At 38.3% G+C, this 121,896-nt stretch overlaps 1 protein-coding gene across 3 annotated transcripts; it reads left to right on the top strand.

Moving 5' to 3' along the window:
• Positions 1-1,738: 1,738 nt before the first annotated feature.
• Positions 1,739-98,890, top strand: LOC122358094 (transcription factor COE3). Of its 3 annotated transcripts, none has more exons than XM_043257869.1 (16): positions 1,741-4,231; positions 16,713-16,869; positions 19,593-19,656; positions 20,636-20,691; positions 22,867-22,940; positions 27,886-27,954; positions 67,370-67,451; positions 67,535-67,652; positions 69,225-69,355; positions 69,977-70,103; positions 80,500-80,588; positions 90,218-90,283; positions 90,640-90,814; positions 93,269-93,454; positions 95,264-95,353; positions 96,239-98,890. In XM_043257869.1, exons 1-16 carry the CDS (start codon positions 4,098-4,100, stop codon positions 96,268-96,270), a joined length of 1,650 nt encoding a protein of 549 aa, XP_043113804.1. In that variant the 5' UTR covers positions 1,741-4,097; the 3' UTR covers positions 96,271-98,890. The 3 variants fall into 3 exon arrangements, with proteins under 3 accessions (XP_043113806.1, XP_043113804.1, XP_043113803.1); XM_043257868.1 differs by having other exon boundaries at positions 69,222-69,355; XM_043257871.1 differs by lacking the exon at positions 95,264-95,353 and having other exon boundaries at positions 1,739-4,231; positions 69,222-69,355.
• The last annotated feature ends 23,006 nt before the right edge of the window (positions 98,891-121,896 follow it).

Genomic DNA, 121,896 nt, shown 5'->3' with positions numbered 1-121,896 from the left:
TGAATGCACTCAGTTTTTGAATAAACTATTTACAGACTTCAAGAATTGTAAACAGACTTTAAAAGTCTGTGATAAGTTATTTCATCCACTTTCTATATTTATATTTTACTAACACTAGCATATTTAATTTATCTCTTTTACTTTGATAAAAAAAAAAAACCTTGCTGTGTCTACATTTACAGTCAGGAAGATTATGATTATGATACCCTTTATGTTATCTCAAAAGATTTTATTATTGATCTTAACTGTTGAAATGTAAAAAGAAAAGGTACATTTTATGTGCAAACCTGTGGCTGTTAGAGTAAATATATATATATATATATATATATATATATATATATATATATATATATATATATATATATATATATATAAATATATATATTTAAATCATGTATGTTCTGTCCAATATACAATGAAATATTGCAAAACAAAATAAATAAATATTGGTAATATAAAAATATGCACGTTTATACAGTATATTACAAAATATATACAACAGTAATATGATAATATTGAAGAATTTTAACTTTATAAATTTCTGACAAAAATATTGCTTAATTTTAACATTTTTGTAAACAACTAACATTATATCTGGATGGTCACTGTTTTCTTATATATATATATATATATATATATATATATATATATATATATATATATATATATATATATATATATATATATATATATATATATATAGAAAACACTTATATAGGCATAGGTGTATACAAGAGTTTTTATTTTTTTTTTTAAGTGTTTGTGTAGATTAGGTAGCAAAATGGTGGTCGGATGTGCCCTATTTGAAAGGAAGGTTTGAGTGAGTCTTAATGATCTGAGAAGTTGTCTTTTAACAGCATCTCTTCTTTGAGGTCATCGTGGGACTTGCAGGTCATCACTGGAACACTAGATGGCGCTCTTCACCTTGCAAACAACAGCACGATCCCGACAGCGTTCGGCTGTTCATACACTCACTTTATTTACCGTTCACAAGTCAGGAGTTCTGCGATACACTTTACGCTTTTATTCATTTAAACTTTATAACGATCCTATTTGCTCAAATGATCGCTTTTATTTCTATAACCACTAGACTATAATCACTCAGTTTTTCCATAGCAGAGTCTTGCGCTTTTATGAATGACCACATAGCCGATTTGGCAAAGTGATCCTTTAAGACGCACTTTCTGTTGTGCTTTCTTGATTTAATTTATGACCCGCATAAAGCGCGTGTGCAAGCCGCCTAATCTCTCATCTGAGAAAATACCAGTAATTCATACTTAAACTCCCGAGGTCCCAATTTAATACCAGTCTTTTTACATTTAATGGATCCGTGATCCAAAAAGATTGCAGGAGACCATCTTTTGAACGGAGTGAGATAAAAACTAGACTCTCTCTCGAGAAGGAACGCGATCAAGAAAATTATAAATGCTCAAACTCATTTCATGATTATTTGATACGACGAAGAAGAAGCGGTGCTTATTATTTTAATATATTTTATAATATTTTATTTATTGACGGCCACTAGGTGGAAACAACCGCTTTAATCTGACAGAAAGACTGATCTATATAATTATAACTTCAATTAATTTGAAACTGCGTGCAAAGTTTCCATATATATATATATATATATATATATATATATATATATATATATATATATATATATATATAGTTGTTTTAAAGATAATTTTCAGTTGTGATATATTCCGTTTTTAGACCTAATCCGAAATAGTTCCCCCCCCCTAAATATGTTTAGATATATTTATTTGTGCGCTCCACACTACAATGCAAGTGTTATATTAGATCGAATAGTCCAATATCTTCAAGTAACTTCCACGATGCTTTACAATGTGCCTTTCCATGCAAAATATTAAAGGGCTAAAAGAGTAACATTTTCCATGTTCTTGTCACCCCGGACATAGACAACTCGCCAGACAGTCGAAAGTAACTGACCAAAATACGGCTTAATCTGTTACATGTCAGTCACCCGAGAAGCTCGAGTGAATCTCTATATATGTTCTGGTCTTGTGCATCACAGCGTTTGGACGTTGATGTCATGTTGCAGACGCTGGGCTTGGAGAGCTGACCCATACATAGAATAGAATAGAAAATATTTGAATTGCCACATGGACCTAAAGAGTCTTGCGCGTGACTTTCAGCGTGTTTGACGATAGGTTTGTGATGCCCGTGACTACTGACCGTCGACCTTCTCTCAGAGGCAGGACAGAAATGTAGAGGACTGGGGTCACGGTCCATTTGTGTCCGTCCAGGGCCGACGGGGATCGTGCTGTTTTCGGACTTGTCTTTCAGAAAACACTGCCTGTTTTGTGGCGCTTCCGAGTATTTTGTCTTTGAGCGTTAGGTTTGCGCGCAAGATTTCGTTTGCAGCCTATATTAGCGATAAGGACGATTGGTGGGGAAGTTTTAGCTAAATAATTACAGCATGGGCCAAACGTAATTAATAATAAATAATAATGCGTGAAAGTAATCATCTGAGGGAAAATCTTCTAATAAAAAAAACAGATCGCTGCATTGTTGTTGCGATACAGAGGACTGTTTGCTCAAGTCACCTTTTTTAATTTTAAGATTAAATTGAGTTTTTTTTTCTTTCTTTTTTTCTTTTTCCTATCTCTTGGGGTCGTTTCCCCGCTCTAAGCTCTCGAGAGCAATCTGTGTTAAATATTTAATCAGGCGTCGTTTGGTGGAATTCAAAAGAACGCCAAAGAACGCCAGAAATCTTTAATACAACGCGAATTTTCTTTTGAGGTTTATATTGTGTATTGAGTATTAAAATTCTAATTGCTCAATGAAATTGACTTAAATTAGCTACATAATAATTGTTATTAATATAATTTATCCGATGCATTTTATATTGGTATTGCAGGCGGGTTTTAATAATAACTAATAATAATAAATATAATAATATAATAAATAAATACGCAATATAACCCCGTGGTTTGTCAAATTTGATATTTCTTCAAATTCATCAATTGATTAGCCTATAAGCAGGCAATATGTGGAAGACAGCTTGATTCCTCACGGTTTTACAAAATAAAGAGATGCTTGGCAGTGTTATGAAAGCGCTTTATCGTCTGTGGAAACACCGTTGAGTACCGGGGAACGTATAGCACAGCACTTACTGTAAACGCTTTAGATTCGCGTTCAGACAGTGTGCGGAAACTCAAAATCACACCAGCTGAACTTTCAGACAGATGTGTCATGCGAACAACATGCTTTAGCCGGTCGCTAATGCTTTAATGGCGTGCGCTGTGAATGCGTTAAGAGCGTTTTTCAGGCGAAATCGGGAAAGCGTGAGACCACTTCCACTGCCGGAGCGCTCGGTCCCTCTAACATCAGCTGAGTTTTTGCGGCGAATTTTGAAAATGACGCAAGGGATGACCGCGACCAATCAGCGCTCGGAACGGAGATTGACATGTAAATGGCTTTGCCTTTTAAGGGCAAGTCTCCGCCCTCGTCAAGTCCACGCTTGTCCCCCCCGAGAGCGCTGGAGCCGCGGAACCCGAGAGAAGGTGCGCTCCGCTGGGACAGAGGAGGCATAAAGAGACGGGGAGGGAGGGAATGAGATTTCTTGCTACCCAATCCCTCTTTTCCCCAGGGACAGCAAGCCTTCCCTGGTCCATCCCTCCCTCTTGTTTGGTAATCATTTCATTTTACTCCTTTTTGAAGCAGTCGCCCGTTTTATCCCACTTTTCATTTCACAATCCCGTGCGCGTCTGTTCGCCTTCTTCTTCAGAGCAAGTTCGCGTTCTCCCCTCTTTCTCCCCGCGACGAGAAGGTCTGCTTGATCCCGGCTGATCGTTTCCTTTGAGATGCTCCACAGCTCTTGCCTTCTCTCCACCCTCTTTTAACTAGAGACCGGTTAATCTTGAGTGAACTGAACTTGGGTTTGGAATCTAAAAGAAAGAGGAACACCCAAAGGGATACGGCAGCGCGTCTTTGGATAAGGACCTCTTTCCCCTTGTTGCACTTTGGGGAAGATTTTTTCCCTTTCAGTTGGTTTTTGTTAATCCAGGTGGTGCAGGAGGATTATTCCACTCGAGCTGGTGTAGAGAGACATCCCCCAGAAGGCTATTTTCATGTTCTCCATCCAGGACGGTCTCCCACGGGGAGCCTTGACCATGAAAGAAGAGCCCCTTACGAGTGGCATGACGCCGGTGCGCTCTTGGATGCAGAGCGCGGGGATACTGGATGCCAACACAGCTGCGCAAAGGTAAACACCACCAACAAGCTCCAAGTTGTTCGTATTCCAAGTAGTTGGGTGCGCGAAACGAAACGTCCGACGCGCGTTAGAGGAAGCGCTTGACCACAGTCAAGAGTGTTTCGAAATAATTCGTTGTAAATCTAGAAGAGCTCGCACGGGTACGTCGCGCTTAACACGGCCGTTCTTAAATCAGTTAGTCAGCTGTTAGTTAGTTGTGGACGCGTTGAAAACCGATTGCGCATTGTTACGCGCCACAGAAAAAGCCACTCGCGCCGCTCCAGAAAGGCGTACTCCGGTTACGCCGCCTGTCACATACGAGAAAACATTGTTCTACATGATTTCTTTGCGGCTTGAAGAGGGCTGGCGATCTTTCAGATGGTCTTGTGTAGGAATGTCCCGCTCACGCCGTTTTGTTTACCCCGAAAATATCGATACTTTTAAAAAAAAATCTCACTCGTCTAATGATTCACGTGCATCGCGGGGGACAGACACGTCCAGTCAGAATCGGTCGCGAGTCTGAGTTTATAGGTTTGTGTTTGTAAATAAAATAAAAATGTAAATATTCAACACACGTAGCGCTTTTGAAATCGAATCGTGATTCGAATTAACCGCAAAATCGTTTATTCGGATTAATGTAATTCGCGTGCTGTTAAGGCGTGCTTAAAGTGCAAAAGTGGAGTTTGTGAGGTTATTGCGCTGGCATAGACAAAACTATCAGGCCTGTTTAAAAACCCGAGTAAAGTCAAATCTTCGTGTCTTTCTAGTACACTGTAGCTAGATGCATACAAAAGAAACCATTTGCGCTCGAAACTAAGTTTTTGGACAGTGAGTTCCTGAGCGTTTACTCTCCCCTGGGTTCCTAGAATGATGTTGAAATACCGAGGAAATGCTGTTCTGTCTCGCTCTTCAAACAGAGACCTGGGATTTTGAGAAATACGTGTAGGTTAGACTCAATTTGGCTTGCAGAAGTTTTACGCAGAGGGACAAAAATTAGTTCGAGCATTAAATTATTACATTGGCCGTTATATCATGTTGTAATTGTTATTAAAAATATAACAGAAGCATAGAAAAATGAGAGAGCATCACTCTAATTCTTTAAAAAAGTATTGCATGTTAATGAAATTATAAGCAAGGGACTTTTAAAAAAATAGCCGACGTGTGCGTTTTAGGGCTAAAATGTATTTATTTTTGTCACTTTACAGAAATAACAGGGAATATCGGATTTGCTGCTTTAAATGTCTGTTTTGGGAGATATTTGAGCTTAATTAAAAACTCTGTGTATTCATACACTATCTAAACTTAATTTGCTGCATCAAGCATGTCCAAACGCCTGGTCTAAAATAAATTAATAAATAATGGCGATTTTATGTTTATGTGCAGCCTATATATTTATAGTTTACTAAAGTGAGCAAAACACACTTAATGAGACGGGTTTTTTTCTGCTAGTGTGTGAAAAAGGATGCATCCTGAAATCAAAACGTCTTCAGGACATAAGCTTGCAAGGCGATTTTTAATGTACAAATAATTTTACTCTTCATTAAAGCGTGTAACACAGAGATCTGCTGCGTTTACATGTTTTCGCGATTCCCTTAAATAGGCTCGGAGATAAATCCCCTCGGTATATTAATATTGCATATTGTGTAGGCTGAATAAAGGAGACGTTTCAAACTTACAGCGGGGGTCAACCGCCATGTGCAAGGGGCCAAAATCACCTGCTCACCCGCAGCCTTTCCTATCGCTAACACTGAGAAAGCCGCATGCACCTGATCGCCAGTATTTGCAGAGCAAACTGCTGATGTTTTATTGTGATATTAATTAGAGACAAAAATGCAAAGTCTTTGGGCATCTAATTGCCCTACATGAGATAAAAACTCACATCCTGAATTATTTATTTGGCGAAGAAAAAAAAAGTCGCGTTGCATATAAGTTGAACCGCACACTGCATGCAAAAAGTCCATAACACAGGCTATAAGCAATGTGACAAAAATAAAGCGTGCATTTATTAAACTATGTAAAATAAATAAATAAATAAAATCGGGCAAAATATCACGCGCGTTTCGCAGTCATTTCTCGTGCAGAAAGTTATAAACGGAGTGTAAAAAAAAAAAAAAAAAAGCAGTGTATTTTCATATAGCAGCGCTGAAAAAAAAAGCCATTTGCAAACAGCTTCTCTCATAATAAATAATTTGCTCTAGCCAATTACCGGCCTCATACACAACACAACATTCTCCCGCGCTCCTTACAAACGTAAACCAAGCGAACGTGTCGTGATGCCATCTTGAGCTAAGGCTGAAAGATTTAAAAAGGCGAATTAAATGATTGAAAAGTTTTCGTATTTATGCATCATTATTATCCCTTTAATTTTGCCTAAAAATACTTGTAACGATCATTCATTTGTTAGCATTTTGCGTATATTGATTTAATTAACTTTCAAGCAAAACACATGCACATCTTCAAGTTTATATATATATATATATATATATATATATATATATATATATATATATATATATATATATATATAGAGTATATATTTTTCCAGGTTGCCTTCTCTCCCCTTCACACTCGTTTTAAGTCGTCCTAGTGCATTTTTACAACATACTTTTGCTCTATTTCAATCTCACATATAGGCTCCACTGATGGCAGGATATGGGTTTTAACGGTAGGGGTGCAGTAAAGGGTGTTCTCTTAAGAGACAATAAAGTGAGTGTATCTAGATGAAAGAAGCAAAAGTGAGAGCTTAATTTGATTTGAAACTTTCATGTGATCCTGTAAATAATACCATGTGTTGGCTGTGGTGGTGATAGGTAGGTGTTCAGGGCTGAGCTTAGTGGAAAGTGCATCCTTTTCTTTCTTTCTTTTTTTTTTTTTTTTCTAGATTAGTGATGTCAGTGCAGTGAAGGAAAATCATTATTCGGACACATGCATTGAGTTTTAGCTCTTCAAAAATTAGGATTTGCACACGATTCCACTCTTTATTACCCACATCGTTTTATTATCTAATCGCAGTTCGGCAACGCTCTGCATATTTCTGTTAGATTATAACTTGTTTGCATTCCTACGCAAACCGGATTGATGTAGATGGAGTTGGCTGAACAGGTTTGTGATGCTCAGGCAGCTCGGGGGTACGTTTGTGGGGTCCATCTCCCCCCGAGCATTTCTCTCTCTCTCTCTCTCTCTCTCTCTTTCGCTCTCTCTGGGCCTAGGGGTGAGTGAGAGGGCCGCACAGCTGGGGAACAGATTTCGATTGACCCTTTCACCGATTCCGTACCCCTACACTGTAAAACCTGGCAAAGTGAATTATGTCGCCTCTGTTTTGTCCACTGGGGGGGGGGCGACGAGAAGGGGGGTCAGACTAATGAAGTCCAGACCCCCAAGCTTTAGAAAAAAAAAAAATCTCCAAACATCCCAAAATCCCTTGCGCGCCGTGGCGCGATGCGTTCTATTTTTACATGTAGATGCAACAATGACATTGAACGACACAGCGACCGCGCTTGGCCCCACGAAAAAGCGCGAGTTGAAAACATTACCGCATTCGCAGATGCACTAAAACACTCACCGTATCACAAAACACACCTGATTTACAAGGTCTCGCTCTGTTCTTTCTCAGTTGACGCCTGCATGCCAGAATGTAACACAGAGAAACAAGTGTTTTAGAAACAGCTGCCCCATAACATGCTAGCGATTAGCGGCCGGCTGCAGGGCCACCTCGGTAATGACCCCATTAGAAACATACAGGTGACCGGCTAATGATTTCAGCTGTAGGCCACTAACGATTTTAGAAATGACTGTAAGTTTTTTTTAGTACAGAGCGGTGAGAGTGTGAGCGAGAGAAAGGAACGAGTGCTATAATTTGTAGTGTGTGTGTGTGTGTGTGTGTGTAGGTCTGGCAGGTGCAGTCGGGGCTAAACCTACAGCAAACATGCACAAGTGCAATACTAATAAAACACACACACACACACACAGACGCCACAGTGCAGGGGCAGCACTTCACACAAACAGCGCCGGCTCTTATGTAGAGCTCAGCTGAGGAGAGACATGTGACCGGCGCATTGATCGAGGCGTCCAAAGGAGATCAGTTACAATGTGGCCGTGACTAATTTTCACTCCCTTATGATGGAAGGCAAAACAAATATATAGCAGTTTGGCAAGATGCGACGAATTTTCAGCGATTTAAAGCATTACGAACGCGTGTGCCCGATGTAAATATCTGTTTTCTCCACTTGATGCTCTTCTGCATTAGACGGGCAGCTCTATTCTTCGTCGCATGTTCAATTAGAGTGTCCTAATCGCATGAAACATTTGCCTGTAATTTAGCCGTCCAGCTCCAGGAAATAACTTCTCACTGTGCAATGGTGTACTTGTCTCGGTGCAATTACGAACAAATTAGAAATTAGCTGGAAGCGTTTAGCACTGGCTGGTTATGCGCTTTTACGATTAAAGAAGAAGTGTATTATGTTTCAGACGTGTTGCAGCGCAGTGTGACAATGCCGTCAGCTGTTTGAATTTGTTTGTGTGTGTGTGTGTGTGTGTGTGTTAATCTTCATTGTTAGTTAAAGTGGCTTTATATTACGATTATGATTGCAATCAGCGTGTGAGCAGTTGTTCTTTGCCATTATTTGCATTTAAGACGCATATTTTCTTAGAGTCGAATTCTAAGTTATAGGGACTTAAAAGTAAATCAGCAACAACTAGGCAAACCTTAGAAAACCTTTATTTCATGATGCACACGGAACATTACTTTGCATAAAAAAGCCGCGGTTCACGAGTGCATTATGTGGTGTGTCTCCGTTTTGTCACAGCTGCGGAGCGTTCCACGCTGACATTCACGTAGCCAACGACAGCGAGCGATAAACACACGGGGCTGAATTTGATTAGATGTCTAATCTGTGAGTGAGCCGTGAGTCTATTGACTCAGATCCTCTCGCGCTGAGAGTCTCAATCAGTGAGCAATGATGGCGCATCAACCCCTCTGACTGCACGGGCCCTTCAGCAGAGCACCTTGTTTTTGGAGCAATATGTCAAAGAGATGCGTTTTGATGGAAAGAGTAATGTTTTGTGCGCGTTAAAGACGATGGCTTCGCTGTGTATCTTAGTCCTTTAGTTAAAATTCTTATTTTTTTGCGCGTTTTTGTTTTGTTACACGTTTAAGGGCCTTTAAAATTTGCGTTAAATTAAACTATCGTTTCCGTTTGTATTGAGATGATCCCAAATGAAGAATGATAAAATATCTCAGTGATTAAATGGATAATTAATGACATTTAAAAGACAAGCAAATATCTGGTATTTTTCTATGTTTATTTATTTATTTTTATTTTTATTTTTTGAAAACCACATGATAGTTATATAGAAAAAAGCATAGTTTTAAAGTTTTTACTTTAAAATTTTGTACTTCTACAATCTAATTTTTGTTTTAAATGAAGTCAAATGTTTTTATTTTACTCTACTACTATAACAATCAACAAACAAGGATTTTATTTGCAAAAACAGATAACTCATGTTTATTGTCATGTTTTTATTCTTTTTCAATCACCATTCCACAAGAAAGACCTTAACATCATTGTACTTTTAGAAATGATCACTCTAATGCATGAAGCAGATTTTTTTAAAATGTAAAGTTTCATACAAACCAACTTATGTTATAACTTTTGACCTTTAGCCATAATTCTTAATGTCTTCTTCGTATGCCATCGCTTCTATTTTTTTCTTCTGTTGAATTGTATGTTCGTATTTCTACGAAAATACGTAATTTGGTGTTTATATATATTAATGCATAGAATATTAAGGAATATTATGTAAATGAAAAACAAAAAAACATTGATTATTGATAATCAGAGGTTAATGGAACACAGTCAGAGAGTCATGGAAAGATGTCTGTAAATGTCTGTAAAAATGTTAGTGTGTTTATGTGTGTGTGTGTGTGTGTGTGTGTGTGAATAAACCGGCGAGCAGGCGGTGGCAGTGATGGAGGCAGCTGGTGATGTATGTGCCAGCTTATCGCTGGGAGACGTGACAGACAGGCCGTTTGTGTTTGTGTGGCAATAGAAATCATGGAGAAATGACAGGCCTTTCTTTATGCAAAGATCCTCTCCGACACGTTCGCTTTGACTTACGGCCATCCGTTACTGTGCAGCGGTGACAAATGCCTCTATTACTCTCTGCACTCCGTCATTCCTGGAAGGCTTTTCTATGATTCCTCGTCGTAACATCCAATTAGCGATAAAGAAACAAAGATGCCGACTATCCATAAACGCAATCAGCACATCTGGCGCGGCGCTTTTACCTCAGATAACAGCCGTGTAAAATACACATTTTTATACTTTAGAGGCATCTAACTGCCCATTTTGACAATTTACAATGCACAAGGCTTGTGCCGAACGATTAAATCGCAGCGCACTCGAGTCGAGAGAGAACGAGAGCTGCAGAGATGACGGGCCAAGCCAACCTCTCCCCCCCTATAAAAAAAGCACTGGTTTGACCACAAGTGGGATTTGGGTTTCAAAACAACCTCGTCTTCTCTCTCTCTTCCGCTTCTCGTTCTGTTTCTGCTCTCCACTAATCCCAATATGCTGCCCGTGCTCCTACAGCGCTTTAGTCCTCAACTCATTAAATCTTATTACACAGCTAATAAGCGCTAACCAAACATACCGCTGCCATGCTGACTGCCCCAACACCGCACCACACACACACACACACACACACACACTCGCAAGCATAAGCAAATGTATGCCACAGTAATTGTATCTTTCTGCATAAATTACTCCCCACGTAAACATAGAGTATGTGCATATCTCAGTATCTCCAAAATGCTTGAGCGCAGGAAGGCGGGCGCGCTCCGTTTCTCCCCTCCTCTCCTCTCATTCGGTCATTTATTGGAGCAAAGGTCAAGTTAAATGCGATTCCCTTACGGTGGTTAATTTAGAGAATGATCTCCTTGCGGATCTCTGATGAAAGCGCTTGCGTTATCGACTGAATCTCAGCTGATACCATCCAGCCTTCGTTTTTTTCGACGAGACCTTTCCTAGAGGGAAGCCGTCGGGACGGATGCACCAAACGAGAACAAGAAATTGTTAAAAAAGTGACAATGAGGAAGGAAGAGAGAGAGGGACGACGAGATTTACATTTACTTGTTGGATCAGCACGTTGGCTCTCAGCCAGGGCAGAGATGATTTTTCCGCGTCACATTTGTATAAACAGAGCGCTGCTGTACGGCTCATTAGTTCGATAGTGAGAGAGAGAGACGAGCTGTAGTTAAAGACTTCCCTCTGTCACAGTCCATCACAGGCGTGATTAATGTCACTGAGATGTGGGGCTCGGTCCGTGATGCCACCCATATGCCACACACACACACACACACCACGCTGCTTGTGTCATATGTCTTTGTTTCGCAGGCATTATAACAGACACCTCATGGAAAAGCAGTTAGAATGCTGCTTAATACAGTTGAGACAAAATTCATACACTGCTGTTTTTGAAAGGCATGAATGCTCTCCTTCAGCAAGGATGCATTCAAGTGATCAAAAGTGAGCGTAAAGGCATTTATAATGCTGCAAAACATTTCTCTTTCAAATAACTGAATGTTCTGTTTACCAGAGAGTACTGAAATATAGGTATATATATTATGTTTTACACAAATGCATTAAGCAGCACAATTGTTTTCAGCACTGATAATAGTGAAAAGCTTTTCTTGCACACCAAATAAGCATGTTAAAATGATTTCTGAAGTATTGTGTCGCTGAAGACTGGAGAAATGATGCTGGAAATTCAGCTTTTCATCACAAGAATAAATGAATGACTGTTTAAAATACTCAAATAGATTTTTTAATTATTAATAATACTTCAGATAATACTTCCTAGAAAAAAAAAACTTTTTATAAAATAATTTTCTTTACCCTCATTTTAGGGACTCACATTATTACGTTATATAAATATTTTTTTATTTCTTAATCTTAATCCTAATCTTAATCTTATTCTTTAATGTTTTTATACGGCGTCCTGACCTAACCAAAACGTATGTGACAGATATAAAATTTTTACATTTTCAACAACGCACTGAAAAAAAAAGTTTCTTGTCCGATACGTTGTGGAAAAATTTGATAAAACATTTAAAGCGACAGTTTGCAAGAGTGAGTGTGGAAAATCCTAGTAATGTATGTAAAAATTAAATATATATTTTATAGCTGGGATTCATCAGAGCGACGTTTTTCATGCAGGACTCGTGATATTAAAAGTAATTTAGCATCAGCTCAAAAATCATGCATGTGCGTGTTTTAATGATTGTAAATATAATCATCGACCTCTGAAGCATCTTCTCTTTCTACAGATGCAACATATAGGCCAGGTGGGAGGGAAAACAGAGTTCAGAGTAACAAATCCTGATAGCTGATAATAGATTAGCCATTTTATTATGCTAATTAAGCACATATTAATGACTTATTCTACATCCCTAATCCTACCAAATACCTAAACTTAACAGCTGCCTTACTAACTATTAATAAGCAGCAAATGAAGAATTTATTTAGTTTTGCTCTGAAGTCCGTCACATGTAAAGGACGTAGTTGTAATGCTTTTCTGCGTTTCCAGATTTAACATTTTAAATCTGGAATCAATTGTTATAATCGATCGTTATTTTTTCCTGTGAGACATTTGTTTTATTGAGACGTCCACGTGAAGGCATCACTCACCTCACTTTTTTCGCTCACGCACTCCTCAATATCTCGGCAGATCCCGCCGTGTCCTGTGTATTGGCAGTTCTTCTCCTCTGCATGTTCATTAGCAGATGATTTCAGAGTTCGAGTCTCTGTGCTTAGTATCTATTTCCCTCAAGTGTTTCAGGCCCTTGAGCTGTGAGGATTTTAGCCCGGGGTTACTTTTTTCATTTAACATAATTAGACTTTGCTGTATCGCATTAAGCCTGCAGTGAGCAAAGGGCCGCAGACTGAGCCACCGACCGCCGCTGCACAGAAAGACGGCGCTCTCGTATTCGGAAATGTCATCATTACAAACCCTTCAGCTCCTGCTATGAGTGGTTTATTGTTAAAGCAGTTCTGTGAGACCGTATTTATTGATTCAAATAAAAGCGGAGGGTGTTTTTACGTCCAGAATTGTGTCAGGACTGGGGTTGTTTCTGGCTCGCGTGCTTTTTTTCCTTTTATTCCTCCCCGCACTGTGACGGGAACATGTCAAACGGTGTGTTTAACGGAGGCCGTTGCAAGACCGCGTGCTGTAGCCATCCGTTAGCGACTGATTTACACAGCTCTGCTGTCTGCTTGTGTGTGTGTGTGTGTGTTTGTCACCTCGATAGCAGTTATTTCAATACAGAGCGGGTGAGAGCCGTCCAATCGTGTCTCTGCCTCTGACTCATAACTGCTGGAGTGGATATGGCAGCAATCAACATAATTAAAATAATAACACTAACAAGCTTTCCGAGTCGATCGTTTCCTGCGCGTAAAGATCCGTGCCTTCGCGAAAACGTGCGGGAACGCTGTCTCTCTCCCTCACCCCATCAGAAACACGATGCCTGGCTTTGTAACTGAGCTCATGATGCAATACGTGTGTGTTTAAGTGTGATCCTGTGTTTTTTTTCCCCCTTCTTGCTCCCCCACAAATGTGTAATTTTGTAGTTCTGTCTTCCCAAGCGAAGGTGATAATTTGTGTTTACATGTGCTTGTGCATTTCATGCAGTGCAGACACAGACTGCTGATGTATCCTGCTGCATCAAAACATTAAGATTTTAGGGTCAGATTTATAGATATTTTTTAAACAGCTTTACAATTAGCATAATTAAAAAATAATTGCAAATAAAAAGGATATATGTTGTATTTACTGTTGATGTATCCTGCTCTGTGGCATGCTATATTTAATATGAAGCTTTTTTATATATTATTTATTCATGTATTATTATTATTTATATTATTTTTCTTGACATTAATAATTAAAAATATTGTAAAAATTCAAGTGATATAACTTTACATATATATTAATGTCATATTAAATATAGCATGCCACAGAGCAGAATACATCAACAGTAAATGCAATTTATATCATTTTTATTTGGAATTATTTTGTAATTAGGCTAACTGTAAAGCTGTTTAAGAAAATATCTCTAAAATCGTAATGTTTTGATTGAAATATGTGCTATTGTAAATGTAATATACTGACTACCTTACATAAATAATTATTTCAATTTTTTTCACATAATATAGTATAGTTGTGTAGTATAAAGCTCTTTTACTGTCTTATTTTATCGCAGGCATATTATTTTAGAGGGCATCTGTCAGACTTAGCACCGCCCTGACCAGTCAGACTGCTAAAGATCTTCACTGCGAATCAATTACTACAGATGAAGAAGATCATATTTCCCATTTACGTTGAAGTCATCCGCTTTAAAAGTGCTCCTCCCCAAATCCCCCTCCCACAGGCTCTTCTGTGAAAGCTGTTTTTGCCTTCAGTGTAGTAACCTCAACTTCACGAATGAGATTTCACCAGGCTCGGATACAAATGAAGCATTAAGCCCTGGTAATAGTACTGGGGAGGGGTCAGGCTTTATTAATGTCCTATCAGGGGAATATCTCAACGAGCGGAGACAGAGAGCAGGCCGCTTTCCAAAACACTGGCTCCCCACCCCGAGCTCAGCAGATGAACAAATATTTATGTATGAGCATATTTTTGAGATTCAAATGCATTTCGGCCCACCTCATCACAGTAATGAGTAAATAATGAACAGACTTAACAATGACAGCTGCAATTTATGTATGTGAACGTTACACACTTTTTCATTTAATGATTTAGGGAATTATAAATATTAAGGGCCACTTGGTTTGACTTGATGGTGATGTCATTTATTTACATTTCTTTTATTAATTTTGTAAAGAAAAAAATTTCATGTCCCAGCTTAATATGAAGAAACACACACACACAGACAATGTGAGAGATGTTTTAGTGATTTTGAAAGAAGTCTTTTTTCTAAATATTATCTAATAAATCTAAAAATAAAATTTATATATGTTAATATTTTATTTATTCTATTGATGGCAAATCAGAATTTTAAATAGATTTTTTTAATCATGTACGCAAAATACAGTTATACTGTTTAACATTTTGTGATTAATATTATATAAAGGGCATTATAAAAAATATTTTGTACTGTTTAAACATTTTATGGTCACTTTAGATAATTTTGCACAAATGCATAATAAAAAAAAAAAAAAAAAAAAAAAAATAAAAAAAATATATATATATATATATATATATATATTTCTTACTTTTTTTCTTACTGGCACCAAACTTTTGAACAGTTGTGCACATTTTAAATGTATATGTTTAAGTATATATTATATATAATTGATAGTAAAAATCTAATAAAAACAGTTTAAAAGTAAATGTATTTAAAATGTTACAAAATATTTATATTTCAAGAAACTTATTTGAAAGAGTTATTTTCGGTGATGCTCGTAAATACATGAATATTTATTTAAACTTCTACTTTATTATTACTTTATTATTGCTAGCATTGTTTTAGTATCCCTTTTTTAAATCGTAATGCGCTAAAATAAAGTGTCAGATGAAATGCTTGACATGGCTTTCTGCTGGAGGAAAGGGATGCATGAATTACCACCCTATTAAAAATAGACCACTTGCATTTTAATCTTCCTTCCTTTACTCCAGGCCTTCATCTCTCTCTGAGGCCCCTGCGTCCACTGATCCAGGTATGGAAAGATGATCAGCGTTTGCGTCAGTGGGCCAGGGCTGAGTCTTTGATTGATAGGTGGCTGTGTGTAGGGTTGGCGTGGAGGTGCGGGCCTCCTCCTCCCGGGCTGCGGGAAGCTCCTCGGTCTCTGTCAGTCCGTCGTTTGCCACGCGTTCTAATCGATGCTCAAGTGCGAGAGTCAGGATGGAGGCTTCTATCTGCTGAACCCTGGGGAGGCCCGGGCGGGTTTGACTGACAGGTCAGGGAAAGAGGAACGCAGCAGTTGCCAAAGCGAGCCGTACCCAGTAGCGATTGGCAGCCGCAAAGGCAGACGGTGCCTTCTGGGGTCCCCCGCTCCGCGCCAGATTCCAATTGTTGAGGTGGCAGAGCAGAGAGGGGCAGACAATAGAGTTCATGGCACACACAGGGCATGAGAAAACAAGCCAAATATCTCTCTCCTAACACCTCTCAGTTATTTCCTGTTATCAGTCTTTGTAACAGCTCTGATTTCCTGTTTGTGTTGCCTGTAGTCTTTATAATTTAAAGTGTTTTATTTGTAATTATTATACACTCTCTTTTTAAAAAAAGCTGCGATTCACATGCCGTACGTATAAAATTAGACACTGCGGTGACTTGTCAGTGTTATGTATTTATATGCAATGTGATAAGTTCATGTGAAACTGCCATTTTGTCTTTCTGCAAGCTCATATTTTGAATGATTATTTGGGTTTACAATGCATTAATCTCTCCATCTCTCTCTCTCTCTCCATCTCTCTCTCTCTCTCTCTCTCTCTCTCGTAGTGGTGTGGGTTTGGCAAGAGCCCATTATGAGAAACAGCCTCCCTCGAACCTGCGCAAGTCAAACTTCTTTCACTTTGTTCTGGCCCTGTATGACCGGCAGGGACAGCCCGTCGAGATCGAGAGAACCTCCTACGTGGATTTTGTGGAAAAAGACAAAGTAAGCACTCTGTCACTAATAGACGCCGCTACACAACGCAACAGGATTTGTAATATGCTGGGCTTTTGCGTACTGAACTTGGAGGGCATGCTAAGAATATACCGTATGATAGTATAATAGTTTTTAGATGCATGTTTAGTAAATAAAAAAGTCAGTTTTATTAGTTTTTAATTATTGTTGCACAGGTCAAATTCATTCTTTAGATATATTTTAGATGTGTATCCGATTCAAGTTTTACAGGTTGAAATAATTATTAATAACTATTAATAACTAATAATAAATAATAAAGACATTAATATAGAAATTGTTGTCAAATAATTAATCATTATTAATTGCATCCGCAATAAAACGTATTTACACACACACACACACACACATATATATATATATATATATATATATATATATATATATATATATATATATATATATATATATATATATATATATATATATATATATATACACTATACACACACATTATGTAAGCAAAAACATATTGGCAAACATATTTTGGATTTCATTAATTGTAATTAATCATTTGACAACACTAATGCAAATTAATCAATACATATCAATACATACATTGATCATACATACTGATTATTTGGAAAAAAACAACATAAAAAAACTAACAAACAAAAACCCTGAACATTTTCTAAACCCTCTGCAACGATGGTGTTAATGTTTACAGAATTGCCGAAAAAATTCAGCAATATGTCTGAATGTAGTTTTTTATAAGTTAAAACTGTAAAAAAAAAAAAAGATCATACACAAATTACCTAAATACTCTGCAACAGTTTTTATTGTGCGTATGTGGGTGTGTTTTGTTTGTTTGCTTTTTATTTCATCAATATAAAAAAATATAGTATATTGGATATTCTATATTTTGAATCTATTCTGTATAACATTATTTATGCAGTTGCATTGCGTATATGTGAGATCTAGTTCAGGGTATCACACAAGGTTGTGATTCTCAGTAGTAGCGGTACCATGTAATACGTCTAGGGGGCACCGATGAGACCACAAGAATTGCATTGACAATATATACAATTATTCTTTTTTTTTTTTCACAAATATATTATAAAATACCAAGCATTTCTAATAGAGGAATGTCGCTTGGCTTATTTTTGTCCCACATTATTACATTTTTTTGATTATCCTTTGAGAGTGATTCTCAGGATCAGCGTCAAGGGACCGGATCTCGCTTTTCCCCAAATATTCCTCTAAAAATTGCTCCATTCCGGAGTGTAGTCATGTGTTTGTACCTGCTAGCCCTGCGGTGTGTGTCGGAGGGTAGTCCTGCTCACCCCGCGGTGTGTGTGTCGGGGGGTTGTTCTCAGTAAAAGGTTACAGAGAACAGCTCCGCCCACGGTCATACGGGACGGGGTCCAGCTGGCACGGTCAGCGCTCTGTCCTCGCTGTCCGCTCACCTCCGCCATAACCCCCCCCACACACACACACTCCTCCACTCCACCCTGGGTCGCTGCCAAGACGCTACCACTAAACTTGGCAGTGAGGTTATAGAGAAAGACTGACGACATGTGTGGGTGTGTCATGTTCCTGCATCTCATTGGATTGATGTCACATCAGGGTAAAATAACTCACCTGAAGCCTGGATGTGATGATTACATGTAAACCTCACACTTAGTCCAAAGAGTAAAACTGAACCGGGCTCACTTTTGCATGCACTGCGGTTCTTTTGCTGTCGTTTATCTTGAGAGTGAACTATTTGGAATTTCTCAACTGAGATTTTAAGTAAACCTTTAAACAAACTTAATTAATTGGTTTCATAATAGGTTTTATATATATATATCAATTTACACATTTTTTCTAAAGTTAAGGAATTAATTATTATCAGCAAGTATGTGTTAAATTCATCCAAGTGATACTAAAGACCTTTATGTCATAAAATATTTTTATTTCAAATAAAAATATTATTGTTTCCACAATAATATTACGCAGCACATTTTTATTCAACACTGATAATACAAAGAAAGTAAAATACTAAGAAATGAGCAAATATCATGTGACACGTGAGACTTGAGTAATGATGCTGAAAATTCAGCTTTGCATCACAGGAATAAATGACTTTTTAAAATATAGAAGACAGAAGATAGAAGACTAAAACTATTTTAAATGGTAATAATATTTCACAATAGTACTGTTTTTCTTTACATATATTTGATCAAAAACATGGTACATTTGTAGTCTCGGTAAGCGCAGGAGACTTATTTAAAAAATTCTAAACGGGTTATGTTTAGATGTAAAAAACCGTATGAAAATTTAATTCGCAAAAAACACAATTCAGATTTGTTTGTTTTTTTGTTAAAAATCATTTTTATTGTGCATTCCAATTAATCACAATCAAAGTTGCAGTTCAAATTAAAAAAAAAAACACAAAAAAACTAATAAATCAGCCAAAACATAAACATGATAACATAATAATAAAAAAAAATCAGTTTTGCAAATAAACTATTCATATAGATAAGTGAACCATATAGCTGTGAATGTCTTTACTTTTTGTCTAATATTGTCATCATTGTTGCCACAGGACAGTGGTTCCATAATTAGTATGCAATAATTATGAGTCATTATCAGCAGTGAGTCACAATTCAGATCTGAAGGTCAACACGCTGAGATTACCTGTCTTGATGGTCAATGTTTTAATAGATTCTTTTTCATTCTCATGAACTGTCCTGCTTGCTTCTGCGTTCGTTTAGGAATACAATGGCGAGAAGACCAACAATGGCATCCACTACAGGTTACAGCTTCTCTACAGCAACGGTGAGACCCATTCTGCTCCTTCAAACCCTTTCCATATCCCATCAATAACAAAGACATATTGCGAGGCAGTGCGGGGCCAACTGTAAACGATATGTAACCACAATCATGCAACATGTCTCATCACATCTGGGAGAGTATTTGAGAGCTCCATCTGTTTATCCTGAGAGGAGTTCATGCTGTTGAACACATTTGCCACCCTTTCACAGTTTACGCTTGTGTCTAATGTCATTCCACGCTACTCACCCACACAGACACGTTAAACACGGCCTCATTTGAGCTCTCGGTTCTTAGTAAAGTACACACAGACTACATGAAGAACAGGTACGATCTTACGCTTGTCCATATTAGTGACTTAAATTGTTTACGTATTAATTCTTAAAATATTAAATATATATGTAAGTCGTTAATGAGAGACAATAAGATGAGTTGGAAGTAATGTCTCAGGACAAGGCTGTTCTCTTCTCCTGCTCTAATGATAACAGCTAGAGGTGAGTGATTTGTCTGTAGATGTGGATTCTCTGTCATCCACCAGACAGCAGGGCAGGAGAAAAGCAAGCTCTCACACTTTAAGGCGGGAAAATCATAAATAATAGAAAAACTCTGAAGCTGAGCCGAGTTTGTTTTTGCTAAGAAGCGTTAACGGAATAGCTCAGTCAGCATGACAAGCATAACAGAATGCGCATAAACGTACTGCAGGGAAAAGAATAATAAAACAAATTAATTTCCAAGACTTTCCATAAGAAATGAGTCCCTTTATGTAGACTTTTCAAAACAATTGGGCTTTGCGTTTGGGACCAGCTTTCTGTTCTGTTTGCTCAAAGAGCCTTTTAATTTTCAAACGCTTGATTCTAGAAGTATTTGTGTTGAAATATGGCACATTACATTTTTTATTTATGCAACTGAGCAGGATTTTATTATATGCAGAACCTAATAAAACATTTTGTGTCTAATGTGTTTTTATTCCGCTTTAAACCACCAGGTATCAGGACAGAACAGGATCTGTATGTTCGGTTAATAGACTCCATGACTAAACAGGTGAGGACAGTTTGAGGTTTTTGTTTTCATTGAAAATCATTCACTCAGAAAATGTGTAAATATGCCCTGCCATTTATGTTTGATATATAGTATATGCATAAACGAAATTGAGATATAGCTTTTTTTGTTTAGTTTTTTTTGCAAAATGTAACTATCATGATTCAGCTCTTTATATAAACGTGGATATATAACTTGATTAACTGCATACTTAAAGTATATTTACGTGAAGCAATGTATATTATATAGTCATCCAGCCCTAATCTGCTAAATATATTTATAATATATATATATATATATATATTTTGCTGTACAAATAAATGTGACTTGACTAAAAGTGTATGTGATGAACCCGCACGCAAATAAAAGTCCCATTAGAGAAGCCTCTCATGTTCTCGACTCAGTCCTGCACCTGCGTTCTTCTTCGTTCCGTCATGAAACGGACCAGATTTCATCCCCCTCATATGGCCTATCCTTTCCTCATCCCAGCAGGTCCCACTGTCACTGTGTGTCAGCCTGTCTCAGATCAATATGGCAACCAGTTCCTCGACAAAGCATCAACCCCGGAGACCAATCAATAGGCCTTAATGTAGCTGCAGAGCCGACACGCTGGAGACAATAATCCTCCCGACGACAAAAAAGGGCTATAGCTGTGCACGCCCGTAAAATCCTTCCCCCCCCTACCCGCACACGCAGGCTTTACATATGTGCATCAACAGCGAAGCTGCGAATATCGATCGGGAACAACCCGATTTTCTTCTAATTGACAGTACGAGAGGGAAGAATCTTGGTTCAGCTGCCTCCAATTTGAACGTTTCCCTAAAATTAATTTAGCGAAATAGTTTTGCACTGCTGATCGAAATATTTCTTGTAAGGTGAGATGACTTAATTAAGGTACCAGGAAAGAGCGTGTTTGGAGTTCATGGAAGACTTGTAACACTATTCCATATCGCTGGAGTCAGACGTGCTTGAAGAACCGGGGTGGGGCCGCTACTTTGGCGCCAGCGATGTGAATCAAGAACGATGATATATAAATATCGACCCAATCCACCTCCCGACCCCCTCCGATCCCAAATCCCCTTCCCCTTCGACAAAAATGGAGGATGGTGATGAAGAGGAAGAGACTTTCATAGGCAGCGAAGAGAAAGATCAATAATGTAGAAGTGGTCGTTATACTAAAAGTATTGTTCCCTAGAGCGTTGGGTCAACCCTGTCTGGCCGACTGACCAGAGTCGAGTAAGATGGAGGATAGTTTGAGGTGGATCGTGTTGTGCGTTTCTTATATATGTGTGTTTATGATGGATTCATCTTCGCTGGTGATAGGGATGAGGTCTGGTAGGAAGGGGGGTGAGTCTTTTAACTTCCTTTATACGCACCGATCATCCGTCATTCAGGCCAGGCATGACAGGCCGATGACGGATGCCTGGGAGGAGGCCTCTCTTTCGGGGCCTGGCTGGCCATCTGGCTGCTCGGGGTGGATGCTGATGTGGAGAACGGAAGATTGTTACTCCACATGAGCCCCAGCAGAGTCTGGATCCCCCTCGGATCACCGCATAGGTCCAGCCGCCGATGACCAGATTTAGCTTTTAGCATATGTTAAAGTTGTCAGCATGCTTCGAACCAAAAACATGACTAATGACCAGGTGTCAGCATCCTGAACATCTTGAGCAATCGCTGGTTTCAGGATGAGCTAAAGGAGGAGTTCGGCCAAGTCACAAGACGAGAGGACTGAATAAATTGATCAAATGTGACAATAAAGACATTTATGAGGTTACAAATGATTTCCATTTCAAATAAATGTTTGTGTAATGAATTTTCTGCTCCTCACCGTATCTTTAAAAAACGGTTCCCACAAAAACAACACTGATGATGATAAATGTTTTTTAAGCACCAAATCAGCATATTAAAATGTTTTGTGAAGGATCATGTGACTCTGAAGACTGGAGTAACGATGCTGAAAACTCAGCTTTGTCATCACATCAATAAATTACATGTTAAAATATATTAAATATAGAAAACAGTTGTTTTAAATTGCAATAATATTTCACAATGTTATTTTTTAACTCTAAAAAATCTAATCAAATAAGTGTAATCATTTAAAAGATTTTACCAACCCCAAACTTTCGAATGGGATTTTAAGGTAAACACATTTAATTTCTCTCTTTTTCTTCCTTTTAGCCAATCCTTTATGAAGGCCAAGACAAAAACCCAGAGATGTGTCGCGTTCTCCTCACCCATGAGATCATGTGCAGGTCAGTTCATATTTACCTCTCATTTCTTATAAGAACAACCTGAGACTTTTAAAGCAAACTCAGATCTGCTAGTATTCGCAGCATTAACATATCGAAGACAACGTAACATGCAGTTTGAAGCATCTTTTAATGCCTTATTAATTCCTTTTTTATTATTTAACAAGGAAAAAATGTATTACGCCTCATATTACTGATCACGATTCAGTATCACTGTGTGAGAGAGGCTTTAGAAGAATATTAACATATGGTTTGGGAGTTCGGCTCACGGGTGTACAGCAGGGTTGCATAGGTGGGCCTACACGATTCTTCCCGCTCCACTGTGAAGTCCTACAGGGCTTTCCTCATTACATTGACCTTAATGCAGTGTAATTATAGGTTCACAGTGGGCTCGCGTGGCTGGAGGCCTGGATAGAGGTGTACTGTCCATGAATGTTTTGCCTGATGGCCATTGAAGGGGGGGTAAGGATCTGCAGGGAAGCAGGGCTGGGGGGTCGAGGAAGTTAAAGGGGCTCAGATGCTGGTGTCTTGGGTAACGGGGGGTAAACTTAGAGTTAATAATGTAGTGAGGGGAAATGATGGGGCTTCGTTGGGCACCCGAGGGCTGATAGGAGACACAAAGCCTCCAATAGAGTGCAGCAGTGATTATGTATTTTGTAGGCCAACCCTAAAGTTAGCATCAACCTTGCTCCCTTGACAAAATCCCTACAGGATCGCAGAAAAATAATCTCTGCGACCAGCAAAAGTTTTTGATCGTTGTTATAATCTTCAAAAAAGAACTTTTATGAATTTTGAACCTAAATACAGTCGCCAGAAATACTAATATAAAACACCAGTACTAATACATACTAATATACAGATATGTTTTAAAATGTGAAAATATCATGAGCTCGTGTTAACTGCAGACATTACTTCAGGCATTTTATCGAAACTCCATTCAAAAACCCATTGACTTTAGGACAGTGGACGTGTGGAAGTGTTAATATGCCAAGTCAAAAATTGACTACCAGTGCACTTCAAGTCCAATATTTTTTATATGTTTAATGCTAATGATTTTTGCTTTGCACTGTCAGAGATTTGCCAAGAACAGAAGCAGTCAATTATTATGGGGAACCCGTCGAGTTATTAAAGTGTTGATGGGAATTTCAACACATTCCGAATCATTAAGATGGACTTTGCTAATTATGTTCATCACAGAAGTGATTCCATCTGGCTGCCACCAGCACTACATAAATCTCACAAATGCTTCACCCTATAAAGTGGACATCATCACTTCCAGAAAACTCACCTGTTTTATGCCACACAGCACTGGATGCTGGGTATTCTGTGCTATTTTTTCCCTCAAGGAACCGGGCTTTCTCGGAGATGATTTCGATACAGGTTCCATTTCCATAATGATGGCTCAGTTTGAGTCGGTCATTATGTGATTGAGTGTGATTATTAACTGCCTCCCCTGATGAATGGTGTGTTTCCATTCGCTAATGAGAGCGAGATGAGAGATATTTCCCCTGTCTCTCACTCCCAGGTGATAGAACTCTTTATCAGGGCCCTGACGGAGTCTGCCTCACCTGCAACACCCATCAACAGACTGAAAGCACAGCAGCTGTTCATGGCCAACTTGATGTTCTTGTCCCAGATGTGGGGATGAGTGTCCTATGGTCCCTTTCAGTTTTAATAAATAGCGCTTGTTTTGGAGATCATTTCCTTTGTGTGGCAAATGAGCTTAGAAAACAACTGTGACAGATTAATTGGCATCTCTTGTAAACAGAGTTACAATATTACCACGTCATACAGTCAGCAGGATCTTTGAGAGTTGTTTTACCTGTTAGCATGGCCCATTTTGCCCCTGCTGGTAGACATTGTGACTACACCATCTAACAGTCACCTATATATATACATATATATAGTGTACCACTGCATATTGCCCATTTCTGATTATTTTTGAGAGAATTTTAAATTAATTGATATTTTTATTAATTGTAATTTTCCCTGCCAGCTGCTTTTGGTGTCATATCTAAATTAAATTAATCAATAAAAAATATTTTATGAATAAAAAGTTATAATAAATGTATCCAATGTTTCTGATAATTTTTGATAATATAGAGACCTGATATAAATTCTAATTTTAGAAAAAAAAATTCAAACAGCACTTAGAGGCACTTGCACTCGTATCTGAACTCTTCACATATATATTATGTTGGTTTTAATGTAGTAAGGTTTTAATTTAAGAGGTAATGCAATTTATATAATGACATACTTATATGTGATGACATATTTATAAGATATGTCATAATGTTAATGAATCGAGTGATGTAAATTTTAACATGCAAATAACAGTTTTTATGCTTATTTATTTAGGTTAGAAAAAATATTTTCTTTAAAATCAAGGTGTAAATTTTGCCCCTAAATGAAAAAAAATTTACCCCATTATGTGTGCTCTATAATTTACTACAAGAATTAATTTGCCAAGGGACAGGACTTGGTCTGCGTTTAACCATTCAAGGTCCTTGCTGCTCATTTCAATGACTTGAAACTGGCACTTCAGAGTCTCCAAATGAGGCATCCGAGCAGTTAGTTGGCATGGCGCGCAATGCACAGTGGGCACGGGCTGGTCTCTGTCCGCCAGTCTAGATGAGGATGCTGAGCTGGAGAGCTCTGCCACCGGCTCTCACCCTCCAGTCAGGCAGCCTGGTGCATACGATTAGCCCTGGCCGCATCCTCTCTGTGCCTGGCTGGGTAATTACAACACTTGCCCTTTGAAAACAAGCCCTCTATTGACATCTATTCTCTCCGTCCCTCTCTATCGTTTCATGTCTTATCTTACTCCTTCAGCATGTTCCACTCTATCTGATGTTAGTCTTAAGTTTCCCCAGGGAAGCTTTGAAGACTGTTTTATTTTATAAGCTCAACTCTGATATTGCGCCCTTGTCTGATAAACCCACCTTTCTAGTTTTCGAGTGATTCTACTTCAGGATACCGGAGGTCCGTCTGGTGGACTAGAGGGCCACGGTGGAGATAGCGAGCTGAGTAGTTAGCTTTTAAAGCATCTGTTCCTCAATCTATGACTAATCAGTAGGCGCGACCAGAGCTGGTGCCTCTTTAAAGCAGCACAGCTTGTCCTGTGCTCATTTTAGGGGTTTGAGGTTGGAGGAGCCGCATTTGTTTTCGCGGTTCTGGCCCTTCGTCATTATCCAAGCCAGGGCTAGCCTGCTCAGACCCTGGAGGGATCACCATTAAGGCCACATTACGGACGCTCCGCCAAGGTTTGTTTTTGCGAACGGGGGCCCGAGCCTCCCTCCGGACCTGGCTGTGCTCCTGGGGTCCAGTTTGTTTATAACACTTCTTTCGCAGTTTGAGGAGGTTGTCACCACAGCCTCACCATTGGGTTTCCAATGCTAATTGGTCTCCTGGAAGTTTGCTAATGGTTCCAAGTAGCTGGGGGAATAAATTATGGTGGCGCGCTCTATGGCAACAGTCACACACACAAAGAACAGGAAAACAACGAACGGTTCATGTTTTTTCAGGTTCTTAAAGATCAAACAATGTGATAAATGATTCATAAAGTCAGATCGTTTTGCATTCAGTGGCTCTGAGTGAGGATTATTTGTCAAATGGCAATCTAATGCATGACAGCATGAAGCAAGTAGGATGAATATATCTGGAGTCTTAGTGGTCGGAAAAATCCATACAATATGATTTGAAGTTATTGCTTAGCTAATCTTAATCGAGGGTAATGATTTTTTTGTTTCAGCATCTACTTCATCATTTCATCAAACTGTTTAGAGAAAAATAGAGCAGAAACTGCAACTTGGTGTCTCCTGCTCTGCTATTCAGGAGCAGCACTGCTTCATGATTAATTCTGATTATGCTGTCATTATGCATAGAAACATTTTTTCTTTTTTTCTTTAAGTATTATATTATATTATACTAATATAAACTATGTTTAAGAATATAAATGTAAAGATTTTTTTTGTAAAGAGTAAATTTCTTTAAAATTTCAATCAAAATATTAACATATTTTAAAAACAATATTATATTATATTAAGGTGTGTGTATATATATATATACTGTATATATTATATATAATATATATATATTTATCATTACAAAAAAATTTATAATGTAAATGTAATTACAAATATATTACAAAATACACTGATTTTCTTATATTGATGCAAATTATCTCTAAACTACTGCTAACAAAAATTTCGCTTCTGACTGATGATCTCAAGCTGATGAGATTAAACTTAATTGGAACCATTTTCACAAAGCAGGCGGCACCAGTGGTCTCACCAGTTTGGTTGGCAAGGGGTGAATGGGCTAGGCGGGATGTATTTAGGGGAACCACATGCCACCAGATGAGGTGCCAGCCTGGGGCGAGGGCATAGGCAAGGGCAGAGGTGATGACAGTGTTGGAGAAGAACATTTGGGAGAGAGCCTCTGCACCAGGACTTCTCTGGGTGCTGTCCAAACTGTCAGAGACAGGCTGAGTGACCTTGGCGGGGGCCCAGCCCAGCTGGAGCACAGGGCGAGAGGAGAAAGAGGGCGACCTGTCAGGCAGCCACCAGCTTGAGAAAGACTTGCCGGTCACCACATAGCTCCATCCCTATCTCTAAAAGAACACAGCAGAGCATTTCTTCTAGTGTTTCTTCAAAGTGTTTTGTAATTCTGTGGTCATTAAGCACCTTTTTGCCCTTTTTCTTTGGTTCCAATTCAAGTCACTCTCAAATTCTGCATTTACAAAATCTAACCGAACATCAAGCAACTTGACTGAGGATACAATCACTTTTGTATGTTGCTCTCTAAGACAACAGTAAATATAAAAGTAAAAAGAGATAGATATCTTCATGTATCAATATCAGTGCTGAGGTAGAAATTCCTAAAACATCTCAGTATCGATTCAACCCTATTAGACAGACGTGTAACTTATGTCTTTTATCCATTTCAGCCGGTGTTGTGACAAGAAGAGCTGCGGGAACCGAAACGAGACGCCATCTGATCCTGTCATCATCGACAGGTAAGAGCATCTTTTATCTTCCTCTTGCCCTCCAAAATGAAAAGCATCTACGGGCATCTGGATATTTTATTAATGTGCATTTTGCAAATCCTGCATCCCACAGCAGGACACAACCGCCAAGTGAGTGAAAGACAAGTCTGTGTAGACCCGTTCCTCTCGACAAATGCAGCTCTCGCAGCAACCACACATCTGAGATTCTGAAACATTTAGAGATATTGAATATGATTCCAAACGATTTAGCCCTTTTTTCCCAATGGTTTAATGTTTTTAGTTTTAGGTTTGCTAACTGCTTACTCTGTTCTGAATACCTTCTCTCAAACTCTTTACCCTGTTGACTGGACATCTACCCGCTAAAAGCGTCTGTAGGGAGGTTCTGTAATGACTGGAATGGAGTGGATGCGATTGTGTGAGAGAGTGTGCATTTCCAAACAGGACAGCAATGAGAGTGTCCTCCTAGGGCACAGGGGTCATTACCAAATCCATGTTGGCTCGTTAGACTGGCCTTGGAGCGTATCCAGCGGACAGAAGTGAAGGGAGCCGGAAATCAGTGACCCTCCCTCTTTCTCAACACACACACACTTACAAAAGCTGGTACACACAACCACACACAAAATCTTCTCACCTCTAGCTGCCATGGAGTGCATCTGATTGGTGTAAGGTCCGAACCTGCAGAGATGATGTCACCTTTTCATGCTCTCTGTGTCGTTTATGGAATGTACCATTATTTAGCCGCTCAGTAAATGACAAAACCCTGCAGCCATTACTGCGTCCGCACCAGCAAACAAACTACCAATAATGCCAATTTACTAACAACCGACGGGGTGAGAAAACCATCAAAGGCGCGACAAAATACGACAAAAGCGTGCGCGCGAGCGTTTGAATTTTTCATTTCTCTACAATGAGGCTGATATTGCCATCTAAAATGTTTCCTCTGGGAGTAGTCGGAATGAATGGCGCTACGTGGGGGCTGATTCGCTGATGTCTAGCATGTGTGTGTGTGTGTGTGTGTGTGCCAGCCACATCCCAACTCCTCATTACGCTGACCAAAACCCATTCTAAAGTGTTTACGGGTGACAGCGGATGCGTGTGATTTAAGACAGACCGGTCCATACGACTGCATTTTAGCGCCCTATTAAGATGGGCAGTATTTATAGGAGCGACGCCCTGAGCTCCTTAAACCAACAGATAAATCAGTTCTGCGCGAGGGACGGCCGCCGGCCCACCATGCAAATCAGCTGTAGCGCCCGTCACTGTAAAAGGCTTAATGACGGCCATTCATCCTGCCCTCCACATTCTCTACCTTTGTTTCAAGCACAGATCTGCTCTGTAAATCAAGACCTGCTGTGCACGGCTGTGCTGCCCCATGCATCACAAATAAGAGCCATCGCATGCGCACGCTTGCATTAACACAAGCAGACCTGGTGGCGTTCAAAGGAATCATTTTTCACGCCTGCCTCTCCGTTAGTTGGGTCTCATCAATTTTGCCCCATTGATCGTGATGTTTACCGCTAATAGGAGGCGATAAACAACAACAAACAAAGAGCTGCACTTGATTCTTTTTGATTTCGGATCATTATCGGCTGTCGCGGGAAATAAGGCAATTACGGTGACACAGTCACTTCCTGTCCTGTTCCAGAGTCTATTCTAGTGTCCACTTAGTTAGGGTTAAGTATGGGTCAGAAAGGTCAGGGGTCGTATCTCACAACCCCTTTACTTACACAAACCAAGAAGCACTTGCATTACATGCCATTTGCAGATCAAGAAGTGCTCAAGCAATGATGGGCTGGGTGAAATATCGCTCTGCAAGCTTTAAAACAGGTGTTAGTACAAGCTAATATTGCAATTAGATCGTCCAGAGAGTTCTCTTAGTTGGACAATAAATTGTGAGGTGCTGTCAGCGCTTAGAGCAGGATGGGGGAGTTTGGTCTAATTACCTCCTTTCGCCTCCCACACATCCAGCCTTGATTGTGATGGTCATAATTTGCTTCCATGCTTTTCATTTTGAGTCATGCACAAGGAGTGAAGCATTGAAATGAGACTGTAGATAAGGGTTAATATTAATTTACATGTGACTGTACTGACCTTTGCTCAATGTCTTTACAAAGTGTTTACAAAGGTCTTGTAAGGCACAGATTAGTAGATGTGTGATAGCTAAGACAAAGGTAGTTCTTGAGCTGTGCATGTTAAGTGTAATATTTTTATATGCACAAAGGTTTGTGACAACGATGGAAATCTTGAAATAAAAGATCATTTTAAAGGAAAAAAAACTATGTAATGGGTTTTAAATTTATGGGTAATAATTTTTGACATTTAGAATTATAACTAATTAATATTTATTAATTATATATATATATATATATATATATATATATATATATATATATATATATATATATATATATATATAATTTTTTTTTATTTATTTTTATTTATTTATTTTTTTGATTGATTGATAAAGTATGTGTGCTTATGCCAGAACTTAACCCTACGTATGTTTGATAGTGCGTATAGGATTGTCTCTACATCTATATACAAATGTGCATGTGTGCAACTTAATATTAACCCTTACTTTAACTGATTGTATGCGTTTGCGCTGTGTGTGGTTGTACATATATGTGCATGTCTATGTCAGAGCTTAACCCAGTGGGGGTGGCTGCTGGTTTTTGGTTATCAGCCTCTCTGGACTCTTCCCAGCAATCGCGTTCTATTGATCGAGCTGCGCGCCCATCGGTGCCGGCCAGATTAAGAGTATAGATTTGCAATAAAAGAAGGACATTACTGGGCAGCCTGGGTAAAATTGAAAAAAATGATGAGCTCTTGGAAGTGGAGATGAGTCAGAGGCAGAAGAGAAGGGTGTTAAAGAGGCAGATTTTATGTACGTGTGTGTTAGAGACACATTACAGGCGGATACTGTACATGTATGTCATTATACACTCAGGACTGGTAAGTCTTTAATGTGCTTTAATATGGAATATCAGGAACAGTGATTCAACTGTTTTATTGATTATTCATTTTCAGAGTAATAATTTGCAGTCACTTTTAGTCGTCACAAAAGCATATTTTTATTATCACATGAAATGCTTCTTAAAGGAACAGTTTTGTCATCGATTACTCACCTCCACTTGTTTCAAACCAGTTTTTTTTTTTCCGGGTGAACACAAATGAAGATTATTTATAGAATATAGAATATAGAATTTAAGCTTGTGGTAGCCATTGACTTCCATGATATTTTTTAGGTTGAATTCATACCAAGAGGTCTGTCCATTACGCAGGTACTGTGTGTTTTAGTGCGTGTGTATGTGTGTGTGTTTTATGTGTGAAATATGAATGATAATGGTGTGTTGTAGGGGCAGGTGGCCCTTTTGGCTGGTTCAATAATTCAGTATATCCTGTCCCTCACAGGGGGACCTGTCTTGTTCCTCATTCGGCTCTCATACATACTTCTGTGGAATAGAGAAGAAACAACAGTATGAACAGAAAGCGAGAACAATTTTTGAGCATGCTGCAGTCCTGGTGGTGGCACTGGGATAAAAACAGTGACAGATGCAGGTGAAATGAGGCCAGTCGCATGACGATGTGGAGCGTAAAGTTCCCATTGCGATTCTAGAATGGTCATCTCTCATTAACCCTGAGTCTATTGAGCCATTTTTACCCAAAGCACCCCCATCAACCGAACACAACCATTCCTGCTCATTTAGCTCTCCCTCTAAAAGAAATTATGTTTTTATGCTTTTTTTTGAATAGTAAAAGTAGATGACGGGAAAATGGCATAATGACTTGTTGCAAGCCTGATTCGAACCCATACAGCTACAGAAGCACCACAGCTGAGTGTGTCTTGGAAAAGGATCATTTCTGACCATTTTAACACTAATCATGCAGCCACAACCTAATGCCAACGTGTGTTTTTATCTTAGCCGTAGTGCGATGATGACCTTGAGTGGCCGACTGAGAGGATTGAAGGGAAATACGGCAGTCGCTGTTTGTGCTGTAGACCTCTCCTCTTTCATGCGGCTATCCGTTTCAACTCTCGCTACACCAGCTACACAGCCAGGCCTGCAAATAGAAAGCCACACAACCACAAGCACCTTCCCTCTCGGTTCTGTTGTTACAGTCTCACCCTCTGCCGCACAGAAGCCTCCAACAGAAGGTTAACTCACTGTAACTTATCTGGAGCATCAACGTCCTCATGGACTTGGATGTTTACTGGTTTGTTGTTGCAGTATCACCCATGTACGAAGACTTGCCTTTAAAGCTGCAGAATTGTTACTTTTTCAATCCTAAATGCATCCTATAATGCTGCATTTAAAGCCATCCTTATGTGTGAGTTCCTTTCAGCATAGACCCATGCTTAACATGACCTCCGTGGAGCAATATAAGATGAAAAAAGATATAAATAAAATAAAAAATACGCTCTGTAAATACGTTCAGACTACTAATTTGCATACCAATATGACTTTCAGCTGCCAGTGCACAGCTTAGATCAACTAACTGTAATAAAATAGGGATAGAAATAAATAAAAAATAATTGTAAAATAATTATATTTTTATTTAATACTCTTTATTTTAAAATATTGAATTTGAAATGTAAACATGTAATTTTATTAACAAAGCAACAAATCTTCAGGTGCTTATAAGAATCAGACCCTCTCAGAAAAAGAAAAAAAAAGAAAATATCTAAAAAAAAAAAAAAAAAAATATATATATATATATATATATATATATATATATATATATATATATATATATATATATATATATATATATATATTTTACTAAAAATATATCAAACATATAAATATTAATATAAAAAAGTATTGTCATTTTGTATACCCAACAAATCTGATGTACTCAACACCTTTGGGTTTCACCTCCTTGTTTAATAAAATTGTCAATTCTTTTTCTCAACACCTCGGTCACCAAAAATTAAGCTATTCACAACAAATTAAACCAACTAATGTAATTTTAATGGTCAGATCTGGTTTTATTTGTGTTTATTTTCCTGTGTGCTTTTTTGTGGTGAACTATATTTATATCTGTTCTTCGTTGCTGCTGTAACACACAAAAAGCTTTGTGCAAAAGGTCTGCACTTCTGCTCACTTAAAAACAGATGAAGCAGTCGGTGAGGCTGGCAGGAGTTACAGCAGAGCGAGGGGCATCTGTAGTGCCTGTTTACTGCTCTCTATGGAGAAAGTGTTGTGTTTGCATCCAGAGCCTGAGGTGAGATGTGTCTGGGAGCCTGTGGGGCCGGCAACATTAGGCTCAGGCTTAGTCACAGCCTGCAGAACGGCCCCGGGCCCTGCAGGGATGGATGTGCTCCTGAGGGCCTGCTCTGATGGAGAAAGAGAGAAGCAGAAAGGCAGAAATAGAAGGAGGAGGAACTCAAACAAAACAACTACGCATCTGTCAGTTCTTACACCATTATGCGGGGTTTCGTGCAGCTTCTTTAGGGATGCTGATAGACGCTCGGAGCCAGATTCTCCAAACAGCCAGGTGAGCATCGCCTCCTTCCACTGAACGGCAGAGCGTGTTTGGGGTCATGGGAATCTGATCGCCCCCCCTCCAGCAAGCGTGGAAGTGTTGCAGCTAAATCCACCCCTCCAGTGCCTGTCACTAATGCTAGCATTATCCCTCGGTACCCCTCTGTGAGGGAAAAGCTATCGATCGCTTCTTCCTCATCCCTCTGTCGACATATCGCTGCCTCCTGCGGGTCTCAAAGAAGGAACGCTGGGTGCTGTGTAATCTGGGAAAGTAAACACAGTCAGGGGCCCTCTTAGCCACGCCCCAGTATTGACTAAGACCGTACAGGATATCACTGAACTGGGCCTGAACTCAGAGTCTAACCCATATTCTGATGCCAGAGGAGTACAGTATAAAATCTGATAATTATACTAAGACTGCCCTGTTATTGTGGTAAAATAACTGTAATAACTCCAATAACAGTAACAACAGCAACAAATAGTTGATAAAATGTTAAAGTGACATTATCCAAAATGTCCTAATAAATTTAGATTTGTTCACATTAACTGTCCAGATGAAGGTGTAATATTTTTTTCTCCAATTAATTAATATATATATATATATATATATATATATATATATATATATATATATATATATATATATATATATATATATATATATAAATAAATGTAATAATTTTTGTAATACATTTTTAAATAGTTAATATTTTTGAACATTTGAAAAAAATTCTACTATTTCAGTGTCTAATACAGCCAGCTTTATGCCTGCTTATATCTTTTTATTTACTCAGATTTTGGCACTATATAATAAAAAAACTGTTATCCAGTTAGAAGTCTTTTACTGTTAAAATCCTATACTTTTTTTTTACAGTATTACATTCTTGCATCATATAGTTGATGTGTCCATTTAAATATCCGATACGTCCACACCACTTTTTATCTCTCTGATAACTTTACCCCCCTTTTACCTTAGTTACACGAACGTCTGTCCAATTAAAAACAGTCCTAACGAGGCCCTGCTGTTTTGCATCAGAGGGTATGGTGCCATGCTTCATTAAGGTGGCTCTATCCATGGTGCTGATTCTGGCCAGCAGATGGGAAGGGGGTTTGCCTGCTCCTCCTTAAGCTGCTGAAAGGATAGAGCGGTCCTGTCGCCCCATGGAGATCCAGATCAGTGTGGGGCTCTGTGCAGGTCATGGTCCGGTCAAACTGCAGATGTTCTCGAGAGGTGCTCACATAAAGTGCTTTTCAATACAGAACTGCATATGTGGTTAAACATATCAAATTTACTTCTACGTATTTCCACATACACACTTCCCTAAATCTAAATCATAGTATATATTCTGCCTTTCTTAGGGTCTTGTCATTTTAATAAGCATTTTAGTCTATCTTTAAACCAACTTTTTTTTTTGAATGTTTTTATTGTTGTAATTTCCTCTCTAATTTTACATTGAATGTTTGACTATATTAGCATTTAAGTAGTAAAATAGTATTTTAACCTAATTCAATTCAGTTATTTTTTCCCTCCTTTTTAATTTTTTTTTTCATTTTCCTCCTAATTTATTTGTTTTTTTATTTAATCATTTTTTTATATAGTTTTTATATTTATTCAGTATTGCATTTTATTTCTTGTTTGTATTTGTCGTCTTTCATTTTTCTCACTGAAAATCTGATTTTTTTGCTTTTCGTTTTCAGTGATTAACTGTATGTTTCCTACTTAAATAAAATATTTTATTCATTTTTAACAGTTAATTTTATTACATTTTTATAAAAAAATTTAACTGTTAATTTTATTTCCATTGTTTAACAGAAATCTAATTATGTATTTTTCTGTTTATTTATTGGATCTTTATCATTATGTATCCAAATATTTTTCAAATTTTCATTGAATTTCTAGTTTCACTCCTAAATGTGTTGTGAATAGTTTAATGCTAACATTTCAGACCACTGAGAATATACTACAGCCTACCCAGAACAATGGGACAAAAATAGAAACCAGTGGGCCGACATAACATAAAATCTCTTGTTTTAGAACAAAAACTTCAATTAAAGTTGATTCACAATTTATTGCGTTTTGTTTTGTCAGGTTGTCTATATAGGAAGCGATGTTATGCGGTTGAACACAGTAAACACACAGTAAACAGTAACAAAAGCAAAAGAAAGGTCATTCTACCTCTAGAGTTCCCAACTGGATCAGGAAGTGATTTGTGAGCTGAACTCTACAGGTCCAAATCTACTCTACCTCACCTCCGAAATCCCACACAGCTGAACAGCAGGAAAACACAGCGGTATAGAACGTCCTTGATGTGGTTTTGAATGAGTGCGATTTATCCTCAGCCACTCCATCTATGCTTTCTTTTTCCTTTCCTTCCTACGTCCTCTGGGTCTCTCACTGTCTCAGGGTGCAATCTGGCCTTGACATGCCCAGAGAAAGAAGCACAGGCCGAGGGAGAGGGGTGTGGAGGACAGAAGCGATGGTGTGGATGAGGGTAGAGGTGGGGTGGAGGGCAAACGAGAGAGAAAGGCAGGGGCTGGATGGAGGCAGGTGGAGAAATGGAAACGGAGTGAGAATGGAGAAGGGGGAGGGATGGAGGCCAGAGGAGATTGGAGAGAGAAAGAGGAGCAGATTAAGAGGGTATTGATTTCTATATAAAGATCCATAAATCTGATGTGGGTGACCGTGGCAGCGTAGTAGCCAGCCACAGGAGACTGCTTTAGGGACTGAGCGTTACATAATCACTAATATACAGATAAACACACTCAGATCTTCCCATTGAGATGTTATATTGTCTCAGTGAACTCCTGATTGACTTCTGTTGTAATTTGAAACGGTCACTTTCAAATTGCAACACAAACAAGTTTTACAAAATTACTCCAATATTCTGGGACACGTGATCCTTCAGAAATCATTTTAGTTTGCTAATTTGGTGCTCATAAATCTTTTTTTTCTGATTTGGTGCGGAGAATATTGCTTACACATTTAAAAAAAAAAAAAAACATTTTAAAAGAAAGAATAGAATAGAAGCAGAAGAAGAAGAAGTAGAAAGATTTTTAAAAAATATAATAGAATAGAAGTAGGAAAAGAAATATAAATATCCAAAAAAGAATATAATAGAAGTAGAAATTGTAATATTTTGCAACGTTTTAAAACTCTTTACTGTTACTTTTAATCAATGTGGTATATAAAAGTTTTAAATTAAAATAATTACTTTAAAAAATAATTTCTTATAAAATAATAATTATTTAAATGATTGAAGTCATTATCTTACACAAACCTTTAAACAGTAGTAATGTTTAATATTTTATAAACAATAATTTACATTTAATATCAGTAATTCAGAGAGCAATTCATGGTTGTAAAACAGTGTTTTTAGTCTGCCATGTAAAAACTATAAATCTAGATGTTTTGAAAATAAATAGCACACCCATCCTCCTTTGTAGCACCAACAGTACATTTAATACTTGGTCAGAAGTGTGTTAAATCACAAACCCTAAGTATGAGCAATTGTAATAGTGCTGCTTGCCTTAAGTGCCTTAGTAAACACCACTAATTAGCGTCCACCGTTACACAGAGAGCTTTTCCCAGTGCGGGGATTGCTTGTGATGAAGCCTGGCTTGCATGCGAGTTGTGGCGGTGTAGTTTATTGTGCTGGTGTTTGTCTGGGTCGGCCTTTGTTGTGTTATGTGCAGCTGACATAGATCTCTAGAGCCGGAGGATCATGTATATTTGATGCTTTGTTGTTGTTAGTAAGACTCCATAGTTTAAACCTCACACACATGTACAGTATGGATGTGCAGTCACAAATACACCTCCTTACGTTTATAGTATTATATACAGACATTCTTGCATAGGCATGTCAATTCTCATTCATACTCACACACAACTCTGTGCACACACTCGTTTGCCCACCTGAAGCTATATACACCTCTTGTTAGAATTTTATCGGCCCCGTAAAAACACACCGTCTCTCGCTTTCCAAACGAATACTGCCTCTACACGCAATTACACACACACTTTCTCTGTCTGTCTTTCTTACACACTCACACACACGCACACGCACACACACCGTTTCTATATTTCTCAGTCTCTCCAACAAACACACGCTTGCACACACACACACACACACACACACACTCACACAAAACACAACACAAATCAATACCAATTTATAATTCAGGATTGCTGGAGTTTGGGTTTTAGGGCAGGCCAGCATCCAGCCTTCATAAATATTACAGTGTTATTGACTGGATCCGAATGAATTGGAGATTTTTTTTTCTTTCTCTCTCCCTCTCTCCTTGCCCTCTTTCTTGTTTCAGGGTGCCGAGCAATAAAGCTTGCTTTTATTTATTCCCTTTGAGTTGGAGATGAGAGGCCTAACTGGACAACAAATTTGATCCCAGGAATGAAATAAAGTGGCTAATGGTGGGCAGAAGGGGATGCCCCCCCAAATCTGCGGAGAGTAATGTAGCGTGTGTTGGGATTGGGATAAGTGGGGCGATTTGTCTGAGCCGTGTCCCCTCTGGTAGCCAGAACCGGGTGCACTTTCACATGGATTTATGCCCTAAGTAAAAACACATTGTCTTGTAATACATTGATCAGTCGGACCGGAGCCAGGGGTGCAGTCTCCACCACCAGAACAGAACCAGTTAGTGGCCAGTCAGATTGTTTTTTGATAACTTCAGTTAACCATCATTTATTTTTTACCGTGTTGGCCTACAGTTATTAAAATGAGTTAAACTGACAATTAATTTATTTAGATTTTTACTATCAGTGTATGATTATTGAACATTCATGCTGTCGTTAAACCACTTGAGGTTGTGTCACAGTAATTTACCATAATGAAGTTATGAAGATATGAGATATTTAAAAAATATGTATATATTTCATATTAATATTTCACAATTTTAATAATTTTACAGATTTTTACTGTTAGTTATTCTAGGTCATAAAACGTCAGTGTTAAACAATAGATAGGGTGTTTTGAAAGCTTTTTAGGGCGTTGCTTTATGGTTACTAAGGTGTTCTGGGTGGTTGCTTGCTAATTACTGGAGCGCTCTAAATCTAGGCATGCCTTCCTCTTTCAGTGACTTTTTCATCCTTTTATATGGACGGCCGGATGAAATACTCTGTTGTTAAATACAAAAAGACTTGTAATATATACACTTGCAGGTAATGTGTCTACTATAAGTAATAATAAGTACTTTTTCATGACACTCTGAAGTGAATTTTAATGAAAAAATCATCTCTGTCTCCAACAGTAATAGAGGTGAATAGATAGAGTGTGTGTGTGTGTGTTTGGGGAAGATGATGTCTCTAACCCTCTTCAGTTAGTGTTCCCTAGCATGTTGCATCCAGACACAGTGTGAAGCACTCAAGTTGTCCAACATACACGGAAAGAGCTGGTTGGTTAAGTCCGGTGAAAATACACACACACACACACACACACACACACACACACACACACACACACACACACACACACACACATAAGCTTCAGTTTTCCCTGACCTATCCACCCCCACCTCACATCTCCTGGGGAGTCTCGGCCGATGAAAGAAAATCAATCATGTCATAAAACAGGGAGCAAAAAAAGAAAAGAAAAAAGAAAAACCTGTTTTTACCTCTGCAAGTAAAACCACCAGCAGCTATAAACTTTCCTGATAAAACCCCAATGCTACTCTACACACATGCACACAGTTCAAATAAAGCACATGCAAATTTAAGTCAATGTGACTTGCTCTTCGCAACTCAGTTTAATTCTATAATTTGATTGATTTCAAAGAAAAAATTAGGCAGGAAATTTATTCAATGGGTATTGATTGAATGTAAAAAGCCAAGTTTTAACATTTTGATTAGTGATTACAAAGTCAAGTTATTTATTTTTTCTTTAAAATAGCGTATATAAAATGTTTTTGATATATTATAAAATCATTTTGATAAATGTTTTACAATAATTTAATGCTTTTCCCCTTAAGAAGCTTACACAGGTTTGAAACGACATAAGTAAATGATGAATTTCCATTTTTCAGTGAACTTTCTGCTTTAGGCTTTTGCACTTTCACACAAAATTTACAAATTTACGTTTTCACATTTTACACGTATTCAGATGCATGCGTCTTCCGCACACACTCTCACACTAGTCCAGAGGCCAGGTTGCAGGAATAGTGACTCCAGAGAGATGAGGGGATTTAGGTTTGCTCGTTCTCTTCTAGCAGTCAATACTGAGCTCATCAACCGGCCCGTTTTAATCCCTTAATCAACCACAGCAACTGACGCTTAATTGGGCCAGGAGTCCAGTAAAGATCCCTTCCTCCACCTCTGATCCTGTCAACACTTTACATAAGGGCCACCGCTCACCCCTCACGCATTTTAACCGTGCTGTGGATTCTACCGGTAAGACCTATAGTCAGCTGAGAATAAGACTTTCTCGATCGGGGCTTTACCATCTGTGTGATTGACTGGAGTTTTAGACATTGCTGCAATACTAACAAGCTTACTAAGAGATCTCCGCATGAGTTAAGCTAGACCTTAGAGACATTTAAGCCAGGCTTGGTAAATGTACCTACTGTTTTGTATCCCTCATTTAAGTGCAGGTTTTCTCAAAGTTCCTTAATGATAACGGATACTTGTAGAAGCCCAAGTAAAACCATCTGTTTTTCGCACACTGCAGCCTGTGGTACCATCCATGGTGTCTCCAGCACACACCCCTACTCTACTCTTGCAAACTGCCCAACAGAAAATGAATTTATTGATTTCTTTCTGACCACACGCATGATTTTTCCTATTTTTCCCCCTCACCTGAGCCGAGTGATCTATATGTCCCCTGACGTGGGGTAATGGCCAGACTGACCATACATACTGGCTCTGAAAATACCACCAGACAGGTTGCAGTTGGTGCTATTGATCATTCTACAGTCAAACCAAAACTTACATTTCTTACATTATCACTGTTTATTCACTATAGTTTCGAAAAATGGTAATAAAACATGACTTTGAGTTAAACTGTGTTGGAACAAATTCATCTTGATAATGTCACGTAACTTTGATAGAAAGGTATGTAATGAATTATACCGTCAGTTGTTAAATTTAAGCACACAATTGGATAATACTAATTTAGGTCAACCATTTTGGTCCCAAATGTTTAGCAGTTTTACTGATAGTGAAAAATTGTATCTGGTATTTGACTGTATATATCACTCTATATTCAAAACTATAAACAGCAATTTTAGTATGTGAAAACACATTTTTTTTTGTCTACTGCCAGTAGGGTCTAACTGTTGAAGTTAATGAGCCAAACCTTGACCCTGGAACAGTCAGCTAAAAGCCATTTACACTAGCATTAGGTACCAATGCACTGTAGGAGATTTTTCACGTTGCAGAGGGTGGCTTGATTTTGTCAGATGTTTTTGCTTATTTTCATTCTTCACCCCATTATACCTAATCATTTAAATGCGATCAGTTTGATAAGTTAGCGTTGGAGGGCCAGTAACACTTTTTAGCTTCGCCATGTGGGCCAACTGTGACCGACCATAAGCCATTGTGGGAAAACAAATCCAGTGCTTTATCAAGCAAATTCAGGGGTTGGTTCTCATCAGGCACAGTCTGTAGGCAGTTAACGGCAGCTTTATGACGGGAGCAGAAAGATCAGTCTCTGTAGACGAGTCCGAGTAATGAAAGGCAGGCCGTTTGTCTCTCTCTTTTTCGTCTTTACGCTAAAGGCTCTGGCTGCATGGTGCTGTTCAGCAGGCCCTGGTGGATGCTAAAGGATTGTTTGTTGCCTGCTAATCATGACCGCCGTGTCTGCTGAAGGAGCATTTGGCAGTGGCAAACGAGGAAGAGAGAGAGAGAGTGGGCACCGCTGCTGCCCAGGCGTCTTTAGCGGCAGTAAAACCCTCTTAGTGGGTAGTGCCATCTGGCCGAGCCCCTTGTGGGGGCGTAATGTGCCCGAATCGCAGGGTCGAGATGCTTTACTACCCAAGCCTGCCGGCTGCAGATGGCACGGGCAGAGCCACTAGAAAACGCCAAGGTCGGGCACGCGCTGTGGCGTGGGATTCACGGCGCTAAATGGCATGGAAAGCATTTGATGGTGCGCTGGACAGACAGCGAGGCATCTGAGGGCCCAGAATGCATCTCCCAGCATCCATCAGGACAGAAGCTCAATGCCTCAGTGCGTAGAAGCAGACCTAAATGAACACTGGGGCCACTGCTGCTTTATTAGACAAAAATAAAGCACTGAAGTGTTGTTTAAATGCCACTGAATGATTGCAGCATAGACGTTTCAGGTCCAAAAATCTTAATGGTTTTTAAGTTCAGTATGTTTGCTCAAAAATAGGCACTTCTACATTTCTTTATATATATATATATATATATATATATATATATATATATATATATATATATATATATATATATATCTATATATTTACCATGTCTGTGTATTTGCTGAGATTTCTTTCATTTTAGTGATGCGTTTCAGGAAAGAATTGCGGTGACTGAAAATGCAGAAAGTGCACCCCGTGTTTATTGATAAAACCATTTACAGTTTTAAATGTACAATCAAACAATCAAATTTTACAGGATTTTGCTGTTATCAGGAAAAAAATAAGTGATTGTTTTGGTGCTTGTAATTTTTCAGTCAATATTCAATTTCTGAAAGAACTATGAGTTTCACTTTGAAGTGTATTTTTAAGTTTTGATAACTTAAGAAAGTAAAGTAGACATAAAAGTAACTTGCAAGTAATTAATAATCTGGTGCATTAAGTAATCTTTTCAAATGTAATAATCAGCAATGGAGTCAAATTACAATTTTAAAGAAGTAATTAGTAATTGGTAATGGATTACTTTACCCAACACTGTTTAAATGCTGAGTGATGAATGCGGCAAGTACGTTTCAGTCCACAGAAAATCAGTGCCTTTGCCATAAAAAGTGATATAGTGGCTGTGTGCGTAAGTGTGTGTATTTAGGTATTTGTGCATGTGTGAGTGGGTTCTGGGCCCACTCCAGAAATCCCACGTCACCCATGAGGTTCTTAGGGACTCTTTATGTTGTAGTGGGTGGCAGCTGGCAAAATGAATAGCCGTTTTAAGAGCAGTGAGACAACGCACAAAGGAATTTAATAACTATGTAGTCACCATCAAGCAAAAATGAAATACAGAGAAAGAAAAGTATTGAGAGGAGTAATGTTTTTATTTATATGAGCCGTTTTCCCTTCACCCTACATCCAGGCCTCCACAAATGGACTGGGGGTCCCAGAACTCACACTGCTCCCGGCCAGAGATGAGACTGAAAATTAATTTTGGGCAGGGTGGGGGTTTCATTAAATTCTTTTTTTGGCTCATTTCCCCGAGTGGTCCCTGAGCTGAACACCCTGGCATCAGTGGCGTCTGTGCCAAACCAGCCCCCCAATGCCCAGCACCCATAAGACAGTAACCAGGCCCACGGTGCACAACAAAGAAAAGACAGAAAGTCAATGCTTAGATGTCCAGACACAAGTCCTAAAATGTCCTATTGAACAGATTATTGCTACTAATTTAACATCAATCTTTTTGTTGTATTTAATGCGTGATGTGGCTAATTAAAAGTTATGTGACTTTCCAGCACACTTGACTATTTCCTTTTATTTATTTATACATTACATTTATTTAAAAAAAAAAAAAAAAAAAGTTTGCTCAGTGAGGTGCTTCTAAATATGTTTGAGCTTTCAGTAATTTTATTTTATATTTTACATTTTAAAATTATTTTTGTTTAATTTTATCTGATCAACAATTTTTCTTTTTCTTTATTTTTTTTTTTTGTTAATGTTCTGTTATTGCCTTTTTATTCAAATGAATATACTATAGCATATACTATAGCAATAGTTTTTTTTGGCCTTTTTTTCTTCCTGAGAAAACAAATATTTACATATCTCTAATAATGGCCAATTAGGTCATTTTTAGTAAACAGATACTTCCGTGGCTTCTTGCGTGCGCATCTGGTGTGTGAAGTCTTTTTCGTGCACTTTATACTGTCACTTTCCGAAGAGCTCTCAGAAACCATCTAGCCATGCTTTTGTTATTTTTTGTGATATATTTTAGAGCAAATTCCTACCTTTTCTCTCAGTCGGACTCAGGAAAATTGAGTTTTCAAGGTGAACATCCCATTACTGGAGAAGGTTGACAAATTAATTTGGTGTGCGCCTTGTTGCAGTGTGGGTAGTGATAGAGACCAGCCTGTCAATTTGAGAAATGAGGGCCTGCTCAGGCAGCCAGATGGGAGTGAAATTGAACAGCACATTAGCTAATTACTTATGCAAATCACCCGGTCTTGCACCTTAACTTAAGCACGGTGGATGATACTCAGGGCGGCTGGAGAGTTTTAGATAATACTAATCCTACTCCCATCACCCACACGAGCACATCTTTACCTGCTGAGAAAGCTCTATGAGGAATTGCTCACAAATAGCTGAATGCACAAACATACGCACACACGCAGCGTTCCCACTCTTGTGAGCGCACGCACGCGCGCACACACATACGCGCAAAAACAAAGAAACACTTGTGAACCCGAGAGAAAACAAAGAGCTTCTGGCGTAAGGTGGAGAGAGTTTATTAAAACTGTTGAACTGGTCATATCTGCCCGCTTGCCAGCAGTTACTGCTTGTGCAAGTGCTGTCTGTTGCTTTTTTTTTAAGTGTAAAGGCTCTTTCGATGCTCCACGTCAGCGCTGTTCAATGCATTGAACTCATGCATTAATCTATGGAGTGAAGCGTCAGCTACAGCTTTACCTCTGGCGATACATATGCAATTTAATAAACATTCTACTCACATTTGTTTTTAAAATGGCTGGTCAAACTTTGCTTGAGAACAAAGCAACAGGCCATAATGAAAGAATTAAATGTAATGATTTCTCATCCTGTTTAGTTTTTATGTCTGTAGCTTTTTTTATTCAGGAGCATTCAGTGACACATTAAGTCACATTAGAGGGCCTTAAAGAAATCGTTCAGATTCAGTACAAGCTCAGTTGACAGTTGTTGTTATCGTAATGTCGTCGTAATGCTGATTAGCACAAACATTATTTCTGCTTGTACAAATAAATAACTAAATAAACTGACCCGTTCACCTTCATTACAAGCTTTTTGCGCTGTCCTCGTTTAAATTATCTTATGCTGCAATTTGCAACTTGTACTGAGGCCAGAATATTCTTTTAAAAAGTCCAAAAAGGGCTGTTTGTCAAAAGTCAGGTGTTTTCCTAACACATTCAGACAGGACAGGTTGCGGACGGGGCACAATCTCAGCTTTTCAAGGTGTCAATCACGAATCACCCACCCCCTCCTCCTTCTCAAAACTAGCAGTGGTTTTCAGGGGTCTGCATGCATTGCATCGCTCCTGATGTCGGCGAGGGGCTTACGGAAGGCTTAACCGCTTCGCCGTGGCCTCTCCCCTAATCACAGTTCGCTAAGCCCACCTGTCAAAACACGCCGCCACACCAGCTACAGATCTGCCTCAGTCCCCCTTAATTAGCTAATCTAGCTCGGGCTGCGCGTTGGGAAAACGGACTCGGAGGGAGAGAAAGAGACTGGCAGCAGTCGGAGACATCCAGCCCAGTTCAGCCAGAACTCTCTCTAATGCCGAGCTGTGTGTGTGTGTGTGTGTGTGTTTAAACGGACGTGGACTTATGCTGTACAGTGGAAACTGTCGATCTATTGATTTGTGTGTGGCTGACAGGCCCAAGGCACAAGCTTAAGTATTATTAGCGATTTTGCAGTTTGGCAGCTGGTCATTAATTAATGCTCGATTTCTCTGACAAATAGACACTTTCTCAGGCCGTTATTACTGTAGACCTTCTTCATCAGACCTCTGGGTTCTCTGAAATTCAAATACCATCAAGTCCACAGTTATTCGCATTTCTCTGATGTCTCTGTACGTTTTGTTTTTCCGAAAGAAATGGAAGCGATAGCCTTTGTGACTCTTGGCTCCAGAGCTGGAAGTTTTGCGTCAGGGGTTCGTCCGCCCACAATCTTTGTTACTCGTGAGCCATATCCTGTTTGATTGAAAAAAAGAAGAGTTGCTTTCAAAATTCATTTCAGTATGATAGTGTTAACCGCCCTAATGCTTTCCATGTTGCCATTGTAGATTGTTAGTACAAATCGTGGGTGTGTTTTGCTCATCTTTGCATAAGATTGCATGTCCAGATGTTTCAGGCTCTATTCTTGCACCTCGGGTCTGTGCTGAAGTGTAGTGTTTTTGATTTCAACATTGAGAGTTGCAAATATCATATATGATATAATATAATGTAATGAAATATGATATAATTAGTGCTATCAAACGATTAGTCACCATTAATTGCATACAAAATATTTTTTGTTTACAAAATATATATGTGTTCTGTTTATGTTTATAATGTAGTGTATATATATTTAAAATATTTGCATCTGTGTTCATATAATTTTCATTATAAACAAATATTTCATATCTAAAAATGCACGTGTTTGTATTTATATATACATAATAAATATACACAGCACAAACATATGTATTATGTATACAAAAACTTGCTTATTTTGAATGTGATTAATCGCGAATAATCATTTGACAGCAATAAATAGAATATTTCAATATTTTATCATTTAATATATATATATTCAATATTTATCATTTAATAAATTGTGCCTATTTGATTTGCATATAATTGTACAAACAGGCCAAACTTTGTAACAAGAAAATATCATATTTTAAGTTTCTGTAAGTCTACGTGCTTTATTAAAGATTTATCTTCATTGACAAGACTTATGGTACTTTTCAGAAATTCTCAGAACTAGTAACATCCTTGTTTTGTGTGTAGTTGGAAAAGTTTCTATGTGTAACTGTTGCTGACGAGAGACACTCCCATTCCCAGAGGAAATGCAAACAGAGAAATAGAAGAAGGAAGTGGCTGTTCATTCCCAAGGGATGGACTGGACAGTTTTAGTAGAGTTTCATGGACACCCTGACGTTCACACAGTCAGAGCCAAGGCTGCTGTCTGATTCAGCAGTGATTTTCATCCCGGTACACTCAGCTGACCTCTGACCCCTTTCGCTGTGCACTTTAACCCTCTCATGCCTGACAGACACTCGCCTCTTAAGAAGCAGCCCTGAGAAACCCAATATAACTTCCTCCTCCAAACAAAACGTCTAAAATCCCATGCGTTTCGCAATCATGACGAATCGAGAACTTTAATTAAAAGCAGTTGTGTGAACAAATTTCAATCGTAAGTACAATAATAAGTTTGTGAATTGGACTTACAGAATATTCCCAGAGAGTGGTCATCAGTAACAGATACCAAGACGCTGGCAAAGTGTGGTGTTTTTTTGAGACTTTTCAACATGAAACAGACATTAGGAGAGAACGGCAGAAATATGAGGAGGGCAGCATCTGCGGCACGCTGTCTAAAGCTTTAAAGACCATTTTGCTTGAAGTGAACTCCAACATAAATAATCCAAATGTGTGAGAAATAGGAGCGTGGAATAGGTGTGCAGATCCTGGGGGGAAAACAAATCATTATTCAGAACGAAAGAAAACCATGATCAGTTTACTGCTCGGAGATCTGCTTTTGAGATTATCTTTTTTATTTCAAAGAAATGGTGTTTACTTTGACTGAGAACTGTAAGAGTGCTTCATACTAGAGGTTTGGTGCAGTCCCAGATCCTTTCAATGTTGTGAAAGTTGCACTTGAAAAGGATGTTTGAGGTTCAATATATGTGAGTGACACATACGCAACAAATGTGAATGCAGCCTGTCCTAAGTCACGGTTGATAATGTATCAGATCCAGTTTTGATTTTATGTGTATATTTTATCATATATATATATATATATATATATATATATATATATATATATATATATATATATATATATATATATATGTGTGTGTGTGTGTGTGCTAACAATTGCTTAATTGCTCTCAATTGCGATTAATCGCATCCAAAATAAAAATTTTTGTTATTACATATGTATGTATACTGTGTATATTTATTAAAGAAAAATATATATATTTAAGGAAAATATAATAATGTGTATATGTATGTATATGCAGAATTAAATATAAAAATTATATAATATATATATATATATATGATATTAAATATAGGAATATGAATATATAAATGTATAAACGTACAAAAACAAAATTTGCACCATATATGCATGCATAATAAATATGTAGAATATTTGTAAATATAAATTAATAATATTAATTGTTATTATTATTAAACTTATGAATCATTAGGGTGAATAATTGTTGTTATGTTCTGTACATTTACAACACAAACAATACTACTACTACTACTAATAGAAGCGATTAATATTACTGTTATTATTATAACTATCAGTAACACCAACACTAATAGTAATAATAATAATATCATCGCTTGAATTCTAACCAAAATAAGTGCTTCATTTGAATAAAACCCATGAAGTATATTGGTCTCAAACGATACAGAAATTATGCTTATTAAATGTAAAACCTTATTATACAGCGAAGGAGATCAGGTTCTGATCGGTCTGTTTATGAATGTTGTCATAATACCTATTAAGTGTATTTATGGTGCAAACAAGCATAACATTGTCATTGGATGTTGGCAGAAATGGAAATGGCAGTGAGCGAGTGAGAAAATGCTTTTGGCAGAGCAGCGCAGCGACTGGGCAGCGCACAAGAGCCTTGGCAGCGTTCTGTGTTTTCCTTCAGTGGTGAAGTTGCAATGCCACCAGGGAGGAAAAGGAGTTTTACTGGCACTGAGTGCTCAGGTGCATCCACAACACACACACACCAACATCCATCTGGGCATCATTAGATATCATACCAGCACAGAATATTATGTGTTGCATGCAGTGATATATGATTATTATTAAAATCCATACACACAGCAGAGGGAAAAACATTAAAAACTGTAAAGTGTAATGTCTTTATTTGAAATAACCATCAGAAGGGATTTGGATTAAATCTATGGGCTTGTACCATACTGATATTATTTTCCATTCTCAAGCATTAGCAGCAAGCGTTCTGATAGAGACATCTATTTTTTTTTTTTCATCCTGAGCTGCTTCACTTGCTCATAATTAGAATGGCATGTTTTATTGACTGTAATAAGGGATCATATTTGAGCACTAATTCAGAGCTGCTCTTATGGGAGGAAATAACTGTCATTAAGCAGGCTGAGAGCTGCCTCTAAATCACCCGGTCAGGCTACACGTACAGAAAAATGCCAAACAAATGGGTGTCGAGTAAACATTGGTAGCTTAACGGCAATGAAGCAAAGCTGTTATGTGCCGTGTGCGCATTTGAATTAATATTTACTTGTTTTGAATGTCGAATGAACTACATGCGAGGGCTTTTTAGAACCGAGCAATATATGTCAAGTGTCCTCAGTCATAACTGACTAGAAAGTGAGCATAATGTTACCGTTGGCATACAGTGAGCAGTTCTGGCCTGACATCAGTGGTTAGTGTACACTTCTGAGATCCAGCCGCCCATCTGTCCAGGGTCCTTCTCCAGGAGCAATGTGTCCTTGGATGGACCCCCCGTCCTGGGCATGCTGCGGTAGTGGACTCCAGTATTCACAGACTAGCGGAGCCAAAGCTTCTCTCGGGCCTGCCAGCTCACACTTACCCATGGCTGGGCTTGAGTACGCTGCTGGCGGCCATGACGGTGGCGCCCTGGGGGACTGCTGGCTTTAATAGAGGAGAGATAGAAATAATTCATGTCATGAGATGATTTCAAATGCGATATAGAGGATTTATGTATTCTTTGATTTAGGTTCAACATAGAACTTTTTTTAAGCTAAGACAGGAAATTAACGGCAAACCCAGACTTGTGTAGCCAACTCTTTACTAAGTAAAAGTTTGCATTTACATTTAGTCGTTTAGCAGATGCTCTTATTTAAAGTTAGCTGCATTTCCAAGCTGCATGACAACACCAGTATTTTTTCCAGCAATAAACTGCTTTAACAACAAGCAGCCATGTAGCAGAATACTACATTGCTGTTTTTTATGTTGCAAGCTTGTAACATATACTAGATGTTATTACATTTTATTTTATTTTATTTTAAGAGAAAAAGTGATGCTTTCAGAGTGGAATCATTGAATTAAACTAAAATCCGTCTTCTTGAATTCTCTATTCGTCAAAAACGATCATTTCCAAAAAAGCTAAACTGTTTTTAACATTTATAACAATATGAAATGTTCATCAGCTTATTAGAATTGTTTTTAAAGGTTCATGTGTCACTGAAAACAGAAACGTTTTATTTTATGTAAAATTTTTTTGATCAAGTACTTTCTCTAATACAACTCACCCTTGGAAGTCTTCCATTATTGTTCTAACCTTTCCTACTTCCAGACTTGTCTTTATTTATTGATGTCTTCTTTTGTTTGCGTGTTTAATTTATGTATGCAATCTGTTCTTCAGAACGAGTGTGTATCTGAATTGATAGATCGTCCTGATTTCTTAAAGCAGCATGTGCACAGTGTTGGACAGGTGAATATGCGCTGGTGTGAACATGTTTAAAGCCTGTGACAGCGTAGTGTATGGCGCTTAATAAAGGCCGTCCTGTGTAGCGGAGATGGAACGCTGGGAACTGTGATCTCAGCTCATTAAGAGCGCTGTCATCATCCCTCACTCAGACACACACGCGCTGTTCGTCACCTCACCTCAGCCTGTAATTAATCTTTACCTTTAAAGGGTCCTACCAGCCCCTACTCTGCCAGTCCAAGGTGCATTAACACCTCCGCAACAGCTCTAAAGAACATGTCAGTTTGTGCCAAACTGTTTTAAAAGGTAAAAAACACAGCTTGATGAAGATAACACTTCGGAAAAATCAATAAGCGCTATACGAGAGACTTCAGACTGACACTTCGAATGGGGTCCGAGCCTATATCTCGTCTGTCTGTGAGCGTTGGTGTGTGTTCTCAGTGAAAGGAAAATGAGATTTGTACCTGAAACTACAGGGATGCAGTTTGTGATTCTCTCTAATGCAATTCGGCCGACTCTCCCTGTATGTGCAACTGGGTAATGTTGCGTCAAGTTCAAACAGCATAGAGTAATTTTAAATAAACGAAGTTCAATTTCCCGAACCACATCATTGTTCTGCTCTCTCCACGGCGAAAAATCGCTCCTTTCATCTCCTTTTGAAGAATCACTCCTTTTTTCGTCAGAAAACTGACTTGGGACCGGGCCAGGCGGTAACACAGAAGCTGATACCCATTTACACGTCTATCTTGTTTTAAACTGATTCCAATAAAACAGCTTGCAAATTTAATGACAGTTGAGATGCAGCTTGGGCTCCTAGAGCCTTTGTATTCCGGTTCAACTGGAGCATCGGTTTTCACTCCTGCCTGTACCTGGATCTCTCACCTGAATCAGTTACACACTGCGGTTAGCAGCGGAGGGGGATGATGGTTTTTAAAGTAACAAGTTACAATGTTGCATTACCCATTATAACTGCATTACCCATTATAACCGTAAATGAAATACCAGTAACTTTTATCACGAAAAGTTTTATCATAACTGTTATCACAGCCTGTTTTTTAATACTTTGTAATTGTAAAAAATGTCAGAAATTGGAAGAGTTTGACATAGGCTGTTAACCATGCTAGAGTAATAGTGTATTGTCCGTATAACCAGGGAAAAACTTGAGAAGCAACATTAGATTTTAAAAATTGATTTCGAAATATGCAGCTTATTTTATTATCTTTGAAAATAATAGAAAATGTTTCTTGAGCACCGAATCAGCATGTTAGGACATTTGCGTTAATGCATTAAAATAGAAAGTTATCTTAAATTGTCATAATATTTAAAAATGTTATTTTTTTGCTGCATTTCTTTTCAAATAAATACAGCATCGCTAAACATAAGAGAATTATACAGACTATGCTATTGTATGTAGAGTTATATACTAAATAGAGTTGCAGTGTTAAATATGACCCACCAAGTTGTATTTTTAGTGAATAAATAGAAAAGCGTTGCTTTTCGTTTGAGAACATAACGCCTGTTACTTTCACTGTGAGAATTTAGTTTTGAAGCGTAGCTCATTACAGATAGACATGATCTGAAGAACCCTAAGCCGTTATAGTGGGTAATGCAATATTCTCTGAGCGCATGGTTTGTGTCTGGCTCAGATTTTGCGGACGCTGCTCATTGTCTGGGCTAATGCAGACTGCCACGATGGCCACATGGCAGGAGACGTCCACCCCTGGCAGGGCAGAACTGCTGACGGGGTGGCTCTGATACAGCCTAGAAGAGATGAATCGGACCCAGCGACAACAAAAGCCGAATGACACGAGAAGAGTCAGACGCATGGGACTTCCTGTTTCCTGTACAGGCGCACGTCGGAGTTTGTTTACCGGTGGCCGCGCTGCCGGCTGTAATCAAAAGAAGGGTCGGGAAAACAGAAAAAAACAAAGATTGACACCGACCATACAGCCCTTGACAAGCCGCCTCGACGCGTTTGTTCAGCAAAATTAAACACTCCGGACTTTTTTCACCTGCTCTGGCAAGCAGCGGCGCATATGGCCCGCGAGTTAAAAATAAAGACAATGCGCATATATTATCATACATAATGCAGAACGACCCCCATTTAATATGCAAATTCCCTGAAATATTACTGAACACCTTCTGTTCAGAGCGAATACATTTGAATTTGCAATTAGAATTATCCTGTATAATTAATGAAAAGCGTCAATTTTTGGCTGCTTACTAATTTGATTAAACATGTTGATGAGGCATTTAGCAGGCCGACTGAATGGAGACTGAAACCGGACTGAAGCGGAGGAGAGAGAAATCCAGAATCGGTCCAGATCCCTCGTGACCTTTCTGACCTGGCTGCCTGGCTCGAATGCGCGTTCATTTGCATGTGTGTTTGTTTGTGTGTGTGAGAGAGAGGTGGCTTTGGAAAAGGGTGGGGGTTACAGGCAGAGCAATTAGTAGGGCTGCTTTTCGTCTGGCCATGTGTCGTAGATGGCAAAGAACAAATTGCTTCAATTGCGCCATGGCTTCCCCTACAAATCAGGGCTGTGTAAGTGTGTGCGTGCGCTTCCCTCTCTCTCTTTCTGCTCACTTCCCATGTTTCCTTTCTGTGCGAGAACATGGTGACATCATAAAACGCTGCGATAAGGAGAAACAGGTGACTTGAATTACAGCAGCTCTGCTCTGAAAAAGGCCCGGTGACGTGTTTACAACAGAACCAGGGGTGGAGCTACAACTTTTTATCTTTCTGCTTTATTTTTTATTCACAGCAAGCACAAAAAACTTTGAATAGCATTCCACAACATTCTTAAAATATCACTTTATCAATGTTTAGGTGCACAGCGCAGTTTATGTACACCTCACGAATCTGTTTACACCATACGTTTCTGATTTGTAATAGAGAAAAGTCAAAATTGTAATATAAAACATCTCTATTCTTTTTTTTGTTTTGTATTTCCTGCAAAAACAAGCTTGTTAATAGTGGATTTATCTCTTACAGTTCTGACAACGCTTATATTGAGTTACATCTCGCAAGTTTGTGTTTATGACTCACAACTCTAGGTATTTCATAATTAGCGTTTTTTTTTTTCAAAAATCAGAACTCTGAATTGCCAGAAAAGATAAGTCACGATTTTTTTCTTTTGTTACATTTCGGAAGCTTCCATAACCGGCGGTCCCAGATGAGTCACTTATTCCATTCGGAAGAGCAAGAAATCTTAAAAACAAACAAAACGCTTTTATTATGCCATGGCAGCAAAATGACATTTACTCTCTGAAAGGCTCCAGAATTCCAAGATGTATAATTTCTCATGCGCTCTACTGCTTTTCAACCATCACATTCATCCAGTCTCCAAAATTCATCCAATCAGATGAGGCGATAAGCCCGTTCCCAGGGAATTCTAGTGTTGTGCGTGCGAGCGTGCGCGTGTTTGTTTATGCTGACCGTTTTGATCTCGACTCAGCCTCCTGTTGCTATTTGTTACGGCTCTGTTTGTTTTGCGCTGTATACAGTATCCATATTATACATACACAAACTCAGTTGCTAAGATGACACTGGACTGGCTGAAGATCTTGAGAATGAGAGAATGCGAGTGAGCACGCCCAGCAGCTGATGCTGAGATAATTCCTTTGTCATGAGAGGTATTTGGCGAGATCAGTGCGTTGGAGGGTGTGCTGGTTTGTGACCTGCGTGATTGAGTGCGTATGCGCGAATGGAGTGTGTGGGGCTGGGACGAGTCCAAGCTTCGCACCTGCACCGCTCTCTTTGGGCCCCTTCTTCCTGTTCTTTTTCGCTCTCCATCCCTCTCTGTCCCTCGGCACGCTGCCACACTGAAATATTGGCTGTTTTTATAGCAGTTCGGTTCCACTTATGCAGAACTTTTCCCTCCTTAGAGCTTCATTGATTATTTGAATATTGAAATGCAGGGCTTGTTTCCTCCTCAGTTGTTCTTTTAGGAAAGGAAATTCACAAACGAGAACTTAACATCTCAATAGTTTCTCAAAGATAGCAGACAGGAGAGAAACTTTGTGTTGTCCTACTTTTCTTCTGTAAAAAAAACAAATTTTTTTTTGTGACGCATAAATAAGTTGCAGGTCTTTTTTTAAACTAGTATTTATTTTTAATTTAATAAAAATATATATAAAAGCATTTCAATAATTACATTTTACTTTTTAATAAAATGTATTTAATTAATATATTTGTCTTTCATAGTTTTAAATATTGTCTCAAATTGATATATATTTGTATATATTTTAATCATTACTATTCTTTACATTTAATTAGGAAAAAATACATTATATATATATATATATATATATATATATATATATATATACATACATACGATTTCATTGTAATTTTTAGAATTATTTTGTAATTAATTTTAATATAAATAGCTTTTTTTCAAATAGTCGTTTATATGCCTTTTTTTTAGCTTACTGTACATCAACCACTGTGTTATTTTTTTTTCTTTTAATTATTTTATTTTTGCAGATACAAAGTTTTAATGAAACATTAATGAGATCTACAATGTGTCTCTTGAGCTTTGTAAGAGCAACGTCTGAGAGGTAATATTTTTCCTCTGGGTGATGAAGTCCTCCACAGGCATGTGGGCTCTGTTAGCTCCTCTCAGACAGCTGAGGAGGTGCTGTCACACCGCAGGGCCTCGGGCCTCCTCGTCATTTTCCTCAGCCCCTCACTCTGTGTTATTAGTGCCAGAGAGACCAGCTGCTCCCACAGCTGTAAGGGAGGAGGTGATTTATTAATTGAGTGGCAGCTTTTTTTAATCTCACACGTTCTGACGGGACGTGACAGGAGCTGTTCTCTCTGTTTGTCCTCCTTGGAAAGTGGCGCCGTCCACATGCTGCTCTTTTGTGATATGGGAACTTGTGCGGAAGTCCCGAAAAGGAGATCCCAGCCGTTGTCCTCTTAATAAAGCAATACATCACGTATGACGGGACGAAAGTCTAATAGACAGTGTAACTCTCATAGGACACCGCTAACATCACTTATCAGATCTTCCAGAACTTATCAACACATCCGCACAAATGAAATACACTACAACCTGAATCCAGCGCCGCACCAGGATCGATATGTTGACTTGTGGCAATACCGGTCTGATCAAATTTATTCTCTGAGATCTTTTTATTTTCTATTTCCTCTCTAAATTAGTCTGGCCACTTTTATTGCACCGGAAAAAGGAAAAAGTTTCGTTTGTGTCGCAGTGATCAGAGTTTGTACTGCAGAAACATCTGAGGGAACTGCTTAAATTGTACGCATATATTTCATTATAAAATAAATATCGTCCATTATTCTATATTTAATTTATTCTGTATCATATAGATTTTGATTATTTTTTATTTAGGAATTTCCATTTATTAATCATTTAGAAATCATATAGATTTGTATTTTTTTACTTCTAAAATTGTATTTATTTATTTTATATCATATAGATTTAGATTTAAATTGTATTTTTTATTGATTTGTTTAGTGTATTTGGGCAAGAAATTGTGCAAATTGCATTGAGACTGGTTATATGGGATTATTGATTAACTGACCAATATTATATAAATATTATAAAATATTTAATAATAATAATAATCATAGTAATAACATAATCAACAACAACAATAACAATAATAACATTTTTAAATGCAAATTATTGTTTTAAAAATATATTTTAAAATTAAAAATTATATAATGGTTAAGCCAGTTTAAAAAAAATTGCATTTAATTAAATCACACAAAAATTAAAAGTTTTGCATCATCAGTTAACAAGGTTCTTTTTGATGTTCTTATTTCACTGAATGAAAAATATGCACAATGATTTATTAACACAGTAAAAGTGTGACATCCTACAACAATAATGAAACAAATTCTTCTGAAAAGGGGTTTTTCTGCTACTTCTTACTGTATAGTGGCATCACCTGACCATTCGTTTTTTCTATAACCACTAATAAGCACACAGTACTTGTATGTCAGCACAGACCAAACAGTCTACTTCAGTCACGCTGGATTTAATGGCGTACAAATCACATGACCCCGAACCCCACAGCGCGCTACAGTTTAAATCTACGATCCCAAGCGACCGGCCTCCAATAAATCAATACGCTATCTGAGCGTAACGGCCCGGCCGAGTACATAGACTAAATCCATTCTGCTGTTTAACAAACAAGAGCGTTTGTGTTCAGCAGGTGTAAGTTTGCAATCTGGAGGCAGCCGTGGATAAACGCTTGACCCCTCTCTTTCCCAGCATTGGCAGCTTTCTATCATTGTCAAACTGTTACTTATTCACGTCTGAGCTCACTCATCACTCAAGGCTTTTCTGGCAACTTTGAGCCTCGCCAGACGAAATGCTGATTTGAGAACACGGGGAAAAAAAGAGCGGCATTCATCAAATTTCCGCGGAATGTAAATCAAAACATAAAGTCTTCACCTGCAGGCCTGGATTCCGAGCGGCACTGTTGAACAGATTCTCATTAAGTCAAACTCACCCCAGCTGTGTACACTCATAGTCCGCCTGAGCGAACAAGAAACCCAACTTTCCTCTCACACGCGCGCTTTCGAACCCTCTCTCCGGGGACCGGAACCAACAGCCTATTTCTGATTGGCAAGCTGTACCCCGGTTCGATGTGTTCCTCCGAACAAAGCCCCGTTTAAGAAGAAACGTAGAAACTTGCGTACGATTAAAAAAAAAAGATTTGGAGAAGATGCTGGCGACTCTGTATGAGTGTGTGCGTGTTTCTCTGGAGTGTGTAACTGTCCTCGGTTCTGTCCAGGCCAGCACACAGCCAGATGGTGATGCTGGGTTCACCTTGTCCATGACCGTCTCCTCAATGCAGCAGAGAATGAGGTGTGCCAAACAGATGGATAATATCTGCTCTGTGATTTTAAAACCTGCATCTGGATTTTTTTTCCTCTCTTTATGTCTTTCGCACTCTTTTCACCCTGAATGAAGAGAGAACTTTCATCTTTCCTGGCAGCCCGGCCCCGTTCGTGGTAATTCGATTTTGTTTTCGGTGGTGTTCGCGTTCAGTGTAAGTTCTCTCCCTCCATTATTTGTGTTCCCGTCGTGTTTAATTAAACCCAGTGTCTGATGCTCCCCAAAATGGCTGCTGCTCTCTAAACACTTCAAAGCTCGTGCAAATTACATTTACTATGTAAGCATTGCATCATGTGTGCATTTCAAATCAACATACTGTATCTAGGGCTGATACGTTGGCTCTTCTTCGCTTCGACTTTGTCTTTTCTTCTGCCCCACTTCAAAAACGAAGCAAAACACGGTCGAAAAGCAGCCCGACTAACCTGGAGGTGTTTGTGTTCCTTGTTTACGAGGTTGTGAATACACGCGGTTTTGACTCTGAACAACTCGAGTTGCGTGTGCGTATGTGTTTGTACGGATTTCTCTCGATTGACAAACAAACGACGGACGCGGTGCTTGAAAAGGTTAAAGTGGCATGAGTGATATTAAAATGAGGCGGATGAGAGGCGAGCCCTAGGCGTTATTCAAATGGAGGAGTTATTTTTAATTTTGGTTCAATAAAGCAAGACGTTCAGCCATCCCTACCCAGATACTTAATTAAATACTTCACACACTATATTAGTTTTGTGTTGCCTGCCGCCGGTTCGGAATGGTAATAGCCATAAAGAGAAACATTTGTCTGACAGATAAAGTGAGGTATAAATCACTTTTCCCCCGAAGAACGATTTTGGAATAATAAAATACTCCTGTTTGCTGGCGTGAGAGAAATTATATTAGTTTCTACTTAAAGAGGCAGAGGCTATTTCACTGGCTGACTCTTTTATTCTCCCGGTCTTAAAGGACTCTCACATGTATTGTGGTGTACTCACTTAGCCCTCTGATTTACCTCACGATTGGCTTTGGTTCAAACGCTGGAACATCTGACTGTGGAACTGGATTTTTTTTTCTCCTTTCATATCTACATTTTCACTAACTGTTACGATTTTTGAAATTGTTTTAAAAGGGTTGGGAGTACTGTCATCATTGGCTTTTTCATGTTGTTCTTTTGTGTTCTCAAAACTTGTTCATTATTTATTTGGAATCCTTCATTTTCCTTTTGGGGTCAATTTTGACTGAATTATCATCATTTACCCTCATTGTATGAATAGGACTGACCAAAACTGAAAGTGAATGGATCATTTTTTTCAAAACCATTATAGACACAAACCTTTTTTCAAAACCTTTATAGGCACAAACATGCATGCCATTATGAAATGCATAAATAGTCTTAAATAGTATTTAATTTATTTTTAAATAATTTAACTTTTTATTATTATTTTATTTTATTTTACTTTTATTTTACTTTTATTTAAAAATTACAAAAAGACTCCATAGCAGAGAAGTGGCAGCACTACCTAATATAGGTACCAATTCTTGTTAGAATATGACTATTGTCTGCTTATTAGTACTTATAAAGCATGTATTCTACATCCCTAATGCTACACAATGCTTAACCATATCAACTACCTTATTACCTATTATTAAGCAGCAAATTATTTTTAAACAAAAGTTTTATTCAATTGTGGTTTAATAGTGAGATTTGGAACTTCAAATAAAGTGTGACTGATATATATATATATATATATATATATATATATATATATATATATATATATATATATATATATATATATATATATATTTTTCAAATTTGGAATTTTTGTTTATTGATTATGTGTTGATGTTTCTCTATATTCTTTTATATTCTTCCTTTTTATGTTGCTTGTCCTTGATTTCATTTCATTCCGTAATATTTAATCTAAATTATATAAAGAAATACTGTTGCACTCTCCGCTTTTGATCACTTGCGGTCTTTGATTGCTGATTTTTTCAGTAAACACTGAGCACTTGATCTAACAGCTAGCAGTGAAAGCACTGACAGTCGCTGTAGCGTGCAGTGACCTCACAGCTTCATTCACTCCCTCCCCTGAGTAAGATGTCTCCCCACGGACGGCTTCCACCAGCCGAGCGGTGTCGGACGCCCATATTTCTCACTCTTTCTCCCATTCGGAGGGTTTTAACTGGTGGCATCTGGTTCACTGTTTCTCCCTCTGTTCCCCAATATGCTCCCAATCTGTCCACAGGGCCTTCACGCGCTCTAATCTACAACTTCATCTTCAGTGAATATATCTGTTCACTCGCTAGGCTTTGACAGGATCGCTGCCGAGGATTAGTGCTGTCTGACAGCGCGGGATGTTCCGGATCCCGTGGACCTTAAAGGAATAGTTCAGCAAAAAATGAAGCTTCTGTCATTATTTCCATATGATTTATATTAATTTTTCTTATGGTTTTGAAGAAGATAACATAATATAACGCTTTTCAGTATAATACATGTGCATGAGGAAGCTCCAAAATGACAAAAGCACACTATAAAAGTTTAGAAAATAGTAAATAAAAACAATTGAAGCATGTTTTACTGCGTCAAAGTTTCATTTTTAATTCAATGGGCTTCATGAAACTTTTCTGAATGATTCATTCATGTATCAGACTCATCCGGTGCTCATGTTCAACTCTCTGACTCAATGATTCAGTCACAGTGCTTAACAGCCCAATGAAAAAAAAAAAAGTGGAAAGACGTGTGTAAGTAAATAATGACAGAATTTTGGGTGAGCTAATTTTTTAGAACAATCTTTTTACATTATGCTGTTTACTTTCCCTCGGTCGTAATGATGCATGGGAAAGAATTTCACCAAGAAACCGCTCAGCATCCTGGAGTTTTGGCAGTGAGAGAGAGACTTACTGTAGGCTTCCACGGAATATCTGTTTCTGCTGTGCTTTAATGAGGGAATATTCCCGAAATTAATACTGCATGACAAAAACTCTTTTTTAGTCTTTATGGCTCTTACTGAGATTAAGTGGCCTCAGAAAACACCCACCATTTCTCCTCGTCTTTCCACCCACAAAAAATCCGTCCACGCTTCCTCCCTCTCTCCCTCCCCATCCGTAGTGGTTCCCTCTGTCTGAGCAGAAAAATCCAGCAGGCCTGTGGGTGAAAAATGGGGCCATTTGGGCTTGTTTGTAAGTTCTGTCAAGAAGCAGCACCCCTGGCCTGGCCCGGTTAACAAATTGGATGTTTAATCTGGTGACATTCCTATCTGGGCCAAGGGCTAATGTATGTGTCTAAGAATAACCGGCCAGCAGGCCTGATAGATGGGAAGCTATTATAGGCGGTATTTAAATCTGAGCGCACAATTCCTCTATTTCCATGGTGGAAGAGTGACAGCTTGATTTCAACACTGGGGGGCTCGGATAGAGCTGTCAGCCTACACACATCAAGGAGGGATTTTCTTTGTTTTCTTTTCTTTTCCTACATCGTCTCTTCCTTCTTCGGCTTGATTGACTGGACAGGCTGTTAACTGTGATGGTTAGAGATAGAAGACAGTGTTGTAACGGGATTCGGAGAGTAGATATACTGCTTACAGGCCTTCCACTTCAGTTCTTGACTCAAGGAAGGATGAGGAGATGGTCAATTGGATTAGTGAAGGAAATTATGTTTTCATAGTCACATATACAGTATGTGTGTGTGTGTGTGTGTGTGTGTGAGAATGACACACTATATTTATAAAAATCTGAAACCTTAGTTAAAAAAAACTTATTAACATACAATATATTTTCCTGATTTCCAAGTTTTCTTGTTTTCATTGTTATAGACAATAATAATTAATTTATAGTCAAATTCAGATATAAATTAGTTGTCAAATTATTAATTGCATCCAAAATAACCGTTTTTGTTTACGTAGTATGCGTGTGTACTGTGTTTATTTATTAATGTATTTATATTTAATATAAATTATATTAATATAAATATTTACATGTGAATATTTTTAAAACATATCACGATTAATCATGTGACAGCACTAATATAAATCTAAAATACAAAATATCTTCAAAAATAAAATGCACGTATTGTACTCACACACACACACACACAACCGGTTATGAAGAGATATACGTGTATAATACAATTATGTAGTTATATTATTTACACTTATTTATTACATAAAATTAATAACCTCTCATAAATAAGTGAATACAAATATATACATACACACAGATCGTATATGTTCACATATTTATGAGAGGTTATTTTTATTTTTAACACAAATATGTATTAATAGATGTATTAATATATTTTTTAATATATATAAAATACATAATACAAATTATTTTATAGGAGATCAAACCTGATGGCTGATATTTAGCTGGTGGTCAAGTTTTCATTATATCATTTTCTTTTCCCTCTGAACCTTCTGCTTTTAAAAGTGCTTACAGATTGTAAAATCATTATACCCAAAATAAGAGTTTTGAGAATTTTTTGAGTTTTGATTTCTCAGTGTAAATCCGGTCTCAGACAGATGACACATTGTTCTCAGAGCACAACACACTGTGTCATCTCCCCTGCTGATCTACTGTCAAGTCTAACGGTTTGATCTCCATGTACAGCAAAATATCATCGTAACACATTCACCCAGTCTTTCCCTCAAGGCTGACTGGGGCATCAGATGGTGGCCAAATCATCTGTAAGATGTACTTCTGGTTCCCTGCAGTCTGTACAAAGTCGCTTTTGACATTTGACAGTCAATTAAGGAGTATGTTGTTTCATAAAGCATATATTTATTGGGCTAAGCATAATGATTCAGACTTCACAAGGAAATGTGGTTTCTGTTCACATAATGGGCCGTGTGAAAGTGTGGCAGGTTTCTGGGGTTTCGTTTATGGGCGTAATAAGTGACTGTGCTCTGTTCAGGAAGTGCAGCTTGCAGTAATTTCTGATCCATTCCTCCGTTGTGAGGTCAGCTGCGCTCACGTGTTTTACGCACTCTCTCTTTACTGCATTATGTCATGGATTGATTTCGATTGGAGGTACAAATATGTACTTTGCCATGGCAACAGAGGCCGAAATAATGCTTAGGAGGGTCTTGAGGAAATCTGATCGCGAGGGAGGAGCGACTGTGTGAGTGTGATTTGAGTTGCTTCATCTTCTGTCTCTGCCGTTAAGTACAAACAGACACAAAGACACTGTTCACTGATCCAAACAAACATCCCACCATCAGGGTTTTTTGCAAGATCTTCTCATTTCTTATCTCTCTGTCTGTACCTCCTTCTTTCCCATTTTCCCAGAGTGCAGATGGTGAAATCATGGATTAGTTTTCCCATCCTTGTCTCTATCAATTCAGCACTTTGTTATGGGAGAGCTATGAAATGATTTTGCTTCATATTTTTGAGGGAAACGATGAACTGGAATTTTTCTAGTAGTCTTTAATAAATACAAAGTTCATAAGAAAGGCATTTATTTAACATTTCCTTTTTTTAATCTTTATTTTTTATCAAATGGTTCTGTGCTAAAAAAAAAAAAAAAAAAACACTTTCAAATGTTCATTTTAATTCATTTAATAGATAAGAAAAATATTTAAGCAGAAATGAAAATTTTGTCATTATTTACTGTGAAAGAATTTTATTCTAAAACTGTATGACTTTCTTCTGTGGAACACTTTTTTTTTTATTTTGTCCATACAATGAAAGTCAATGAGGTTCAGAGTTAATGTGCTGATCCCATTGACCTTCATTAAATATACAAAACCAGTTCTTCAGAATATCTTTGTGTTACACACAAAAAAGTGTGAGTAAATGATGACAGAATATTTTTTATTCTGGGTGAACTACCTCTTTAATGTGCCTTTTAACAGGCAGATGATTTTCCTATTCTTAAAAATCCACATAAATTCCTAATGTTCCTTCATATTTTACAAATTCCCCAGATGCATACATATATATATATATATATATATATATATATATATATATATATATATATATATATATATTTCCATTCATTCAAACGAAATGCGGAGGAGATGTTCATCTCTAGTACGTGCAGGAGTCTGTGAGCTGTATAAACTGTTTTTGTACTCATAACAAAGGTAAGAGGCCAGTGGAGCGGACGGGAGATGCAGTGTAAAGGATGAGACTGAGGAGAGAGAGACAAAGATCCGTTCTAGAGACTGTTTGAGTGCCTTATTAAATATTTAGTCTGATTGTACACGGTCCTGTAATTGCCATCTTGGCTAGTGAATAATTGATGACGTGTAGGAGAGCAAAGGAGGGCCCCAGTCTCTCTCACTCTCTCTCTCTTACGCACATATCCACACCTTGTCTTTTTTTGTACACCTTTATTGTTAATATAATCCTGTCCTCATTAACTAAAATGATTCTGTATTCAGGACAAAGTCGGTAAAATTATATTATAACCTCTGGTTCGCTTCCGGAACATTCTTTTGCGCTATTATACAAAATAAATTCTTGGACTGCATTAAATTATTGTTAGAAAATTCTATTACATGGCTTTAAAATAATTACACACGCCGTTAGCTACAAGCAGGCTGTTCAGAGTGCTGGACAGAGCAAGCACAGTCAAATACTTGTGCTTTGACTTCACCTTTTCAGATGCAGTGAGCTAAATGGATATCAGTCAGTGTGTTGAGAGAACTAAATATTGTGAATGGGACAAATAACATTTAATGCAGAGACTACGAGAGCGATCGCCTCCTGTCTTTAGCGTCCCGATGAAAGAGCATCTTTTCATAGAAAGCAACGAGCGCTCGCAGCAAACGGTGGCCGAGAATTGGAGCCATGGCAGCTTTTAAAAATACCTCTGCTGAAATATTGATTTTTTTTTTCTTCTTCTTCTTCTTGCCTAACGTAATAAGTGAGAGACTCCAGGGATATGTGTATGTGTGTGAGAGATGATGGGTGAGCAGACAGAGAGATACTCTTTTTCACACATCACGTGAACATTTGTGTGTGTGTGTAACACTGTTTCAACAAGACATATTCTGAACTATAATTATAGTCACTTACTCTTGGAAAGTGTGTCAGCACTGTATTTTGCTTACTATTATTATATTATATTTTTTTATGTTATACATAAAACATTACTGGAGTATGTTTTACTGTTTGCTAAGACACCAAAGAAAACTCAATTTTATTTTTTTCTACTTCAAAATTGTATGTTTAATTCAATGTATTGCTTGCCATTTCTTTGTAATTGATTGTGAAAGTTATCTATTTTTGGGTGAAAATAGTTTTTAAGTAAATCCTATACCAAATGCTTTTACTATTAGTGAAGTCCAATGCCATTTTTGGTCCCTATAGCTTGAAACAGTTGAAACATTTTTCAAAATAATGCCATAAATTACATTTTTGATTGAATTATCCTTTCAATATCTCTCTTTTTTCTTAGATAACAAGGATATTGAATGGTAATCTGCATTTTATTAAATTTTTCTCCGGTGGCACTAATAATCTCCCACATCTCAACAATATTTCAAATTGTCCTCAGATTTGCCAAGACATAAATGTCTGCAGTAAAAAGTTTGAAACCTCTATATGAACTCATCAAATCCTTCAGAGACCAAATTATCTGAGCTGTACTACCTACAATATCTTTACACCTCTATACTCATACTGTGTCTCATTTCTTTTTTCTATTTTTTAATTTCTCTTAAGGAGTTTGATGAGATACAAATGTTGTGAAACTTCTGTGAAACTAGGTATCCTGAGCTTTGAAAGAATAACAGTTTTCCTCTGAGACCCAGATGCTCAGATTATACACTTTGCTCTTTTTTTATTCACAAGCTTTGTCCATCAGAGTGAGTAAAACATTTGCTCACCAGCATCACTCATGAACCAATCCAAACTCCCTTTCTGCATGAAGACAGGTGTTCTCGTAAGGTCAAGTCTAGGTAAGGGACTATTCTCAGAGATGCTGGTGAGAGACCCAGCCCAATGCCTACTCGACCAGCCATTCTGTTTTCTTTTTGGCCCCGGATCCCCTTCGTCACCAGTCTCTCGAGGTAGAGAAAAAGGGATGGAGAGAGCGAAGTGGAGAGGGTGCTGTAGACCAGCAGTAATTCCTGACTCTGGGTTGGAGGCACATTAGGGACTGACAGGGCCACACATCCCCCTGTAATTGATTGCAGGCCAGCGTAATGAGGTGACGGCTTACAACAGAGACGCCAACTCCCTCATTATCTTTACCCACTTTTTTAAGAGCAGAAAGAGAGAGAGACGGCAAAAGACAGAAAGAGAGACAGAGAGAAGGATGGAGAAAAAGAAACGCTGAGACTAATAACCGAGCCCTGGCTCTAGAAGGTCATTAATTATTTATGTTGTTTTAATAAGTTTTAGATGGGGAGGGAGAGGTTCAGCGTGAGAGTTAGTCTTTCCCTTCTCTCTCTGTCCACACCTCAATTTCGCCTGTTCTGTCATTCTGTCTTTTCCTATAGCTGTCTGTCCATTTCATACTGGGGTCTTTGTATCACAGGTACAATATCAGTCATTGCAAAGGCCTCGAGGGGACTTCAGGATGACATATATTCACACATGGAATTGAAAATGCTCTGTATTTTTTTTGAAAGTGACAATGATACGATTTGATTATTGTATATACGATTCGTTTTTTTTTTTTTCTTTTATTCTGTCATTCTTTGCTAATTAGAAAGTCTTTTAATTATTTATTTTCAATAGTGTAATGGCTGCTGTAAAGCTGATATGCCTTATACCTTTATACCAATTTCTCAAATACAGTTAAATATTTAGCATTAAATATTCATATACATAAATATAACATATATATATACACACACACACACACACACACACACATATATATATATATATATATATATATATATATATATATATATACATACACACATTTACATAATTGTAATATTTACGTATTTGTTAATTATACAGTGCAATGACATTACTTTTAGTATTGCATTGTATTTGAAAATTGGAACATCTGTAGGGTGAGCATAGAAAAATTGCCCCATAAACATGCATTTTTGCGCATTTCTTGATTTTAGTCTAAATATTTTATGTGGTTATGAACAGCAGGTCAAACTCGCTGTTGATACAGCTTAGATTGCATTTAACCCAGTATATTCCTTTAAAGTCTGCTGGTTACACTGGACTCTTTCAGAATCTGCCCTGCTCGTGTCTTTCCACTCGCCCCCGTTTTCCTGTCTGAGATCTCCATTCCACCCCGAGCCTTGTCATCTAAAAGCAGCTCTTCCCCCCTCATCCTGCACACTTCCAAACACTGGGCTAGTCCTGCCCCGATCCGAAGGGAGCCGACCTGCTTTGAAGTGTTGCCGCTTTTCCAGGATGAGACCTGGAATCTCACATTCCCTGTCAACTCCTGCCCAGTGGCAGATGGAGAAGTCTAGACCTACGAGACTCTCTCCAGTCACGTGCTCCGCTCTCCCCCTCCACGCCCTCATCTCTCTCTCTCTCTCTCTCTCTCTTCTGTGTTTCGCCACTCTGTTCCAGAACCGCCAAAGCAGGACGGTTTGAGCCCATGATTCAGGCAGGATTCTCTACTTTCAGATGGTGACTGGGGCGGTGTATAAACACAGTACTCCTCTAATATCTGAGAAGAGCTTCACTTACAGCCCTTGTCTCCTGCTGTGTTTTAATTCAATCCTTATTGATCCATATCTCTCCTTCCAAGGACTCCAATATCATATGAATGGAGCTCAGGGATGGGTTCCCCATATTATTGTATTCCATGGCCATAAAGGGCATTAGCAGCCAACAGAGCAACCCAGATCAAGTATCAGTCGATACCAGCTAAAGAGAGCAGGCTTTCTCCCTTTCTCACCGTCTTTCTCGCTGGATTTCTCTCTTTCCTATCTATCTCTCCGTAAGAGCGCTGATGGGGTTAAAGTATATATGGTGATTATGTCATGCGGTAAAGTGTGGTTCTAAAAAATCGCTTGAGTTAGCACCGTGTGTTTTTAAAGATATTGTTACTGTCTTATTAGGGAGAAATCAATGGCGTCTGCAGATGCCGGCCATTTATATAGCAGACGGGGCTTCTCTCGCCGCTTTTTCTCCCAGCATCCTTCTCTCTGTGCGCTCCGTGGGGCGGCAGCGGCGGAGGTTATCCTGTGGTTAATGTGACATGGCTGTCTGCGACCTTGCTGGTTGTTAACTGCCCGGATTATTATTGTGATAATGTGGCAATTAAAAGGAAAGCACTCCATCAAAATAGTGGGGCTTATGGTCCTGGAGATGAATGCATAGAGATTACCAGCCAGGGGAAATGCATTAAGACTGCAATCCATTTCGTACTGTAGCCCACCTCCAGCAGCGGAGGCTATTACGGCTCATCTTCATTGATATCCATTCCCGATCAATAGCGCCAGGCTGAGGTAAAAATACGAGTAAATCAACAAAGCTAGAGTTGGTCTTCGATATAAAGGAAGAAAAATCTAACTTCAACTCTAATTGCATATCGTACGTCTACACAGAGTGTCTTCAAAAGTGGGCTAAATCACTCATTGGCGGCTGTTTATATGTAGATGCTGTTGTTCTTGATTGTTTTTGTTGTGTTTAAGTTGCTTAAAAGTGTTTCTGTCTTTCTTTTGCAGATTTTTCCTGAAATTCTTTCTCAAGTGTAATCAGAACTGTTTGAAAAATGCAGGGAATCCCAGAGACATGAGACGATTTCAGGTGAGAATGCATAGGAACGGACAAAAAAATGTGGTGTTAGATGCACACAAACAGGTTGTAAAGATGCTTTGGTGTCTTTGTAGGTGGTGGTGTCCACCACAGTGAATGTGGACGGCCATGTCCTGGCAGTGTCAGATAACATGTTTGTCCATAACAACTCCAAACATGGAAGGAGGGCGCGACGCCTGGACCCTTCTGAAGGTAAGACGGGAACTTCACAAAACACACATTTTGCTTCCTGTGATGTTATTTATGTTAAATGCTCTGCATAATATACTGTGCATCATATACAACTCTGTTAAAATGTTTGGGGTCAGTAAGGTTTTTCTGAAAGAAATTAATACTTCTATTCAGCAAGGATGCAATAAAATGATCAAAAAGTAACAGTCAAGACATTACAATGACTTCTATTTCAAATAAATGCCGGCCTTTTAAACTTTTTCTTATTGGAGAATCTACAATATATAATTATTTCTCAGCAAATTTAGTTTTTTGAGCAACAAGTCAGCTTATTAGAATGATTTTTAAAAGGATCATGTAACACTGAAGATGAAGTTGAAATAGAACATTGTTATTTACTGTGCTTTTGGTTAAATAATGGCAGTAGGCATCTTGACTTGTGTTGAATCAGAGCAGAGATGTTTGAATGAGAGTATACTGTGAGTTTAACATTCAAATCACATTTATTATAATGAAGAGAATGTCAAACTTGTAGTACTGCTTACTACTTCTTCACCTAGTTCTCAGAGTACAGGTAACCTCACATCAGAAGGGGCTGTACTGGGTAATGTCACTTTGATATGAAATGCTGAAAGTGTGTGTAGAGATTCACCTCCCAGCTGAACTGCATGTGGTCCCAGTATGTGGGAAACTGTGTGATTAGCTCTGTGACTGTTTTGTGTGAAAACCATCACTGTGGAATCACCAGTACTCATGTGTCTCAATCGAGGAAAAGGAAAGTCGCTGCTCTACTTTTAGTACAACTCTTCTGTAATCCTCCAAAGACCAGTACATGAAGAGGAAGTCACTGATGGTAGTGCATTGTGGGAGATGGGCAGGCTTTCATCTTATGCACACTAGAACACCCATGCAGATATTGTAAAAGAGAACAGCTGTTCCATTACACCTCAACAGGTGAATGCAAATCACACCCCAACGCTTGTTTACTTTCATCTATCCATTTTCACAGGTATCAAAATTTCCTGGGATGTTCACTTGCACAAGAGAACATTCAAAAGCAATCAGAAGTGATTTCACATCAAAAGTTTGGGAACTTTTGCATTGTAGGTTGATGTTGGAGGAAATTGAGCGCTGGTGTACAGCACTATAATGTGGTCTGAAGTTGCACCAAGAGCCCCTCGGTTTGCCTGTTAGCTCACCAAGCTGCGACCAATCAATTCCCGTCCATAGCCAGTGGAGACTGGGCCAGTCGTTCAGTCAGCCTGTCTGTCTCCACACTGCCTGCTCAAAGACGGATTTACAATAAAAGACCAAAAAAAAAAAAAAAAAAACTTAATGGTTTTATTGAGCTGAGTGATGCACAGACACCAAAGAAAAAAAAAATCAAATGAGCTTTTACAGTCATCAGACTTCCTGTTTTTTCCTTTTTATTTTTCATTTGCATTTAGGGTATGTGTAGAGTAAAGTAAAACACTGGTAAAAGCTAATTAGTTTAATAATAAAATTTCCCAAAAGGTGTGTGAACGTTGACTGCTCTAACTCAGTGAACGCTCTAACTCAGTGCTTGTGTTGTTATCTTGTTTTCCGAAGCAGCCACTCCATGCATTAAGGCCATCAGTCCCAGTGAAGGATGGACGACTGGGGGGGCCACCGTCATCATCATTGGGGACAACTTCTTTGACGGTTTACAAGTGGTCTTCGGCACAATGCTAGTTTGGAGTGAAGTAGGTTTTTGAAAATGTTTTGTATATTAATAATTATTATATTTTATTACGTTATACATTTTATTTTAAAGAGACAATTTCTATTACGAATACACCTAAAATTAGTAATATTAAAATAATATTTTCTTAAAGATTATTTTTAATATATATATATATATATATATATATATATATATATATATATATATATATATATATATATATATATATATATATATATATATATATATATATATTTATTTAATAATATTTATTTAAACATATTTATTTAATAACATATTTATTAAGTGCCAAATTAGTTAACCTATAAAATTATAAAAAATATTTATTGTTTAAACATTTATTATCTTTATTCTTTAAAATAAATACAGTGCAATACGCTTTGGATAAATCTTTAAACATTAAAAGTTGTTACCAACAAACAAACAAAAAAAGTGAGACATTTTTAGAGACAAGACATTATAACATAACAGATCCTATTACTGTATCTGGCTAAAATCTATAACTGTGTCCTTTGAGTAATAAATCACTTTTTAGCTTCAGCATTAACTGTGTTTACATTGGAGACAGTGCTTGTGTATTGAGTGCTGACCACTGAACGTGTGCTCTGATGGTTTCTAGCTCATCACACCTCACGCTATCCGGGTGCAGACGCCCCCTAGACACATCCCTGGGGTCGTGGAGGTCACACTTTCCTACAAGTCCAAGCAGTTCTGCAAAGGAGCTCCGGGACGTTTCGTCTACACAGGTATACAACACTTTGCAACTGCCTGGAGCCCTCGCCACCATCTCCAGCATCAGAATACATTTCTTTGTCCATTTTATCAAGTGCCAAGCGTCTTTGTTAGCTTAAAATATTATTTGCAGGATGTAAAGATGCTTTCCCAAGACAGCATATTGTTAGCAGGCCATTTCTGACTCCACACTAGCGGACGTGTCTTTACTTTTGGCTGACGTCTGTTCTCTTGTGTGCAACATGCAGGACGAGTATCATTTAGTCAAATCGATGCTTTTCATACACCGATTATTCCATCAGAATAATCCAGATGCCAGTCAAAGTAGGCGAAAGGTCAGATCTAGGACTGTTTGGTGTGATAAGAAAATGTCACAGCGACGGTCATAAAAGAGAAAGAAAAAGAGGCCTGTGTTCAGGCTTTCTGTTATACATCAGCTTTATCTCAGTGTATTTCCCACGTTCTTTGTTCAAAGCTCCTCTCATTCAGATGCATTTGCCGTGTAAGCAGCAAAAAGAGACAACTTTACAATGGACAGGACGGCCCTGTCTTACCTTCGACCGTTCCTTTGCAATGCTAATGTCTTGCTCGGACAGACAAGATGATTTGACTGACAGCTGTACGCAGCGTCGCTTTTATGAATCCTGCATTGTGAATAGCTCGAATTTTTCTTAAAGTTCAAAAGAATATTCTCAGCGCGAAGGAAGCGTGTTGCAAATTGTAAAGATGAATGAAACAGGACCCGTAGTATATCTCTGAATCAGAACGTAAGGTCATAGAAGATAGAGGACAAAGAGAATATATTCATACAAATTTGTTTATATTTTATAAAATATATTTACTTTATCTTTATTATTAATTATGCAGTATAAAATGAATACATGCATAAATATTCCTGCAAGAGTACAGTTTGGACACTGTATGCCTACTTTTGTTTCTCAAAATCAATTTCATTGTATGCTGCAAATTAGATTCACGCATTTATATTTTAGCTTGTGGATTCACTGACGTACATCCAGCAACTTATTTACTGTGCCAGAGATGTGTGATATTCATGAATGTGAAATGAAGCGGGCTTTTAAATACTGAATAGGCAGACTGTGTATAATTGAAGAGGAATGAGAGTGCATCTAACCTCAGTGATGTCTTTCCCACCAGAGACTTCTCATAAGCCCCAGTGAGCTCAACTTTACACTGCATTCCAGCTCGAAAAAAAAAAAAAAAAAAAAAAAGCTCACTCCTTATCGTCAGACACTTCCAGATGAACACAAGCCAGTTTGAATATTTTGAAAGAGATACATTTAGGTCATCAGAAATTAAGCGTTCAGGCTGTAGGGAATGGGAGGGGGATACATACATTGGCGAAGGAAACTGGCATCTCTGTGCAGACACAAATTATTTTTATCATATTCCTTTTATCTGCCTTTCATTAGCAGTAATGGACCCCAGAAATGCATCAAAGACAGTCAATGTGCCCATTCCGCTGATTATAGGTTGACTGTCTTATCTGTGCTGCAGTGGAAAGCCAGAGCAGCAGCGTTCGAAGCATGTCTTCTCCGATATCACTGACGTTAACACGGCCATCACAGGAAGTGATCTCACCGTCTTCAAACTGAAGCATCTGGGGCTGTTAGGGAGATATTCCACCAATGTTTAGTAAAATTTTGAATTCAATTCAAATTTTCAGTTAAAACACCTGTAGGTAATCTATAGGTGTGTTGGAAAAATGACCAAAACAGGTACCCCCACAAACTATTCACACTTGCAAAATATAAAATTATTCATCCACAACATATAGTCCATGGCATATATGTCTGATGAAAGTGAAAAAATGACAGTTTTGACACATTTGCAAGTATGGATAGTATGCTCCATTTGTTATTTTTATGAAATTTTGCTCTAAATTGATCATGCCCTATAGAAACTTATATTGGGTTTTTAGGTGTAATGTCAGGAAAAGAAATTTACTTTCCAATTCATAGAAATAATTCTAATTCAACTTAAAAAAAAAAAAAAAAATCAAATGTTGACTATAATTTATATATATATATATATATATATATATATATATATATATATATATTTTTTTTTTTTTTTTTTTTAGATATATATTTTTATGTTTTGTGATTTAATAATTATACCGTTTATTTCAGTTTCTGCTCATGATTATTTTGAATAGAAATTCTGCATCTTATTTGCTACTTTTATTAAATTCGATTTAAATTGTGTTATTGAGTTGTAAATTAAAACGACTAAATATCACACAAGCCTTCTCTGCACCTGCTGGCTGTGGCTTTTACCATTCCTAGCACTACAGGGAAATGTCAAAGACTGGCTCTGTCCAAATTCCCTGAAAGCATTTCACGTGTGGCATGGGCTAGTTTGGACATCTTGTTAGATTAGCAGAATGTTAAGTCCATTCTCACTTTCAGCGTTGCAGCTGGTACCTGATAACTATTACAGCTCTGTTGCTTTCTCACATTTACTCTGTTCTCTGCCGCACTCCCTTCGGAGAGATCTTCACTCTTATTCTGTTAGTTCTCCCTTCTGCCTGCATGCATCATTAAGTCCTTCGGTCCACCAGCTCTTGTCTCTTTCTCTCTCTCTTGTCTCTCTGTCTCTCAGGGGGTTAAGACTCCCCAGGTGTTGGGTTAGAGGAAGGAGGGCGAGATGAGTGTGAAGAGCCTAAGGGTATTGACTTTCCTGGGAAAACACAGCTCTCTAAAATCAGTAGCCAAATACTGCAATAACTCAACAGCCATTGATCCTCTTTCCCCTACGGCCACATTGATCTATACATTACAAGCTCTGAGACTGGCGGCATGGATCCAGCCTACGCTAACACCACCCTCCCAATCGCCTTTAACTTACTGCCTCTGTCATTATAATCATAATAATAATACATGTGACCAGAAGTAGCGCATTCAGTACGATACAGCCGAACGACAGCAATGCGTGCCTCTGGTTTGCAAGCGTTCAAGCTGTATTTGGTGCATCAAAAAGTTAGCATTTGACTTGGCCTTTTGGGTATAGTGTTTTATTTGATTGCCTCAGTCAAGAAGATCCAGCAGAAATAAAACTTGTATCTGAAACATCCTCTCCACTTCCTGAAAGGGGAGGGCTTATATTCCCTTAGCGGTGCTGCATGCATTCCAAGCAATTGCACAATATCCTAGAAACAGAGGCTGAGAGGATACTGGAGGTGCGGGACTGTTAATATGAAGAGCACTGTTCTCCTGGGCACCAGTGTGCCTGTCAGAACATGCCTGATGCCTTCCAGCCTGACAGCCTTTGGCATTGCAAACAAGAGCTGTAGCATCTTAGCTTGGTAAGACCGTTTGTTTAAAAGGCTCAGGGTTGCTTAAATAGGGTGCTGGGCTACAAAATGGACAGTGGCAGGGTGAACTTCATTCCTGATCACCTGCTCAACCCATTTCCAGTACCTTATTTTGGTTTAAGTATAAATTGTTGAAAAAAGGGGTTGTTTTGTGATGCTAATGACTGTCTTGGGGTTGTAGAGTAGGCTGCTGCAGTCCCAAAGGGTTAGGAAGGTAGGGTGTATATGTTTTTGCACAGATATATAGATTATATTGCCAGAAGTGACTGTACTGTGAAGCTTTTCAGAGCTTACTTCAAATTATATTCATTTACTGTTAAAGGTATAGACAAAACAAGTGACAACTCAAAATTGTTTAATAAAATTAATATAATTCATGGGTATTTACATGGGTATATATTTGTATTTCTATAAATTATATTATATATTAATATATTTCATATATAAACAAAACATTTTTCTCAAATATGCACATGCAAAACATATATAGACAGTACATGCCCACAAACTTTTATTTTGGATGCAAATAATCATTTGACAACACTTGATTCCAGGATTGTTGTTTTTGACCATATTGATTTCCATGTAAAGACAAAAACAGTTGAAACAATCTTCTGAGTATCTTTAGGTTTGTAACAATGAGAGGAAGGGACTTGGAAATGCAGGAACGTAAGGCTAGAACAGATGTTGGGAATCATTGTAAGGGTGGGATTGGATGTCAAAGCCATACAACAAAGATTTTCTCAATCTAGCTATGTAATTGCTGCAGCCTGAGGCCCGGGGAGTTGATTGGAAAACCACGGAGCACCCAGCTGGTATGCAACTTAAAATCATGGGCTGGTCTTGGAACCTGCTCGCTGTGTTCTCACATCAGCCAGAGGTTCTGGCGCCATCCACTACATAAGCTCTTTAAAACTGGCACTAAAGCTTAATGGCACAGGCTCTGTGGACGCGGTGGCTGATGTTTCTCAAAGATCGTTCCCATAGTCGGAGCTCGGAGAGGGACCAGGAGCAGTGCACTTGTTGCCCAGGCTGTGAAACAATGGGCCACTTTGTTACCTTTTCATCCTCTGCGCAGGCAGATGGAACACATTAGCGGAACGTTCCACTGGATGAGCTCCGCGGGGCTGCCGAGCACGTAGAACAGGACCCGGCATGATGTCATCATTTTGTTCAGTTGTTTCACAGCTTGGACGCCGATGTGTTTGAGAGTCTCACACTAGGAGGTGGTCTGTCAGCAGTATCCTGTCTGTGGCGTATATTGGTGAGATACTTTCATAGTAGCTCCAATGCAGCCTTTTAGTGGAATTCATAACCTGCCTGCTTATATAATGTCAAATTTAAAAAGTTAAAGGAGCAGATATCATAATTTTTCTCTTTCCTGCAAGCCAGAGTTTTTTTACAACAGTTTTGTATTTGCATAAATTGTAGGGGTGTGCTGAAACAATCACATAATGCATATACACACACACACACACACACACACATATATATATATATATATATATATATATATATATATATATATATATATATATATATATATAATACATACATACATACATATATATATATATATATATATATTATATATAATATATCAAAATGTTATTGTTTTAAGCTATAATTATTATAATTAATGTATTGTAATAATTGTACTAGTAAATTTGAATACTGGATTTTTTTCTATTAAACTCTATACACTCTTTTCTGAATTTTAAATTATACAGTTTCTGATCAAATGTTCCACTTCTGTTCTCTTGGTCCAAAACTAAAGATGGTATTTCATGGAATTTCTGGTGGCCAAAAGTTTTCTTCATCTGTCTATGAGGCTCTATAAGGCCCGAGAGATATTAAAACTATATTGATGCACTGAATAATGATGTATGTATTCCAATAATATCGTGAGGTAGTTGGCGATTTCCAGCCCTATAATAACTACACAGCACCAACTCTCTGATATATGGAAATGTGTGCAGTGACTTGAATGTAGTGAACATTTCCAGTGTGGAAAGACTGAAGTGGAAGTGACATTAACACACCGAGCTCCTTCCGTTACTCCTTCTCTCTCTCTTTCCCTCTCCTCGGAGACCGAGCAGTGATGCAGCCATGCTGATTACCACTTGCATCCGTTTGCCTTACCGGCTAGATATGTTAATCATCTGCTGGGTAATTGCTTCTGTAGTGCCTTGATTAAGTTGAGTGACACGTCAAGGAAGTGTGCCTCAAAGCCATACTTCCCCCACCTGAGGAGCCTGTTATTATTTTGGAGTCACAGTCTAAAGCGTCCCCCCATGAAATGACTAATTATCCAACATTGGTTCCACAGGTCTCCTCTTTAAGAGTAAAGCGACTCCTTTGATAGTGATATGAATCTCGCCTCTGTAGAGAAATGACACATTCCCCTGTTGGAGAAAAGCCCCCAGCAGCTCATCAAATACTCAACCTCCTCCTCTTTTATTCTACTGATCTTACTTCCCGCATACGAAATGACAGACGCTCGTGAAGTGGTATTAACACACGTGCTTTCCGAACATCTTGCTCCCTTAATGTGATGTCTGACCAAAAGTGAGAATCATTTGTTGATTATTATATGTCCTTAAAAAGCCAGACAGTTTTTGCTAGTGTGGTGTCACACAGGGGTAAACCGAGGTTAGCTCAGTTTTTCTAATTGCTGCCATAACAGCGAAGCGCGTTCAAGCCGTAATTAAAAGTGTGTGGTTTTTTTGCGCAAGCGAGTCTGTGTTGTCTGCGTGTTTGAAGAGGCTGGGGTGGGTTTCTCTTCATCTTCCCTGGTGGCTCTCCACTTTAAAGCAGCCTGCGCGCCCTGCCTCTACTGTCAATCACAGTTTAAAGTTCATGAAATTTCTATGAGGATCGATCCAGGGAGGAGGAGGAGGTAGGAGTGTTTGGGGGTTGCAGGGGTTAGGGATGGGGGAGTTGGGCCGTAATGATTGATCAGAACTTGCACTTTGAATCTCACTTCTTGTTTTATTCCTTTAGAGTGGTGCGAAGAAGCACATTTGGATTTTTCTGTCATTTGCGAGAGCAACGCGTTTCCACGTGCCGTGACCTTTTTGACGCGAAGACAAAGAAGAGATGGATGGGTTGAAATCGATGGCGCGCAACAGGGTGTCTTCAGACGTTTGTCAACAAGCCAGAACGGCGACCTCGCGGCGACAGAGTAGAACAAGAAAACAAATCGCTTCCTCTCACGTCGCCCCGTTGCGCGTCTGTAAATGTCTTCCCCCTAAAGAGTAGCTGGGCAATCTAAGTGCGAGATACCCATCTGCAGGTGAAAGAGCTGCTTGGAGCCATTCTCTCCCATATCAATCATGTAGCACATGAAAATGAGAAATTGAGGCATGTTGCGCCGAATCCGAACCCGCATCAAATTCCCCATTCCATCAATGCGCCTCCCACGGACAGAGCAGGGCTTGATCAAGTGTTTTAGATGGGCCGAGGGCTCCATCTGAAATCGTTCAGTCTGCGTTAGAGGGAGACCGCTGAAATAGCCTCTCTCTGAATGGCGCAGACACGCAGTTGCGATTGTGGCCTAGGGGGGCATGACTATGCTTACAATCGCTGCATCACGAGGGCTAAGGAGGAGAGAACGGGAATGGATATGGCACCTAAAAAGCCTGTGTTGTAAAGGCAGATGCCATCAGGGAGAGGGGAAACATGATCAGCCGGGGGGCCAGTTGGAAAGTGGGAACAAGAGAATGTAAATAGAAAAACAGAGGAGGGTAAATAGATGTAAGCCCATTGGAGAGCATGGATGTAAACAAGCAGAGACTGAATGTATATACAGTTGGCAGGAGACAAGTTATTGGGGCTGGGCTGGGATATTAGGCACTGTGATAGCTTGTGGAGCAGGGTTGTGTGTCATTCACAATAGTTTTTAAGTCCCAATGAATTGGAATTGAATTTATTATTATGTTATAATTTGAATTAAGGTAGTAAACAAGATACAGTACTGCAATTCAAATTTGAACAATTTTAAACGTGTTGAATTATTTTAAAATGTGTCTCTCCAATTCAAATCATGGGTGTTGTTTGTGAAATTCATTGATTCATGCTTTTTCTTTTATTCTGGTTGTAAATCTTTTCCTCTCCTCTTTTATTTCCCTCCCTCTTTTATTAACAAGCATTGCCCTCATTAGATCTGGCTTTCATGAGTTGGTGTGTGTTGAGTGGTTTCCCAGTCAGCCCTGTTTGACCTCTGACTTCTGCAGAGCGTGTAATAAGAACAGAGAGGTATGCCGGGATTGATTTTAGAGTTTTACGCACTACCTCTAATTTGCTAGATAGATAGCGCTCCGGCAAGCTCGTATGTGAGGACAAACGCAGGTGTGCCGTGCAGGTTAACTGCATGTCAGAGGTCAAACGCTCAACGGTTTTGCTGATGTGTGTCGATGATGATGGGGGACACGATTCAGACTCGACCCTGCAGTGCTGATGATCAAAATCTCGACAGTAATAGATGTAGTTATGCAAGCAGATGAAGAAATGCTTTTTTTGCTTATCTCTTATGTGGCAGCTCATTGTATTGTCCCGTCCCACCGGACATCTGAAAGAGGAAATCATATTAATCTTTCTCTGTTACCTCACACTCCAAAGCAACCTTCTATTTAGCATCAGTAGATCTCAGTGGAGAGTGTGATAACCTTCAAACGAGAACGAGAGAGAGAGAAAAGAGATGTGTAGCCCCACAGCGCCTGCAATAAGGAGATGATTAAATTAATAATAAATATACATCCCTCTATTCGTCTCTTCCAACACACACACACACACACACACATACACTCGCCACCTCTTCAGCGAACTGCATTATCTTTCCTTTTTCGCAATCGCACGTCAGGCACAGCAAAGACGCGTGGATGGCTGAGAGGAAGGGAGAAAAAAATCAATACAAATTACGACGGAGAAAGTGGCACTGATGGCTAGAATTGCAGCATATGTTTACACTAAATCAGGCAATCTATCTTCATATGGGCTGTGTAATGCAGGCGGGGTCAGGGTTCGGCCCGCGCACACACACTCTCCAATTACTCCCACTTCTCCGCGGGAGGCAGTCGTATCGATTGGCTGAGAGGACAGAGGCCCTGCAGGCAGCCAATGGGGCGCTGGGGTCAAAGTTCAGGGGGATTTTAATAAGAGAAGTAATGGGCTTAATTTCTTGGGGGTGTGATAGAGAGACAAAGCCCTCCCTCTCATGTCCCCTGTCCAACGGTTCATTAAAGTGCAAGTTTTATGGGATTGCTTTGTGAAATTGCTCTCATGGATGCTCTTCTTCCAATGTTCCTGCATCTTGTTCCTTTTCTCTCATTGTATTGTTTCTTTTTCTTCCTTTCTTCTTTCCTCGTTCATCTTTTGTTCATTCAAGGTGTTTTTGTTTTGTTTTGTAAATGTTTTTATTTATTCATATATTTGTATCTGTTTATTCACTTCTTTCTTTCTTTCTTCCTTTCTTTCTTTCTTTCTTTGTTGTTTGCTTGTTTTTTCTTTATTTGTCCATTAATTTGTTCATTTCTTTTGGTTACCCTTTCCTTCTTTCTTTCTTTCTTTCTTTCTTTCTTTCTTTCTTTCTTTCTTTCTTTCTCTTTTGTTTTGTTTTTCATTTACTTGTTCAATAATTAATTCATGTTTTTGTTTACGCCTTCCTTTATTCTTTTGGTCACATCTTTCTTTCTTTCTTTCTTTCTTTCTTTCTTTCTTTCTTTCTTTCTTTCTTTCTTTCTTTCTTTCTCTTTTGATTTTATTGGTTTTGTTTACTCCTTTGTTACTTCCTTTGTTTCCTTCATTTGTTGCATTCCATTTTTGCTCTCGATTTTCCTTCTTCCTTCCTTCATTTTTCTTTCTTTCTTTCTTTCTTTCTTTCTTTCTTTCTTTCTTTCTTTCTTTCTTTCTTTCTTTCTTTCTTTCTTTCTTTCTTTCTTTCTTTCATTCTCTTTATCTCTCCTTCTGTCTTCCTCTGTTTTTTCCTGACACCTTATATCCAGATGGCGTTGATTAGCGCGTAGCAGACTGTCCAAAAACGACACAACAAAACAACGGCACGTAGATCGCTTACTGAGTTTAATCACACTGCCGTTTGATCAAACCGCAGTCCTCCCGACTTGGAGAAGGAACGTGATCGTTTCCACAGAGCCTTTCTCAGAGCGTCCTGAGAGACTGTTCCCTCACTTTCACGGGGGCATTGAGTCACAAAGACCCCCACACACCCCCCTCCTCAGCAACCGCTGTCACTCCACAAGCTCTTTTCTCCTCCTCGCCGTGAAACCGGCTCAAACAAATTTGATTTAGCAGCTCGCCGAGACCCATTCCCGAGGAAAGAAAACAAATATTGTTATAATGGTAATAACATCTATTTGCTGCGCACGACAAACGGCACCGGGCCCTTTGAAAAGAGGCCCCTGCTCCTGCGCAGCCACCTTATTCTTATTCATGAAAGCACCGCTTATGCATATTAGTGCAAACTAGGTATTCTACTCGCTAGCATTTGGACTGTCAATCATCCTTACGGAATACAAGAGGCAACGGTGACAAAAGCGGACCGGGCAAGAAGGCTGACAAATTGTCCCCAAAGTCAAATTTGACAGCCTTTTATGATTAATGGGCTTGATTATGGAGAAATATCTCCCTAACTGCTTTCCGGGTGTTTCTTTCTGCCGTCACATCGCGACAGAAATGGGAAAGAAGGGGCTAAGCAGAGGTGCTGTTTGCAGCGAGAGAATGAAATAAACGTGAGCAGGGTTGAGTGAGAAGAAAAGAATTGAATTAGGCAGGAAAGGTTAGAGTTTGGGAATAAAGAATTGTAAAGAGGAACAGGAAGGCCATAGGGCCTCACTAAACACTTCATAAAACAAATTCACACAGGGGGAGGCCTGGATTGATGCCACAGGGACGAACGTAAACAAATATACAGGGAGAAACCTACACAGACACATGCTGATATTTAAGCCCGTGGCAGAGAATTCTGGGAAATGGACAAGATGACATAACAGCCTATTTCTGAGAGAATTGCAGTCAATTAAATCAAATAAACATCTTACTTTTGGTTTCTCCTGCAGCTCTGAATGAACCCACCATAGACTACGGCTTCCAGAGGCTACAAAAGGTTATCCCTCGTCACCCTGGAGACCCAGAGAGGTTACCTAAGGTAAGTGTAGTTGACAGAAAATGCTTTTGCTGATTTTGTTTTCCCTGGCCGTGCTTTGGATTTACACAGGCTCTACTGCATTTAAAAGAAAGGCTTGACATAAATTTGAAAATAGGTGTAAAGCATTCGCTAGATGGGAGTTGAATATTTCAGCCTCAGATTTGGCGTTGCATCTCCATTCTTGCTGAAAAGGACGTGTTTTCTTATGTCTGTGAAGCAAACCTTGATTCTGGAAGCCTGAGGGTCTTCTGTTTGATAGCGTAGAAGAGCAGCTAGTACTGGCTTGTGAATGAAAAAACAACTGTTTGTGTGATGCTGGCTTTGAGAGGGTGAGGTGGAGGTTAGATCAGCACTGTTATGCACGCTGGTGGCACATTGTGGCTTTGGGGCAGCAATGAGCAACAAATCAAAGAACAAAGCTGATATGCATCGGGTGCAGAATGTGTGTGTGTGTATGTGTATGTGTATGTATATATATATATATATATATATATATATATATATATATATATATATATACAAAACACACACACATCGAGTCGAGCGCAAAAACTCAATGTGCCGTCAGGTGCCCTGGGCGGTTTGCTGCCTGGTTAGTATGAAAAGATTATTTTCCCCTAAAAAGGCAGGAAGCTAAGTGAGAGAGATTCTTTCGGGCAGGGCGCTGGTGTAGGAGGGGATCAGATCTGATGCGGACTGACACTTTAAAACAGCTGCCAAATTGAAACCATTTATCAAAATCTGACATCTGAGATCCAGTCACCAAAAAAGCAGTTTATTTGTAAATTGATACTAATAGTGAGCATACATTGTCTGGCCTCTTTGATGCTGCGATACGTGGCGAGGGGAGACCGCCAGCTATCACCTCTTATATACTTATACATTCAAGAGGAAAACTCAATAAGAATGTAGACAGTTTTTTTTCACGCTTTATTTTTTCTGTTCCTGGTGCCTCGGTTTTTTGACACAGTCCTATAAATAAATAACCAAGTAAATACATAAAGCAGTAAGTAGGTAAATAAATAACTAAGTGAATGAATAAGTAATTGAGCATGCAAATAAGTAAATACATAAACAAATAAAGTTTGGTAAATAACTATTCCAAGCTGTGCATGAACAACCTCGTTTGTCCGTTTATCACTGTTTGCGTATCAGATGTGTGCATTTGTGATATTAATGATATGTGCAAAATGTATTATGATGTATATACACACATATTTCTTTTTGCATAACAGATGCATGTTTTTTAGCATATACTTGGTTCCTTCTAAATCCTTGATCAGATCCGCAGTGTGTGTGCCAGTGATGGCCCCAGCATTTAGAAACCCAGCTGTGTTTGTCTGACGACCTTTGCTGGGGCCAGGCGTGTATCAGGTTTATCTATAATTTCATTTCCAGTCCCGGGTTTGGCCGTGAGCACACACCTCTCCATCCAGATAGATCAGGAATATGGATGCGATTCAGAACGCTGCTCTGTCCCGCAGGCAGCTGTGTTTCTCGATGGCATTTGGGACACACGTTCACAGGCAGTCCCAGGTTACTGTAAGGTTAACGACCTGTGAGATCCACTCTAACGGACACCTGGATTATGGCGTGTCTTATAAACTCACAAGAGGGTGGGTTGGGTGGGGGTTGGGGCTTCTCTTAGCAACCGTTTCCAACACAAGAAAAATTAATGCACATTAAATGAACCGAAAAAGCCATGTTTGCATTCTGAAATATTTATAAATGGGCTTTCTGCTCGGTCAGAGAGAATATGCACTTTATGTACATGATCCCAGGAGCCCTGGACAAAGCAGATAGAGGAGGCTGGGGCTAGTTGTCACAGTTTGTACGTGAGTGCATATTTCAAAGTTTCTGAGTGAGATTAGTCAGTTTCTCTATAGATGCAAAACTTGACCCTAAAGAAAAATGTAATTCTTTACATTGTTTTACACGCTCTAATATTTTGTGACAACATGCCCCAATGGTACGGCATATTGTTAGACTACTGGGTATTTGAAAAAAATTTGAACACTGTATTGTTGTTAACTATATGTTAAAGTGTAACAAAATATACTATTACATAAATATACGTTTTATATATTAAATTAATGTTTTACATTAAATTACAACATAAAACGTGTCTTACATGTTTGTAATCAACCTAAAAATGTACTAATAAAGCAACCGTATTCAGAAGTTGATCAGATGTCATCCTATTGTGACAACTAGCCCCACCCTGTTCATACAACTCTCTTTAAGAAGGAAGTAGATTATTGACTTCCTCTGCCTTGTCATGCTGGCACATTTCGCTTTATTAGTTGCTCTTTATTAGCACTATAAGCTTATATGTGTGTGTGCAAGGGGCAGGTTGCTGTTGTAATGTTGTATATGTATCTATGTGTGTGTGTGTGGTGGACCTCTGTTCACCAGGCTCAGTGTGTGTGTATGTGATTTATCATTGTTAGGGGACCTGTCGGATGGCTTGCTCTCCCGGGTCAGCTGATCTGCTCTCGCCGGGCGCTTGAGAACCATCCTCCCATAATTGAGCCCCTGGAAAGAAAGCAAGGGGAAAACAGGAGGAAGAAAAGATAGGAGGAAGATAGAAACAGGCTTGTCGGGAGACAGCCTTCAGGGCTAGAGAGCCGAGAGCCGGGCCAATCTAGAGTCAAACAGACTCACCTTGTTACCTGTGCTGAATGAACTGGAGAGCGTCTGAGCGACTCCTCGTGACCCATTCACCCACATACACTTCACACACACACACACACACACAGCGGGAGGCCGGGAGTGTTGAGATGGTTTCATGCTGTGAAGCTGTGCTGTGTAGGTCTGTGAGAAGGAAAAGGAGAGGAACACAGCATCTCGATGCGCCGTAACACGTGCTCTCTGCCTTTTGGCAGGTAGAGTGAAGAGATTAACATGCAGACATGAATCCAGCTCATCCAGAACACCTCTCAGGGGAAGGAGCCGCTCACATGCCTCCCCGAGCGAATCTCTCGCAGAGTCCAAACCCTTTCCGGCCTGTCTCTTAAAAATAAAGCTTCCAATTAGAACCTGAAAGAGTTTTACCGGCCGGTGTTCCACAAAGAACTTTTTTATATTTCATAGTTGTCAGATGATGCTAATGCTAAAAACAATGCTAAATGCAAATACTAAAAAGCATATAATTGCGTACATAATTGCACATAGTTAGGATAATAAAAAACCCTAAAAAGTTAAAAAAGGGACATATCTTTTGTTTTTGACATTAGAGATGCATCAAAATAAAATTGTATACGCTATATCATAATATGGTCAATAATAATACAATATATAATAATACAATAAATGTTTGTTCCAGTGTTACTTTAATATTATCTATGCACTGTTTTAGTTTTATTAACATTTTTAATTAGCTTTTATTTATTTATTTTTTTGTGAACATGACTAACTAGGGATATTTTTATTTCAGTTTCTGTTTTAGTTTAATTTGATTTTACTTCCAGTTAGTGATTTTAGAGCTTATTTCCATTTGTTTCCTGGGTAACATTTCTAATTTTCACTTACTTTTAAAGTGCTATATTATTTCAGCTTTGTTTCAATTAACAAAAAGTTGCATTAGTCATTTTTTGGTTGTTGTCTTTTCAGTTTAATAATTTTACAAGACGTTAATGTTAATGTAAACATGTTAATGTTTGACCAACTGTCCAGTTGCAAGACCAAAGAAAGTTGTGTATAAAATAAATATAAAAATTAACTATGAATTTTCCTATATATTTTTTTTATTTAGCTGACCCCACTGAAAGCCATTACATTTGCATCCCTATCTGAAAAATATTAATTAAAATAATATTTATTGATTATTAATCATGTGAGTGCTGTTAAGTGTCCCGACAGCTAAAACAACATCTCAAGATACCTTGAAAAATTATTTTTTTTAAGGGTCTGCTAGGAAGAGTTTATGGAAGAACCAGAGATCACAAAGTGGGCAGATTCCTCCAGTCGCTGACCCGGCAGAGGATCGCTCGTGGTCCTCACAAGAGGGACTCCTGCCTCGTCCTTAACCTGTGATGCAAGGGACCCTCTGTAAGGTCCCATCACCTGATCGCCAGCTTTGCCTGGGGCTCCCGGGTGAGGAAGAGAGGGTGTCAAATTGGGGCTTTGCTAAGAAAGACCACCACCCTAGAGTAATAAAGATCACAGGATGACTAATTGTATGCCTGGCAGGCGGCAGATCTTTACACCTCGACAGTCAGCTAATAAGACAAAAGGCCCAGCGCCTGTCTCTCCCAGGGCCAGGTGGCACACCTCTGGAGCCCAGAGCGGGGTCAGGTGCTCGGGCCGACCGGCTGTAATCATCAGCGGGTCTACTTCAGGGCAACTGCCACCTTATCAATCATTGATTGCATTTCATTAGGGGTTCAACAGAGTGAGTATTGAGCCTCGAAGTGATATTGAGGTTATAGTGCAGCTTGACTACAGGGAGCGCAGCGCTGATTTGTGCTGGCAGACTTAATTTGAGAGGGAATGTACCGGACTTTTTGTTTGGGCTGAGAAAGTGTGATGTGAAGTAGTTTGTAGAGATGTGTGAGGGGTGCGTGTGTAAAGTAGCCGCAGGTCGTTCTGTAGACGCCACATAAATAATGAAGTAAAGCTAAGTCCACCAAGCAGAACTGCGCAGTTTATTCACCTCTTGGCTGTTTGAAGTCATTTTATACCTCTCTCACTTGCTTTTTAGTTGTTCTACTTCGCTCTCTTATATTTCTCAGATAAAGGAATTTACTTTATACTTATATTCACTTATTTATTTTGAATCCTAAGTGACTTTTAAATTAGAAATACATTATAAATTGTATTCATTTGAAATTATGAAATGCATAATAAATTATGAAATTTATCAGTATGAAAATAAAAACATACGACTTTGCATTATTATTAATATTAATCTTAGCTGCTGCAGTATAATAAAATCAACAGTAAAATACATAATGTACAATAGAGAGGGTTCTATTGTGTTTGCATATATATATATATATATATATATATATATATATATATATATTTTTTTTTTTTTTTTTTTTTTTTTTGTAAAATCCAGTCACTTATAAGCTTCCAAGCCTGGGGTTAGAGGTTTGATCAGATCTCCAACCTGAAATAAGAAAGAAATTTGAGCACTAAACCAACGAGTCATACTTGACCATTAATCATTTCTTAATCAAAATGAAAGTTCATATCTCAGACAAATATGTTGTATTTGTCAGCGTGTGTGAAGATGTGAAAAGCTATGCGCGGGTGAATGTGTGTGCGTTTTTACGTAAGTGCTTGTGTGTGCGTTCATGTTGTGCCAAAGGGCCCGTGGCAGGGTGTCGTAGCCAGCGAGCATCAGAGACATTAACTAACTTCTGTTTTATAATGGAGATTAATGAACTGAGCCGTGGCCAGGGGGAAGACAGGACAGGAGAGGAGAGCAAAGGAGAAAGAGGGTATGAAAAAGAAAGAGAGAGAGAGAGAGAGCTGTGCTGCCGGTGCCAAGGCTGTGTTGGTGACAGATTGCCCACTGGGTGTGGATGGCAGAGTGCTGTTGAACCAGGGACAGGTTGGGCGACTGGGGCCGGACACAGGGAACTGCAGCAGGGAGGCAGACTGGAACAAGAGCCCCATACCTGGACAGCATCAGGCACGAGAGCAGGGGAGAACCAAACCATGGAGACACGTACAGATGGGCAGAGAGAGGGAGGGAGTACTGGCGCGTATAATAAAGAAATACCCACAGGAACACAATAAGAGAGAGAGACGACCAGACCTACAGTAAAACAAGAAATACTTGAACGGGTGCACACACACTTAAAACAAAGCACTGTACACTGACTGATCCTTAAAACTGGGTGTACATTAATACTGTTTTCTATAACATAATATATACTGATGTTGATTTTGGAGTTTTTTGTTTACAGTGCAATGAAAAAGGTATTTTTTATTTTTCTTATATTGTTTTTATTATTAAAATATTTTAATTTAGGAATTTGGCAGAAGCTTTAATGCAGTGTAACTTTTTAAAATGTTACGCTTTATTCTTGGTGAAATTGTAATAATAATTATTTATTTTTTAACGATTTAGTTTGATAATAGATTTGATTATAGCAATGTTATTTTAGTATTATTTACATATTTTTTGAATTATTAATATTTTGAATCGGTTTTTAATTCTTTTATTTTAATTCTTTTTTTTTTTTTTTTACAATACGAGTCCCTATTCATTGCACTGTAACAAATGTAAAGGTTGAATAAATACATTAGACTGAATAATGCAAGAACAACAGAGCGCAAGGTCTCAGCTGTAACAGGGACTCTCTCTCTCTTTCTCGCCCCATGTTTGTCATTGACTTGAGCCATCTGTGAGGATCGTTACTGCTCGTTGTTGATTGGCTGGGGGAGGACTGTTAGTTCTAAGGTCATATTTTGTCGTGGGAAATGCAAGTAAATGAGGATGACGAGGAGGAAGCTTAGTGCCCCATCTCCATATGCCCCCCAATTCTCTCTTGCGTGCATGTTGTGCACTACCACGCAAACACGGTCCCAGATGAGCTCTTAGAGTTAAACTCCAAAGGAATATCACAATATTCTGTGGTTTCCTGAGCCTGTTTCTGCCTCTCCGAGTGATCTGAAGGCCACTGTTGTTCTTCCTCGTAAATGTAACAGTTTCCACACAGTGTGTTCAGAAACTCAGCCAGAAAGTGTTCAGTTTCAGGGCCTCGTGGCCTGGCATAAAGCAGTCACTAAGAGCCGCACTTCACAGATGCAGGCTCTGCTCATGTTTACATGACATAGATGTTGGAAACCTGAGAGCTAATGTTCCAGCATGAGCTCTGTATTTCTGCATGTATTAAGGTATATTTGTATTTTATTGTAGGTTAATTTGTGTGTGTGTGTGTGTGTGTGTGTGTGTGTGTGTGTGTGTGTGTGTATTTGTGGCCTAGATACAGTTTGGAGGAACAAAATGTCTTCTGATTTTTTTTTTAAATAAAGCTCTCAAATAAAAGCTTAATTTTAAGGTTAGTTTAAATTATACTTTATATTATCACTAAAATTGTTTGGAATAAAAAAATTTTTATGTATAAATAATAACATTGTCATTATTGTTTATGTATTATTTCTGAAATCTTCAGAAGTTATGAATAGTCTGTAGCTTCATGGAATAACATTACACTTAAAAGTGAGATGTTATTTATTTTCTTAAAATGATTTAACATTTATTTAACAACGACACTGAAAAGTGAGGTTTTCTGAAATATTTTTTCTTTCAAATATTTTGTAATGTATTTCAAGCATGTGTTGTTTAGTTTAACATAATTTTTATGTCATTTATTATACTGACAGTTTACTAAATGGCAACAATAACGCTGGTGTAAATAAAACTTACAAACGGTAAAAAATAAAAAAATATACAAAACTCATTGATTACTCATGCTCTGGGGCATGCTGGGAACACACACATCATAAAGCTTATTAAGTTTATTTTCCTTTATTTTATACCAAATTATTTGTCAATAAATTATACCAGTGTTTTCTTTGGGATCGATTCAGTACTTTTGCAAATATCATAAACAAATTTAGCTTTATCAGAGCTTGTATTTCGACATGCAGAATGTAGAATTAGTGCAATATTTCTAATGTGTGTGTGTACAGACACAGGCTGTTGTTCTCACAGTACAGTAATGATAGGTTTGCCAGCAGCCCCAGCTGCCTCTTACCTGGCAACTCTTGAGGGAGAAAAACAACTAGAACTTCCTCTCTTCATCTCTCTCTCTCTCTCTCTCTCCTCCTAACATACTCACTCACTCACTCGTTTCCACTTTATTTGTGCACATTTCCCTCACTTTGTCTTCTTCTGTCTTCTCTCCGTCCCTTGAGTCTTTTTTCCTTTGTTTTCTTCCAACCCTTTCCCCCTTTGCTCATCTTTCAGCGCTGTTTTCTGTCTGCATCTCTCTCTTTCACCTCTCGTCATGAGATTTACAATTACTCTGCCGTTTCCTCTCTTTGTGCTGTTCTCTGTAGCCAACCTGGGTTTTTTTCTGTCGTTTTTATCCTGATTTCATGAACTGCATCTGTAGTTCTGTGGGTCAATCTCTTCTCTCTTTGTCTGTGTTTACTCTATACTTTCATCTGTCTCTCTCTTTGTTTTCTGTTCTTTCCTCATACAGTCAAGTGAAGTGTGTGTGTATGTGTGTGTGTGTGTGTGATAGGTTTCAATGTAATACCCCAGGGAGCTCCAGTAGAGGTTGCCATAATACCAGCTCTTGCTTCCTCTGGATCACCTCCACACCTCCCTGTCTGTCCCTGTGCACTGCGTGTATGAGAGAAAGAGAGAGAGAGGGGCATGCTCCTCTTCAGTCTGATCTAAATGTCTCTGTATGCTAGCCTTGGCATTATAAACATTCTTTCTTCTGTGGGACACAAAAATATATGTTTCGCAGAATGTTTGCTCTCTTCTTTTCAGTAAAAGTATAAGGTGACCAGAGTCTCTCAAATCAAAAATACTTTTTTTTTTTTTTCACAAATATGTTAAGCAGCACAACTTTGATTAAAATAATAAGTGTTTTCTGAGCAACAAATCAACATATTAGAATGATTTCTGAGGGACAATGTGACACTGAAGATGAGAATGATGAGTAATGATGCTGAAAATTTAGGGAATAGGAATAAACAGCATTTTAAAATAAATTTGAATAAAAAAAAGTTATTATAAATGGCAATAAAATTTACATGTTATTTTTTATACTGTTTATTTAAAAGAATTAATGCAGCCTCAGTGAATTTTTTTGTTTTTCTGAGCAATAAAAATCTTTAAAGCGGGACACATATACTATTAAAGGTCCCATGTTTAGGAATAGGTTAGATATGAAGCAAAAAATTCTGTTTTTGCAAATTAACTGTTTATATATACTTATTATTTCTTTGCAATAAAAACTAAGTATTGGGTAAGAGTGATGATTTGATGCTTCCGCCTGTGAAGTGAAAAGGAGATGCCCTGGAGGTGAAGACAGGAGATAAAATGATGAAAAATTAGGCTTTAATTCAGTGCAGATGTAGCAGATGGAAAATGATTATGCATAGGAAGCCGTTGTAAGATGCGCATGTCCTGTCTTAGTTTTGTTACTCTTAGATAGACCAGAGTGAGTCTGTGGGCCAGAGGGGATGTGTGACTTACACAGGAACACTACAGGATCACACGCACAAACACACACAGTCACACACGCCTTGTGAAGAATGACAGTGGAGCATATGTGTACAGTCTGAAAGGATCGCAGCCCTGGATCACTGCTTGTGTGATTTGGCACAGGTTGAGTGTGTGTTCTTTGTGTATTTGTGTGTGTGTGTGTGTGACAGGTTGGTGTAAATGAGATTCCGACAGCTTCTTTTTCTGTCCGCCTCATCACATGTTGGGTTTCTCTTTTTTGAACACGACTTACTTATATATGGTAAATAACTGGTTAAATTTAAAACATAAAAGGTTATTTATTTATTTATTAGAATTATACTTTTTTTATGGTGCTAGACTTTAGATTTGGATAGTTTTGCTGTGCCGTTTATGGACGCAGACATCGATTTACAGTACCAAAGATGGAATATTGTACTAAACTCTTTGTGTTTGTGTGTGTTATTAGGAGGTTCTTCTGAAAAGAGCTGCAGACCTGGTGGAGGCACTTTATGGAATGCCTCATAACAATCAGGTGTGAAAATCACTACAATTAAACTGATGGTTTTATGTGCTAGTGTGTAGTCAGCTAATTTATAACATTTCTTTCATATACCGGTATATATACACATACATATATATACAATTTTAAATTATTGCAAATTAATAAACTACAAATAAGATCATAATAATGATTAAAATAGTCCTTAAATTATCTACAATGTTTAAATATTTTTGGATTAACAAGTAGCCTAAAAATTAGTTATATGAATAATTTAATTTATTTCAGGGCATTATTCTTTGTTTATGTAATGTCTTGAATCAGAACTCAAAGAGAAGCACTGTGTATCATTTTAACACCTTTCTCTCTCTGTTCTCTGGATTGGCCAGGAGATCATTTTAAAGCGTGCTGCAGACCTGACGGAGGCGCTGTACAGCGTGCCGCGGAGCCATAACCAGTTGCCCTCGCTGACGGGCTCCGGCGCTCACTCGGGCATGATGGGAGTTAACTCTTTCAGCAGCCAGCTCGCCGTAAACATCTCTGAGGCCTCCCAGGGAGACCAAGGTCAGTGTGTGCTGTAAATCCCAAATCACTCATTCAGATACACACGCGTACGACTGTCAAGCAGTTCAAAAATGTATTGCGTATATCAATAATCGGAAGTCGGTATATTGTTTGTTTTATATCACTGAACACGGAGTCTATCACTGCAAACAATTTTACAATCAAGACTCGAATTAAAAGCGGTACTTAATTTACATACAGATCAAGGAGCACGATTAATTGCGTTAATATTTTTATCACACTAACGTGTTGCGTTGACAGCCCTACAAAGTGTTTGACTGGGTTTGATTGAGACATGACTTCACAAACTCGAAGCTACTCGACAAGCTCAACACTTAAATTCAGTCACACGGTCTGTCAGTCCTTGTCTGGATCTGTTCATCTGTCGTTTGTGAGCTTCACACCCACACGCAGCCCTGGACCAGCAGCACTGTACATGACGATCGCATGGCTGTGTTTTGGCAGGCCTGTCACCTACAGCGCTCAAAACTGCCACTCACACTCACCTGCCCATAGAAACGACACATTCATCAGAGTGTGTCTGTGTGTGTACACACTCCCTGTCACTCCTGAGAGAAGTGTGAGCGGCACAGGCTGTGAACGAGCTGAGAGACTCAGGATGACAGCGCTACAAGAATGAAACACGTTATTTGCAAATGCAAACGCGGTTTATGAGCACAGCATGCACACATTTCAGAATATCGGCTTATCAAAATGCAGGGGTTTACAATTCTGGGAGTTGGCAAACATTTAGCATTCGTTAGCTGACTTTTAAAGCAGGAAATATTTAAGCAGCAATAAAATGTTTCGAAAAGACATCCGATGCATCAGAAAGTACTGAAAAACATAATCAGTTTTCGCAGAAGTATTAAGTAGTATTTCTTAAAGGACCAAATCAGTTTAGTAGAATGATTGTTAAAAGTATAATGTGAAATTGAATACAAGAGCAATGATGTTGAAATTTGAGTTACAGGAATAACTTTGAATATGATATAACTTAAAATATAGTCAAATTTAACATGTTACTTTAAATTACAATAATATTGTTAGCGTTAATAAACAGAAATGCCATTTTCTTTAGATTTGCATGTGTGTGAGCATTTCCATGCACAAGTGTGTTTTCAATATCACAGCATCGGGCCATGTTTCTCCTCACCCACCAGCTCTGACACTCACAGACAGGAAGTAGGAATGGATGTGAGATGAACAGATCGCTCTCCTTATATCAGAGAGAGAGACAGAGAGAGAGAGAGAGAGAGAGAGAGAGAAAGAGAGAGAGAGACACAGGAAGACAGAGGAACTCTCACTCCCTTGACACCCTCTGCTTTCTCTCCTGCTAGCACTCATCCCGTTTTCCTCTCGTCTGTTTTCCTCATTCACGCAGGAAAAGAACACCTACAGGAATCCATGAGGTCATGGGAAAGGGCCGTAAGCCATTATAAAAATATTGCATTTCATACTTCATGCTTGTATGCAGTGAAACTTCAGCAGGATTTAATTCGGTTAGCCTGCTGCTCTGCTCGTTCATCCATCAAACTAATTATTGTTTCAAGTTCTAATTAAGTTGCAAACTGATTTACAGAAAACACTACCTCTTTCCTGCAGCTTATCAAACCACATAGGAGAACAGTTTATTTAGGGAAGGTCTCGGATTAACCAGCATCGACTCTGCTAACGAGTGATCTTTGCAGCTTATAATGGCAGTCATGTTGCTGCTCACGTGAATGACTATGAAATTTTTTTTTACATAGTCAGAATTTTTTAATAAAACATTTTGTTATAACATTATTTGTTTTTACAGTACTTTTAATTAAATAAATGTATAATAATGTATTTCTATTCACTTCCTGTTTATTGTTGACTGACTGTGAATTGTACAGGAGGACAAAAAAAGGAAAAACAAGAATATTATGATTCCTTAAGAAAAGACTCTTTAAAACTTCCCACCATGCTTGCAAATATGTTGTGATGAGTAACAGGCCACTGTTATGCGGGTTATTGCTGGGGTGCTTTTGGGGGTTGCCAATGTAGTTTCTTAATTGCTTAAGTTGACTCTCAAGTCTCTTTGATATCCATGTTTCTCAGTACAGCTTGGGTCCTGTCTATTTTATTGTCTGCCAGACGAAAACGGTCAAAAACAACCAAATACACACACACACACACACTGCTTATGGGAACATAGACAAAGTCTTGTTCGACTGCTGTACTGAGTGCTTTCTTAACAGCATCCGGACATCTTTAAAATGTTCTCACACTTACAGAGGGATCCCACCCACTAGAAACACAAACCCAGCATGTCACAGACACACATTAGTCCAACTGCAACATCTACAAATCACATCAAGCGTCCTAATAAGCAAACTTATAATAAATCCCAGCTCTGACATGGTTTTACTATGAACTTCAGTCTACAAAAGTGTCCTTTTTAACCTGTGGCTATCTCTTACATTCCAGGTTACTCTCGTAACTCAAACAGCGTGTCTCCTCGTGGGTACGTGCCGAGCTCTACACCCCAGCAGTCCAACTACAACACCATCACCTCTACCATGAACGGATACGGAGCCGCCGGGATGACCAACCTGGGTGTCCCTGGATCCCCAAGTTTCCTCAACGGATCCGCCGCCAACTCTCCTTACGCAAGTGAGTGTTCTGTTTATCAGCTAACAGATCCTGACATTTCTGCTGAAAAGACCAGTATATTGGGTTTCTTGGCTAGTTTAACCAGCAATATGTTCTACTCTCAGCTAGTCTCAAGCCTTTACCAGCTAAGGGATTTTTACAGCAACGCCATATATGCTCTTAAACAAATGGTCGCTCACTAAAAGGTTCTTTGGGGAACCAGAATTGGTTTCTCTGGACTTAAAAATTGGCAATGGCTTTGATGTCCATTGAACTTGCCCTTTGTAGTGTTCTTTGTAGTGCAAATGTGTTCTTTAGGTTAAAATGTTCTTCACACCAAGAACAACATGTTTCTTTTAACTGAAAGATCCTATAAAGGAGCCAAAATAGTTCTTATATGACACCACTGTGAAAAAACTTCTTGGAACCATTTTTTTAGAGTGTGGAACTACTATTTTGGATGGATGTTATTTTCTTAGTGTGTGAGAAAACATTTTGCCACTATGAAGAGTCTTTTCACAGAACCATCAATGTCAATAAAGAACCTTTATTTTAAAGAGTGTAGACTGATTCAGCAGCTATTATGTTGGATAATACATGCTAGTCATTTCAGCAGGGTTGTTAACTCTTCACTGCATGTTTTGGATTCTGATTTGTTGGATTTAACCAGCTAAATTCAACTATCATGAGTCTAAAAAGCTTGCATTTTGTGATTTTGGTGATCACAACAGACATATTTGGTCACAACTCAGTCAGCGTCTTAATGCTAATCTGAAATACTAAGGTTGTTTGTTTGTCTATTCGTGTTCTTTGAGGGAAAGATTATTGTCTGTCTGCTGTTCCATGCACTGTGAACGTCTCCATCCGAACTAACTCCACAAACACTCATATTTTTTCATCTCCTTTCATGTCTAACACTTTAACGACTCCTCCATGCATCTCACTCCGTCAAACGCTCGCTTTCTCGCTGCGGTCAGGATAGTGAGTTTTCAGACTGCAGTTTCTTGTAGATACATCTGCTGCTACTGTTATTTGGGGGAAAAAAAATCACAATGCTGGAGGCCTGACAATTACAAATAAGGTTTATATACTCAAGAATGTTCATATATTGGATATATAGCAGCTGTATTTTGTGTGATTGGCACTTTTTTGGCAGGCCAAGCTTTGTGCAAAGCTGTTTCATGGCAGGTTTGCTTTCCATTCATTATAAAAATGGGAAACAAGTTGGCAAGAGTTTTCAATTGGAATTTCATTGAAGAAAATTCATTGTGGGTTTTGCTCCAATTTGGTGAGAAAGCTCAAGATTCAGCGCCAAGACTGTTGGCTAGCGTACGGTGGTTTTTACCTGTCTTTCTCTCAAAGCATGCAGATGACCGTATATTAGATGTCCTGATAATATCATCTTCTGGCATGCTTTGCGTATACATGTGTCAATACAAGAGCGGATTTCATGTTGATGCTTCTGCAAAAGTGTGATTTGGCAGTCAAATGTGGACTATATTGACATAAATCCTCCTCAAGAGTTCTAAGTTATGGATCAACTTTGCCATGCAGGTAGCACACGGTTTCATTCCCATAATGCCTCACTCTGCCATAGCCCCTCCCCTTCAATTAACCCTCTAACAATCGGCATGACCCACCTCATAACTCTCATCTTTGTGTGTGTGCGGGTGTGTGTGTTTCTCTGTGTGTGTGTGTCTGTTTCAGTCACCCCCTCCAGTCCTCTATTGGAGCCTCATGCCTCCTCTTCCTCTTCTTCATGCATCCCTACTTCCATCTCTCTGTCTGCGGGCCCTTTCTCATTCTCTCCTGTCCATATGATCTCTGCAGTCAAACAGAAGAGCGCCTTCGCGCCTGTCGTCCGGCCACAGACCTCCCCGGCCCCCACCTGCACCAGCACCAATGGGAGCAGTCTACAGGGTGAGCACCCCACCCCTCTCCTGCCTCTGAGCCAATCAGGAAACAAGACCCTGTTTTAGAACGAGTCACAAAAAAGGCACTACATTTTTGAGGACAAAGTTGATCCATAACTTTCTACTTACAAGACTGGTTGCTTTTACAACAACAACAACAACAACAACAGCAAAACAATTAAATACAATTTAAATAAATAGTGAAAATGCTTGCTTTTATCCATACTGGTGGTGATGTCTGTTGGGGCGAATTAGTGTAAAATAGTATGAAAATTTGCTCAGATTTGCATGAATTCAAAAACTTTAAAAGAAAAATAAAGATGTATATCAAATCAGTATATTAAAATGATTTCTGAAGGATTATGAGACACTTAAAACCAAAGTAAGTAACTCAGCGTACATTGTGTATTTTTGATCTATAAAGTTCTATATAAATTCTTTTATACATTTTTTGGTTGCTTTTACAATACAGGAAATTACATTTCAATAAATAATTTAATTTAATAATGTATACATTTGCTTTTGATTTGCACGCAGGTGGACTAGTTGGGACTAATTAATGTCAAATGATTTGCATGGAATCAATAATGATCATTACTCATATTACCTGCATGTTATAAACCCAAATTTTGTCTCAAGCTATTACAATTCTGACTGAAGAGTTATCTCTAGAAAGGAAACTCTTAACTTTAAAGTACTGTTAAGCGTCTGCTTAACAATGGCTGTTTGCTAAAAATATTTTTCCATCCAAACCGACTGCAATATTGACCAGAGATGAGCAGCAATATTGACATTTAATAACCATAAACCAGTCATTTTATGGTTCAAATAGATCATGTGTTATTTGAACCGTCTCGTTTATTGTGGACTGACCTCTTGTTGTCTCTTGCAGCTATGGCCGGTCTGATTGTCCCTCCCATGTGAAGAGGAACCCGATCTTCCTCTAAGGCTTCATTGAGCCCACAACAAACTCACTGGCTCACCAAATCTGTCTGACACTCTCTTATCGAACATCACCAGTCCTACGAGGAGCTGCCCGAAAAGAACATCTACAACTGGATCGCTAAAAAAAAAAAAAAAAAGAAAAGTGTACCTGGCCTGAAAATGTCCCATGTCCTGAAATGTCAATAGATGTGTTTGTTTTGCCCTCTATGGCTTCACCCTTGGAGACTCGCCATACCGGGTGGCATTTCGAACAGGAAGCATAAAAGCTGGATATTATCGCAATGTGAACGAGAAGCCGAGGTTTTGAAACGTCCACGGCCGTAGGGGCTTCTTTGCATGGCTGATGTTGTCTGTAGACTGTCCGTTTCATACTGTATGTCTGTCCTGTTTCCACTGTGAGAAGAGACGCTCATCCAGATGGGACTGCGACGGCTCAAAACGCCATTCGGAAACCATTCATTCCTAATTACAAAACGCAGCGTCTTTGGTTTTCAACATCAAGCTGATTTTATTTCTTTTCGCCGTTTGTTTTCAACCATCAAATGAGAACACGAAACGATCCCAGACTGAAGAGCGTGATATTTAGCAATCATCAGGATGATGATGATGGATGTCGGTCATTCTTACTCATACTGTTTCTGTAGTTCCAGTATAGTTCCAGGTGTGTGGATAGGTAGATTTAAGCCAGGAATGCTTTCTGCAGTTTTAATCACATTTAGGTACCAGACTTATTGTTGAACTTCTTATTGTGCTTTTTTGTATGTATTTATAAAGTTCGTTTCGGGATTTCTTTGGTGAGTTAGGCCTGAATAATAGTATCAAATATCTATGTCAACACATTTGATGTCTTAATACCTTTTAGATATTGTAAAAAGAGTGAAAAATAAAAGGGATTACACTTTTTTTTGTAAAAACAAAAATGACAATGACAAAAAAAAAAGGCCTGGACATGACCAGGACACCTGTTTTTTTGAAAGCAGGGTGCAAAGCTCCACCACTTTTGTAAAAAAAAAAAAAAAAAAAAAAAAGCAAAAACATTTTTTCAATCGTATATTTAATGTTTTCTTTTTGCAAAAAGCATTTGTGTTCTTGTTCCCTCCTCTTGTCTCGTGTGTTCTCGTGAAACGTGTATGATCATAGTTATTTCCTAATGCACTATTTTTGTTGGGGCACTTACAAAAGCTATGTATGTTAGCAAGCAGATGAAAATAATAATAATAATAAAAAAGAACAAAAAAATTGAAAACCTATACAAATATGCACCAGTATGTTTTCAGATGATTTTTTGAATCGATTACTCTTTGCTTTGGTCATGATAAGTGAAACGGTTCATCATGTGATTTTGTTAATGTTTCTAAAATGTTTCCATAATACTTCTCTGTCCTTGTTGAGGCTTATTTTACATTAGATATACGTTGTTTCGACTGGTACAAAGTCTAAATTTCTATCTAATGTGCTGATAAATATGCCACGTGTTTAATGGATCGCATCAGAGAAGTCCAAACCTCTTGAAATGGAGCACATTTTGACGTGAAATGATTCGTTGACGTCAATGTTGCTGGTGATATTGTTAGCTGTTGCACACATATGCACAAGTTATGCAATTTGTATTTAAATGCAACTCGCAATCCACATTTCGGTGGATTAGCTGTGAAATTAATTAACGGAAGGAGATATAATGATGCCTTAAAATAGGATTTGCTCCTCAAATCAAAAAATTGTCTGTGATACGATGCATTTAAATACTTATGAAGCGACAATGTTTTAGGTCTTAGTAGGGAAAAGGTGGAAAATTATTGTGGAAATATGACTATGGTAATCAATGTATTGCAGGTTGTCATCTTTACGAAGGAGGTTTCTTAATCATGTTTGCTTTTGTTTCTGTTTGTGGTTAAATATCACAGACTGACCACTTGGAAGCAATGTAATTTTAATAGTCCAGTCATGATTTTTCTCTATTTTCCTGAAGTGAGTGAAGGTGTGTTTGCTAAGATGAATTGTGAAAGAAATTGTGGTTTCTGAAAACCTCTTTTAATTTCACAGGTGACCTAATTACTTCACATTCATCCTTTTGGGGTTTAGACATAAATGGGGTAAAGAAAATATAATTTGACAGTGCCCTATTATATGAAAACAGCTGAATTCAATCTCAAAGTTCACTTGAAAACATCTCAGAGATCCAGCTTGGCTGGAAACACACACACACACACACACACACATACACACGTCCATCCATTTCACCCATGTGTTCAGTTTCCTAATAGCTTGTGAAAGGTTTTTTTGTCATAGATGTAGAGAGCTGGCTTCTGCTTTCTTTTTCAAAACCTGTTTTCTTTGGAAAATGTTAAACTCGAGGTGAAATGGAGAAAGGTACTGCATCTTTGTGAAATATGAAATATTATATCAAAATATATCAAAGCACAATGTTTAATTAATGTCTTTAGAATTCAGATAGGGAGATGTATTCTACTTTCCTTTTTTTCTCTCTGACCATGCTGTAAATAAATGCATGTTTTTCCCTTCGTTTTTATTTCGTTTTTTTTTTCCTGTGATCCCGTGCTTTTTGTACAGAAACAGAAAATAAAGATTACATTTGGCTTGGAAATATTTTGTCAAGCATCTTTATTGTGCAAAAGCGCAGTCTCTTTTTCACTTTCACAATGTTTTAAAACATCAACAGTCCATCGAGTTATAAAAGTCACTTTTTATGCTGTGCTTCTCAGCATGGGGTGAGCCATCTCAGGCCAGAAATCTCCAGCTCCGCTCCAAACTTCACAGCGAGGCTCATCCTTCCAAGGTTTCGACCTTTTGGTCTGCTCCGCCTGCCAGCACTGCTCAGTTGATGGGATATATTTTTGAAACCTTATCCAAAGACCACATTCAATTTTTTAGAGTTTTGGCCCTCAAACCCAACGCGCTGAACCTGCGTAAAGACACAGTGACCCATGCAGATCAGAATCAATCATTCCTGAAATCACTCCAGCGCAGTAATTTTCCTGAGCTTTCTGCTTGGATAAGACAGAATGAGGGAGATATTCCGAACGTGATTTGTGCTCATGTCAAAAGAAACATTTAAGGAAGGGGAAATATCTGAGACATGAAGCTGGTGGCCTTTTGATTACCTCTAGCTTTTGACAGTCTCACAAATTGCACAGTCAACACTGGCTAGTCTGTCTACACTAGAAATCACTCTTACTAGCTATCAGCTATTCCTTCAAGCAGATTTTCAATGGAAAAATTTGAAGAATGAACATAGTAAAAAGGGAAAAACATTTTTGTTTGACTAAATCAGAGTGAGAGTTGTTTTTATTTGACATACTTAATACTTTCCCCCCAAAAGAATTACTAATTGAGAAAAAAAAACTCACAACCTTAAAAATCCACATTTTAAAATTTAAAATTGACATAAATTAGTAAAAAAAAAAAAAAAAAAGTACAAAGAGAACAACAAATAAATAAAATTAGTACAAATGTCATAAAAAAATAAGCAAAAAGGATAATACAATATTTGTATTATTTTTTTACATACGGTTTTGTCAAAACTGTATACAAAAACACTGCATTGTTTGCTGTCAAAATATCTAAAAAAAAAAAATGTTTGAAATAAGCATTTTCTAGACAATCATTTTTACTTGACTAGCAAATTCTTCTTGATTTAAAATTTTGAGATATTTGGATTGGAAACAAGACAAAACAAAATCTAAGCGAGAAAAGCTTTTTTTTTTCAGTGAAAATATTTCCATTCATGTGGCACTAAATACAAAAAGAAATTCACATATGCATGTACAGTATTAATGGTTTTAATGTAAGCATGCTCACCACTGTGTGTTTTTGCACATTTACAGTAAAGCGTGGTGAGCGGGTCATTTGAAGTCTTGTATCTATATCTTGTGAGTCTTTGATGCCATTGGGCAGCAGAGCTTGTATCAAAGCTTCAGCTCATGAACAGGAAATCTGCCTGCTATCTCCAAACGTGTGGGAGTATCAGAGCTCCGTCTATCTCTCAGTCCATGAGACCAGACACACGCCGCTTCCAGACTCTACAGCCCTGAATGAACAGAACCACGACCCTCTTATTGTTGCTCAATGAATATCCACTTGTCTGTGTGAGTGGGAGAATGTCTTTCTTCACGGATGCAGGGCTGCTCTCAGTGATTATCAGTGTCTGAGTTTTCCCATGGAGAGTTTTCTTTGTCAGACTGGCATCCATGCATCAGCCCTACAGTAACAGATCCACTCTTCCTATACCTTTACTAACAAACCGCGACAAAATGACGGACATCTAGTGTAAAAGGAGAACATTCACAGCTGGTTAGTCAAAGTTTAAAACCACCAGCACATTTATAGGAAGACTCAGTATTTCATGTTTCGTGCTGTTGTTTGATGGATATTTCAGAAGAAAAAGGCATTAGATGAAAATGATATTTGCTAGTAAAGACTGTGGTAAGGGAGTGGGAGACACTGGCCAGACTGTGTTTTATTTCCTTAAAGTGGATGGCAACCAGAGAGGAAATAGTATGTAAAAGCCCTAGAAAATGCCATTTCAATGGGAAAAAACGTCTTCTGGCAGTTCATTTTGGTGTTTATTCAGTTTGAGAAGTGCACCACTTTCCTCAAAATACATGCACTACCGGTCACTTGACTGAGGTTCTCATGATCTTAAAGAAACAGATCACTCAAAAATGAAAAGTCCCTATTCAACAAAAATTATTTAACTCAAAGGAAGGAATGTTGAGTTGTTTCAATGAAAACTCAATGTATTACTGTATTAAAAGTAGTATATTATGAAGAGAAATTGACTGAGCTGGTGTAATACCTGCTTTCATTCTACAGCTCATTCTTATATTCACAAAAAAGAAAAACATAATTTGAATGTCCGCTGAGGAAAGCAATATCTTTGTCATGCTATTCTTTCATCTGTTTAGCGTGATGTCCAATAACAGCACTGCTCAGTGCATTTGTCGGCATCAGTGCTCTGATGCACATCATTAACTTCACTTATAAAACATTAGTTCCTTTCCTTGATTCTGATTGGTCAACAGCTGTGTTTTATTCACAGTTATGACCGCTTCACCCAACAGTTCTGTGTATCACTGAGCAGCACCCTTAGCAACCACCGTTAGCAACATAAACAATCAATAACACAGAATAAAACTGTTCTGTGTATTATGTATTTTGGCAAAATTAAATTTCTGTTATTTATTTAATGAAGTATGAGTTACCACTGCTGACCTTATGTTGCAAATTTAATTTTTAATTTTGAGACCATATGAGGTCTAATAAACCTTTCTCAAGCGGAGATATGTTGTGTGTGCAGCCTGCAGCTTTTCCGATGAAGAATATTTCTGCATTAACTAGTTTTCTGTTTCAGGTATGATATATATGTCCATCACTTTACACTATAATGATGCTTGCAATCTTGCGCTACTCTGCGAATTACTCTGTTTTGAAACTAAAAGACAGAAAACAGACATTTTCACATGCTGAGAGATACGCAGATGTCTCTGAGAGAAAATATAATATATGGTGTTAAAAAATAAATGATGCAGCGTATGATAAGCTATATTTTCTGTTTTATTTAAGCTCCATTAGATGAGATGCGTTTTCAGAGCATTCTCAAGTTTTTTTTGCAGAAGGACTGCATTTAGAGAATTTCAGTACTATATTACTGTCTTCTTTTTTTTTCATTGTGTGGTAACTGTTTTATAAAGCAAATAATACTCTGTGCCTAACTACGCCAATTAGCCGTGATTTATTCACAATACAGCACACTCTTTACGTACATAACGTGATGGGATTTTGACCACTGCAAAAACTATTCACTCTTGAACAAATAATATATTCATGAGACCAAAGACTGCCTGTTAGACTTACCCAAAACAAATCTTGTGTTTAACCACTATAGGGACATAAACGCCAGCGGCAAATTCTAGAAGATCTGGCCAGGGTAAGGCTGCTCTGCCGCTGATGTCCTAGAGCTCACATCTCCGAAAACTTTAGAGACGTTATCTTTACTAACAAACCACATGTTGAAGTACATTATCACCTAAACAATTCTCAAACCATGACACAAAAACAGCATCATTTATAAAATTTCTGTGGATTCTATATCATTTGCCATGAGAAATATTTCAAACGGAGTGATACAAATGGTAAAACGGTTGCATCACTAGAAAGTTGCTTGCCTGGAAAAAGCTCTCAGCCAATCAGATTCGAGAACCAGAATTAAGTGCGATATATAAAAAAGGGCAATATTCCGGCAGCTGGGGTACTAGTAAAAAAAAATTCAATAACAATTGACAGTAACTCAACTTTAATAATATGGTAATTTTTCATACTCAAGCAAAAAAAGAAAGAAAAAAGTAAAATATTAGTTCTTACAAACATATTCCATCACATTTATTACTAAACATTGAAATATTATATTCTTAAATTTCTGTGTAAATTTTTTTGAATGATCATTAAATCAATTAATGCAGCAAGATGCATAAAATGCACATTTACTGTGTATTTCTGTACATTGTTTCACAAGATTTTTTTAAAGTATAGTACAGTGTATTGATGTAACACACACACACACACACACACACACATATATATATATAGTTCAACAATGCATGTCTGATAATGTATCTTTTAATTTTTATATGATTGCTGTTCACTTCTAAGACTATCTTTCCAGGTGTGTGGGTGAGTCAGAGTCAGAGAACTTGATGCCAGGATATCACTTCTATAGTGCATCTGTGTATATGTCGTGCATCTGTGTATAAGGAATGAGCACACTTCCTGTGTGCTGATGATGTCATAGTGACAGCTCAGGCCCGGTGCTGCTTCTGCGAGGGGCTGGGCAGCAATAAAACGGGCCCAGAGGACTAACAGAGAACTGTAAGTCATCTTAAACAGGAAGTGCCTGAGGCCTCAGGCTACGATGACATAGGAGCCCTCCACCAACTCGGCACAGTTCAGAAGGTGCATAAATCACCCGTGCAAAAGTTCACCTCCAGCCAGGGAATCCACAATCACCGAAGTAGCTCTGGAAATATCACATCGGCCCATCAAAACCATGTGTTGCACTACAGGCCGATGGAGCACATATTTAGGAGTATCTCCCGCTGTAGGTTGCAGTTCCCTCCTGGATTTGACGATTGTGTTACAGTGTGGCACAAGCAAATGGCCTCTGCAGGTGTGAGTTATTGAGAAGTGATCCATCATTCCTGTCAAAGCCAATCTCGGTTTTGATCGTGAGCTACGATTAAATGTCTGTTAGAGCTACTAGCAAATTCCATACAGAGCAGGAATGGGAAAGCTCTCAATGACATCGATGGGTCATACGGTGATCTAAAGTAAGAGGAATTGACGTTGTTTGATGTGCGTTTGGTTATGAAGTGAGACGTGCATTGCTGAACACTTGTTACTTGCTTTTCCTCCACCTGTCATTGAGTATGACAAGTGTTACCGGATGGCTCTCGATGAATACTGCTTTAAAGATGCATGTCTTTCACAGCCAAGGTGGAGGCAAAAATCACCTGTCAGAATAAACCAAATCAGTCTGTAGCTGGAGATACTTTTGCTTAATTGCAAAGCTTAGAAAAAGTGTGTGACCGCAGCGGCTTTTCTTCCCGGTTAGGCCCTCCTTCCTGTCATCACCTCCAGCTAAAACCACACCTCATTCTCTCACCACGATCGCTCCATCTCGAAAGCGCTCGCGGTATCAGCTGAAGAAATATTATCGTTTCCGTTGCCAATCGGGCCTTGTGTGGCCCTGAAGCGAGAGGGGCGTGTGGAGAGTGTGACCGGGTCACCGAAACGAAGTGTCGCTGGATGCGGTTGCGAGATCTGGTCGTAGAAGCGCTGTCACACCCCCCCTTGGCGGAAACCCGATCCTAGCGGCTAAGAGGCGAGCTGGAGAAAGCCCCATCACTCCTGCAACATCCCGAGAGCACGCGGCCCAGGAACCCTGTTTGTGTTGAAAGAAGAATAACATCCCTTGTTTTGTTTTGCTGTGTGTTTTTTTTCTTTTTTAGACGGGCTTCGTTTCGTTCGAAGACAACCTCGGCGTAAAACGCCTCCTTGAGAAAACATAAAGAAAAAAGTACACTTTACACCTGTTTCCTTTTTTCATCTGTCTTCATTATTCTGTAGGAGGCAGGATGTTTGGTTTGGCTGCGACCTGGCTCATGACTTAATCCCTGGGTGCTATTGTTAAATTTTCGAGAAAAAGAATGAAAACCAAATGTGGTGTGGGACCGAGGATTGAGTTTCAAGCCTGCGCTTTAACAATGTTATATTTCCAGCCATTCAGGCCAAATAATTCACTTATGTTTCCCTTGTAATATTATGCCAAACATGAGATCTTTACTTTGTCAAATCTGGTAAATATCAAACCCACGGTATCAATAGGAAAACAGTTTTAATAAGCATTCCCAGAAGAGGTCGGAGGAACACCTCTCACCTGGAAGCGATTAAACGGGACAGGAAATGGAGGCAGGGAGCGAGTGCTTCCCAATAACGCCAACCCCTGAAGAACAAAAATATGCAGAATCATCATAAACCATTATCTGAGAGCAGATAGAATTGCTCCAGACATCTGGGGTATAAGATAAAGCCAAACAAATAATTTATACAATAAATATCTCTTCAATATGTTTCTTTATGCAGAACTTCTTTCGTTGCAGACAAAATCATATTAGGATAGCAAAAAAAAAAAAGAGAAGGAAAAACACTTTTCATAACATTGTTATGTCAAAGTTATGTCATGTTATCTCAAAAACCTGTAAAAAATAAACAAATAATAAATTTAATACCACACTTTTACAGTGATTTTATAAAATACAATGCTTTGAACTAATGTTGTTAATGTTGAATAAGTCTGTATTAGCATTTTTGGTAATTGAGGTAAGCTGAAATAGAATAAAATAAAAATAACTAAAGAATAAAATAAAACATTTTAAAGATCGCCTTGGCAACTAATTGAAAGAAAAAAAAAAAGTTACATTTAAAAAAAAATATTAAAACTGAAATAAAACAGAAAAGCACATAAATTAATAAAACTAAATTTAACATGAAAACTAAATATATGTAAAAAAAAAAACCAAACAAATCAAAATATGAATACTCTAATAGTATATACATAATTATAAAGACTTTTATTTTATTTTGTATATAAAAATGGTCATTTTATAATTAACTGAACTGTTTCTCTTTAATTATGTTTTGAGTAGATACATTTCTTCTTATTGCGTTAACATTAATGTACATTAGAGTAAGTTACATAAAATTTTGTAACTAAATTTCTTAACTCTATGATAGAGTTTCATCTTTGGGTGTGATTTTAAAGTACAATATAGAGAATTAGTTCAAGTAAAGGCCAATTAATAGAATCTTTCGAAAAACAGCAATCATGTTCACACAGACACTGACCAACTCTCACTGACTGGGGAAAAAAAAAAAGTGTATTACTCTATATCTACAATCCAAATTTTACTCTTATTAATGTTTTTGTGTGTCATTCGGCAAATAAAATGAAGGCTGTGGGTGAAGCTGTGGTTGCTGTCAGTCGGGTGAAAACAAACTCCAACCAAAGCCTAACAGAGGTAGCAAACTGATCCAACAAACCCCAACAGACTAGTTTGTTGGCGTTTGTCTGTGCGGTGTGAATTGACCTTAAGATGATATAAAACAGCACCATAATGCCCAGTAACAGTAAAATATATGGGACCAAGTTGCCATCCCACATTTTGACAGTAAATGTAACAGGAAATGTATTAAAACTAAATTCAATTTTGTTATGTTGAGTCACCACACTTCCAATGTAAAATTCGGATCCTGAAGCAAAAGCCAGTTAGAAAAAGTTCTTTCGAAGACTCTGGGTGAGCAGGGAAACCCTTCCCGATTGAAATTCAAACAGCAGAGACACTGTGATCATCTCCCAGGTACAAATCAGAGTTAATAAATCAATCTGCAGCCTGGGTGTGCTCACAGTCACTCCCTCCGCTGTTCGCTAAACAAATGGATTCTGCATGCTTAATGAGAACACAGGGAGGAGGTGGAGGGGTGGAGGTAAAGTAACTAATACCTCTGATGGAATCAGCAGACGTGAGCTACAGACACCTGCCAAAAAAGCAAACAACGCGGGCCAAGTCAGGGATTTGGCCAGCGAGGCCGCGGCGGCATCCGCGTAGGAGAGCTTCTCGTTTCGTGGCAGATTTACAGCGGACCATGAGACTTTTCTTGGAGAGACAATGGACTGTCAGAGCACCCGAAGGCACGCAGAGGATAACTGCAACAGCAGATCGTAAAGAAAGTCTGATGATGATTCTAATCCAGGCCTTTCTATAGATGTCAGACTTATTTAGTTAATACAAGGTGATGAAATGAACAGATGAGCAGCAATCAGCGCCGCAGCTGCAAAACACATCCTCTCACACGTGTTTCAAACCTGCGTTCGCTCACTTCAGGTGCTGGCTGGATCGTTGCTGCATGTCTGCTGCAAGTTTTTGGGTTATAGGATCATGCTGTCCGAAGCAAATAGTTCAGGCAGTTTCTTGAGGAGATTTGAGATGTCTTTCTTGAGCACTCAAACAGTTTCTTAGATTTCAATCACAATATTTAACATGACATTTTTAATGTATTATTTCTGGCTCTCAACGAGGTTCACGTAAGGAAATGCAAAAACAAAGCTGAGAAGTGATGGCCCACTTTTCAGTGGATTGATTCCGGAAGTATTTTCCCCACTCATTTTCTCCTTAAGGAATTCAGATAAATATGTCAATAACTAGTTATGAGCTTAGAACCAACTCAACCAGCTACAAGATTAATCACAGTTTGATTAAAAGCAAAAACATTTGAGAGCCAGAGAGGGAAAAAAGACTACTTAAATTGATTGTTCAGCCACAAATGAAAAGTATGTCATTTACTCACTCTCAAGTTTTTTCAAACCTGTATGAGTTTTCTTCTTCTGCTAAACAGAAACCACAGAAGTCAAAGGGGACCAGCAACTGTTTGATTACCCACATTCTTCAAAATATCTTCTTTTTTTTCAGCAGAAGTTTAAAGGTAAGAAAATGATGACAAATTTTGTGTTTTTAGCCAAACAATCCTATTAAAGAAGCTCTGAAATACACATTCTATGAACCACTGATGACATAACCGAAAAAAATAAAGTATAAAATTATTGACTTGATTATAAAGGTAAAGGTTTACTGAGGCACACAAGCACTGTAGGCATCCAACAGACTGACAGACCTAAGAATGTCTGTCTTGATACATTATTAAACATAATAGATTTTATATAAATTCAAATATGTACATTTCTCTACGGAAAATGAACGAGATTTCTCCTGTGACCTGTGCTCCATACCAAACACTCACACACACTGCTGAGCCAAGGCCAGCCATAGCTGGTAATTGCTCAAAAATCATCATACTATATGTAAACCAGCATCCTCTCCAAGCATCATCTCTTTCTCCATCCATGAATATTTATCTATTTGACACTGTTCCAGGTGCCTTCTGGGTAAAAGCATTTGTGAATGTTGGTGACAGATTAAATGAAAGTGTGTTTGTGTCTAAGCAGAAAAATCCAGTGATTGAAATAAGACCATCTGCAGGAACATTAAAAGGATTCCCAGGGAATGCATGAACCGATAAAATGTATACCTTGTATACAATACAAAGCATCTGCCAAATGTGTCATTGTGAATGAAAAACTCACAATCATACAAATCACCAATTATCTTTAAAATCCACAGTATTTTAGTAGTTTTCACCTGGTCGTATCATGGCTGGGTGCACTTTAAATTTGACAGACAGACTAAAAGTATATATTTAACTTGTGATTTTTGCCTACCGTAATAAACTACATATGTGGAAAATGTCAGCGATATGCATCGATGTTACAACACCACATACATATGCATGAATGGCTGTTTCTATAGAGAAAATATTCCATACAGTGCTGCGTCCCGTGGGAGCTTTCACAGGTCATTGCGCATGTTTACACAGCAGCCCAAACTCTGGGCGAAAGCACTGCCATCGAAGCCGGTTCTCCAGTAACTATGTGAGGTAGCTCGTGGCGAACGGCGCACTCATATATATTTCAGCTCAAGCAGATTGTTGAAGGACTTTTGAAACAGGAGATTTGAGATGACTCAACTTTCACTGCAGCCGTATAAACATTCACTGCCGCTCTGCCCGAGATCCATCAGTCTGCCCTTAGTGAAAGCGGCCATAAAAAAATTCCCTCCGGGAACAGTGAGAACGTATGAGAGTTCCAGCCTGGCAAGGACTAATATTAAAACAACGAAGCCCCATAATTATCATAGAATTCCAAAGAAGGCCGGCCCTTAATTAGGCCACACAGGATCCTCTTTATAAAGTATGGAAGTAATAAATAAGCCATTAGCTGGGCACTAAAGGCGCAAGAAATAAAACCCAGTGCAGGAGAAGGCAGAGATTGGCCTGAACTCAAAGACTGATGGTGAATGATATACTAAAGCCCCTGGGTCACAGATCTTCATCACTATTCTGAAACACAGCTCAGAGCTCGACTGGTTTCTTACTGCACTGTGATTTATGGGTCATGTGACCAGCTGAGAATGGGAGGCTCCACCCACACCTGTTAGCTGATGTATGGCAATAGTAAACAAGTGCGTAATACAAGCCATTGTATCGTTATTTACTGTTAGTCGTAACGCACCGCTGGTTTACTCGATGACTTCGGGATTATTTATCACTAATATCGCTCTCGTATCCAACATGCGGTCAAGCGCGGTCTTGTCAGGGCTGCTTTGGAGGTTGAGAAAAATCTCATATCTATGAAATTATGAAACCTCTCCTTTAGGAACCGTACAGTTTTATTAGTTTTACAACTGCTGCCGTTAACGAATGGCCGCCTTCACATAGCAAGTAAAAAACAGCAAAGTTAATGGCTAACAAAGGAAGTCAGGAGCAACGCTAGGCTGATTATGGCAATAACTCTCACAGATACTAATTACAAATGGCTGTAAAATAAGTCAAACTGGTCATCCTAATGAGCACACCAGAGACCTATTGCTAAATTCCATTAAAAAGATCTATTCTTTCTCCTTTTTCTTTCCATTTTTTTCTGCGGCATCAGTGTCATGTTATCAGACGTAACACAACAAATATGGCATGTCTCTTAAAGGTCATTATGCAGTAAAAAGTTTCCTTAGGTAAATTATTAATGTAATTATCCAACTTAGAATTAAAACAGATATGAAAGAGAGGAAGAAGGAACCGCACAGTGTCAACATATATAAAAGCACGTCCACATATTTCAAAATGGCCTGTCTTAAGCTTTGGCTAATTAAATGTATTTTAGACTGGATCAGAGAGAAAGTTCCATTAGCCCTACATAAAGAAAGAGATGAACATAGATGCATACAATAACATTCAAACCTTTGGTGATGGTTGGGGTATTTTTCTTAAAGAAATTAATTCTTTTATTCAATAAGGATACATTAAATTGATCAAAAGTGGCAAATAAATTAAGCAAATTAAACAAATGCTGCTCTATTAATTTCTTATTCAGGAGAAGCTAAAAAATTTGTTACAACTATTGATAAACATTGATAATAATAATAATAATAATAATAATAATAATAATAATAATAAGAAGAAGAAGAAGAAGAAGAAGAAGAAGAAGAAGAAGAAGAAGAAATGTGTCTTGAAAGAATTTTTAAAGGATCAAGTGATTGAATTAAAAGAATAAATTACAGGTAAAAGTCTCTTTCAATAACATTTGAATAGTAGCAAACTTTTGAGTGGTAGCGATCACGTCATATGCAAACAAGTTCAGAAAACATAAAGGCTCTAGAGAACTAGCTTAACTGACTTTAAAACAACAAGCTTCAAGACAGTCCTAGCATATTATATATATAGAACGTTACATTCACATTTGTTTTCTTTCATATAGCAATATATACTGTTATATCTTATGTTCTGTTTGTAAAAATGCTTCACAGATTTTGTTAATGTTGTTTTTGTTAATGTATGCAATAAAAATCATCATCATACATTTTTAATTGTCCAAATACTTCTAGGGGCCAATTTATGTCATATTATCTCATTTGCAAATTTAGAGCTCAAATGCTACAGAATAAATTTCCCTTGTTGAGTGAAAATACAAGTCCATTTTGCGCAGACCTGTTTTTTCAGAGCAGCTCCTCACCACCTCCGCTAATGTGGGTCATGCAGCAAATGAGCGATTGCCTTTGCCATCGCAGCACCAAAACCGCGAACAATCCTTTCTGCAAAGCTCCAAGAGACTCCGAGCCTTAAAGTAAACCGCTCTAGGGAGACGCGCTACAGCCCGGTGAAGAATAGGAGGATAGGTGGTAGATTAAACTTATCTGAGGACGAGCCAAATGGGCTGTTCTCCTCCAACTGAAACTCTGACGGAACCCTTTTGCCGTGCCATTCTTCGACTGCCTGCAGTGGACTCTAGAGGACGCTGAGCTCCACAGGGCGGGCAGATTCTAATAAAAAGTAGTTGACATTTTAATTGCATTTTTCTCATCAAGGACTAATATGCAAGATGGGTCTGGCATCTCTTTGGAGAGCAATGTGGGTGATGTTATGATCAGTAATTTCTTTGATAAACACTCAGAACCCCCATTGATACGATCTCACGGCGAGCTGCTTTGTGTGGAAAGCGTATCTCGGCAGCATTTGTTGCCAAGCCCAACTAATAGAGACATTTGATTGGAGCACCGTGCAGCATTTTAGCTCTTTTAACAAAGACACTACAGTATGCAGATGCACAAACTAATGTGGAAAAGTTTTCACGTTCATATTGTTGCGCTAAAAGGATTTATAATATTAATCAAGGCCAAGGAGAGGGAGGTCATCGACTCAATTTAGTTGTTTAGCATTATGCGCTAAAGCTTGTCACGCTAAATAAAACCATGTCCAAATCATGTAGCGCTGTAAAAATTAAGTGCTCTTAGCGTATATAATACCTTTATTGGATTATTTTGTTACACTAATCTGTGAATATAAAGTCAGATTAGGCAGCTGCCCCCCGGTGTGACAGTCACCAAAGACCTCCAAGATTGTCTGTATTAGCGTTTCCCAGAAGGCCACGCATTGCAGTTTAAAGACATAATGGCTTTCAATTAGGAGTTTTATAAACATTGTGAACCAAATGTCTTTTTCCACTCGTACATTTTAGGCATTTTACTTTAGATTTAGAGAAAGTTATTGCTGCATTTATGCTGAAAACTTTGAGAAACGAGCAGCAAGCTTTTTCCAAGAAGCCACCTGGATTAGCTCTGTTTTCCGTTGGGCACAAACACACTCATACACTCAAACTTCAACATTACCAAGTTGAAATGAATTGAGTAATTTACCATCTGGTTGATTCCATCATTTCCTGCAAGGTTGGTAATTGTTTCTCATTACACGCCTGCTCATATCCACTCGTATCCGATTTGAAATATCAGTTTTCATTTAATCATATGCATTTTTGCATCAATGTATCGTTTTGGAAGAAGATGTGAACTTTTTTTGTTGTTTAACAGAACGCAGCTCCTCTATGAAGGCGCGGAAAGTGATTTATCGTGGTTTCAGGGTTAAAGGTGTAAGCACTTTCCAAGGGGCTCCCAAACGGATTAAACGGCGGTAAAAAAGAGAGGTAATTGGAACTAGTCGGAATAGCTACAAACAAGAACTTCTTCCCTCAGAAGCTTTAAATTTACTGTTTGAATGGCAGAAAACTCAAAGATTTTTCAATTACCAATTTTCTGCGTACTTCTCTTTTCTTTTTCTCTTATGCATTTAAATTGGATATGATCTCGGAGGAAATGGTTATCATTTTAATGACACTCTCCATTCATTAAAGGCTCCAGATCTCCAGCCTTCGCACTCTCAGGGGGAACCGCCGAATAAGAGCCAGACTCAGAGAAAGAGAGAGAGACGCTCCGTTCAATTACCTCTGTGTTGGCCCTTCCTCACGGGGCCCCGCTGTGTGGCCCTTAATCCTATCCTAAGGAATCAGACCCAGGTGCGAGGAGAACTAGAAAGAAACAAAAGATTTTAAGTGCTTTTTGCATTCACTTTTACAACAGGACAATCGCTCATAAGAATGAGATACGTTTGTTTTATTTTCAGTATATAACATCCTTAAGATCAATTTACTTGAAAACCAAAATAGCTAAAGGATATAAATTTTTTCTTTATTTTATTTTCTTATTTATTATTTATTTTCCACCATCAAATTCTTGTTTATGTTTGCAACAAGAAAACAAATACATTTTAAAAGCACATTTATCTCGTCTTAAATATGCTTCTTTTTTCCTGGAAAATACAGACAACAATACTTTTTTGGCAATGTTGTTTTTTATGCTGTTATAACTATGTGAAATAGGAGGTATGATCATTTTGATAAAAATGAAATAATTGACTGAGTTACCTCATTGAGAGAAATGAGAATCATTTGGCTTTAGTCTTTGTGGGCCTCATTAATTGGGTTTAATCAGAGGATTTCAAAGAGAATATAAGATCAAATATCAAACATGTTCAGCTGTCGTGATACACACAAAACGCGTTCATTCGTTTGTTCCTCTAAATTTCCTCCTAACACAAGTTGAATAACATCAATGCAAAAAACACACGGCCGATCCTTTGTAATTTGCATTTTAAGGCATGTCTTTAAGTCTGCAAATGTGTTCTTTTTGTAAATAAACCTACACGCCAGATTTCCACCTCACCTCAGGGGCAACAAAGCAACGTGTTTTAAATGGGGAGAAGAAACAACATTTGATCAGGGACTAATCACAAATTTCACTCTACGATGCTTTTAATATTTCAAGTTCCTAAGCAATATGCAAATAAGTAGCGCATTAATCGTCGGGCGCATTAGTAAGTCAAGGCACACAACGCGGCTTCGGAGATCGGCTTTATTCATTGTGTAATTAGGACCCAAATGTTAATGAATTATGCTAATTCAGTACAATTAGCATATAATATTGAAGACAATCAACAATTAGCATATGCTATTGGAAACAATCAAAAGGGCTGCATTCCCATATGGATCTCGCACCCTACATATAGGAAGAGGCCGTTATGGGGGACGCAGAGGGGGTATGTGAATTATAGCACTTTCTTCCTCTCATTCTCTCTCTCGCCCCCCGCGTGGCAGACATGACCTCTATAACACAGTGAACAGTGCTGTGTGTGTGTGTGTGTGTGTGTGTGTGTGTGCGAGATATGTCTGTTTGTGTGTACGTACAGTAGGGCCTAAAATCCAAGTGAAATTAATTTACATTTTAGTGAAAAGGTCTAAAAAATGAAACATTAATATAAACTGCCATTTAGGTGTTTTAATGTCTTTGAAAGAGGTTTCATATGCGGACCAAAGTTGCATTTATTTGATCAAAGATATACTAAAAATATTTCAATTTAAAAATAACTGGTTTTCTGTTTGAATATATTTTAAATTCAATATATCCCTTTGATGACAAGGGATCCAGTCTTCTGTCACATAATCCTTTAGAAATATTGCTTTAGAATAATTTCTTTTTTAAACAGTTTTGTAGATTGTAGAGTTTCTTAATATTTGGAAACGTAACACTTTTGACATGAACTTTACACAAATTTGTGTAAACCCTGACAATTATATTTTCCAGTATGAATTTGTGAATGATCCATGTATCTATTACTAATCTCTAAATTTTCTCGCTGATAATGTAACAAAGGAAACAAAAGGAGTTGACATGATCATTCACAAATTAGTTTATTTTACCTAGAAATAGTGTAAAATATTTAATATTTCTTATTCATTTTCTGTCATGTTAAATATTGACCATTTGAAATATGTGAAATGTCCGAAAACGTTCTACGTTTAAATGTACTGTATGAATTTACTGTATGCTTCTTTCACAAGCAGCCAATTTATAGTTATATTATTTTACCTGTCTTTTTAAAAAATTGCGACATAAAAAAGGCCAATTAAGCGTTTTCTTTCTGCAGAATTTCCTAGTTATTTTTTAGCAGATAATTCAAACCCTCAATGAATTTTCACCTACACTATTGTGTTTCACAGCTTGACCTGAGCCATAAAATTCACATAATATATCCATCATACGCTGCTCCAGTATGTTCCAGTTTAAGCCATTACAGCAATCAAGACTCACTCCCATTAGAAAGCTCTGGTATTTCCTCTCTCGCCGAGATTTCTCCAGTGACCTTGGGCAGGTTGCTCCAGGTGCGCCGGCAAGCCTGTAGTCAGTGGACCCTGCCGAGGCCCCATCGCTCTCGTGCTCTGGGTGCGAAGTCGGCGAACAGCCTCCGAGATAGAGGTGGAGGGGCGGCGAGCCGATCAGAAACGCTGCAGCCAGGTCGCCCATTTGGAACTTATTAAAACGGTGAGGCGGGGCGAGGCCCAGGTTCGGCAGGGCCCTGAGGGGCCCCGCACTGTCTGAGCTCATTTGCAGAGTGTCCTTTCCCACTGACAGCCTTCTAATTCGCATTTGAATTTAGGTCACATTGATCTGGGCCTGCGTCCAAAGCCGGCGCTCCCAACGGAACCTCCTCACACAGGCAGGACTTTTCTGTCCAGTGAGAGAGAGAGAAACTGCCTGCAGCGCTACGGGTGTGAGATCAGTCTGTGAGGGTTCCTTTCTTTGGACACAAGCGGCGACGGAGCGAGGGAAGAGGAGATAGATGTAGAGAGATGGAGAAAGAGTGTGTTAAACTAGCGATATACTATAGAGGGCCTACAGAGAGAAAGAGAGAAATTCTCAATGAAGAAGTGCTCTCTGAACCACTCCAGATGTTGAACAGGTCATTGGCTGTAAGGGTTATATATGGAGACATGTGTTATGATATAAAGCTGACTTCATACATAAAGAATATAGCTAGCAACTTGTCATCTTTAGCTGAAACATAAGGCAAGATGCAGATTCTGAGCTCTTGCTGTGTCTGTGCTTGTACAGGCCACCTTCATGAAAAAATGTCTAGCAAACAAATCAAATGACTTCATTTAGAACTAAAAATCTGTAAAGTTTTTGTTTACGTTGTTCCCTAATCGTGCACAATGCAACAAAAACAAGACACTATCATCAAAAAATGCATTATACTTCTTATGCAGATTGCATTCTTTTCGTGATTTGTTTAATGATTTTCTTGTGATTTATCATAACATGAAATGCAGCAGGGTTTTTACAAAAATATTAAGCAGAACAGCTATCTATCTATCTATCTATCTATCTATCTATCCATCCATCCAGCTTTACTGTAACTACTCACCCCCTCAATTAAAACTCTACCCTGACAATTTATTTACAAAGCAGTGTTTCAGACTGGCTAAAAACAGTCTCCTAAGTCTTTTGTGCTGTTTACAGAGCCTAGGGCTGCCATAAAGACAGCTGTGATTTCTCAAGGCACCTATTTCAGTGATATCTGTCAGGTATTAGGAACATTTTATGCATTCACTAAAAAAATAAATTGCTTACAGCACCTTTAATTTAAAACAGTAGAAGTCAATAGAAGCTTTTAAACTGGGGGCTAGAGGAAGACTTTACACAGCATGTGAAAGCACCGGAGCTTGAGAATTCTTGAGAAAAATACTGTCACTTATACAACTGCAATATAACAAAATTTAAAATAACCCTCAGCAATCTTCTAAATGGTTCAATCTGTCTCACACACTCATATAAGCAATGAAATAAGCTTCTTATACAGTGCAGACTGACAAAGTCTAAAGGGTGAATGAAGGTGATAGTCAGATAAAAGGCTGTACGGAGTAAAATCCTCAAGGTAAGCGTGAATCCGAGTCTCCCCTCCTTTCGTTTGGGCTCCCCCTGGATAATTCACTGCACAGACTGTGCTGGGAGTTTTTTTCTTTTGTATCCATTACCATTTTTTTTTGCTTTTCTCATGAAATTCGCAGATACGGAGGAGGCTCTGACCTCAGCAGCGAGGATGTCTCGCAATCCTCAAGAACTCAATTAATCACAGCATTTAAAATAAATAAATTAAGGCCGTCGTGTAGCAGTGCAGAAGCAGCTGCATCCTTACAAGTGCTCCTGAGAGACCAAATTAAGCCACAGAAATGTATATCTAATACACCGGCCCACTAATGATGCCCGTTAAAAGAGCGGGTATGTAGGCACAGCTTAAAAATTACACGGGTCATTACGGCAAATTGAAACCAAGATTTATCTGCTGCCAGAGGAGCGCATAATTTGTTTTACCTGGTAATCACAGAAGCCATATAATTAAACATGAAAACAAAAAGCATGAGAGCCGTGGAACGAGACAGTATGGAGTGATACTGTATGACAGGATGTCAAATGCAAACAAATTCTAGGTGGCGGCAAGTCATTGAGAATGGACTGAGCGTTAACTTACAGTATGCGGAGTGTGGAAATAAAATTGTAGTATCCTCAAGTGCAGGACACCTGAAACGAAAAGAGGCATGGCTGTTAATGTTTAGGGGATTGTTTGGTAATTTTTTGGCTCAAATGCGAGATTGAAAATCTGAGACACAAGAGAAATACATTCCAATCCAAAAATTTTAAACAGAGCAAATATTTTAGCTGTGAATCTGAAAGAAGCCTTAACTATAAACACAATATAGTTTGTCATAGAGGTCGATATAGTGATTGCATTCTTATTTGGGAAACTTTGCCCATCCAGTCACTGCCAAGTAATAATGAGAAAATACTTTTATTCCCAAACATCAGAAGACCCAAATATTATACACAACCTTCTGATTTTCAGTCTATGAACATAATTACTTCAGACAGAAAAAGGAAATAATCCAAAAATGAAAATTCTATCATCTACGCTGGTTCACACCAGTGTGTAAAGCATGAAAAGGTCATTTATAAAGGGAAATCATTTTTTGAATAAAAACATGAAAAAGGAACATACTTCTATTGCAATGAACAGTACACTAAACAAATTACAGATAATCTCTTAACTTTGGTCAGGACCTAAATCTAAATCCATGACCTATTAAACACAAATCAGAACAGATAACCTGAGGTTAATCCAAATGTAAAAGCCAGTGTTTCTGTGCTGCATTCATGGGTGTCATGCCTACGGTGTCACACAATCCCTGGGAAAAGAAGGAAACATCTGCATTTTAATAGATTTTTTTCACCCATGTCTTTCAACATCATTAACTTTATTACGCCGGACACTCCTGTTGCAAAAACAATTCAGCATAATCATTTGCGGTGCATCTCCCCTGTGAGGGCATATATCCTCCTCCTCCTTCTCTCTGCCTGGCAATTACCACCGAGCCACAGATGCATATCTCAGGCAGCACAAACTAGATGCAGCAGATAATGTGATTACTCAGTCATTACATATTGGAGTGCATTCATTATGGGCAAAGACCAAAAATCTGGGCATTGTTGACAATGCCTGGGAAATGCCCAAGATGTACAAGGTTGCAGAAAACATAATGTCCATAATTTCATGTCGGCAGTTCAAGATGATCAGGCCGGCTCGCTGAGGAGATTCAAATGCATACGATTAATTCATTATGCAAACCGAATTCTGATGGGATGTGAGGTTGTCGTTAAAAAACACAGGAGAGAGAGATGTTTGTTTTTTAGATGAAATGGTAATGTGTGAATGCAGACAATGACAGGGGGTCCCTTCGGTGGAGACAGGAGGATTGTGGGTAAACAGGTTACAAAGATGGTAAATGGTTTTAGCAGCCACCTGCAGAACGTTCATTAAAGCGACCAAGCTTCTCTGAATCGTTTTCGGCTTAACGCTAATATCGCAAAAAGTTGTTAACAGAATCATGATCATAATCTAGGACATTATAATCCTATAATGGGGCTTACCAGTGAAGAACGCACTACAGCCAAATCACTCTACAGAGAATCCCGGCTCCCCAAGACTGCCATAAAAAAGCAGTTGATGAAATCCTGCCAAATTGTCTCATTTAAGCAAGATAAAAAAAAGTTGGTCAATCCATGAATCATTAAAGCCGTGTTGTTATTTACACACAAACTTCAAAGCCCGAAATTATTTATTGTACAGTACATTATTGAGAGTGTGGTGTCATATTTGTGTATGTTGAAACCGGGGCAGCGCTCTGCAGAGCGAAACAGAGCAGATGTTGATTATTTAAGCCCAACTGATACGATCTGCACATATTCAAATGGGAACGCCCGACTGTAAGGAGCAATTTCATTCAGCAATTTACTGCAATATGTTAATGTGGAAAGAAAGGGGGATTAATCCCTAAATGTATTCAGTCAAATGAAATGAAATAACATATATTTGAAAGTGTAATTTTTAACACACCTTATTATTTCAATCCCGGTAATTGAAACTGCAATCCCGGCAACTTGTATTAAATTAATGTGTGGCAAACGGCACCTTTCGTTTGCCAAGCCTGAGTGAGTTCTTGCATGAATTGAATTTAATTATTCCTGTGGCCCAATATATTATTAATCATCTATATTGATTTCTGAACTCCCTTGCTGCTTGTGGATATGCAAATCGGACCGTGGCAATATTGGGGTGGGATCATTTGCATGGAAGCCCATTATTATTTTATAAGTAAATTTTAATGTGGACTCAATTAAAACTCAGTGAGTGGAACAGTTAAATTGGCCCAAGGTATAGGCTCCGTGCGTACAGGCGCAGGACTAGGATGTATCAATTAGTGCAGATCAAACTTATACTCATCTGCAGAGATATAGAGGAGGGAGCTGCAATCTAATCAGACCGGCTCTCAATGAAGAAGCTCTTTTACTGATTTTCTCCACAGTGCACGCCTAGGTTGCAATGAAATGAAATAGTATCTGTTGGTCATTTGGACTTGCTCAAATAAGTCTTTGAAGTAAACTATAATTGAGATGTGATTAAATGTTGTAGCACATTTAATTTATTGATCACAAGGATCGTTAAGATGAAGGCTGGCGAGTTATTTGCAAACCTGTCCGTGCCTCAAATTAGACAAGGCTGTGATTGTCAATATTATGTGAGGAATAGAGGAAGAATATGAAAGAACCAATGCAAGAATAATCTGGTTAAAAAGTGATCCAACCGTGTTATTGTTTATGTCAAGAAAATAGTTCACCCATAAATGACAATTTGCTAAAAAAATGTATTCGCTCTCTGACCATCCAAGATGATTCAAGATGTTTTTCGTTATTTCAACATACTTGGAGAAATTTTGCATTGCATCGCTTGCTCACAAAATGGATCTTCTGTAGTGAATGGGTGCCGTTAGAATAATAAAAACATTATAATAATCCACAAAACTCAAGTCCATCAACTGCGTTTGTTATAAGCAAATTCATCAAGACAATTTTAACCTTCAATCCATAATATTGCTTTGTCCAGTAAAAGAGCCATTGTACTTGAATCAGGAGAGAAACATGCACAGTTTGGAAAAATTCTAAACAAATATGCTTGTTGATTTTTGAAATTGTGAGAGGACAACAGGGTATTACGGGCAAACTATTCCTTGAACATAACCATTTTAGATACATAAAAACATAAGGGAACTACATGTTTGGCAGTGGAAGACTATTCAATCTTATATTTTCGAAGGAGCGTTCAGGATTTCTTTTGTGAACGTTGTTCTTCATGTCCGGCTTGCACCTGCTAACAAATCATATAAGATGTTATTTATGATAAGAGGCCTATTCAAATCCCTTAGACGAAGTAATAGTGATTGCCTTAGTAATTAAATGACACCTATATGTCTGATTCTGAGGGTCCTGAGCATGTCTACACAAATCAAATGATTTTAATAGTGCAAACGTGACCTTTGAAAAAGCACTCAGGGCATTAGACGAGCTCTTCACCTCTTAGTGTAGTTTCGTCACACGCAGCCCAGGCTGGGAATAGAGGTGGATGGCTCTGCTACAGCGCTAATTGTGCACAGAAGAGAAAATAGATTAAAACACTGTTCAGGCTGATCTTTATCTGAGAGGTCAATGTGTGCACAAAGCTTTATTTTCCTTTTCCTGACCCCTCCTCTGAGGCTCGTTCGTTTTTTCTTTCTTTTTTTCTTTGTCACATTATAGCAAGGTCTCACTTTCTCTCTCTCACATCTTGCACATTATTACTAAGCATTCAGTTCATCAGGATATCATTTTCACTCTCTCTCGCTCGCTTTTTTTTTTTTTTTTTTTTTTTTTTTTTTAATTCAAGAATAATTAATGATTAAAACAACAGAGTTGCCTGCAGCGGGGGTTAAAGCCCCCTCGTATGGAAAATGTGCCTTTTCTTGTCCCAAAGTGTTTGAATGAATGAATAAATAAGGTTAAGGTTAGGGATTATTATTGTCATTATTATTAATAAATATAAATGGAAGAAAGCAATGTGTCAAATAACAAAAATAGAAAATATAGTACCACACACACCTGAATCATTTGTAGGTGTGTCGGATCCTAGCTCTATATAAACATGAAAAATATATTAAATATGTAATAAAACTGTAAATCCAAAAATAAATGGTTGATTGACCAAAAACACTGTAAATAAAATTGTCACTTAATCATGTAAGTTTGAATAGCATGCAAGTTTAAGACATTAAGACATACATTTTTATTAAAAACTACAAAGACAACAAGGGTTGTTTTATCCCACACTTTGTGAAAAAAAAATAATAAAATAGTGTAGATTTAAAATGTTAATAGTAAGTAATTATTAATTGTAATATTGCACATAAGTTTCTAACAGGAAGATATTTCTAAAGCATTCTTCCTAAGTGTATAGTACTACCAATATATATAAAAAAAAGAAAAAACACAAAAACGTGGCATTTTCAAAAAGTACTTCTGTGTTGTTTGGTTAAATCCTTATTAAGGAGTGTTTTTTTTTTTAATCTAAAAATCTATCCTATCACTCATTCAACACTAATTTGAAAGTTATAATTATAGCTTTTGTTTCAAATTCAGCACATGTGTGATAATTTCTGATGATTTCTCAGTAGCTATGTGCAAACACATTAGGTAAAATGACCTCACAACAAGAAAAAATGTATCAAGAAAAAATTCTCAGCTGAAGAATTGAAGAATATAAAAAGGACCTTCAGCGTGGCACTGGAGGCTTTTACCAGAGCGCCGACACTGGAGGCTTTGCGACATCCATCTTGGCGCGGCACTGGAGGCGATGATCCACGCAGGGCGCCTGGGAAGCAGCAGGCCCTCAAACAGGAAGTCCCGGGTCAAGTTCGCTCATGTAATAGGAAGTGATGTCACTCTTATCAATGACCACAGCTCCTGGCAGAGGAGAAACAGAGATAAGGACTGCGGTATCAGTCGGCAACATTAAAGAAGATTTTGTCAGTGTCAGTGTTTTTGATTCATTCTGTGCACATCTTAGGTGGTGAGAGCGGCCAAGACTTATCTGCAGCATAAAACATCACTATCAAGGTCTTTGTACACTTGTGTGCAGCAGGCTAACTACACAATCAAATAAAATGCTCCGCAAGACATGATGTGCTCATGAATGCTGATGCAATGCACATTAATTCATTATGCAATTGGACATTAATTCTCAATTTAGTAGAAGGAATTGTGCATTCTGTGCAAAGAAAACGACTAAAAATCTAGACTGGAGTTCAGAACATACACTAGCACGCGCACACACACACAT

The sequence above is a fragment of the Puntigrus tetrazona genome, chromosome 14 (assembly GCF_018831695.1).
Source record: "Puntigrus tetrazona isolate hp1 chromosome 14, ASM1883169v1, whole genome shotgun sequence".
Taxonomy (NCBI): domain Eukaryota; kingdom Metazoa; phylum Chordata; class Actinopteri; order Cypriniformes; family Cyprinidae; genus Puntigrus; species Puntigrus tetrazona.
Note: the sequence above shows the minus strand (reverse complement) of the source record. Positions and strands in the feature narration are given on the sequence as shown.

Bases quoted from the DNA above. Each gene is read 5' to 3' on its own strand.
- LOC122358094 (XM_043257868.1), top strand. From the start codon at position 4,098: ATGTTCTCCATCCAGGACGGTCTCCCACGGGGAGCCTTGACCATGAAA. The intron at 69,356-69,976 runs GTAGGTTTTTGA...GATGGTTTCTAG, and splicing joins CAATGCTAGTTTGGAGTGAA to CTCATCACACCTCACGCTAT. The intron at 93,455-95,263 runs GTGAGTGTTCTG...TGATCTCTGCAG, and splicing joins CGCCAACTCTCCTTACGCAA to TCAAACAGAAGAGCGCCTTC.